Source organism: Dama dama, chromosome 9 (genome assembly GCF_033118175.1).
Source record: "Dama dama isolate Ldn47 chromosome 9, ASM3311817v1, whole genome shotgun sequence".
NCBI classification, from domain to species: Eukaryota; Metazoa; Chordata; class Mammalia; order Artiodactyla; family Cervidae; genus Dama; species Dama dama.
In genome coordinates, this window is record NC_083689.1 from 23,203,552 (window position 1) to 23,341,196 (window position 137,645).

Sequence of the window (137,645 nt, forward strand, 5' to 3'; positions counted from 1 at the left end):
TGTGTCTCCACCTCTCTGTTTCCTCATGGGGATAACAATTCGTACTTCAGAGTTGTTAAAGAACAGGACTTGACATATAGTAAAAGCTGGGGAATGTGAGTGATTATTATTACTCATGATGCAATAAAATTTGTATTTTAAGGCAGGACAAGAAAAAGTAAACAACAATTCTTTGTTTGGACCTCTTCCCTCCCTCTCTCCCTAATCTGTGTAGCACATTAACCAGAGATCCTCAAAGATGGGAAGATAGGAACTCCTGCTCCACAGTAAAGATCTCTTTTCTTTTCTTTTTCTAACATTTTATTTCTTTTTTTCCCCCATTTTTTTTTAAATTGAAAGATAATGCTTTACAATGTTGTGTTAGTTTCTCCTGTACAACGAAGTGAATCAGCCATGCATGCGTGCTCAGTTGTGACCGACTCTGTAACACCCTGGACTGTATCCTGCCAGGCTCCTCCCATCCTGGGATTTCCCAGGCAAGAATGGGTTATCATTTCCTTCTCCATGTTGTGTGTGTGTGTGTGTGTGTGTGTGTTTTCCTTTCTTTTTTCTAATGTTGACAATGTATCTTCTTATAAGAACAGTGTTCTAAAAAAAAAAAAAAAAGAACAGTGTTCTTTCCCAGCTCTGTAGGGGTCATGATGATCTGCTGCTCACTCTGTACTTGCTTACCTGAACTATGTATCCTTAGTGAACTTTATGTAAATAACAGTATGTCATTTTGATGTGTGATCCTTTGTCTCAAGGCGGTCCAGAGGTTAAGAAGCCATGCCTCCACTGTAGAGGGCGTGGGTTCAATCTATGGTCAGGGAATCAGTGACGCAGCAGGCATGCATGCATAAATGAAATATATATGACCATGCCTACTAACAGGCGGAACCATTCTCAGAGCTTTCAGAAAATCTGCTTCCTGTTATAATCTTCAGTTTGGCTCAAAGAAAATTCCGTTCCTCTCTTCTTAACTTGATAGTTAATGTTCCCTGACACTCACTTTGTGTCCAGTCCAAACCTCCTTTTGGAGTCATCTCACCACCCACCCAGGGTCCAGCCATCAAATAGGCATCTCCCAGCCCCTTAGGGGGCTTCCCAAGTGGCACTAGTGGTAAAGAATCTGCCTGCCAATGCAGGAGACTCAAGAGATATGGGTTCAATCCCTGGGTCGCAAATATCCCCTGGAGAAGGAAATGGCAATCCATTCTAATATTCTTGCCTGGAAAATTCAATGGACAGAGGAGCCTGGTGGGTTACAGTCCGTGAGATTCAAAGAGTTAGACGCGACTGAGGACAACACACAGCTGCTTAGACTCCGCAGAGCTCACATGGCCTCAGTTTATTTGCCCATGGCCTTGTCTGCTTTCTCCTTGCCTCTCTTCTGAAACCCAGGGCTGAATCTCCAGCATCTCTCATCTGGATCATTTCCTGGAGATTCAGTCCTCCATATTCACACACACCACTTACATCTCCCACCCTGGCCCCAGAGGAATCTTACTAAAATGCAACTATGACCACCTCCCTCCATTGCTCTAAATCCGTCTATGAATCCCCATTGCCTTTGATAAATTAGCCGCTGTGACCTTATCAACCATTAACAATTTACGGCACCCCTAAATGGCAGGTGGTATAATCAACATTACCAGATAGTTCAGGAGAGGAAGAGTTACACAGTTCTTCAGTGAATTCCCAAAGCTAATCTTTGCTATGTGTATAAAGTCCAGGCAGTCCTAGAACTGTTAAGGAAATTGAATTTGTAATTTTAAAAGTCCCCCAAAAGGGACTAGATATTATCATGGTCCATAAGTTGTTTAGCTACAAGTTCATTTCAGTAGCAGGACCTAACAAATATTTGAGGTCAAAATCTCCTGTGTTTAAAAAACATTTTTTTTACCATGCTAATAAAAATGTTAATTTGTTTGGGAAAAAATAAATGAAAAAAATTAAACTCCCAAAGAAGAAATCTCCAGGCCCAGGTGAAAAATTCTACGAAGGTTCAAATAAGAATTAACACCACTTTTGCCTGGAGAGTCCCAAGGACCTGGCAGCCTGGCAGGCTACAGTCTACAGGGTCGCAAAGAGTCAGACACTGAAACGACTTAGCGTACATGCATGCATTATATAATCTCTTCCAGAAAATTGAAGAAGGAACACTTCCTAATTCATTTTATGAAGCTAGCATCACCCTGATACCAAAACCAGATAAGGAGAGTATAAATAAACAAAACTACAGAACATCCCTTGTGAATCCAGACAAAAAAAATCTTTAAAAAAATATTAATCAATAGAATTCAGCAATATATATAAAAAGAAGTATTCATCATGAGAAAGTGGAGTTTATCCCAGGGATGCAGGGCTATTTCCATATTCCAAATTCAATCAGTGTTTTCCACTGTATTAAAGAGACTGTGGTAGGTGAAACAATGGTTCCCTAAAGATGTCAATGTCCAAATCTCCAAGGCCTAGGAATATTTAGGTTACATGGCAAAGGGGATTTAAGTTTGCAGATGGAATTACAGTTGCTAATCAAATTAAAATAAGGAAACATTAAAATAAAGTAATAATCATTAAAATAAGGAGATGATCCCAGATTATCTACTGAGTCCAATATAATAACAGGCATTCTTAAATGTGAAAGAGAGTCAGGGAAAGGTGACTGTGGGAGAAATTCAGACTGATATAACATGAGGTTTCTACCCACTATTGCTGGCTTTGTAGATGGAGGAAGGAATGGGGAAAGCTAGAAGCTGGAGAAAGCAAGGAAATAGATTCATTCTTTGAGCCTTCAGAAAGGAACACAGCCCTCAGGGACTTCCCTGGTGGTCCAGTGGTTAAGAATCCACCTTGCAATGCAGGGGATGTGGGTTCAATCCCTGGTCAGGGAACTAAGATCCCACATACTGCAAAGCAACTAAGCCTGAGTGCCACAACTAGGGAGTTCATGCACTACACAACACAGCCAAATAAATAAATACTTAAAAGAAAAAAAGAATAAGGAACATAGTCCTGCCAACACCCTGATTTTAGTTTCATGAGAACCACATAGGACTCCTAACCTACAAAGCTGTAAGATAATACATTTGTGTTGCATTAAGTCTCTATATTTATGATAAGTTATTACAGCGACCACAGAATACTAATACACAAGGTAAAGAAGACATGTCCCAAGAATGTATCTATTCATGCAAAAAAAAAAAAAAGCATTTGATAGAATTTAACACCCATTCATAATAAAAACTCTCAGCAGACCAGGAACAGAGGGAAACTACATCAACTTGATGAAGAACATAAACAAAACCTCAGGTAACATTGTACTTCATGGTAAAAGATGTAACACTTTTCCTATTGAGACTGGGAACAAGGAAAGGCCTTCACTCTCATGACTCTGATTCAACAGAGTCCTGAAAGTGCTAGCCTTTACAATAAGACAAGAAAAAGAAATAAAAGGCATATAAATTGAAAATTAACCCTATTTGCAAATGACATGACCTGTGTACAAAATTTCAAGAAATCTCCCAAACATGCCCCTATAACTAAGGACTGAGTTAATTCAGAAAGGTTATAGGATAAGAGATCAACACACAAAAATCAATGGCATGTTTGTATGCTAACAATGAGTATATGAAAAGAATTGAAAATACAATATCACTTATAATGTTTTGAAATAGAAAGAAAAAAAGAAACGTTTAGATGTAAATCTAACCAAACAGATACAGGACTTGGATACTGAAAACTATACAACACTGATGAAAGAAATCAAAGATTTAAATAAATGAAGAGAATCTGAAACTAACATAATATTATGTGGGTTTGATTTATTTATACTTCAGTAGGAAACAAGGGAAGGAGGGAGGAAGGAAGGAAGGGAAAAAGGGAAAGACCATGTCTGTGGGTTGGAAGACTCAACACAGTATGCAAAAGTTATCAAGTTTTGGAACTTCCCTGGCTGTCTAGTAGTTAAGACTACACATTCTAATGCAGAGGGGTGTGGGTTCCATACCTGGTCAGGGACCTAAGATCCCACTTGTGGCACTGCCTAAAATTAAAAAAAAAAAAAAAAGCCTAGTCTCCCCCAACTGATATACAGATTTAGTGCTATTCCTGTCAAAATCTCTGCAAGATTTTTGGATAAATACAAGCCAGATTTCGCTAATGTCCAGGCAGCCTAACAGGCCTCCTGGAAATTGTATCATTTTCTAGTCTCACTCCTTCACAGCTCTGGCGCCAGATTCCTTTCTCTCCCTTCCAGACCTTTGCTTAGGCAAGTGCCCCTGTTGATGCCCCCACACCACACCAACAGCCCCCCGGCAGCTCCCTCCTCTGTTCCCTGACTCCTTGCAGGGACCAGAGAGACCGGGATTTCCCTAGAATCCTTGGACCTGCCCGGCCCAGCCCCCGCCCAGGGCTGGCAGGGGAGGGAGCTCTGGAGCTGACAGAAGAGAGGAAATTCCCCTGGAACCTGTTTCTCAGCTTCCTGGCTCAGCTGGGGCACCCGCTGGAGGGAGAGGCCAGGCCGGGCCAAGGACCCTGGCCCGTCATGGCCTTGGCCCTGAGCCCGCCCCGGGTCCCCAAGCCCAAGAGTGCCCTACCCTCGCACTACTATGAGAGCTTCCTGGAGAAGAAGGGACCCCGAGATCGGGTAAGACGGGCTGGGGAGCTGGCACTGCTGGACGGCCCCTGGGCAGGTGCGGCACCTCTCTGAACCTAGACCTCCCCAGCCTGCTGAGGAGGGTGGGGTGGGTGCTGGTTGGGGCAAGGCATGGACTGGGGGCTGGGAAAGGTTCTGTCTGTCTGTCTGTCTCTCCCTGACTCTGATCTGAGCTCTTTCTCTTTCTGTGTCTCTCCCTGCCTGGCTCTATTGGTCTCTTTCTGAATCTCAGATATAAACAGGATTGGGAACTTCCTCCAGGAAGTAGGGGGGCTGTCTTCTGACACCACTCCCCACCCCCCGCATCCCTCCTCCCCTAGCCCTGAGCTAACTCTGTGAACCTTAGCCACAGGGGTCAAGGTCCGTACAGATTGCAGGTGGGGAGAGTGAGAGGTACTGGGGGCTGTGTCCTACAGGACCAGATGCCAGTCAGGGGCCCAATGAGTGTGTGTGTGTGTATGTGTGTGTGTCCTTCTCAGAATAAAGCTTGACCCCTCCAATCCGCTAAGCCCCACCCTCATCTCCCACTAAGACCCGAACCAAGCACCCTTTTCCCTGCCTTTGCCCTGGAAGTTTCCTCCTTTCCTTCTGCCTTCATGCATTCAAATCCTCCCCATCCTAAAAAGCACTAGAGGCAGGAGATCTCAGGGGTTAAGAAAGAGAGTTTATTTATCTGTGAACACACCTCGAAGCATGTAAGGGATCTTGGTTCCCCAACCAAGGATCAAACCCACACCCCCTGCAGTGGAAGCCAAGAGTCTTACCACTGGACTGCCAGGGAAGTCCTAGGCAGGTACCATAATTATCTGCTATTTTACTGGTGGTGAAACTGAGGCACAAAGAGTTTAAACAGCATTCAGTGGGTGACACATAACTGGTGTATGACAAAGCAGATGAGTTTGTTCCCTTACTGCTTTCTTCCCAGTGCCTGGCACACAGTAGTTCTTCAGGAAATGATAGTTAAATGTATGTGTGTATCTAGGATGTATCTATGGATGGACAGATGGGTGGGTGGACAGACAGGTGCTGCTGCTGCTGCTAAGTCACTTCAGTCGTGTCCAACTCTGTGCGACCCCATAGACGGCAGCCCACCAGGCTCCTCTGTCCCTGGGATTCTCCAGGCAAGAATACTGGAGTGGGTTGCCATTTCCTTCTCCAATTCATGAAAGTGAAAAGTGAAAGCGAAGTCGCTCAGTCGTGTCCGACTTTGCGCGACCCCATGGACTGTAGCCTACCAGGCTTCTCTGTCCATGGGATTTTCCAGGCAAGAGTCCTGGAGTTGGTTGCCATGTCCATCTCCAGGACAGACAGGTGAAAGGATGGATAAACACAAATATACTTGGGAGACACTGCAGGTTTGGTGCCAGATCACCACAATAAAGCAAACATTGCGATAAAGTGAGCCATATGAATTTTTTTTCATTTCCCAGTGCTTTATAAAAGTTATGTTGACACTAGTCTGTACCCTGTTGTATGTAATAGCACTATATCTTTTTAAAAATTAGCTCATAATCATCTGCTTTCTTTTTAATTATTTACTTCTTTACTTTTGGCTGCGCTGGGTCTTTGTCGCCGTTCGAGGGCTCTCTCTAGTTAAAGTCAGGGGAGGCTTCTCTGTAGTTGCAGTGCACGGCCTTCTCATTGTAGTGGCTTCTCTTGTGGCTGAACATGGGCTCTAGGGCTTGTGGAATAGCACTGTATCCTAAAAAGACAATGCACATAACTTAATTTTAAAATAATGCTTTTGGAAAAATGATACCAGTAGACACTTTCTTGACTTAGGATAGCCACAGATCTTTAATTTGTTTAAAAACAAAACCCCACAATATCTGTGAAATGCAATAAAATGAAGCATGCCTGTAGACAGGTGGATGGATGGATGGGTGAGTACATAAGTGGATAAAAGAATGGATGGATGAATGAATCAATAGGTGGCTCGATGGATAGATGATCAGTGTCAATATAAGAGCTATCCTCATTGTGAAAGTTAGTCACTCAGTCATGTCCAACTACTTGCAACCTCATGGACTGTAGCCCACCAGGCTTCTCTGTCCAAATACTACAGTGGGTAGCCATTCCCTTCTCCAGGGGATCTTCCCAACCCAGGGGTCGAGCCCCTGTTGGTCTCCTGCATTGTAGGCAGATTCTTTACCATCTGAGCCACCAGGGAAGACTCATTAATTTACTTCTTCCTTCGGGAAGTCTTCCCTGATTTAGCAATTTGAAGTCCTCTCTCCTCCTCTTGCAATCTCTTGGCCCAGAGTCTGTCTCTACCTGAGGGTGCTAATTTCTCTTCTTCGGAAGATTTTAGTGTCTCTGCTTTCTCTGTGGGCTTCCCTGGTGGCTGCAGGTGATGAAGGAAACCAAGTAAAGATCTGGGAGAAGCATGTTCAGGCAAAGAGCCCAGCAGGTGCAAAGGTCCTGAGGTAGAGAAGGATGGAGGTGCCCAGCTCTGCCGCCTCACCTCCCTCTCTTTCTTCACCTCTGGTTCACAGGATTACAAGAAGTTCTGGGCAGGCCTTCAGGGCCTGACTCTCTATTTCTACAACAACAATCGGGACACTAAGGTAAGGATGGAAATTAAGCCTCAAGAATTGGCCTGCCCTTGATCCCAGGACCTAACAGAGGGTGTGGACAGGATGTCCTAGCTGGAGGGGATGAGACACTCAGACTCTGTCTTCTGTGCTCCCAGCATGTGGAGAAGCTAGATCTAGGAGGCTTTGTGAAGCTCACAGATGAGGCTCCCTGGGGGAACTCCCATGACCCTGGCACCCACTTCTGCTTGGTCCTTCGGAACCAGGAGATCAAGTTCAAGGTAAGTCTCTTAAGGAGGGGCTGGTGGGAGACCATTCCTCCATGTCACACCCACCATTAACACATACCAGCACAGAGTCAATACAGAGTTTATCACTGGGTTGGTATCACTGGGCAAATCATTAACCTCTCTGGGCCTTAGTTTCTACAAATGAAAAATGAGATAATATGTGTAAAGTGCCCAGAACACAATCTGATCCACAAGGACCACAACTGCCATCATTCAATCTTCAGTTAACATCACTGAGCACCTATCGTGTTCCAGACACTCTTCTTAGTCACAGCAGTGACTAACACAATTAAAAATTCCTGTGCTTAGAACACTTTCTAATATCATGTTCAGTCGCTAATTTGTGTCCAACTCTGTGAACCACATGGACTGCAGCACACGAGGCCTCCCTGTCCAGCTCCCAGAGCTTGCTCAAACTCATGTCCATCGAATCAGTGATGCCATCCAACCATCTCATCCTCCGTTGTCCCCTTCTCCTCCTGCCTTCAGTCTTTTCCAGCATCAGGGTCTTTTCCAGTAAGTCAGTTCTTCACATCAGGTGGCCAAAGTTTTGGAGCTTCAGCTTCAGCATCAGCCCTTTCAGTAAACATTCAGGGCTGATTTCCTTTAGGATTGACTAGTTTGATCTCCTTGCAGTCCGAGGGACTTCTCCAGCATCATAATTCAAAAGCATCAATTTTTCGGCTCTCAGCCTTCTTTATGGTCCAACTCTCACATTGGTACATGATTACTGGAAAAATCATAGCTTTGATTATATGGACTATTGTCAGCAAAGTGATGTCTCTGGTTTTAATTATGCTAACATCATACACAAAAATAAACTAAAAATGGATTAAACACTTAAATGTAAGACCATGTACTATAAAATCCTAGAGGAAAACATAGACAGAACACTCTTTGACATAAATTGCAGCAGTATCTTTTTGGATCCAGCTCCTAGAGTAAAGAAAATAAAAACAAAAATAAACAAATGGGACCTAATTAAACTTAAAAGGTTTTGCACAGCAAAAGAAACCAAAAAGACACCTATAGAATGGGAGAAAATATTTGCAAACCATATGACCGACAAAGGATTAATCTCCCAAATACACATACAGTTCAATATCAAAAAAACAATCAACTCAAACAAAAAATGGGATATCTAAATAGACATGTCTCCAAAGACATAAAGATGGCCAAGAGACATGTGAAAAGATGCTCAACATCGCTAACTATTAGAGAAATGCAAATCAAAACCACAATGACACTGGTCAGAATGGCCATCATCAGAAAGTCTACAAATAATAAATGCTAGAGAGAGTATGGAGAAATGGGAACCCTCCTGCCCTGTTTTTGAGAATGTAAATTGATGCAGCCAGTATGGGGAACAGTATGGAGTTTCCTTAAAAAACTAAATATAGAACTACCATATGGTCCTGCAATCCCACTCATGGGCATATATCAGGAGAAAACAATAATTCAAAAAGATACATGTACCCCTACGTTCATGAAGTGAAATGAAGTGAAAGTCACTCAGTCGTGTCTGACTCTTTGTGACCCCATGGACTACACAGTCCATGGAATTCTCTAGGCCAGAATACTGGAGTGGGTAGCCTTTCCCTTCTCCAGGGGATCTTTCCAACCCAGGATCGAACGCAGCATTTACAAGAGCCAAGACACAGAAGCAACCTAAATGTTCTTCAATGGAAGAAATGAAAAAGATGTGGTACATACACACAATGGAATATTACTCAGCCAGTAAAAAGAACAGAATAATGCCATTTGCAGCAACATGGATGGACCTAGAGATTATATACTGAGTGAAGTAAGTCAGAAGGAGAAAGACAAATACCACATGATATTGCTTATCTGTGTAATCTAAGAAAAAAATGATACAAATGAACTTACAAACAAACAGAAATAGTTCCACAGTCATAGACAACAAATTTATGGTTACCAAAGGGGAAAGGAGGGGAGGAATAAATTAGGAGTTTGAGATTAACATATACACATTACTGTATATAATATAGATAAGCAAGAAAGACCTACAGCGAAAACTATATTCAGTATTTTAGAATAATATATAAGGGAAAAGAGTCTCAAAAAGAATCTCATAGGGACTTCCCTGTGGTCCAGTGGTTAAGACTCCACCTTCTAATGCAGGAGGTGCAGGTTCCATCCCTCATTGGGGAAATAAGATCCCATATGCTAGTTGGTAGAGCCAAAAATTTTTTTAAAAGAATCTCATATATAAAATACATATATATATATATATATATATATATCACTTTTCTATATACCTGAAAGTAACACAACATTATAAATCAACTATACTTCAATTAAAAAAAAAAGAAAAGAAATACCTGCCCTTGTAGAGTTTACAGTCTTGAGTCTTGTGGCAGAAGCATACAATAAAAAATTAAAACGTGTAAAATATATGGAGTATTAGATGGTGGCAGATGCTAGGGAAACAAGTGCAAGGGAAAGGGGATGGGGGCTCAGGGCTGCGATGTTAAGAAGTGTGAATAGGTCTTCTTATTGAAGACCTGAAGGAGGTGAGGAAGCCAGCAGCGTAGAGATCTGAGAAACAACTTCAGCAGTAGAAACAGAATGTGCACAGGCCCTGAGGCTGAACTGTGCCTGGAATGTTGGAGGAACAGTGAGAAAGCCCCAGTGGCTGAAGCAGAGTGAGAAAGGAGGAAAGAGGGAGGGAATGAGGGCAGGGAGGGGATGGGGCAGGTTGTGTAAGACCTGTGGGCTACAAGGAGGACCTGGGTTTCTACCTTGAGGAAGGTAGAAATCAAGGGAGGGTTTCACACATAGGAGATGTATGATCTACGTTTTTTTTGAAATGTTGATGTGAACTTCCCTGGTGGTCCAGTGGCTCAGAATCCACCTGCCAACGCAAGCGACTCGGTCCAGGAAGATTCCACCTTCTGTGGAGCAACGGTTATGCGCTACAACTATTGAGCCCAAGTGCCACAACTACTGAAGCCCATTTGCCCTAGAGCCCATGCTCTGCGACAAGAGAAGCCACTGCAATGAGAAGCCTGCAAACTGCAACTAGAGAAAGCCTGCGTGCAGCAATGAAAACCCAGCACAACCAAAATAAATTAATTATATTAAAAATAGTTGATGTAATAACATTAAAGAATAGTACCCCCATATTACTAAGGACGTATATTCATACATCATTCTAAATTAACCTGCTCAACATTTAATTTTCATAACAACCCTCGGAAACAGGGATGCTTATTCCTTACTCCCATTTCACAGATGGATAGACCAAGGCTCTTCAGCCAGGCATACTTTTTCTTTTGCTCCCCAGGTAGAGAGCCTGGAGTCTCGGGAGATGTGGAAAGGCTTCATCCTGACAGTAGTGGAGGTAAGAGTGGTCAACCTCGGCCCTTCCCTCTCTCCTTCCCCACTTGGCCTGCTCATAAATCCTTTTTAAAATTTCCATTCCCCGAACAAACCTCTCAACCTCCTCATTAGTCTCAAACTGGCAGCCTCTGAGCCAGGTGTAAACCATCTGCGTTTTGTTTTGCCAACAAAGTGCTATAAATTTAAAAGTCAGCTGCTGTCGTTTAAAAACCAGGAATGTTAGCAAACAGCCCTGATTTCTATGTTACTCAATTGCTCCCCGTCTGGCCCTACAGGCCATTGAGTTTGAGAGCCTCCATGCTAGCATTTGCTCTGTCCGTCCCCCATCACGGAAGTCCTCTCTAAGCCCTTTCTGCCCCTGAGGTGTCAGGAGGCTCGGGAGCCCCCTCCAGACCTGGGTTCCATTCTGGCTACATCCGCACCTTGGCCTCAGTGTGCCCCCTGTGACACAGTCACAGGCGCCCATTCCCTGATCGCCCCAATCCCGGTTCAGCTCCGCGTCCCATCCAACCTGACGCTGCTGCCAGGACACCTGTACATGATGTCCGAGGCCCTGGCCAAAGAGGAGGCCCGCCGTGCGCTCGAGATGCCGTCGTAAGCACCCGAGGGTCTCCAGGACGGTGGCGGGCTGGGAAACATGGGGCCGCAGAGGGCAGTGAATGGGGTCTCCTGGCGTTGGGTCTTGGGTACACGGTGTATCCGGGCAGGGATGGGGATTGGGTCCCCACAGCTGGGAGCCCGACTGGATGTTTGGGGCAGTTCTAGGTTCCTGACCGCGGGTCTGGGCCTTCAGGGGAGGGTTTAGATGCCGGGGTGGCGGGCCTGGGGCTCTGAGTGTTGGCCTCCGTTCCCGGAGGGCAGGCATGGGCTTCCAGAGGCAGAGTCTGGGTCTGTGGGGGTGAGGTAGGGTCTCCTGGGGGCAGGTGAGCGACAGGCGAGCTTGGCTGGGTGCCCAGGGGCGGGGTTACGTTGGGAGGGCGTGGCTGTGTCTCTGGGGGCGGGGCCTGCTCCAGTGAGTGACGTTGCCCGCCCCAGGTGCTTCCTGAAAGTGAGCCGACTGGAGGCGCAACTGCTCCTGGAGCGCTACCCCGAGTGCGGGAACCTGCTGCTGCGGCCCAGTGGGGACGGCGCGGGCGGCGTGTCGGTCACCACGCTCCAGACGCTCAATGGGTGCGCATGCGCGGCTTCGGGTGGGCGGGGGCGTCGGGTACAGGGGCGTGGTCACGCTGTGGGTGGGGCCTGGGCGGGGCCTCCCAGTGGAATCTATCATGGCTTGGTTCTCCCGGGGGACATTACCAGGAGCAGGGTCTTTCTTGAAGGTGGAGTCCTTTGAGGGCCTAATGCCCCGCTGAGAGCCACGCCAGGACGTGGGGTGGTCAGGGTTAGACCCTTCTTGGGGGCGGGGCCCGGGCCCTTCCTTGTCCTACAGCCAGGTCATGCACTCGCCCCCTACCCTGTCAGGACGCCGGTGGTCAGGCACTACAAGGTGAAGCGCGAGGGCGCCAAGTACGTAATCGACGTGGAGGAGCCGGTGAGCATTGGGCCGGGTCCGGGGAAGGCAACAGCGTCGGCTGCGCCCCTTCCACGCCGGCCCTGATAGCATCTCCTCTCTGACCCCAGTTCTGCTGCACCTCGCTCGAAGCAGTGGTCAACTATTTCGTGTCTCACACCAATAAGGCGCTGGTGCCCTTCCTGCTGGATGAAGACTATGAGAAAGTGATAGGTTGGTAGAACCTCAGGGAACTCGGTTGGGGGGAGGGCTCAGCCCACGCCTCTCCCGCCCCCTCCCCAACCCGGACACCCTTGGGTCAGCCCCCAGCTGCCGTGCCTCCTCCAGGCCGCCCTCTCTGTTCCAGGCTTCGTGGAGGCGGATAAAGAGAATGGCGAGAGTGTGTGGGTGGCGCCCTCGGCCCCCTCCACCCCCGGCCCAGGTGATGCCTCCTCCCCACGGCCGCCGCTGGGGCAGAGTGGGAAAGGATCTAGGACCCTCATGGCTCCACCTGTGCCCAGTCTTGTACCTAGAGCTGCAGGGACCCAGAAAGTACCCAGACCCTGTCCTCTAGGTGCTTCCAGGTTATGTAGGAAATGGACAGGGCTGGGCACACACACTCGCAATCCTGAGAGGTTGAACCTGGGGCTGGAAGGCGAGGGGGTGGGTGAGTACGGGGGTGGGGGTGCAACCTAGAGTTGGGGAGAGGAGGAGGATGGGCAGAGTGGTGGGGGGGAGTCTTCTTGGAAGAGTGGGTGTTTCCTAAATTTCTCAAAGGATTTCATTAGGAAGAGATGGGAAATCAGGCTGGGAGGTGGTCCAGATTATGGAGCAAAAGGAAGAGATTAGAAAAGTGGAAAGAGGTCTGTGGGATGAGCAGTATGATCTTCCCTGGACTGGGCAGATGCTGAGGACCCCACATGCATGACACATACACAAATGTATGTACAATGTACACAAATGTACATACATACACACATGCCACTCATGAACATAAACCTGTGTGTCCACCTGTATAATGAGAAGTTCCTATGTAAACAGTGGCTCCACCCATGCATAAACATGGGTATCATACAGTTCCAGTCCCATGTAGCACACATATATATACTTCAAGTCACAACCACGTGTGTACACACAAAATGCAGACATATCCACTCATGAGCACAGATTCAGACCTTTACAGATACATGTGTGTACACACTAATATAGACAAGTGCTGTAACACATACCTTAGCATCCATGAGGTATCATGCATGCACGAGAGTATAAACCCTTCACTGAGCAGTGCTTAGTACCTCAGCTGTGTTTGACTCTCTGGACTGTAGCCCACCAGGCTCCTCTGTCCATGGGGATTCTCCAGGCAAGAATACTGGAGTGGGTTGTCATGCCTTCTTCCAGGGGATCTTCTCAACTCAGGGATTGATCCCAGGTCTCCCGCATTGCCGGTGGATTCTTTACAGGCTGAGCTATCAGGGAAACCCTTTACTTACATTCAACTTACGAAATTCACCCAGTGTTCATGTATTGCTACCCAGGGACACACATCCACAGACATAAACAGGCCCATGCCCAGACACACATGCATGGAGACACAGGCCTGCATGCAGGTGTGCACACACACATCCCCACCTGTATCTCTGTCCCACCTGGGCCCCAACAGTGACCACAGTTTCCCACCAGGTCCTGCAGCCCCCAAGGGTGGCCCTAAGCAGCTGCCTCCCACATCCATCACGCCTGCGCCCAGTCAGGACAAGCTGCCTCCACTACTGGACCAGGATAACAACTATGTCATCCCCATTGGAGACACTCCAGCTGCCAGCTACGTGAACGAGGATGGTGGGTGGGGGACCGGGGTGGCTAGAGCTGGCCAAGGGTAGCAAGCTGGTGACCGGATGTGACATACTACATCTCTGTCCACACAGTGCCTTCCCCGAGTCGACCAGTTGTTCCAAAGCCCAGGCGGTTGGCCAAGCTACAGGCAAAGCTTCCAAAGCCACCTATTGCGCCCAAGTCAGGTATGGGGTGGGGGTTCCTCCTCCCAGCCCTTCCCCTTTGCACCTGAGGGTGGGCCTCAGCCTTCATCTGTCTGTTCCTGCAGAGCCCAAAGGCCTCAACAGTGGCCCAGCCAGGAAGCTGGCAGCCAGCTCAGCACAGGCTTTCTCGCCCACCACAGGTAAGGGGTCAGTGTAAGAGGGCTTCTCAAGTGGGGGACCCAGGTGGTCACACTCTGGAGCACTCCCATGCTAGGTTTAATGCTCTGCTGGGTCCATCTTGAAGTTCCTCATGGCCACTGAACACACTTTCATCTTATGCTGCAGTGGTCCTGGGTGGACATAAGCAGGGAAAGCCTAGACTGGGGGTCTCGGGTGCCACTGGAGCCTCAGGTCCCCCTGCCCTCATTCTCAGGGCTGGCAGATGTGACAGCAGAACTGGAAGAGAAACTGCAGAGGAGGCGGGCACTGGAGCAGGCAGCCGAGCACGTGGCAGACCAGCGGGTCCGTCTCCAAGCGCCACACACCAGTCAGGCGGATCCCTCCTCCCAGAATTAAAGCTCAAGCGACCTCAGGAGCTGTGTTTGGCTTGGCTTGTGGGGCGGTGCGGGGTCTGTTAGATGACTGCCACAGCTGGTCCCAGTGGTCCTCAGCTCAGCAAAACCTGCCTCCTGACCCTGTAAGAAAAGCTCCCAGCTTTTTTATGGCTGTGCCTCATGGCTTGTGGGGGGCTTCCCTAGTGGCTCGGTGGTAAAGAATACGCCTGCAATGCAGGAGACACAGGTTCAATCCCTGCATCAGGATGATCCCCTGGAGTAGGAAATGGCAACCCACTCCAGTATTCTTGCCTGGGAAATCCCATGGACAGAGGAGCCTGGCGGGCTACAGTCCGTCGGGTCTCAAAGAGTTGGACCTGACTTGGGGACTAAACAACAAGCTTGTGAGATCTTAGTTCCCCGACCAGGGATTGAATCCAGGCCTCTGCAATGAAAGCACAGAGTCCTAACCATCGGACTGCCAGGGAATTCCCAAGAAATTTCCCATTTTCCAGCTGAGAAAACTGAAGTCTGGAGAGGACCGGGCACAGCCAGTGCCACCTAGCCCCAAAAAACCAGCAGCACTACCTGGCCAGTGTTTGACCTTTATTAGGAGGTGAGGTGTGGAGGAGGGCCCGACCCGGGTGCCCACTCTCCATCAGTGACCCCCCATCAGGAGTTAAGGCTCCAAGCAGCAAGTGAGAGGAGGGTGCCCAGCTGAAACAGCCGAGGCCTGAAGGCGGCCCCCGAAATCTGCCCGCTGAGGGGCAGTCCAGGGGCCTAGGTGAGGCTGGTGTTGGAGCTGCTAGTGGCACTGCCCCGCTTCTGCAGGCAACGCACGGAGCTGGGGACCTGCAGGCCGGTCGTCACGTGGAAGCTGCCACACCACACCTGGGGGACAGTCAGGGCAGGGAGAAGGGGACAGGCAGGCTCAGCAGGAAAGCCAACCCTCACGCCACCCCGCTCTTACTTCCCTGGGCCCCTGACGAGGCCTCACCGTGAAAGCCGGGAGCAGTGGCTGTGTGAACTTGGCCTTGAAGGTGTGCAGCAGCTGTTTGGTGCGGCCGTTGTAGAAGGACAGGAGGCCTGGGGTGAGGGCAAGGGCGACGAGGGACCGGTGAGCGGTTTGGGCAGACAGATAAAAGTGGAGAAGGGTGGCCAGAGAGGCCAGTGGGGGCTCGGAGGGGATCACCTTGATGGAAGTCGCAGTGCACACCCAGGCAGTCGGGCACGGGGGCGTCCAGCATCTTGGCCTTGTTGGCATGTTTGGCAGTGAAGCTGACCTGCAGCCAGTTGTTGACGTGCAGGCACCAGGACGCAGCCGTCTTGCCCAGCTGCTCGAAGCGACCCAGGCTACGGTAGGCCACCCCCACGCCAAACGCCTTGCTGTCTGGCTCGTAGCGCACCTCCCAGTAATGTTCCCCGCCGTCAATCAGCGTGTCCCCTGGGGGATGGGGCAGGCAGGGGGACTGGGTAGAATTGGCTCCTGGGTGCCCTTTCAAAACGGGCAGCCAGACCCCAGCTCTTTCCTCCAGACACTGCCCGGTCCCCAGCTATCCCATGCCTCCCTAGATATCTGACTAAGATACTAGATATCTGACTAAGCCCAGATAAGTCTCCAAGCCTCAGCGAGATATCAGTTAATCTATGCCCTCCCAGGATCCTGGATCCAGATTCTTGTGACTTCAGCGATTTTCCCATCCAGCTATTCCTGCGCTGCAGCTTCTCCACCCACTTCTGCCCCACAAGACCATAGCTCAGCTCCTCACTCAGCCCTGGAAACCAGCTACTCTCAGGACTTCCCTGGTGGTCCAGTGGTTAAGACTCCGCTCTCCCAATGCAGGGGCCTGGGTTCCACCCCTGGTCAGGGAACTAGATTCCACATGCTACAACTAAGAGTTTGCATGCCACAACTAAAGATCCTGAGTGCCACAACTGAGACCTGGTGCAGCCAAAAAAAAAAAAAAAAAAACAACCCAGCAACTCCCTAACTTCATCTCCCACCCTCATCGCCTCCCAGGTATTACAGACCACACTGGCTTCTCCATAGATCCCGACCTCTTTCTCAAGGTTTTTTTTTCAGGACAGTGGTGATTTCCAGGAACTCCTGTTCCTCCTCAGATTCCAGCTTCTCCTTCACAGGATCCAATCAGTCCTGTGGTGCCCATATCTCTCACCCTAGTCATTCTCTCCACTTCTCAGACTCAGCTACTCTCTCTGGCTCCTCCACTCACCTTAAGCCACTTCCCCAAGCCCCTGTCTTGCTTCAGCTCCTCCACAAACCTGGCTAGCCACAGGCAACTATTCTTTCCAGCTACTCCCCAGGTCTCAGCTACTCCCTGGGTCTCATCTACTCCACAGACCTCAGGAAATTCCCCCTTAAGCTACTGCCCAGCCCTTCCCAGTCTAGAGCATCCATAAGTTCTGACTTTCCCCCAATGATCCCTCAGCCCCAAATCTTCCCATTCCCCCAAGGTCACAGTAACACATCACTGGTACTGTTCCCACAGAAGTTTTTTTGACACCTGCCTCAGTTTCCCCAGCCAAAGGAATTCCCTCCCACCAACCCCCATCAGGGTCCTGCCCAGACTTCTCTCTACTCCGGTCTTCCCTCCTCCTTACCCAGCACCGTGTAGGACTCAGCTGTGAAGCGATCCCGTCCCCCACGACCCGAAGGCATCCTCTTGGGAGATGGAGTACCTCTGTGGGTGACAGGGAGGGGGAAGTCTCAATTCAGACCTCACCTCTCCCATAGGAGGGCTTCCCTGGTCCACCCCAGTCACCATGAACTTTTCATCTTTCCTGGACTGTGTGTGGTTCTTTTCATACACAGGGTCTCTCATGTTGGAACATACCTGTGCCCTTCCACATCTAGAAAAATCCTATTCGACCATCAAAACCCACTTCAAAGATTCCTCTCCCTTCATTCACTCTTTGGGCTCCCCCCACTCCATGTCCCTCCCTCTACCCCAGCCTTGACCACACTGGACTCTCTATGTCCATGTCCATCTTGATCTCCTCCACCAGAGACTCAGGGAGGGGAGGGGGCAGGCTACCTGGCTGGGGAGTTGACGGGAGACGCCGTCCGCCCCTTGCCATCTTTCTCGCGAGCTTTGATATCCTGCACCTTCCCGCCCATGGCGTCCCACTCCACGGAGAGATCATCCACCCGCAGGTTCTGGTGGGATGTGGACGCATCCAGGCGGAACATGAACGCTGGGGCCAGGCAGACACAGGAGTCACAGAGATGGGAAAACCCAGAGACACAGAGAGAGACAGAGAGACAGACAGTGACCAAGACAGACCATGACAGGGACAGAGAACAGAAAGAAAGGAACAGAGACTAAGACCAAGAGAGAGAAAAAGAGAGAAATGGACAAAGGTTCAGAGATGGAGAGAGATGGAGACAACAGGCAAAAAAGCACCAAGAGATGAGACGGGGAAGGGCGGAGCAGGCAGAACATGTAGCCAGAGGAGTGAAAGCCAAGGGCTAGTTGCTTAAAGGTCTCCCAGGTCTGAAGCCATTTTCAAACCACTGTGCTGCCCCGTGCTTTCACTGGGGATTAATCCCAGAAAAGGGGCTGCGCTATAGCATGACAGAGCTAAGCTAGAGTGCAGAAACGACTTCCTACCCGAACATGCAAAGGTATCATCACTGTGGGGGGCTAAGAAATCTGTCTTCAGTACTGATACCCTATTTCCAATTCTATAGAGCACTTAGCTATTTTTTTTTTTTAAGAGTGAGTTAGAGAAAGAGAGAGAGGGGGAGTGTGTGTGTGTCAAAACCATCCAGGTATGATGCAATCAACTGCAAATGCAAAGAACAATACCAAGTTTATACCAGACACTCAGGCTAAGGAATCTACTATGGATTGAGCACTGAGCTTCCCGGCAACCAGGGCAAAAAGGGCCACAGAACCCTGATTAGAAGATTCTCATTAGACACCAGTCCCTGGAGCCCTGGGAGTGGTTATGGAGTCACAGCGAGGGGAGGTATGGGAGTCAGTCACCTGGTGTCTCCAGGGTCACTGGCTCGGAGAACTCGCCTGAAACTGCCTTATTACAGGCCTTCACACGGAAATTCATGTATTTCATGTCAAACTTGAGACCTGCAAGGCAACAGAGGGGGCTTAACATTGTGTATTCTCTGAGTGATAGATTAGAGGCCCAAGTGTCCTACAGTCATCCCACCACCTCTCCTTCTAAGGAGCATCTTGTAGACCACATGATAACCCTGAGAAATCATCCCTGTCCTCTCTCACCTGTGGGGCTATGGATCACTTAGCTCCCCTGTAATCCACACTGGCCAATCAGGATGTTTTAAGGCTCAGTCACAGCAATTGGTCCAGGGATAGGCACATGACCCAAACTGACCAATCAGAATCTGCCCTGGGACTCTGGCTGATGTTAGAGTGAGCAGGAGTCCCTCTTTCCTCTGAACTAGCCAACTAGGAGGAAGCCACTTCTGGGAAAATTTGCCACCATGTTGGCAACGCTACTTGAGAATGTCTGCTTTCTCAGAGCCAACAAGTGTCTAGAACTGAGCTGAGTGAGCCATATGCTGGAACTCCTGGATCTAGCCATGACCAGTGCCTTAAAGATTTTCCCTAATAGTATCCTTTTAAAAAGTTATTATTAATTTCTTCTAATCTTAAAAAAATGAAAGCAACTATCAAACTGTCTTCCCCCTCATGCAAAACCTCTTTGGAGATATGTCCAGACCTCTCTCAGTGGCTTCATTCTCTCTCCCTCTTCTGGGCTTGTTAGTCCTCATCTAGTAGGTTCCCCTGGCTGACCACTCCTTCCTTCATGGAACATTTTTCCTTGGCAGTCATGGCACTGCCCTCTACTGACTGCCCCCTCTGACTGCTGCCTCTTGGTCTTCTTTGCAGGCTCCTCTGTACTCTCAAATGTTTGGGTGACTCAGTCTAAGACTCTGATCACCCTTTTTGTTTGTTTTTTTAATTTTTTTCTAGTCAATGAAGCAGTGGGAGTGGAGAAGGAACAAAGAAATCTGTAACTGGCTGTGATCAATTAATTGTAAACACCACTGCACTCGGACCAGCCCCTTCACCCTTAAGACACTATCTGCCTACCCACAGAGTACCCTCAGCTCAACCTGTAGCTCAAACCACGTGTCCAGTTGCCCCGGGTGTTCCCTGCAGGATGCCTTCTCTGGGCATTCCAAACAACACTCAGAAATCCATGTTCTGAAACCTCTCATAGGTCCCCTTGCCCTCAGGGTAAGTCCCTATCCCTCTTCTCCCCTTTCCCTACAGATGTTCCCTCTGCAAAGTTAACTAGTTCCAGACACAAAGGCTCAGTGTTCTGTCCTCTGAGCCCTTGATCAGGCTGTTCCTAGGCCTGGAACTCGGTCTCCCCGGCTTCTCTTTTGGGCCTCGGCTTGGCTGTTACTTTCTCCAGGTGCCCACCCAGACTACCTCACCCTTTCTTGAATCCCCTTCTCTGAGTTCTGTAGTTTGCTCAGCAGCGCCACCTACTGCTCCAGCGCTAAGTGTTGCTCCATCGTGTCTGACTCTGACCACATGAGCTGTGTAGCCTGCCAGGCTCCTCTGTCCACGGGGTTTCCCAGGTGAAAATACCGGAGTGGGTTGCTATTTCCTTCTCCAGGGGATCTTCCCGACCCAGGAATCGAACCCAGGTCTCCTGAATTGCAGGCAGATTCTTTACCCTCTGCCAGATTCTTTACCAGGGAAGCTAAGACTACCACCCAGAAGGCTTGGATTCTGAATCATGAACCTATCCAACTTTTCACAGTGGGTGTCTGTTTCCTAGTCTGCAACCTAACAATCATTTTTCCCACACCGAGCAGGGTTCACATAAGGATGAGATGGCCCAAGGAATATAAGTTATAAGAACTTAACCAAAACCCTCCTGTCTTCCAAATAGTCAACAAGATAGTAGGTGGATTGCAAATAACCACATGGGTTATTTACATAGGTGAGTGAATTCATCATCTTCAATATCACAGGTCCTGTGAGGGATTCAACTTCCTGCCCCGAGGAATTCACTCACTATGGATTTGGAAAAGGGCAAAATCCATAGTGAGTGAATTCCTCGGGGCAGGAAGTTTCAGAGGGGTAAAGTAGATGCATCCGGAAGCCTAAGATGGAGAAGCACTACATTTTGATTGTGGTGGTAGTTACACAAATTTACATAGGGGATAAAATTACATACAGGATTACACATGTACATGCAAATCAGTGCTTGCTAAACTGGTAAAACTGATGAAAAGTCAATCAACCCTGCAGACTATACTCACGTCAGCTTCCTGGTTCTGGTATTGAACTCTAGTTATGTAAGCTGCCACTACTGGAGAAAGCCAAATATATATATATATTTGTAAATATATTTTGAAATATATGTACATATATTTCATTTTATATATATATATATATATAATATGTGCTCAGGCTGTCCAACTCTTTGTGACCCCACGGACTGTAGCCTGCCAGGCTCCTCTGTTCATGGGATTTCTCAAGCAAGAATACTGGAGTGGGTTGCCATTTCCTTCTCCAGGTGATCTCTTAAGTCTTCTGCATTGGCAGGTGGATTCTTGACTACTAGCGTCACCTAGGAAGCCCTATGTGTGTGTGTGTGTGTGTGTATGTATGTGTGTCTGTGTGTGTGTATACACAATGAAGTATTATTCAGCCTTAAAAAGAAAGGAAACTAATACCTGTTACAACATGGTGAACCTTGAGGACACGATGCTCAGCGACATAAGCCAGGCACACTGTATGACTCCCTCTATATGAGGTACTTAGAGTAGTAACAGTCCCAGGGACGGGAATTAGAATGGTGGGTGTCAGGGACTGGGGAGAGAGGGATGGAAGTTAGTGTCTAATGGGGACAGGGGAATTTCCTGGTGGTCCAGTGCTTAGGACTCTGTGCTTTCACTGCCAAGGGCAGGGGTTCAATCCCTGGTCAGGGAACTAGGATCCTGCAAGCCATGTGGTAAGGCCAAAATTTAAAAACAAAACAAATGACAATAACAAAAACTAAAGGGGACAGTTTCAGTTTTGCAAGCTGAGAAGTTCTGGGGATGGATGGTGGGGGTGATCATAGCACAACATTATGAATGCACTGAATAGCTAATCTGTACACTTAATGGTGACCGTGGTGGATTTTACCTTATGTGTATTTTGCCACAATAATTAAAAAAAAAAAAAGACCGGGGAAAAATGGGATGTGTTTATTTTTATTTCCATGCAAAGGGTAAGCTGAGAGCTTCTCAGGCCCTCTTCTTGGCTGCTGGCTTTTCTTTCCTGCAATTAGCATGCTTATTATTAAGCTTGTATGCTAATTACAGATAGGGAGCAGGCTGATTATAGCCCAAGAGCCCTGGTGATAGTTATCTTGTCAGGGAGACTCTCCCCACCCTTGAGGGCTTCCCCCTGGCTCAGGATGGTTTCTTAACTCATTAGGGACCCCTGATTTTACCCTCCTCCAGACCCTCCCCTACCAGCTGGATGGATTCCCCCAGTCTTTCTGCTTTCGTGTAAGTGCCAAGGAAATCCTCAGGTCCTGGGAGGATGGTTCCCTGAACACCAGCTCCATGAGAGGAGGGATTCTCAGGCACTTTGTTTACTACTATAAGGACAATGCTTGGTACCCTGCAGGGACTAAGTCAAAATGAATGAATGAATGATGGATCATAGAGATAAGACAGGGATGGAGCACACCCTTTCCAGGTGCTTCACTCAGTTCCCTCATCTGGAAAAAGCTGACAATAACACACTCATTACATGTGGGTAAAATGCTTAGCACATAGTAAGCCCTCAGTACATGGTGCAGGGCTGTCACCAGCATGGTTTTCCTTATTATATCAATTACTCCCCATCAGCCCAGCAGAGCCTTGAGGATGGTCCACGAGCCCCAGGTGGACTCATGGGGAAGGCTGAGCTGCGCTTACCAGTCAGGGTGTATTCCGTTTGCCGGATCCCCTCGATGACCATCCAGGGCTGGTCCTCCTTGAGGCGGGGCGGGCCCTCAAAGTTGGTCCGCCGATATTCCAGCACGAAGTGGTCAATCTTGTTGTCCTCGTCTGGCATGCGCCACACCAAGGTTACACAGTTGTCGGCCACTAGGGACTCGGCCAGGTCGATCACGGGGGCGCTAGGCACTGCCCAGGACAGAGGAGAGAGGGGTGTCAGGGGGCGGGGCGGGGGACGGGGGCAGGGAAGCCTGCAGGGGCGGGCCTGGCTGTAACCCTGCCACACACTAGACCTTCTTGGGGTCTGGGCGTCCTCCGGATACCAGGATTAGGGGCGGGGCTTCTCTGGGTTCTGGAGCCTGGGGGTGGAGCCTCCTCAGGGTTTCACCAAAGGGTGTGGGGCAGAGAAGAGCTTTCTCAGGGTTCAACCAACGAATACTTGGGCTTCCCTGAATCCCACCATTTAGAGTAGTAAGCTTCCAGAATGCTACCAATTGGGGTGTGGCCTCCATGGGACTCCACCCCTAGTGGATGAGGATGCTTTAGGACTCTACCACAGGGTGGGGCTTCCTTGGGCTCCACCCACTGGGGGGTGGGAATCCTCAGGGCTCCAAGTCAGGGCGGGACCTTGAGGTTTCCACAAATGGTTGTCAGCCTTATTCTGATTGTCATGCCTTGTCTGGGGGCCCTCTCCTAGACTTTGGGATTTTTTTTCCCTACGATCCAGTGAGTTCCCCTCTCACCAGGCAGGAACGTGAGTGCCTGCAACATCCTCCGCTCCTGTGCAAAGTCCACCATGAGATGACTCATGTTGTCGCTGACCTTGGCTTTCAGTGACAGCCGGAAGGCGGGGGCCATTGTCACACTGCAGGGAAGGAGGTGGACGCCCGGGCCTAGTCCCCCGAGGTGTGTGTAGGGGGCCCCCCTCCCCCTTGTTGTGGTCCGGTGCCCTGGGCCAAGGGACCCTCACCTGGGTGTTCCCACCTTCACAATGGGGGTGGGGCAATGGGGTGGGAGCCAGGTCCCAGCGTCTTACCCATCTTTGATTTGCTTGGCAGCCTAGAAAGAGGGACAGAACAAAAGCCAAAGAATTGCAATGGCTGAATCAGAAACCCACTACATAGACAAGAAGACTGAGGCCCAGCTGGGTGTCCATGTGTCAAAGTGCCCCAGCACAGGGGCAGAAAACCTTAGCCGGACCCTGATGGGATGGGAGGCAAAGAACAGGCTCCCACCCCTATCCCCACCTCCTGCCTAGTGCCCAGTACACACAGTTGACTGATTCAGCAAATGAAAAGATAGGCTACCCAGTTAAATTTGCATTGCAGATGAACAATAAATAAATATATACTTTTTAGTATAAGGAGGTCCTATCCAATATTTCAGATATACTTACACTAAATATTGGATGTAACATATTACTAAAAAATTAATTCCTTGTTAAATTTGAATTTCAAATACTGAATAAATATTTTAGTGTAAATATGTCCCAGGCGACATTTGGGAAATACTTATACTAAAAACATTTGCATGATATATACTAAAAATTTTATTCATTCTTCTTTTTTTATTGGAGTATAATGTTATGTTATGTTAGATTCTTCTGTACAACAAAGTGAAGCAGCTGTGTGGATACACGCATACATGCTCCCTCTTGGACTCCTCTCCCACCTCCTTCCCACCCCACGCATCTAGGTCATCACAGAGCACCAAGCTGGGCTTCCTGTGAGTTTTAGATCTACCACAAAGAATTCTTATTTTAGCATATGTCCTACCAATGATGTTTAGGATGTACTCAGACTAAATACTGCATGGGCCATAATCAGAGTAAAACATTACTTGTAGTTGATCTGAAATGCAAATGTATCTGGGTGGCCACTCTGGCTCCCGAGGTGCCCACCTGGGGAAAGTCCTTGCTGTCAGTGGCCAGCAGGGTCTGGTTGGCCGTCTCCAGAAGCTCCTCCGAGCTCTCCAAGGCTCGCGTGCAGGCAGCCAGCTGGTTCTGCAGGTGCCATGCCACCAAGAGAAGAGACACCTTACTCCACGGCATCAGACCCTCCCAGGGCTCCTCATCGCCTTGGGGATCCGGGGTACCATGTCTTTCTCCAACTCCAGGTGGGAGATGGAGGCGAGAGGGAGTTTGGGCCTCTCTGCGGGCAGGACATCAGAACCATTTGGGGATCCCTTCCTTAGAAATGGACATGTGGAGGGACTTCCCTGGTGGTACAGTGACTAAGACTCCAAGCTTCCAATGCAGGGGGCCTGGTTCGATCCCTGGTCAGGGACCTAGATTCCACATGCTGTAACTAAAGATTCCACATGCTGCAACAAAGACCCAGCATAACCATATAAATAAAATAAGTGAATATTTTAAAAAAAGCAGCCGACATGCCTAGGTCAAATCTGAGCCTAGTGCTCCACATTCCTTGAGGATGGGTATCCAGGGTGCTAGGAGGTGGCCCAGGAAGTGCTGCTGTTGCCCTGGTGACCCCAGCTTGGAATCTGAGACCCCAGAGGAGCCATAGCAGGTGTTTGGCAAGAAGTGATGCCCTCAGATCTGAGGGACCAGTGGGAAGGGCTGAAAAATTGGAAGTGCGAGATGAAGACAGGTGGGGAGGAACAGCCAGATGTAGAGGTGGGGCTGCAGTAATGGAGGGGAGAAGGGATTAAGAGGGAGAGCAGGTGGGTGGGGGATGGATAGGTCTTGGCCAGGGAGGGGGCTGGGAAGAGCCCAGGGAAAAGAGGAGGTGTGGCTGACACCACTGGACGGTCTGGCTCATGACACCAGGGACACTGGAGGCCCCTCTCGGAGAGGGCAAGAGAGGAGGAGCAGGTTCGGAGGAAGATGTTGAGGCCGGTCGGGCTCTGGGGAGTGTGGAGGGGATGGCGTCTGGAGGGAGTCCGGGAGAACACCCCCCCCCCCCCCCCCCCCCCCGCCCATCACACACACCTGTAGCTCATAGGTGCGGCTGGCGCGGTCCTGCTTTATCTTCATGAGCATGCCCTCCTTCAGCTCCTCCAGGAGGGAGAAGAGGGACTGGAACTCGGCTTCCAGGTCCTCCTGCACCTTGGCCGAGTTTGCCTTGGAGAGACGAGGTGAGGTCAGAGCGGCCAGGACTAGCCAAGCTGCTGCTCAGACAGGCAGCGAGGCCCAGGGTCCCCAAGGGCAGGTTACCTCTATAGCTGCCCTTCCCCCCACCCTGGGGGCAGGGGTGACTTCCTCACCTCCACGTTCAGCAGCATCTGCTTGAGGGAGTAAATGAAACTCTGGATCTCTTCATTTTTCACAGCCAGCGTCGTGATGATCTTCCTCAGAGCCTCCTGCCCCCAGGGAAGCATGCACAAACGAAGTCCCTCAGCCTGGCCAGGGCTCCTTGACTTGAAGCTCCCCCTTTCTGTCCTCCAGGGATCCAGGGAAGGGATGTGGGAGCCACTGTGCCAAAAAGCTTGGGCACCACCCAAGGGCAGGCCCTGGGTGGAGCTCTGGCCCTACAGCCCTCAGGGAGCAGCAGGCATCAGGCACATTGAACCCGCCCATTTCACAGCGGAGGAAACTGAGGCTCTGAGAGAACTTCTCAGGAAGCACAGACCCTGGGCCCCGGCCAGGTCTGCCTGAGTGCAAAGCTTTCAACCAGGTAGCTATATCCTGAGGGGGAGGGGCATGATTGGGGTAAGGAGCTAACTCCGGGAAAGAGACCCCAGAGGAAAAGGATGCCCGCAGAACATGGGTTCATCTGGAAAAGGGGAGACGCTAGGGAATCAGGTAAGTGGAGAAAGGTAAGAAGGTCTGGGGGAGGGGATGCCGGGAGAGGAGGCCGGCGTGGGTGGGTGCTTCTAGGGCCTGCAGCCCTAACCCAGGCCTCCCACGGGTCCTTTTTCTGGGGGCACTGGATTGGTGGAGGTCACCTGTGCTGAGCTGGCGGGGCGCCCTCCGAGGCGGGGCGTGGTCAGGGTCGGGACACCTGGTCCGCAGTCCCGATGGAAGGCGTGGGTGATGGAGTCAAGGCTGGGTCCCTGATACTGGGGGGGCGTGGGGGCCATGAAGGGGATGCGCCTGAACTCAGGCCAAGATGATGTGGGTCGTGGCTAGGGTGGGGGGCTGCGGCGTCCAGAATGGGGGCTAGATCCGGGCGTGGTTGCGGCGAGGGTGGGGCTTGGGCCGCAGAGCAGCTGGGGTCGGGGGAGGCTGGGAGGACGCTGCGGCATCACCTGGTCCCCCTCCTCTCGTCCACCCCCGCTTCGGACCGCGCCCTGCCCCGCCCGGGTCTTACTTTCTGGTCCTCCATGGCTGCAGCCCAGGTCGTCCCGGCCCGGCCCGCGGGCCCCACTCGCTCTTCTAGTCCCCAAGCTGCCTTTGCCGCTGCCGGTAGCCAATGGCCCGCCGAGCCCTCGCCGCCGCCGCCGCCGCCGTGCCCCCAGTCAGCGCTCCATCACTGGCCGCAGCGCGCAGGCGCGTCCCTCGCTGCAAGCTGGGAAATGTAGTCTTTCATGCGCTGGGGTCGCGGAAGGCCGAGACCCTCAGAGCCTGGGTCGTCGCAGGTGATATTGCTAATGATGCCTGAGCTGGAGAGAGCTCAGAACTGGGAGGCAGGATGCCTGGGTTCAACTGCCCTGTGACCTTGAGCCTGTCCCTGGTTCTGTGCCTCAGTCTCCCAACTCTTTCACCCCTGCAACTTCTCAGCCAACACTCAAAATGGAATTTCATCGCCACATTTCCGGCCCGCCATCCTGGCCCGTAGACCTGGCTCCACGACTACTCAAGCCTCGCATTTACTGAAAAGCCAAAGTCTTTTGCCTAAGCAGATGTTCAGCTTCCAATGTTGCCTTTCTCTCCCCACATCACAGCTGAACTCCTAAGCATCCCACAGAGCCCCAGGCTCTCACATCTCCTCCAGAAGCCTCTCTGCCTGCCCAGAAGCCATAGGGCTAGGAGGAGGCTGGTAAGCTCAGTGTATGACGTGTGGCAGAACACCACCACAGGGGCCTGTTTGTGAGTGATGGGAACAGTTCTGCCAAGAACACTGACCTTCTTCTTTCTGGTTGGGAAAAAAAAAAAAAAAGGTCACACTGTGGTTGGGAGTGAGACATTGAGGTCTAGGAGTCTGCCTCCTCCTCCCGGGGTGGGTACAGCTAGCCGAGGGGTAATACTTGCAGGGCTGAGAGAAAGTCTGTAGACTATGAAGCTCCGCCCCCTTTGCAAACTTCTCCCAGCTGTGGGGACAGGTAACCCCCCCCCCCCCCCCCCCGCCACCTGCCATGGGACTCAAAACCATTAGCAGAAATCCATTCCCTTGAACCCCAAAAGAAGACATCTTAGGGGCAAAATAATTGAGGGTGAGACACTGCCCTAGGTCCCCTGCTCAGGTCTGAACCATCTGGTCCCCTCCCTGTTCCTTCTCTCACCTGTCCTACAGTGTGTCCCCAGTCTAGGCATGTTTATGGAGTCTTTTTTTTTTTAAGATTTTTTTTCTTTGATGTGGACAATTTTTAAAGATTTTATTGAATTTGTTAACAATATTGTTTCTGTTTTGGACTTCTCTGGAGGTCCAGTGGTTGAGACTGTGCCTGCCAATGCAAGGGACATGGGTTTGATCCCTGGTCAGGGAAGATTCCACATGCTACAGGGCTACTAAGCCCACGGGCCACAGCTACTGAGCCCACGGGCCACAGCTACTGAGCCATGGGCCACAACTACTGAGCCATGGGCCACAACTACTGAGCCATGGGCCACAGCTACTGAGCCCACAGGCCACAGCTACTGAGCCCACAGGCCACAGCTACTGAGCCCACAGGCCACAGCTACTGAGCCATGGGCCACAGCTACTGAGCCATGGGCCACAACTACTGAGCCATGGGCCACAGCTACTGAGCCCACGGGCCACAGCTACTGAGCCCACGGGCCACAGCTACTGAGCCATGGGCCACAGCTACTGAGCCCACGGGCCACAGCTACTGAGCCATGGGCCACAGCTACTGAGCCACGGGCCACAGCTACTGAGCCCACGAGCCACAGCTACTGAGCCACGGGCCACAGCTACTGAGCCACGGGCCACAGCTACTGAGCCCACGGGCCACAGCTACTGAGCCATGGGCCACAGCTACTGAGCCCACGGGCCACAGCTACTGAGCCACGGGCCACAGCTACTGAGCCACGGGCCACAGCTACTGAGCCCACGGGCCACAGCTACTGAGCCATGGGCCACAGCTACTGAAGCCCGTGCTCCCCAACAGGAGGAGCCCGTATGCAGCAGTGAAGACCCAGGATGACCAAAGATGAATAAACAAACACAATTCTTAAATGTTTATTTTTTAAAAATATTGTTTCTGTTTTATGTTTTGGTTTCTTGGCTTCTAGGTGTGTGGGATCTTAGGTCCCCAACCAGGGGCTGAACCCGCACCCCCTGCATTGGAAGGCCAAGTCTTAACCTCTGGATGGCCAGGGAGGTCCCTCTGTAGTCTTTTAGGAAGATTTTCACTCACTTCATCTCCATCACATACATGTATTGCCTTCCACCTTGAAAAAAAAAAAAAGAGGGAAACTGAGGCACAGGTGACAGGAAGTGGAGCCCCAGCAGTGGTGGCCGCCGGACGTCTGCCGGCTGGCCTGGGTGTCGCTTAGGCCTCTATGGTGGGGGCGGAGTGTCACCTAAGCTTCTGTGGCAGGAAGTCTGTCACACGGGAGGGGAAAGGGGGTGGCAGGGCACCAGCTGGGAGAGAGGGGCCTGGATGGGCCAGGAATGGGGTCCCTGGGCACAATGCTGGTCCTCCTGGTGCAGTTCTGGGGTGAGTATCTGAATCTCCCCACCTTGGCCCCCATCCTGTTGTGACTCGTCACTCCAGCTGCCTGCCCCTCCTGTTCAGAGCCCCCTTGAAACCTTTGTCTCTCCGCTCTGCCAAATACACCCTGTCTCTCTCCCTGATACTCAGAACTTTACAAGGGTTGAACTCTGTGTGTGTTAGTTGCTCAGTAGAGTCCAACTCTTTGCAACCCATAAGCTATAGTAGCCTGCCAGGTTCCTCTGCCCATGGAATTCTCCAGGCAAGAATACTGGAATGGGTTGCCATTTCCTTCTCCAGGGGATCTTCCCTACCCAGGGACTGAACCCAGGTCTCCTGCATTGCAGTCAGATTCTTTGCCATCTGGGCTCCCAGGGAAGTCTACAAGGGTTGAACCGTTCTAGCAAAAATCCACAGGGGGAGCCTTAGGATAAAATGTACACTGGGACCTGCCCATGAGCCTTGTGTGACCTGGCCCTGCTGGCCTCTCTATTCTCTGTGCTCCTCTGCATTCCCTCTCTGTCCCCCATGGCCAGTCTGCTGACTCCTCTTTCTTTCTTCTTTTTTTATCCCAACATATCGAGCTCGATCCTACCTCTGGACCTTTGCACCTTCTGTTCCCTCTGCCTGGAATACTCTTCCCTGCATCTCCTCTCTTTAGGGTCAGCTACAACTCCTCCCCAAATGCCAGGAACTTGACAGCAACTCACCCCTTCTGGGGGGGCATCTGACAGGTACCCCAGACTTCCCATGGCCAAAAGCAAACTCTTTCTTTCCCCTCTAACTGTGCTTCTTCTACTCGGTATCCCCCATCTTTTTTTTTTTTTTTTTTTTGCTTGTGTGGCATGTGAGATTAACTTAGTTCCCCAATCAGGGATCAAACGCACACCCCCTGCAGTGGAAGCTCAAGTCTTAAACACTGGACCTCCAAGGAAAGCCCTCAGCGTCCCCCATCTTGGCCTAAAATCGCCACCATTCACAAAGTCCCTCAGCCTAAGAACCTTGGAAATCTGCCACTATCTCCCCTTTCCCTCCCTCCCAATTCAGTTCTTCTTTTTTTTAATATTTATTTTTAAACTTTTAATTTGTGTTAGAGTATAGCCGATGAACAGTGTTGCGACAGTTTCAGAGGAACAGTGACTAACTCAGGTCTTGTAGTTCTTCTGTGGGCAACTTTCAAAATCTGTTCAGACTCTGACCTCTTCTTTTCCAGGGTCTGGGTCCCATCACCAGTCTCCTGGACCCTGGTTTCTCGGCCATCCTGACCGCACCCCCCCCCCCCCCCCCCCGCCCCGCCAACCTCTGCCCCATGAAGATCACAGTCCGTTCTCACCATGGCAATGACTGTGGTTATTTTTAAAACTTTAACTGGACCACACTTCCTCCCTGCTCCAGTGGTTTCCCATCACGCTTAGATTGAAAAGTACACTGCTCCCCTTTCCCCACCCCCACCCACCTCCCTACCTCCCTCATACCCTACCCACACAGCCCGCAGGTCTCTAAAAGCCATGCCCCGCTGACTTCTCTGATCCCACTTCCTCCCTCTCTCCCCTTCGCATGCTCTGCTCCAACCCTGGGGGCCTCCTCCCTGTTCCTCCAACTCATCAGGCCCGTTCTAGCCTCAGGACCTTTGCATGACCCATTCCTTATGGACGACTGACTACTTTTTTTTTTTTTTTTTGAGATTTATTTTATTTGTTTATGGCTGTGCTGCATCTTCATCGCTACACTCAGACTTTCTTTACTTGTGGCAAGCAGGGGCTACTCTCTAGCTGCGGTGTTCGGTCTTCTCATTGCAGCGGTTTCTCTTGTTGCAGAGCACGGGCTTAGTTGTCCCACAGCATGTGGGATCTTCCCCAACCAGGGATCAAACCCGTGTCTCCTGCATCGGCAGGTGGATTCTTAACTGTACCACCAGGCAAGCCCCCAATGCACCTTTCTATTCACATCCCTGCTCAAATGCCACCTCCTCTGAGAGGCCCTCCCTGATCACCCTCTATAAGTACACCCTCTCATTTCATCCTTATCATCTCTTGCCATTCCCCATGCCTTTCCTCCATTGTGATTCTCATTTCATCACTTCCTGTGTCTCTCCCCCGAGACCGCCGGCTCCACAAGGGGAGGGGCTTCTGTCTGTCTCAGTCACCTGTGTGTCTCTGTCCACAGGGTCCAGATCAGGGTCTGGCGCACTCCAGGCAATCTTTCTGTGGCTGAGAGGCCGACATGTCATAGAGTTCACCTTGAAATCTCACAAGTGCTGAGAGACTTATACCCATTTCACAGATGGGGCCATGGAGATTCAGCAAGAAATGACCTTGCAAAGATCACACAGACAGTGAGCTTTCAGGCTCTCACTGCCTTATTCCTGTGGGCTGGCTAGGGAAGTAAGTCACACACACATACACACTCACACACACACACACTTATGAAGGTCTCACTCACTTCTTCTTTCCCCCAGTCCTGCAAGGAGCCACAGGCCTGACTGTGCAGCAGACACCCAAGTTCTTGCAGGTGAGACAGGACAGCCAGGTGACTTTGACCTGCCAGGTGGTGCGGACCCAGGCCTGGGAGCGGCTCCGTGTCGAGTGGATCAAGGACGTTGACACCTTCTGCCAGACACACATCGTCAAAGGCAGTCTCAGCAAGAATGTCTGTGGGCCTCAGGGATGGCTCTCCTGGCAGCCGCTTGGCAACCTCACCCTGCAGCTGAATCAAGTGAGCTTCAATGACAGTGGACGCTATGTGTGTGGGGCGACCGTGGAGATCCCCGATTGGGAGGAGGCCCAGGGCAACGGGACGCAGCTTCTGGTGGAGACAGGTATGAGAGCATGGGGATGGGGGGCAGGGGTGTAAGCCAGGGAGGACTTGGAACTTCTAGAAATCTTAAACTTCTAGAATCTCAAACTCCTAGCAACTAAATTCTCTAAATCAGATTCCTAGAAACAGTCTGCAGATGCAAGAATTTTGCAGGCCAGACAGTTTCTGTTGTGACGACTCCACTCTGCTGTTATAGTGTGAAAGTCTCCATAGACATGCTTAAGGGAATGGGTGGGCCTGGGTGCCAATAAAATTTTATTTGGGAAAAAAAACCAGAGGGCTGAATTTGACTCACATGCTGTAGTTACTCAGCCCTGCTCCAGTATATCACAATCATTAACACTCTTGAATATAGATAATTCTGGATTCTAATTCAAAACAGTTCTGTAAACTGTGTTATTCAAGTATATCCTCCATACAGAGAAATGCACATGCCGAAAGTGGCCAGCTCATGGATATCTTAGTCTGTTAGATCACTGATAAAACACTACAGACTGGGTGGTTTATAAACCACATATTTATTTCTCAGAATTCTCGAGCTTGGAAACCCAAGATCAAAGTGCCAGCAAGGTCGTGCTCCGGTGAGAGCCTTCTTCCTGGCTCATCACCCGCACCTTCTGGCTGTGTCCTCATGTAGCAAAGGGGGCTGAGGAGCTCTTTAGGGCCCCTTTTATTGAGGGGGGCATTGCCACACTGCATGTGGGATTTTAGTTCAGCAACCAGGGGCTGAACCTGCACCGCCTGCCTTGGAAGGGCAGAGTCTTAACCACTGGACAGACCACCATAAGAGCACTGATCCCATTCATGAAGGCTCTACCCCCTTTACCTAGTTACCCCCCAAAGGCCCTGACCTCTCATTACCATCGTATTAGAGGTTAGGATTCAACATATGAATTTTGGAGGGATGTATACAAATCATAGGCTTTGCTGGTGGCTCAGTGGTAAAGAATCTGCCTGTGATGTGGGAGATCTCTGGCTTGGGGAGATCCCCCTGGAGAAGGAAATGGCAACCCACTCCAGTATTCTTGCCTGGGAAATCCATGGAGAGGGGAGACTGATGGGCTATAGTCCATGGGGTTGCAAAAAAATCAGACATGACTTATTGACTAAACAACACCAACACAAATCATAGCAATGGATTCTCCCAACCTGCGCACACTTGGGTACTCACCACCCTGCTCAGCACACATGCCTCCTTATAAATGCCATCCTCACCTCCCCCCCACTATTCTGACTTATAGCAGCATAAATCTATTTAACTGGCTTCCTATTTTACTTAAATGAAATCATAGAGTGCATTCTGTGTCTGACGTCTTTCACTCAACACTCTGTAAGACTCCTCTGTATTGGTGTGTGGAGCAATGGCTCATCCTTTTCCTTTTCTGTAGAGTGCCCTCCATCACCACTGCTCAGTCCAATTTCCTACTGATGGGTATTTTGGTAACTTCTGGGTTTTGGCTATTATAAATAAGACTGCTATGAACAATCTAGAACTTGTCTTTTTTAAAATACTTTTTTGGCTGCACTGTGGGGCATGCGGGATCTTAGTTCCCTGATCAGGGATCAAACCCACACCTCCTGCATTGGAAACATGGAGTGTTAACCAATGGACCATCAGGGAAGTCCCTAGAACTTGTCTTTTGGTTGACATATGGACACAGTTCTATTGTACCTAAAACAATTCTAGAATCTCAAACCATAACGCAGAATCTTGCAGTTTGAGAATCCTAGGGGAATAAATCCTAAGCTCTGAGAATTACAGCATATGTTATCCATGGGCTCTATCACTCCTAAGGAGGTAAACATTGGTTCTTGGGAGCAAAGAAAATCTTACCCTTTTATGTGTAAAGCAGAGATGTGCAGATAGCCCACAAACAGATTTATAGCATATCTGTGGTATTAACATTTCATGAGGGAACAAATGAAGGTTCTTAAAAAGTCTTCTTAGGGGAGTGATAATGAAAAAAGGTTGAGAAACACTGAAACAAAGGCATGGGAGATTCTAGAATCTTAGAAGTGTAGTGTCTGAAATACTTTAAATAGATAAACTCTTAGCCTTTTGCAATGACAGTATGTAAGAGCAGAAAACTCTAGAATTCCAGGATCTAGAATTGAAAGCCATTGACTGTTGGGACTTCCCTGTGGTGTTCCAGTGGTCAGGACTCCATGCTTCCACTGCAGGGGGCACGGCTTCAATCCCACAGGGCCAAAAATAAAACACACACACAAAACAAACAGACAAATAAGAAAACCATTGACTCTCAAGGCTGGAAGGAACTTTCCAGATCAGCTTAGCCAGCAGCCTCCTTTCACAGAGAATAAAGCTAAGGCCCAGCCAGGGCCAAGACACGTCCAGCCACCCACACAAGCTGGGATGCAGGCAGCTTTCTCCAGAGCCCGATTCACACATTTCCCCAACTCTGCATGACACCCACATAAGGGCCAAATCCTGCATAGTTTGCAAGTTAGCCTGTTGCGGCCTTGCACTCTCCGCTGTTCCTCAGGACCTTGGGCACCTGCCTGGCTCCTATCAGGCAAAATGAAGCACCACCCAGACTCCTAGCTCCGAGAGATGCCTGTTTCCCTCCAGCTGGCAGGATCTGCCCACTGCCTGCCTCCAGGGTGGTGTGTTATGGCCGCCCTGCTGCCCCCCACCCCCCTACCCTCAGCTCTCAGGGACAAGGGGGCCAATTACCAATTAGCAGAGGCGGGCAGCGGAGGCACCAGGCTGAGAGTTGTTGGCAGCTGTGAGGCAGCGAGGGTGGGTCGGCACGGATTCAGCTGTGCACAGCTGGCTTCCCCATGGGAACCCCACCCCCCGACCCTGGGATCACTGCCAGCTTCAGAACCTGCAAGATGAAGGGGCTGGGGACCCTGGGTCTTGTTTTGGTCACAGGAGAAAGCGCCTTGGCTGGGGTTCCTGTCAATTACACAGACCTGAAAGCACATCCCCACTTGGCTATTCACTTCCTCTGTGACCTTATGCTAGTGACTTGACTCTCTTGTGCCTGATTCCTTAGTTATCAAAATTCAGCTAATAGTGCTTTCTCATCAGACTAGGTGAATTTATTTATTTATTTAAAATATGCATTTGTTTTCCTGTGCCAGGTCTTAGTTGCAGCATGCGGAATCCTTGTTTCAGCATGTGAACTCTTAGTTCTGGCATGTGGGGTCTAGTTCCCTGACCGGGGATCAAACCTGGGCCCCCTGCATTCGGAGTTCAGAGTCTTAACCACTGGACCACCAGGGAAGTCCCCAGATTATATGAATTTAAAGTGATTATATCTAAAGAGTTTATTACCAGGTCTGGAATGTATTCACAATAACCCAGCAAGATAGGCATGCTTAGTCTCATTTTTCAGAAGAGGAAAGAGGTTTAGAGCAAATACTTGCCTGAATTCATAGCATGGCAAGTGTAGGAACCCTGAGGTTCCACACGGGGTAGAGAGGCTCTTACCCTAAAGGGGTGCAGGATGCTAAACTCAAAGGTGAGCTCCCCTGATACGCAGGTTTCGTCTCTGCAGATGGCTGGCTACAGGACCAGAGCTTCTCAGGTGAGCTCCGTCTACCTGACCCTCCTTCAGCTCCGCCCCGCCCCTCGACCCCGCCCCCCCGTCAGCCAGCTCATCATCCCCTTTCCCATTCCAGGACTCTACTTCGCGCCGCTGGTGGCAGGGGCGGTGGCCGTGGCCGCTTTCGCTCTGGGCGCCGGGATCTGGGGCTGCCGCCGCTACCGGAAGGGGGATGCAGGTAAGGAACCGCGCAGGTAGCTGAGCAGAGGACCGAAGGTTCAAGAGCACCGCCATCCCCTGGCGATCGCGCCCCCTCGTGGCGAAAGCTGGAACTGCATCTGCTTGACTAGGCGGGAACGCATCCCCTTCTGGTTTTGATACCTCCTGCTTTCGGAAGGAGGGAGGGTGAGGCTTGGGGGCAGAGAAGGGGAATGGATGGGGAAGGCTGGCCCCTACCCCAGGGACATAGACAAAGCCCCCAGAAAGTGGGCTGGAGAGGACCAGGCTCTCTTAAATGATTGTCCCCTCTTGGGGTCATCTCCCACCCCACCCCCCAAGGCAGGCAGTCCACTCTACAGCAACATCCTATACTGGCCCCAGAGAGCCCCAAGGAAGAGTGAGGCATGGCCTGTGGAAAGGAAGGTGCTGGACAGTGAGGATCAGAAGGGCCAAAGCTTCTATTCGATCTCTTTCCCCAGCGCCCCACCCCCAAGTCGCATCTGGCTCCCAAATCTTGCCCCAGCCCCAGACCCATTCACCCCATCTCTGCAGTCAGAATCTCTCCTGGCCCAGGCTCCTCTGGGCAGCCAAGGTCAAGAGGGTTCCTTGAAGTGGGAAGAGAAATTAGAACCCAGGAGAGCCAGAGAAGACCTTCCCCCAGTGACTATATAAAGATGTGACTTATTCCTAGGGGATCAGAGTCCAGCAGTTTATCCTAGAGACCCCATCCTTGTTTTTATGAGGATAGACCTCTCCCTTGTTCCAAGAACATCCAATAAAGGTTCATGAAGAAAGCAAAGCCAGTATCCGTGGCAATTTGGCAGTGCTAGAGATTTGAGCTATTAGGGAGTCATCTGGGGGGCGGGTGCAGTCCTGGAGGACGACTCTGGTGAGGGGGCTTGAAAGCTGTCCCCCTCTCATCCTTGGAGGGTCATGTCCAATTAGCAGAAAAGTGATGTCCCTCACTTCCAAACAGTGCCTGGAGCTGGAAGCACGCCCCCTCTCCAACTGGTGTCTACCCCCTCCCTAGGCAGGATTGGAGTTAGGGGGTGATGGGGGAGATTGGGGCTTCCTGGCATTTGTCAGCCCCCTGGGGTCTCCTGCCCAACTGTCACCTTGAAGTGACACCAGCTGAGCCTGGCTCCCCTCCCCCACGTCTGCTGTTTCCATGGGGACAGATGTCCTTTTCAGCAGCAGCATCAGCCCGTGGCCACCGGCCCAGGATAGGAAGGAGGGGTGGGGTGGGGGCAGGGTTGGCCTTAGAGCCTCGCCCCCTCGGTTTCGCCATCTTTTTAATCAGCCGGCGTCTGCTGTCTCCAGGTTTTATCTGCCTCCATACCGTGCTCTCCCTGCCTGTCAACAGCTCTCTGAATGTTGGTCCCTCCTGTGAGCCATTCAGACTCCAACCCCGGCTCCACCCCAAAAACATGGAGCTGGGGATATGGGTCTCCACGGGTCTGCCTCCCCTCTTCCTTCAGGGGTGGAGCTCCCCCTCCCAGAAAGAACACTTGAAACACACAATAACATTTATTTTCCAGGCCAGAGGAGGGGTTCCAGACACAGTTCTGGGCCCTAGAATCCAGAAGGGGGCCAAAGAGGACCTGGAGGAGCAGAGATCTCTCCATCCAGCCTCCCCCGGGACTGGAAAGACCTCCAGTGTTTGCAGCCAGTGATCTGGGGTCTCACGGCCTGGGGTGCAGGGCTGAGGCTCCAGGTCAGGGAGTCTGTGAGATCAGTGGGTAGAGGAGGGCCAGATGCTCGGCGCCCTGCACGGGCAGCGGGCGGGAGCTGTAGTGGAGCACCAGCTCTGGCACACTGGGGAAAGGGCCGCTGTGCTGACCCAGCACGAACTGGTTCTCTCGGGTGCGCGCGAACTTCAGGTGCAGGAAGCCCTGGCTGCTCCTGGGGACAGGGGTCAGGTCAGAAGCGGTACCCAGCACTTGAGGCCCGCCCACACACTCCAGCCTTAAAGTCACTCCCTGGAGGACCCTAGGAACCCGAGCCAGAAATCCCCAAATATTTCTGGTTAACAGCCACTTGGCATCAAGCTGTTGACTCGTTCCCCACTGTGGGATGCCTTCTGCGCTTGTCCCCTGTGAAGACAGGCTGGAGTTCCTCCCAGTCAGAGGTCCCTCCCCAAGGACATAGAAGGCACTTTCTCGCCAAACCTCCTAACCCCTTGTGCTACCCATCCTGGTTACCCTCAAACAAGGGACCCCCAACCCCCCCCCTTTTTTTTTTGCTTTTGGCTTTTCCATGAGGCTTGCAGGATCTTAGTTCCCTGATTGTACCCTCACCCATGGAGTCCTAACCACTGGACTGCCAGGGAATTCCCTAGGGTCCCTTTCCTTTACACCTCTGGTAGGTGAATGACATAGAACCTGGATATGACTCTATTACCATCATTAGTATGAATTACGTGCTTCCTGTTTCCTGGGCATTCTTCTCAACACTTTTTCACTTTCCCCCCTCTTTTAATCGTAGTATTACAACAAACTGGATGCTATTATTGTCTTTGTTTCACAGATGAGGAAACCGAGGCCCAGAGAGGTTGAATGATTTAGCTGAGGTCACACAGCTAGGAAGTGGGAGAGGCAGGATATAAATCTACTTCCAAACCCTCTTCAATCTTGACCTTTTAGGAATCTCACACTCAGAAACCTGGTAGAATCTTAGGAGCATTTTGTAATCAGAAGCACTTAGAATCTTAGGCAGAGAAGCACGTAGAACCAGGGTATCAAACTCAAATGTCTACAGGGCCACTGAGATTTTGGCCCTGGATTGACACAAATGGATATACTTTTAAACCTGGGAGGAGTCCAGAGGAAACTTGGACACCTAGTTCCTCATCTCACTGAGGTTCTAGATTTACTGTATGGCTTCCTTTCCATTTCCTTGCATACCTCCAGTGACAGAGAGCTCATTCTCAGTCAGAACCATGCTGGTAGCCTCTCTGGAAGCCCCGCCTTCTGACCTAGAAGCTCTGCCCACGGCTCCCATAAGCCCCACCCACTGGCCTGAAAGCTCTGTCCATCCGCCCTGGAAATCCCGCCCATTGGCTCCTGGAGCCACACTCCTCTTCTCCAGCTGAATTCAGTCAAAGGCTTGACAGTCGAAGGCATGCAGTCCTGTGACCCTCTGTCCCTCCGAGGATTGGGGTCTCACCTGAGGGACAGGGAGCAGTCTTGGGGGTTGGTCTCACTGAGTCGCACAAGGTAGCTGCCTTCCTTGCAGAGCGACAGGAGGTTCTCAGCATCTGCCCGGCTCAGCAGGCCGTGGAACCACCTAGGGGGTGGGGACAGATGTCTCCTGAAGGCGATCCCCCTTCCAACGCGTCCTGAGGCTGGATGCAGACACAGCTCATTCAAGGACTTGTGACATCCAGGCAAACAAGGGAGACAAATTCCCTTGGATTTCTCAAGAGGAACTTGGTTTTCAGGCAGACAAGGGTCTCTTTGGAAGGCAGGTAAACCCAGGCCCACCACCCTCCAATTCAACATGTACCCTTGACTTTGATCTTTGCAGCCTCCCTCAGCTGAGTGCCCAGGTGTCCTCAACCCCTCCCTCCAACTTGCATCACTTGCACATCACTTTCATGAGGTTTGCTGCATCCTCTATCTCTTGAGAGTCCCTTGGACAGCAAGGAGATCAAACCAGTCAATGCTAAAGGAAATCAACCCTGGATACTCTTTGGAAGGACGGATGCTGAGCTGAAGTTTCAATACTTTGGCCACCTGATGCAAACAGCTGACTCATTGGAAAAGACCCTGATGCTGGAAAAGACTGAAGGCAGAAGAAGAAGAGGACAGAGGATGAGATGGTTGGATGGCATCACCGATTCAATGGACATGAACTTGGGCAAACTCTGGGAGATGGTGCAGGACAGGGAAGCCTGGAGTGCTGCAGTCCATGGGGTCACAGAGTCAGACACGACTTTGCATCTGAACAACAGCAACGTATCCCCACCTACCTGTACATTCTTTACATAATACTTTTCTTTAACGTGCTCAAACAGAGGGAGCAAAGTGTCAAAGACCAATGAGCACTTAAGAAGTTGTTCGTATTGAAAGAAAATCCCCTGTGCTTGTGTTAATTAGGTAGTCCTGTACCACCCACCTAAGAGGTTTGGGAATGGCTGTGCTAAACACACCCTGGTACTCACAGGGCTGGGCTCTCAGGGCTCAAGGAGTTCTTTGAGGAACATCTAGGCCAGAGAAACACAGAACACCCAGACTTTCACAGCTTGTGAGCATCATTCCAGCCTAAAGTTGAAACTCCTTCAAAATCCTGATCCTCCCACTTTCACCGCAAGATCTCTTGGGGGTGAGAATGATTTTTGTCTCTTCTCTCTCAGGCTTATAAACCCCACGCAAGGAAAGGGAGGAAATCCCTATTCTGTGTGAGGCAGGCACTCTCTTGGAAGTGTTGAGTCCGAGCTTTAGAGAGGTTGAGTGACTTGCCCAAGGTCACAGAGCCAAAAATTACAGAGAAGGGATTTGAACCCAGAATCTGATGCCAGAGGGAGTGGAGACACCTGATTTTGCTTTGCACCGAGCTGGGTGTCTAGCGCATAGCAGACGCTGTCACCCAGTGAAGATTAGTTGAAGAAGTGAATGAGTGAATCCAAGTTCCTCCAGTCCCCCTGGTCCGAGGAATCTGTGACTGGTATGGGGCAGGGAGGGATTCAACCCGGCTCTTCCATCTTCAGCTTCCTCACTTACGGCTGTTTTTCCAGGGGCAGGGCCGGGTCCACGCGCTCTGCAGGCTGGGGGCTTCTGGGCGGGGGTCTCCGGAGCTCCTTGGCTGACCCCGAGGTTCTTTCCCACTCTGGACTGTCAAACTGAACTGAAGGGGAAGGTTTAAAGAGAAAATGGTTAAGTCCCGCCTATCTCAAGAGGGTGGGATAGGAGCAAGCCAATGGGATTTCAGTAGGAAGGCGGTGCCAGCTTAGGGCAACCTATCAGAATCCAGAAGAAGAAGGGTTGGGTTTAAGGTTGGGGATGGATTGGTACATGAGCAACCAATTAGCCTTCAGAAGAAAGGGGTGTGGTCATTCCTGAATCTGGTGGCATGGAAGGTGGCCAGTTCCCTCGATGATAAATCAGAGAGCAGGGGACGTGGCTTGAGGGGCAAGTGGGAAGTTCCGCGAGATTTTGGCCAAGTCATAGAGAATGTAGAATGTTTTCGCTCAGTCGCGTCCGACTCTTTGCGACCCCATGGACTGTAGACCACCAGGCTCCTCTATCCTTGGAATTCTCCAGGCAAGAATACTGGAGTGGGTTGCCATTCCCTTCTCCAGAGGATCTTCCCGACCAGGGGTCAAGCCTGGGTCTCCCGCATTACAGGCAGATTCTTTGCCGTCTAAGCGACCAGGAAAGCCCAGAACTAAATAATCGCCCCCGATTTACAGACTGGTAGACTGAGGCACCAGCTCCAATTTCCCTCACAACTATACACCTTTTTGGGCAGATTTGCCTTCACACAACTCTTCCTGGACCAAGTTATTTTATTTCTTAAAGGTGACCTTGAAAGTGAAAAGTGGAAGTTGCTCAGTCATGTCTGACTCTTTCTGACTCCATGGACTTATACAGTCCGTGGAATTCTCCAGATCAGAATACTGGAGAGGGTAGCCTTTCCCTTCTCCAGGGATCGAACCCAGGTCTCCCACATTGCAGGTGGATTCATTACCAGCTGATCCACAAGGGAAGCCCTAGGTGATCTTATTATTCCTCTTTCTACAGAAGAGGAAACAGGTTCAGAGACTTGTCCAAGCTTACCCAACTCAGGAACTGACTCTAAGAAATGCTACTCTCTTCCCCAAAGCTCCTGTGTAATTGAGTACTTTAGCACTCAGTTTACAAGTGCCTTACTCAATAGGTACAAGATAGAGAACTGAGACTCAGGGAGATAAAGTCATTTGCCCACATAAGAGACACAAACCCAGATCTAGTCCTGACACCAAGCCTATTCCTGCACTGAAGTGACCAGAATGAGTAGATTCCATTGCACTCGAAAAGGGGTTTCAGGGAATTCCCTGGCGGACCAGTGGTTAAGACCACGCTTTCACTACCAAAGGCCTGGGTTCAATCCCTGGTCTGTGAACTAAGATCCTGCAAGCCTTATAGCATAGTCAATAAAATAAGATAAAATAAAAATAAATAGATTAACTAAAGGGGTTTCAGTTTCCAAGGAAGATACAGGTTCTCCTGGAAAGACAAACTTATGACTATCAGTCATTCACACTTTAGTGAGAATTAACAAACTACCAAAGTGACAAGTGATGGAGGTTTACTTTGTTCGTTGAAACAGGGGATATGACCAAAGCAGAAACTAGAGGGACACAGGTCTTCAGAAGTCAGGGTAAGAGAAGCACCTGCAAACGCCTTGGAGATATGGTCTTTCTTCCACTCCCAGGGCTGGTCATACTCGTCTGCTGGCCGCTCATCCTCCTGGGGCAGCCGACTCTGTCGAGGTTTCTGCCCTGAAGGGGGCCCATCTCCCAGTTCTTGGTCCTGCTCCTCATAGGGGGTGTCATACAGCTGCACCCTCCTGCATGGCAGTTCTGGGAGGCCAAGGACACTGGTCAGCTCCCACTCCCACCTGGGAGCCTGTCGCCTTCCCTCCAAGCCCTGCTCACTCACCACTCATGACCCGCTGGGCATCGTAGGGCTCCATGTAGCCATCATCCGGGGGTGGTGGATGGGGCTGGGCATCAAAGGGGTCCGAGTACTCGGTGTCGACTTTCGACTGGACAGAGAAAGGCAACAGAGGGGGTCAAGGACTCAGGGGGACCAAGCCTAGCTCTGGGTACCCATGCTGGGCACAGCATGGGTACAGTACACCTCTTGCCTGCTGTCTCTGACCTATCTGATACACCCTGTCCAAGCAAGTGGGTTTTTTTTCCACCCACAAGTGTTTGCAAGTAGATCATCCCTTGCTCTCTTCCTCTGACCCCTACCTCCCTCCTTCAATCATTTGAATGTTTATCAGGTGCCAGTACTGTTCCAAAAGACTTCAAATATATTAACTGGTAGTACCAACACTCAGTAAGTACTTTATCCCCATTTTACAGATGAGGAAACCAAGGCACATACAGGGCAAGCGACTTGCTCAGGGTCACAAAGCTGCTAAGTCAGAGGCAGGGTTTGAGCCTAGGTTGTCTGCTTCCCCGAGTCCCTGCCTCCTCCTACCTTTCTCTGTGCCATTAACCACTACCAGGCAGGCTCCTCTGCCCATGGGATTTTCCAGGTGAAAATACTGGAGTGGGTTGTCATTTCCTTCTCCAGGGGATCTTCCTGACCCAGGGATGGAACCCGGGTTGCATTGCAATCAGATTCTTTACCATCTGGGCCACCAGGGAAGCCCCACTACCAGACACAGCCTCCCATAATTCCCCCTGAAGTCTTTTCTGTCTCTGCTGATGATGTGTGGTGGACCTTCTGATCATTTAGGAAAAATACTGAAAAAAAAAGTATGGGCATTGGAATCAAGTCTGGTTCAAGTTCTAAACAAGCTAGAGCCATGTGACCTTGGGCCAGCCACTTTTCTTCTGTGAGCCTCAGTTTCCACTTCTGTAAAATGGGCGTGTAACAGAGGAAGGGTGGAGAGCGGTGGTGAGGATGTTGAAGTGCCCCATAGGAAACTGACTCACTCAGGTCTGTTTGAGGAGATCCCTTCAGCTTCTAAGAGGAAGGGAAGCTGGGGGACGGGATCCAGAAGTGGGGACTTAGGAAGCTGGAGGAAAGGGGTACAAAGCCAATGAAGAGGGAGGCGGGCAACAAGCTCTGTGCATTGAAAGGAGACAGACATCAAACTGCCAAGCAGGTGGGGGATTGGGGGAAGTGGGCTGGTGCCCTGGTCTGCCCCTGGGGTAACACCTAAACAAGCTCCCCAAAATCCAGGGTGGGGGTCCCAGCCTGGCCCTCCCCACCCAGTCTCCGGGGCCCACCGAGCTTAGGGGACTTAGCCACGCACCTCTTCCCCGGGGCTTCCCAGCAAGACCTTGGCTCTGGGAATGTCGACTGCCTCCACCTTGATGAGCCGGTGCTTTGGCGAGTCGTACTTAGCGTCTCCAGGGCCCTTGGAGTCCCCGGGCCCCGCGGAGGAATCCGGCTCTAGGCGGCTATCGGCGTCCTCGTAGGGGTCCTCAAAGTCGAGATCCTTCTGCTCGCGGTAGGCCCGCAGGATGTCGCTCTCGGTGTAGTCGGGGGTGGGCGGCTGCGGAGGGGGCCTCCGACCGCCAAAGCTCAGGTAGTCTCGGAGCCACTTGGCCATCTGAGCGCGTGTCACCCCAAACCTGGCCACTGTCACAGGGGGACCCGCATGCCCTCTTCTGGGCCCTCTTCCTCGGCAGGGTCCCCAGGGAGAAGGTAGGAGGGGAAGGAGGAGGAGAAAGATCAGGTGTGCCCTTTGGCTGCGCTCAGAGGAGGGTGAAAAGGGGATAAAAAGGAGAAGGAGACAAGAGGAGGGAGGGGAAAGGAGGAGCAAAATTGCACCTTAGCCCAGCTCTGGAAGGACGGCGTGGAAAGCGGGCGTCGCGCGGGGCCCTGAACGCCGAGCGCGGGGTAGTCCGGCCGGAGCCAGGGGCATCCGCGGAAGCGCGCGGAGTTTCCGCGGGCAGAGCGGTCTTGTGCGCGGCGCGGCCACCCGCCGCCTCCGGGAAGCTCTGGAATCCCCCTCCTGGGAGCCGAGGGCGGGGACAGCGCCGCCAGCGGACGCCCCCAGCCTTGGCTCAGCCCGAACGCCTGGGTTCTCAAGGCAGCGGGCGGGCTCCCCGGGGGAGCGGGCGCCGCGCGCAAAGTTGGGCCGCGGGGACGGTGACCCCGGTGGGGAGCATCCTTTGTTGCGCTCCTCGCCTCTCCGGGGGGAGCCCCAAGCCCGGGGTCCCCGGCCCCGCCGCCTCGATTCGGCCCGAGTCACGGGCACAAAGGGAAATAAAATCTCCTCCAATCCCCCTTCACGCTTTCGGAGAGACTTTCACGGCCGCCGCCGGCGCGCGACCGGGAGGTGGGACTCTGGGGAGGGGGCGCTCGGTCGGGCGGGAGCCCCAGTCCCTACCAGCCCCGGGCCGTGTCCAGGGCAGGGACGTCAAGGCTTCCCCGCCTCCCCCTCCGCGGGTTCCCCCGCCCCCTCCCCTCCCCCTGAACGCCCCTCCGAGGTGACTGAGACCTTCAGCTGTTCTGGGGAGGGAGGAGAGCCGCTGCCCGCGGAGGGAGTTGGGGGATGCGCAGCGGGAGTCGCTGGGGCCAAGGCCGCGGCGGTTGGACAGTGACCCGGAGGACCGAGGCTGGCAGGAGCGAGCGAGGAGCGCGGGAGGCGGGAACCCACAGGCGCTGACCTTGCTCTGCAGAGCAAGAGGTGCTGAGGTGGGGAAGATGAGAGGAAGGCGAGGTGGAAATTGACCAGGAAAGGGGGTGGGCTGGACTTGACGGCGAGAAGGGGTGAAATTGACCAGCAGAGGGGGTGAGAGTGACCGCTATTAAGGGCTGAAATTGAACCAAGGTCTGGCAGCGAAACTGACCAGGAGAATGGGGGTGTGGAAACTGTCCCAGAGGTCATTGGCTAAAATGGATATCGACGCCGCCGCCGGAGGAAGTTGGGGGGGGGGGGGACAGAAGGGAAGGGGTCTGGCTTCCCCTCCCCCAAGAGGGCTTTCCTCTGTCCCCCTCCCCCCAGGGACCCATTGCGGGATGGGGGAAGGGGGTTGGGACAGCTGGCCAGGGGAAGGGAGATGGTATCAGTGCCTGGCGTGTGTCTTCAGCATCTGTCCCTTTGTGGCTTCTGGGGGTGGAGGGAGGGAGGGAGCAGAAATGAGAGGAGGGGGGTCTCGCCTGGTTTGGCTGCCTCTTGGCAGCTGCAGCTGTCTGGGGGAGAGGACACAGGGATTTGGGGGGAGTAAGAGAGCCCAGAGAGCTGCCGACCAGTCCCAAGAGACACACATTTTTTTCTTTCCCCATAGAGGGGCTTATTCAGGGACCCCTAATAGAAGAATAAGAGAGGGGTGGTCAGCAAGGATAGGACCTCAGGCTCCCTTCTCCAAGCCCCTTAGAGTGGGCGGGCTTGGCAGCGAGGAGAAATAGACTGGAGTCAGAGCTAACACTGCTATAGAGCTGCACCCCCTCCCTTCAGAATAGTGGGGCCCCGGCAATGTCTCCTGATTTGAAAAATGGGGCTTCTAATAGGAAACCCTCAGAGAACGGGGAAAGGATTGCCAGGAGGGAATGACTTATTTTTCACCCCCCGTGGGGAAACCAAGGAGGAACAGAGAAGGGAGAGACACCTCACAGCTTAGTTCTGCCCAGGTGCCATGATATGGCCTGGCGCGGAGTGGCATTCAACACCCATCAGGTCTCTTCACAGAGTCAGAGATTCTCCATCTCCCCTGCACTGTTAGCCCCATTTTCCAGATGGGAAAACTGAGGTCCAGAGCCAGCAAGGCAAGGTCCCTCACAGCAGCAGGGGTGTCCGGATGCCCTCCCCTTCCCTTTCCTGCTTCGGCTAAGTCGTTGGACACAAACCTGTTGAATTTGGTCCTCCCCAATCTCCCCAAAGAGCATTCACACACCCCCACCCCACCCCACCCTCAGCGTCAGCGACGAGGCAGCATCCCTGGGGACTGCCAGGGAGCACAGCGGGTAATTGTCCTGTTTTCTGTCAGCCGCAAGGCAATTCCCTGGCTCCAGGATGAGCTGTTGACAGATCTCATCAAATCCGAGTCCTCTCCCTGTCAGATAAATACACGATGTCTAAGGTATAAATATTTGAAAGGGGCCTTCTAATTACAGTGTGTGTCAGGAATAGCAATTAGGGGCCCTGGAGGCAGAATCAAACGGCGTTTGACTTCCCTGTGCTTTTGAGCCGGCTTCTCCTGGGGCTGCCCCAACTCCCACCGCAGGAGCAGGGAGGGGGCTCGGGGAGCGAGAGGCGGTGGATGAAGGGGAGAGCCGGGCTAGGGGTCCCAAAACCCTGTGGTAGTGTGACCTTGAATAGCCGCGTAACCTCTTGGGTTTTTCCTTTTAATTAGGGGAATGGGGAGCAAGGGAGCCAAGCCAGGAGGCGGGCACTGTCTGGACAAAGGCAAGGAGGTGGGTGGTCTGGGGTCCTGGGCTGAGGGAACTTCCCTTCCCCCAGCACTCAGGGTCCCAGAGATGGTTTCTCCAGGTCTCCTCCCAGGTGGCGCTCTGTTTCTGGAATCCCAGCCTATGTGACCTCGTGTTAAGTGACCTGGCTTTGTTTTCCTGTCTGTGAAATGGGACAACAGCCAGCCACTGTTGAGAGCTTACTGCCTTACACTGTTTTGGGTACTTTAAAGATTTTTGAGATATAATTCACATACTCCACAATTTACACACTCAAACTATATTTCCATGGGTGTTTAGTATGTTCACAAGGCTGTGTGACCATCAGTAATTTCAGGATATTTTCCTCACCCCCCAAAGAAATCTCCACCCGAAATTAGCAGTCACTTCCGGTTCTTCCCAGACCCTCCCCCCCAACCCCCAATCCCTGGCAACCATCAGCCAGAAACTCTGTCTCTGGAGTTTGCCTGTTCTGGAAGTTTCATATAAATGGAATCACAGTGTGACCTTTTGTGTCTTGGCTTCTCTCACTGAGCATCACGTTTTCAAAGTTCATCCAAATTATAGCGTGCCCATGTTTCATTTATTTTTATGACCAAATGATATTTCCTTGTATGGCACACAGTAGGTGCTCAATATATGCTTACAGTGGCTGGGACATCAGGAAGAAGCCAGAGGAGGTCCCTGTCTGGGGGTCCCCGTACCTGCAGTGGGGATGGGAGCCAAGGCACTAGGACAGGTAGGGACCAGGTGGGGGTGACCCATGATGGGGCTTGAAATCTCCCGATCTGATGGAGGGGATGTTGCCTCAACTTAGGGGCTCCTAGTCTGATAGGAGAGACGACCTCTGCCCTCAGAATCTCCTGGACACAGCCCTGCCTTTCTTAGCTCACAGTCTGATGGGAGAGATATGGTCCTGCCCTGGGAAGCTCCCAGTCTGATGGAGGAGATGTATGCATGTGTTAATAAGCTTCCAGTCTGAAGGGAGAGGCATGGCTCTGACTTAAGGAGCTTTCAGTCTGATGGAGGAGGCGTGATCCTGCCCTTTGAAGCACCCAGTCTGATGGGGGAAATATGTACTTGCTTTCAAGGGCTCTCAGTCTAATGGAGACATGGCCCTGCAGGGCCCATCTCCAACCTGATGGGGGAGGCACCGAACGGCCCCTAGAAGCTCCCAGTCTATAGGTCCTGGTGATCAAAGGTGTAGCCTCCAGCCTTGCACTTTCAAAGTCAGGTCCTGCCCCTCACCCACTCTGTGAAATGGGGAGCACGTGCCTGAGGGCATCGGCGTGTAGGGAGCTCGAGAAGCAGGAGCAGCCCCTTGTCTGTGGAGCCCAGGCTCAGGCAGGCGGGGGCTCCAGCAGAGCGGGGGCCACCCCCAAACTCCGGTCCCTCTGATGTGCTCCGGCAGCCAGGCAGCCCCCAGGGGAGTTGATGGAGGAGATTCCGGATGAGGCCTGACAGCTTCCAAGGACCAGATGACAGACATGGAGCTCCTGGGAAATGGGACTGTCAGCAGCGAGGGGGGAAGGGCAGGCTCCAGAGACTAAGAAGGGGGAGATGGTCTGGGGGAAGCAGGCTCAAGGCAGGCAGTAGGTGCAGGGTGAGGCCCTGGAAGGTCAGCACACAGGACAGACCCCAATGTGTTGCTATGCAGTCCCTCTGCCCACCCTACCCTGGAAAACCCAGCAAGGCAGTTGGGGGCTGAGAGCCAAACTGTTCCCAGGACATGGGTGGGAGAACAAAGTGTAAAGCCCTGCAGGAAAAATAAGAATGAAAGAAACAATTCCAGCATGGTGGAAAGGGGAGGGTGGCAGAGAGCTGGCAGAAGCATGTGGTTCCCTGGGCCTCAATTTCCTCCTCAGTGAGTGAGGAGATACCCACTCAGGCCATACACATTCAATGAACACCTACAAAATACAAGAAGGGTCTCAGGTGCCAGAGACACACTCGTCAACACACAGACTCTTGCAAAGCCTGAGGGGTCTGCAGGTAGACCCTCGGGTGTTTCGGCCTCAGCCACCATGGGTGGCCCCCATGACCCCAGCCTCCTGGTGGTCGCATCCACCTGTGAGCACCTCCCCTGCAACATGGTGGGGGGCGCTGTGTGGCTGCTTCCAACCAGCAGAACATAGCGATGGTGATGGGCTGTCACTTCTAGGAGACTCTCCTCCTTAGGAGGCCAGCCGTTGGAGAGGTCTATGCAGGCAGGGAACTGAGGGCGGCTTCTGGCTAAGAGTCTGTGAAAAGTGAATTCTGCCAACAACCATATGGGTGAGCTTGGAAGTGGATCCTTCCCCAGTCAGGCCTTCAGATGAAACCCCAGCCCTGGCCAACATCTCAGCTGCATCTGTGACAGACTCAAGCCAAGAATGCAGTGAAACCACCCCAGGTTCCTGTTGTTTAAGCTGCTAAATTTGGGGATCATTTGTTACGCAGCATTAGGTAACCAATACAGGGAGCCATAGGCAGTACACATAACTCCTAAGGTAGCCCCATCAGAACTTTCCTATTCTGCTTTAATTGCATCATATGGTATATGAGAGTACCTATTTTGGCTTTGTAGGTCACAGAATGTCTTAACCACTCACCTCTGCCACAAGGGAGCAAAGGCAGTCATGGGTGACATGCACACAAATAGGTGTGTTGGTGTGCCAATAAAACTTTATTTACAAAGACAGGCCCCGGGCCAGAGTTAGCCTGTGAATTGTAGTTTGGTGACCTGTGTTTTAGGATGAAGTTAGGTTCACACTTAATAATACTAAGTAAATAATAGTAATGGATGGTGCACATACATGGCAAAAACTGCAGTGAATTGAGAGCAATGGGAATTCCAGTAACAGTCTGAAAGAATCAATCAAAATGAGGAATTTCCCTGGTAGTCCAGTGGTTAAGAATCTGCCTTCCAATTTAGGGTATGAGGGTTTGATCCCTGGTTGGGGAGCTAAGATCCCACATGCTGCAGGGCAACTAAGCTTATGTACCACGACTAAGACCTGATGCACCCAAATAAATAAAATAATTTTAAAAAGTGAGCCAGAGAGCTCCCAACCCAATCTTTTCACAGCTACTTAAGCTAGATGACTTATTCATTTTTTTCTATTTTATTTTTAAATTTTGGTCACACTGCGCAGTTTATGGGATCTTAGTTCCCCAACCAGGGATTGAACCCAGGCCCTCAGCAGTGAAAGTACCGAGTGCTAACACTAGACCACTGCAGAAGTCCCCAGATGATTTGTTTTTACCCAGAGCCTCTGAAAGGCCTACATCCCAGGCACTGACAGCAGGATGCTGAGTTGGGGAAAACGGGCAGTGGTGTGCTGGCACGGGCTTCACAACTGGCTCCTGCAGCCTCTGCCGATTTCCATGGTGTAAACACTCCTGAGGTGGCCGACATTAAGCCATAAACATGATGCTGTTGAGTGCAGAACTGGGAACAGAGGTGCATGAGGCACCAGTTCTTACTAGCTGCTAGCGTGGTGGGCCTGCCCCAACCCCACTGTCGGGGCTTGGGAACCAGGCCTCCCTGGCTGTCTTTGCAGCCTCAGAGCCTTGATGTGAAAGCCCGAGCCCCAGTTGGAAGCCCTAGCGGGACCCTGGTTCACCTCTGTGCAATCCCTATGCAGGGAAATCACTGTAGGAAAGCAGATCCCCAGTGTGGGGGTGGGTGGGTTTCACCCCACAAACTCTGACATTGAAAACCACGAAGCCTCTTTATTCAAATGATGAATGAAAGCCTGTATGTATGCGTGTGTGAGAGAGAAGGGCTGATGTCGGTGACCCCAGGAAGGGTGGGAGAGAGGGGATGGAGGTTCATTAGATTGTGAAGGGGCTTCCCAGGTGGCTCTAGCGGTAAAGAAACTGCCTGCAACTCAGGAGGCACAGGAGACTCAGGTTCAATCCCTGGGTTGGGAAGATCCCCTGGAGGAGGGCATGGCAACCCACTCCAGTATTCTTGCCTGGAGAACCCCATGGACAGAGGAGCCTGGTGGGCTACAGTCCATAGTCACAAAGAGTTGGACATGACTGAAGTGACAGAGCACACATTGCTTGCGCAGGCTGCAGAAGTGTCTGGTGGGGGCACAGGACCTTCCACTAGAAAACACTGTAGACAGAGGGGATTACATGAGGTGGAATCCGGCAACCTTGAAAGAACAGGAGGTTTGGAGTCAGGCTCGCTGGTCTCCTGACTTTATCAGCTTTCTACAAATTAGCCCCAAACTGAGCCTATGAAATAATGAGAATTTATTAGCTGGTGGTTTGAGAGTCAGGGGTCCAGGACTGGCTAGGCTGTGTGCCTTTGACATCCCCTCCTCAGACACTGACAAAGAGAAGGCGCCCAGGCCATCAGCAGGTTCTTTCCATTGATTGCAGATGGTTCTGTGGTGGAAAGGGATGGAGCCCAGGCGGAGTGATGGGTGATGGGTGATGGGTGACGGGTGATGGGTGACGGGTGATGGATGATGGGTGGGCCCGCCCGGCCCGCCCCATGCCCAAAGCATGGCTGGCCTCTCAGGGACTGTCACAGAGACAACCTTGAAGCTGCTCCAGGATTTTGCAGTGTGACCTGGGGACCTGAGCTCCAGAGGGCAGGGGGACAGGAAGAAAACTGAGTCCCTCAACTGAAGTCTTCACTTGCCCTGCCGGCCTCGGAGGACATTTGTGCTTGTCCAGTTGTGATGCTGCTTGCTTCCAAAGCCTCTGGCCCGGACCATGGCCGCAGCTGGCTGTGTGACCTTGATCAGGGAAGGGCAGGTGGGCCTCAGTTGCTGCCGCTGCTGTCCTCACTGTCAGAGTACACACCCAGCTGGCTTAGGGAGGACGTGCTGGGGGTCTGGGGCGCTGGGCCAGCTGCCTGTCCATTCTTCATTGCACCTGGGGGAGAGGCAAGAGCTAGCAGTCACCTTGGGACAGTTGCAGGCAGGCCGAGCCTGGGGCAGGCCAGAACAGGACCGGCCATTCCTGCTTGTGTGCAGCCTTTCTGTAAAGTATCTGGCGGACCTATCACAGTTTAAACCCGCATACCCCTTGACCCAGCAGCTCCACTTCTGAAATTGGACCCAGGTGGACACAGGCGCCCTGCTGGGGGTGCAGAAAATAGAAATGCTCCAGGTCCCAAGTGAAGCCGAGTACCATGGTGATAAAGAGGGGTGGACCTTGGTTCCACCACTCACCCTGGCTGTATGGTTCTGGGCAAGTGGCTCCACCTCTCTGGGCCTCTGTCTCCTCATCTGACAAATGGAGAAGTAACTGTTTTGATAAACATGGTCATGCATCTGTAAGGCTTGCTGGGCGCCAGGATCTACTGCAGGTGCCTGACTTGGAGCATCTCAGGGAACTGGCCCCAAACCTTCTGAGGACCCATGAGGCTGATCCTGTTATCACCAGCATCTTCCAGGACAGGAAGCTCAGGCCCAGGGCAGGGGTGAGGGCCCTGGACCCAAGCACACGGAGGCATGGGGGGTCCTGCTCTTTCCACCTCACCCTAATTCTCCTCCTCCCTAGGGCCAGGGAGCCACACACAGCATTGATGACACAAGAGCCAAGATGCGGATGCCCAGGACCCGACCTGGGAAGCGGGGGCCACTGTCCATGTATGGGGTATGGGCAGCCATGAGATCAGACAATTATCCTACAGGCCTCTGAATGGGGTTTTAAAAGCGAACACTTGCTCCTTTTGGGCTTCCCCGGTGCCTCGGTGGTAAAAAATCTGCCTGCCAAGCAGGAGATGTGGGTTCGATACCTGGGTAAGGAAGATCCCCTGGAGAAGGAAATGGCAACCCACTTTAGGATTCTTGCCTCGGAAATCCGTGGACAGAGGAGCCTGCAGGGCTACAGTCCATGGGGTTGTGAAAGACTCAGACACGACTTAGCAACTAAACAACAGCTTGCTCCTCTTAATTAAAACAAAAAAGGAAACTCCAGCCCTTCTTGCCTCAGCCCTAGCTGGGGACACGCCTCACCCCGCGGCCCCTCTCGACAGGGCAGCACCACCTGCTGGCTGCCTGCGGCGCTGCATGCAGCTAAGGCTTGAGCCTACCTGGGAGGGGCGGGGCTCCTCCTCGCTGGATGCTCGTGTCCAGGTCCGTTTTCTTCACAACCAGGCCCGACAGCTGGGGCCTGCTGCCAAGGGTACCCACGCTGCGCTCCCAGCTCTCTGCCTTCCTCTTGGCTCTCGGGCTCTGCTGGGGGTGGGGGACGCGGGATGTGACTGGGTGATTTGTCTCCGATCTGCCCCTCCTCTGGCCTCCCTGCCCTCAGTCCCCAGCTGAGCCAGGATCTTTACCAGCCCCACTCCCCCTGTGGTGCTGACGAGCCCTCTCCCCCCTGCTCTAAACTCCTCTGTGGCTCCCCACTGCCCTGAGCTTGGTACTCAAGGCCTCTGCCCATTTTCTATCCCTTACACCCTACCCTTACACTTCCTAAATCACATACACCGAGGTTGCTCACCTCCACATCTGTACCCACAACGTTCCCTCCACCTGGAATATCCCCTTTGTTTCAAGATCACTTGGTGAACTCCTACTCATCCTGCAGTACCCATCTCAAGTATCTGCAACCCTGAGACGCCTCTCCTCACAGTTCAGGCTCGGGTGAAAGCTGCATGTTTGTGTCCACAGTGCCCTCCACCTCCCCAGCCGCTGTGGGGTCCTGTCTGTTCACTGCGGGGTCTCCAGTAGGAGCTCAGGCTACAGCCATACCACCCTGAACACACCCGACCTCGTCTGCAGTAGGTGCTCAATCAACACGTTTGAGGGAATGAAGGGGGATGCAGGCACCTCCCTGGTGCCTAGTGAGGGGGAGGGAACTAGTTAGGGGGAGGCAGAAGGGGGCTCAGTCCACATCCAGCTCTTCAGTCTTATCAGAAGGGACCCCTTTTATGTTTGATGTTTAAATAGAGGAACTGGAAACCACTAGAAGTAAGAGGCCCTGTTGGGGTTGGGGGTGCAGGGGCAGCATGACGGCAGGGGGCTGCCTGCACAGAGCTCACCATCTGGGAAGGAGAGAGGGTGGACGAGCAAGTAGATGGTCAGGACAACCACCATCATCTTTGTTTTTTTGGCTGTGCAGCATGTGGGATCTAGCTTCCTGACCAGGGGTCGAAAACGTGCCCCCTGCACTGGCAGCATGGAGTCTTAACCACTGGACCTCCAAGGAAGTCCCAGGACGCCATCGTCTTAATCAGTGATGGGAAAGAAAGAAGTCAGGGTGATGGACAGCGTGGGGGTGGGGGGAGGCGACAGCTGCTGTTGATCAGGTGGTCAGGGGAAGAACCTGGTGCTGAAGTCAGACATGGAGAAGTCAGCAAGAGAGAACCTGATGTGGACTGAGCCTGGCCCATCTGAGGGGGCTAGCACAGCTGGGGTGCGGGCAGGGGGAGGAGGAGGACACAGTGGTCACACTGCATTCCCCCTGTGTGGTGACCAGGACAGATGCTGTCCACTGGGATAACAGAGAGACTGGCAGTCCCAGCTGAAGCTTGCTCATCTGGCACCACTGAACTGACTGGTGGAATTAATTTCTGTCTTTCACTTTTTGTCAAACCGCATCATGGGTTCCCATTAAACTAAACCCAGGGGACAGAGGGGTGAAAAGACAGATTCTTCTGTAAAGTTACAGTGAAGTTTGTGTAATGCCTAACAAAACAAGAAAGTCCACTATCAAATTAGCTACAAGCAAGATAACCAGAAAAGACTTAATAGTTATCCAAGACTATAGTAACCTAACTTAACCACTGGGTCATCAGGGGGAGGACTTCCGTGATGGTCCAGGGGTCAAGAATCTGCCTGCAAGTGCAGAGAACACAGATTCGATCCCAGGTCTGGGGATATCCCACATCTCAAGGGATAACTAAGCCTGTGCACCACAACAACTTAGCTCATGCGTCCTAGAGCCTGTGCTCCGAAAGAAGAGAAGCCACAGTAATGAGACGATCTTGTGCTGCAACTAGAGAGTATACCCCACTGGCCACAACGAGACAAAGCCCGCTTGCAGCACTGAAGATCCAGGGTGGCCAAAAATAAATAAATACACAGGAACAACAGCGAAAGACTAGGCGGAGGGAGTTCCCTGGGGGACCAGTGGTTAGGACTTCATGTTTCCACTGCAGGGGGCACAGGTTCGATCCCTGGTGGAGGAACTAAGATCCCACATGTTGTGTAGTGCTGCCAAGATAAAATAATAAAATAGACTTAAAAGACTGGGGGGAAAAATCATACAAGGCCATATTGTTTTGAAAGAACTTTCAATCTCTTATTCCACTTGAAAGATATAAACAAAGAGGAAATTTTAGGTGAATTCTGAGGGTGGATTATGCAAGAAAGACAGAGAGAGAACTCTGATCAGGGGATGCAGCCTCAAAGAAAATATCTTGGTTCTACATCAAAAGGTTGACAAGTCAGAGTGCATGACCCCCAAACCCATCCTCTTCAGAATTCTCGGCTTGAACATGGCTGCCCCTGTGAACGACTACATTTCCCAGACCCTCTGAATCAGGATGTGGGCAGGTGGTTCAGTTCCGACCAATGGGGTGTAAGCAAAAGGATCTGCTCAACCAAAGGTATTGTTACCCTCAATGTCCTCCCCTGTCCCCAGCCCCTCCCACTGGCCAGCGTGAGCTGCCCTGCATTGAGGGCATCATCCTGGGGGTGGCAGGACAATGAGAAGGAGGATGCCTCGGACACCAGGGTCCACCTTCCCTGTTCAGCACGGCCATGTACGACTGTTATTTGAGAGAAAAGTACTTCTATGCAGTTGAGACTGCTGTTACTTTGGGTCCTGTCCAGTGGCTGGACTGGTATTTAAAACACACTGGGAACTTGTTTTGAGTTATAATAAAGTTTCTGGGTTCTCTGCATTATTTACCATTTCCCATTTTAAGCCCCTCCTTCGATTAACCAGAGTGGCCTCAATCACCTAGGATAAGACAGCTGTGGTGAAAAATGCTAGACAACCCCCTACCCCCCACCCCCACAACCCTCTTTTTCCCTTCTTTCTGCTAATAAAAGCACGGGCAGCTCCCAGCCTCCTTTGCAGTTCAAGGCGGCCACGTGACTATGTCCGGCCACTGGGACTCCAGGTTCCAGGGGAGTGGGTGTGGGTGGCATCTGAACCTGGGCCTCCAGGCACTGGCGGGTGCTCCTCCTCACCCCCTCCGCCTTCCCGCAGCCGGAACCCCAGGGTGCCCTGAGCCAGCTGTGACCACCGAGCTGGTAGCCATGCTCCAGGACAGGGCAGAACTAGGAGGAGCGAGGAGCCTGGGTCCCTGAAGTGACTGCATGGAACAGGGCTGCCCGGGAGTCCAGCCCAGGACTGTTAAGTGCCTGAGAAATCAACATTTGCCTGACGTCTCTAAATCCAGTGAGTCTCCTTGTTTCTGCAGCTAGAGAAGGGGTGGAAAACTATAGTCCTGGATTTGCAGGGCAGGAATAGAGTCACAGACATGGAGGACGGACTTGTGGACACAAGTAGGGCAAAGGAGAGAGTAGGTCGGGTTGGGAGAGAGGCACTGACGTATATACACTACCATGTGTAAAATGGATAGCTAATGGGAAGCTGCTATATAACACAGGGAGCTCATCTTGGTGCTGTGTGATGACCTAGAGGGGTGGGATGGGAGTGAGGGGTTACATGTATACATATAGCTGATTTACACTGTTGGGCAGCAGAAGTTAACACAACACTGTAAAGTAATTATACTCCAATAAAAAAACAATAGGAAAAAAAAAAAAAAACAATACAGTCCCAGAGGGCTGCAACCTATCTTTGTAAATAAAGTTTTACTGGCACATGGCCGTGCCTACTTATTCATATACGACCCACGGCTGTTTAGTGCTACAACAGTGGAGCTGAGCACTATGACCTGGACTGTCTGTGGCCTTTCAAGACAAAGTTAAGCCAAGCCCTGGCTTACCCTGTCCCTGCTTCACTTGAGAGCACACGGGAATGGGGTGGCCCCACTCACCTCGTCCAGGATGGCGGTGGGGTTGGGCCGGAGGGCTGGCGGGGGCTGGGTGGGGGTGGTGTCCTCCTCTGAGTCAGAGTCTTCAAGGAGTCTTCTTTTCCTTGATTCCTCCACTAGCGCCCTGCAGGAAGGAACGTGGAACACGCTTTTTCAGGGGAACAGTGGCCAGGATGCTCCCCCCGCGCCACAATGAGGCACCTGGCTTTCCTTTCCTAGCCTCACTGAGTCAGGGATGGGGGTGCACAGATATTAAAAAAAGAAAAAAAAAAGTTCTTTGCCCACTGAATCCAGTGGGGTGGTTAAGCACTTGGGGCTGGAACCAGCCTGTCTCCATTTGACCCCAGCTGGGGGACTTCCGTCCGGGCTGTGTGTACGGCCCCTCACATCTCAGTTCCCTTGGCCACCGTAATGGTGGGTCCAAACTCAAACTCAGAACAATGCCCATATCCAAAACAGGCTCAGTGAATGCAGACTCCTCTCACTGCTAATCCCGGTCTCACTGACCTGCCAACCCAACAGTACTGGCTGTCCACCTACTATGTGCCCAACCCCCTTCCAGGCCCTGCATGCAGAAGCCTGTTCACATTTTAGGTGAGGAAGGACAGAAGACATATCAGGAAAAGGCTGAATCAGCAAGAAGGTTCCAGAAAGTGGGAGGTGCCCTGCAGAAGCATGGACACAGCAGGCCTGAGGCCGAAGCCTCGGAAAGGCTGGCTTGCGAGACCAGCCCTCGGGGACAACTGGACCTGGACTCTCGGGCTCCCGCTACCCTCACTGATGGGAGCCTCCCTGCCCCAACACTATTTGGGCAAACAAGAGGTGCACTCTCCTCCTGGAGTCTGGGGGCTTGGCCAAGCTGGGCAAGTGCCTGCGTGACTGGCCCCCAGTAAGAACCCCAAGCTAGATCTCATGAGCCTCCCCAGGGACCACACCTCACTCACGCCATCACGTCTCATTTCCGGGGGGAATTAAGTCCATATCATGAGAGGCAGAAGACTCTGAAATTTTGTGCCCAATCCCCCAACCCTGACCCATGCCTTTTCCTGCTGTTGATTTTGCCCTATAACTTTTCATTCTAATTAACCACTGAACCTGGGGGTGGTCCTGAGGACCCTGACACAGATGCCACAAGAGAGAAAAATGAGATGGGGAGTGGGATGTGGGGAAGGCCTCCCCGAGATGGGAGCCATGCAAAGATCGGGAAGGGGGATTCCACGCAGAGGGAAGGGCACCCCCGGCCCCCTCTGGCCCCATTGTCCCACTCACGCCGTCTCCCGCTCATCCTCCTCCTGCTCCTGCCTCTGCCGCTCCTCCTCTGACAGGCGGTGCTGCCGCAGCATGGCCTCAAAGTCCACGTGGGCCTGCCGCTGGTTCAGGTCTTTGAGTTCTTGCAGGTTCTCCAGGACCTCCATCTCCAGCTTGGAGTCCTTAGTTCTGTTTTCTAGCACCTGGTGGGGACCGGGGCACAGACGTGGAGCTGAGAGCACTGCGACTCAACCTCCTCCTCCACCCCGCGTGGCCTGCCTGACCTTAGGGCGTCACCATGGGCAAGGGAAGGACCCCCAACCCCGGGGCCTGGATCCACAGCGCCTGGTCCCTTGGCTGCACCCACTTCATGGCTCAGAACACTGAGGCTTGGGGAAGGGGAAGAGATCGCCCGAGACCACGTGGCTAGTCCGTACTGGAGCCAGGTGGCCAGTCCGTACTGGAGCCAGGTGGCCTGGACTTCCAGCCTGGCTCCGTCACTAAGTAAAAATAATATAAGTTAAAAAAAAAAAAATGACTCCCTCCGTCTAGGACTCTAGACCCAGGTTAAGGGACTCAGGTGATAGGTCAGGCCCGTTGTGGGCAATCCCCCTTTCATTAGGTCATCTGGGCCATAGTTTAATCTTAACTTGATCATGGGAGCAAGATCCTTGTATACACAGTCCTGAGACTATGCAGCATGTGTGACTAGGAGGTGGGGGTCTTGGGGACATCTTAGAATTCTACTGACCACTCTCTCCACCCCAACACCCTGCCTGGAGGGTTCAGCAGGAAGGGGAATCGACTCCAGCAGCACCCACACACAGGCACACACACACACACACTCACTCACACACACACTCACACACACGCGCACGCGCACGGGTGGTGCCTGACTGACCTTCATGGGGTTGTTCAGCTCCTCGTCCTCCCGCTCCTTCTGCACCCTCTTCTCCTCCTCCTCCAGGAGCTTCTCGGCCTGGAAGTTCCTCGTGGCTCCATGCTCCATGGTGTAGTCTGTGTTTTCAGGGTCTGTCTGGGAGGGAGGACAGGCATACGTCAGCTCCTATGTCTCTGAGCATTAAAAGCTTCTGCTGAACAGTGGCTAGCAGCCTGCAACACCTTCTTTCCCTGTTTCGTGACTATTAACACTGATTCTTTTTCCTGTCTTATTGCTTTGGTGAGTACAGTTCTTTCTTTCCAGCGCTCCTGTCTCCTGTCACAGAATCACTGAACTCCCTAGCATGGATTTTCAGATCCTTCTCCACCTGCCCACTGTCCCTATGCTGACCTTCACCCTCCACATGTTTGCAAATAAGTTTCTGGGTCTCTGCACAAATCTTTTTTTTTTTTTTTTAATGTTTTGACCACACAGCATCATATGCAAGATCTTTGTTCCCTGACCAAGCAATGAACCCATGCTCTCTGTGCAGTGGGAAGTGCAGATTCTTAACCACTGACCCACCAGGGAAGTCCCTGCACAAATCCTTTCTGTATGTGTGTGTGCACACATGTGCACTTGACCTTCCTTTGATTATAAATTACACATCAACTATGTATAAAGCTTGGCCCTATTTGTATTTATAAAATAGAAAAGCAATATATAACACCGTATCCTGGATGAGACTCTGGAACAGAAAGGTGACATTAGTGGAAAAACTGAAATCCGTGTCATGTCTGGAATGTTGTTAAAAGTAACAATGTAACAATCCAGTGTTGGCTTCTTATTGTGGCAGATACAATGTGGAAATGGAAAAGGTTAACAGGAGGGGAAGATGGTGAGGGGCAGATGGGAACTCTCTGCTATCTTTGCAACTTCTCTATAAATCTGAAACTACTCCAAAATAAGATGTTTACTTTTTAAAAGAAAGAGCAAGGAGGAGAGTGACCCTTGTGTGCACCTGTATCCAGAGCACTATTTTTGAAAACCATACAGGAAACTGTTACAAGTGTTTCTATGCCTGGTGACTGGCTAGGCAAAGAAGAGTAGTACACCAATTTTCCAGTGTTTATCTTACAGTACTGCTGGAGTTCTGTTTTCACCACATGCTCACAGACACGCAAACATACATATGTAATCCTAGTTATTTCATCAGCTGAAATTCTTCAATAGAAAAGCCAATTTATAACATTCTGCCACAGCTTTTCTAAACTTTAAAAAATTAATATGTATTCATTAATATTTAAATATATACATACTTCACAATGTAGGTTAAAAAAAAAATATTTTTCTGGAGACAACCTATTAGCTAATGAGCAGACAAACAAAATGTGATCCAGCGACACAGTGGAATATGACTCAGCTTTAAAAAGGAGAGAGGCACTGATACTTGCGACAATATTCCTGAGCTTTGAAAACCTGATGGTTCAGTGAGAGAAGTCAGACACAAAGGGCCACACAGCGTGTGATTCCTTGATAGGAAATGTCCAGAGAGACAAACCAGAGACACAGAGTGTACTTGTGATTGCCAGGAGCTGGGGGAGGGGATGGAGGTTAATTTGGGGGTGATGAGAATATTCTGGAATTAGAGAATGCAATTTAGCACATTAGGAATATACTAAAAACCACTGAATTATACACTTTAAAACAATGATTGTGTGACATATATAAGCCATATCTCATAAAACTGTGTTTAAAAAGTAAATAATTAAAATATAATTTATAATGTACTTTTTGCTTATTTTAATAAAATCTAATGTTTTAAGAAAAAAGTCTTTGGCAAAAAATACTCAGACAGCACAGAAGTACGAGGAGAGAAAACTAAGTTTTCTTCATCTCTTTCCCAAATTCTTTTTTTTAACCCTTTAGTTGTAGCATGCAAACTCTTAGTTGCGGCATATGGGATCTAGTTCCCTCACCAGGGATGAAATCCAGGCCCCCTGCATTAGAAGTTTGGAGTTTTAGCCACTGGACCACCAGGCAAGTCCCTCAAGTTCTTTTTTTTTTCTCTCAAGTTCTTAATACCACCCTTAGGATGACAACGAAAGTAAAAATATGACTGCTATTAGCCAAGAAAAATTCCAACTTACAGTAGCCTGTCCATCAAACCTCGTTACTATATATCTAGGTTGCTTCTTGGTTTTCTGCCTTTATAAATAACACTCCTGTGAACTTCTCCTTGAACTTCTGCTGTTTCCTGGGGAGAAGGTGAAATGGGATTTCCCTGGGGGACAGGAGTGGTGACCCCCCAAGTGGAGGAGGGACCAGCTTACCTTGAAGGTGATCTCTGCCAGGCAGCGTGTGCACTTGATGTAGAAGCGAAAGATGGGCAGGCCCAGGTAGGACTCGTTCTGCACGGTCTCTTTGCGAGCATTGAACTTCTTGCCCTTATAGATGTATTCTCCACATGTCTTACATCTGTGGGGAGGAACAGGGACTCAAGTCACCTCGGTACCCTGGTTCTTGCTGGTGGGACCTTTGAGCATTCTGGCAGATAACCACTTGCATACCTCCAGGGACGGGGAGCTCCCTCCCAACCAGGAAGGCTGTCCCACTGTGAGTAAGGATTCCCCTTAGCTGGCATATTCTTCTCACTAGTATCTGCCTGTCTCCTTGGAAAGTACCCAGATGACCAAAGCTAGGTGAGACTTGCCTGTTGCCCACTCCCAGAAGCCAACCTGGTGTTCACGGGGCATCCTGACCTCCGGAGGGAGGATTCCACTTGGGGAGATGCCACATGAAGCAAGGCAGAGCTCTGGCACTCTGCCCTCCCTCAGCCCCTCCTGCTCAGCCCCTGTGCTCCCCAGACCCAGTGTGCCGGCCACCTGGCTGTTCCTACAAACACCCCAGCTCGGTCCCACCTGTGGGCCTTCACCATTGCAATTCCCATAGCCCGTGACGTCCTCCAACCCTTAGATTCTAGTTCCACTGGTATTTCTTCTGATATTTCCCTAATCACCCAGCAAAGCCCCCTGCCCCCTTCCCCATCACCATCCAGTCACTCTCTTGTGACAATCTGTGTGTCCCACAAATGCTTTTCATAAATATGAAAGAGCCTTGTTTATTATCTCTACTCCTCACCAGACTGGGACTCTGTGGGGTCAAGTCTTGATCCCCGCAGTGTTCCTGGCACTCAACAGTACCCAATAAATGACTGCTGAATAAAAACAAATGCATGAAGGAGAAAGAGAAGACAAGCAGATTGGTAATATGTAAACACGTGCTGAACTTCACTAACAAAGGTGGCTTTGGTTACCACTTCATTTCAGATGTGCAAAGATGTGAAAAACTGTGGGGCTGGGAATTGGTGAGATGTGGTCATTACAAGACGGTACAAAGGACGAGGTGTGGGGACTAGTGGCAGGGGAGGGAAGCATAGATGGGGTTGGGTGGGGGATCAGAAGGGGTGTTCTGAGGGGATGAAATTTAAGCCAAGCCTTGGAGGGTGAAAAAGAGCCGACCATGTGAGAGCAGAGGGGAGTGTATGCCAAGCAGAGGGAACAGCCTGTGCAAAGGTCCTGGGGCAGGAACAGACAGGGCTGCTGGAGAAAGTGAATGTGTGCACAGGACTCCATCTCACACTCATGCTTCTACTACCAAAGACTGAGCTCTCAGGCACCGGGTGGGAGCTCTGAGCAGTTGGGGAGATTGATCCTCAACGGCAAGAAAGACAGGTCACCCGCCTACTGGGCTCATATCTGAGCCAGGACTGGTGACCTGGTCTGAGCTCTGGGGACAGGCTGCTCCCTGTGGATGCCAGGCATGGGGTCTGTCCACCATGACGAGTGCAGGGGCCCTGAGGGGTCACTCACCTCATGTTGAAGGGAGCCATCAGCCGCACGACATACTGACGATCTTTGGGCAGCTTGAGCTTGGGAATCTTCGATGGGTCAAAGTCAGGGGGGTAGTATTTCTGTGGGGAGGAACGTAGTGTCAGGGAAGCTGCTTCCAGGTGCAAGGGAGGCCAGAGGCAGAGGGAAGGGGTTCTCAGGAGCTGTGCCTGGGTCCCTAATACCACCCCCAGGTTCAGTGAGTTGATGAGAGAACTCCTAGGAGGCTCACACACTTGTACTCATGGCTACTATTCATCAACAGCAAAAGGACACACAGGAAAACCAGCAAAGGCAAAAAGGTGCATGAGGCAGGGCCCAGGGAGACCAGGTACAAGCTTCCAGGGTTTTCTCCTGATGGAGTCAATTCCCCCAGTGATAAACTGTGACAACACATGTGAAATGTCTCCCTGGGGAACTCAGGGGGCCACAGCACCCAGGGTTTTCACTAGCGGCTGGTCATACAGGCACATCTGCCCAGTGCATACAATGATTCCAGACTCCAGGAGAGGAGCATATGCTCAGCACAAATCACACTGTTTATACAAACAGTTTAAGCACAGGGAGCCATTCTTTTCAGTGAACGGTGAGAACCATCCTGAAATTCAAGTTCCCAGATGCCAGTCCAAGTCCAGCATGGCAAGCTGGCCTTTCGATCTAAGGCAAGCAGCCTCAGGCCAGCAGTATTAACTCTTTCTGCATGGGAGTCTGAGATGGGAGATGTGAGGAAGGAGAGTTTGGATTATGGAAAAAAGAACTACATATGATAATGCGAAAATAAAGCACTTTGAGTTCTGAACACTTCCTATGTGCCAGGTACTACATTGTTATTGTTGTTTAGTCGCTCAGTCTTATCTGATTCTTTGTGACCCCATGGACCATAGCCCAACAGGTTACTCTGTCCATAGGATTTCCCAGGCAAGAATACTGGAGTGGGTTGCCATTTCCTTCTCCAGGGGATCTTCCCCACTCAGGGATTGAATCTGTCATCTCCTGCACTGCAGGGGAATTCTTTACTGCTGAGCGAGCAGGGGAGGCCCAGGTACTACACAGAGAGTTTGATGTCCCCTGACTCATGGAATTTTTGCAGAGACTCTATTAAATAGAGAAAGGTGTGTCCATTTCACAGTGGAGGAAGCTGAGTTCCAGGGATTTCAGCTACTCAGGATCACACAGGGTGAAGAGCAGAGCCAGGATTCAGAACCAGGGACATGACTCAGGAAACTGTGGTATAGTGATTAGGAGCATGAGTTGCAGAGCTGGGGGATGGAGTGTCTTGAGTCTGACCACTATACTCTCTGGCTATCACATAACCTCTCTGGGTCTCAGTTTCCTCATCTAAAGGTGGGATAACCTGTCCACCTGAGAAGATCTGATGAATAAGACACTTCAAGCAGTGCCTGGAACAGAATTATCTACCAGTAAGTTATGGAAACAACTGGGCTCTCAGCTGGATCCTCAGGATGGAAGGACCTTCCTGGACTCGAAGTCCAACACATTGCACTGGGGCTGGCTGGGGCTGGAGTCCAAATACAGGTGTTTAAAACATTGGAGCACTGAGTCACAGTAAGGGGCATCAACCTGACCTCGAAAACCTGGGCTCCAAGCCATCAGTCTGGAGGTCTGTTCTCTACTTCGTCCTGACATTCTGGGCTTACACACTCCCAGGCTGGGGAGCTCAACCCCCTTGCCGGGAGCACAGAGGGGAGCACAGACCTTCCTGGAGGGTGGGGAACAGGGACTCTAAATTTCAGAGGGCTCTTCTCCAGAAGCTGAACCCTGCCTTTCCGAAACCAACTCCATACCCCAAGACTCCCAGTCTTCCCCAACAGGACTGGGAGAAGTTGATGCAACTGGAAGGATCCCCTTGCAGCAGAGCAAGAGTCAGCAAAGCCTAATCCCTCCAAGGAACACACTGGGCTAGAACCCCAAGCGGGGCGGGATTTAACAGAGCCACGCCTCCTGAAGACAAGGGTGTAAGCGCGAAGAACACGGTCCTAAGGAACCTCCGCCCCCAAGAGACTTATAGGATAATCCCTTTAAAAATCCAATCAGAAGTGATTGGATAAATAGCCTAAGCTCCGCCCACACAGGTGATTGGGTACACTCCAGTCTCTAGGCTTCGCGAAGGCCCACCCCCCCACTGAAAGTGATTGGGAGGAGTCTAGAGAGCCCCGCCCAACGGAAGGCCGTTGGGGAAGAAGACAAAGGTTCTAATAGGAGGGTATACATAGCCCACCTCGACCCGAGCTTCGAGACGTCTCGCCCCAGGTCGAAAACCCTAGTCGCCCAACACTTACGTTTAAAACTTTTCGCTCCGACATCTTCGCCTCCTACTCTTTTCACGAGCACAAGAGTACTGACTACACTTGGTGTTTGTCCAACTTCCCCGTCTCTCTTTTGTATTTCCGCTTCCGTCACCTCCTTCAGCCGCTATTATTGGCTGCAGCGTACATGCCTTGCCTTTTTCATTGGTTCTGATCCCCGCCTGTCAGCATTCGGTCCATCGGTCTTCCCTCCCCAGTGGCAACCTCATCAATGTGCCACAAGGGTTCCGGCGTCGTTCTGGATTTGAAGTTCTGAGGAGAAACTTTGCCCCCTAGAGGTCGTCAGGGGACGTGGCTGCTGGTAGCGACATTCCCTATAGTTCTTTTATTCAACAAATAAAGAATTCTGCGTTGAGCGCTTACCCTGTAGACACTACACGTCGTTCCTGTGTCCCTAGCGCTCAGCTGGGGACTGGGACAGTTCTCACGGGCTACACAGGCCCCACCCCAAGTTTATCTTGAGTCACCGGCAGAGACTCAAAGACCAGGCTTCAAATCTACCTCCCGCTACATGCACTGGCTCCCAGATGTCCCCTCCATGGTTTGCCTCTGCCTTGTCCTTCTAAAGAGGACGTTCCTCCTCGTACTTCCTCCTTTCCTTTTACAAATGTTTGTTCTGTGTCAAAGATGTACTCAGTCTTTGGGGCACACCGGAGAACAAGATTTCTGCCCTCATGGAGATCACTGTCTGGTGGGACTGACTGGCAATAAACACACAAAAAACCCATTCAGGTCCTGGTCAGTGATCCAAAGACAATAAAACAGGATGACACATGGAAAGTGATGAGAAGGGGCTGCTTGCGATGTACGAGTGTCCTATAACTGCTGTAACAAAGTACCACAGGCTCAATTTTTAAAATTAGTTTTTGTTTGTGCTGGGTCTTCATAGCTGTGTTGGCTTTCTCTAGCTGTGGTGCCACGGCTTCTCACTGCGATGGCTTCCCTTGTTGCGGAGCATGGGCTCTAGGGTCCATGGGCTTAAGCAGCTGTGGCACTCAGGCTCTAGAGCACAGGCTCAGTAGTTGTGCTCGGGTTTAGTTGCCCTGCAGCATGTGGGATCTTCCAAGACCAGGGTGTCAAAACTGTGTCCCCTGTATCGGCAGGCGATTTCTAGCCACTTTACCACCAGGGAAGTCCTTAAGCTCATTACTTTAAAAACATTTATTAGAGTTTTGGAGATGAGAAGTCAAATGGGAATGGGTGGCAAGGCTGGTTTCTTCTGCAGGCTCCAGAAGAGAATCCATTTCCTTGTCTTTTCCAGCTTCCAGATGCTGCCAGAGTTCAATGGCTGGTGGTCTTACATCACTCTCATCTCTGCCACCATTGTCACATCACCTTCTCTGTCTCCCTCTGACCTTCCTGCTTCCCATCAATAAGGACACTTGTGATTATCTTGTGGCCACCTGGATAATCCAGTATAACTCTACTTCATTTTCATTAACTCAATGAATGTTAATCAAACGTTCAGTTCAGTTCAGTCGCTCAGTCGTGTCCGACTCTTTGCGACCCCATGAATCACAGCACGCTAGGCCTCCCTGTCCATCACCAACTCCTGGAGTTACTCAAACTCACGTCCATTGAGTCAGTGATGCCATCCAGCCATCTCATCCTCTGTCGTCCCCTTCTTCTCCTGCCCTCAATCTTTCCCAGAATCAAGGTCTTTTCAAATGAGTCAGTTCTTCGCATCAGGTGGCCAAAGTATTGGAGTTTCAGCTTCAGCATCAGTCCTTCCAATGAACACCCAGGACTGAACTCCTTTAGGATGGACTGGTTGGATCTCCTTTAAGTCCAAGGGACTCTCAAGAGTCTTCTCCAACACCACAGTTCAAAAGTATCAATTCTTCGGCGCTCAGCTTTTTTCACAGTCCAACTCTCACATCCATACATGACCACTGGAAAAACCATAGCCTTGACTAGACGGACCTTTGTTGGCAAAGTAATGTCTCTGCTTTTTAATATGCTATCTAGGTTGGTCATAACTTTCCTTCCAAGGAGTAAGCGTCTTTTAATTTCATGGCTACAATCACCATATGCAGTGATCTTGGAGCCCAAAAAACTAAAGTCTGACACTGTTTACACTGTTTCCCCATCTATTTCCCATGAAGTGATGGGACCAGATGCCATGATCTTAGTTTTCTGAATGTTGAGCTTTAAGCCAGCTTTTTCACTCTCCTCTTTCACTTTCATCAAGAGGCTTTCTAGTTCCTCTTCACTTTCTGCCATAAAGGTGGTGTCAACTGCATATCTGAGGATTCTCAATTCTGTTAAATTAATCACAGCTGCAAAGCCCTTTTTGCCATGTAAGGTACCATATTCAAAAGTTCTGGGAGTAAGGACATGGATATCTTTGGGGGAGGGGTCTTTGGTCTTTGCCATAGCTGAGGTGGTCAGGGAAGGCTTCTTGTAGGAGGTGACCTTTGAATTAAGAGCCTTGAGTGAAATGTACAGAGAAGTTCCTGGGCTGAGAAAAATCCATCAGAGCCTGGCTGTGTTGCCCCCTCCTCAGATAAATCATCCCAGATAAACTTATGTCCCCCTCCAGTAGGGCTCACATCTGGGTAGCTTTTTAAAAAAATTTATTTATTTGGCTGCATCAGGTCTTAATTGTGGCATGAGGGATATTTGCTGCCTCATATGGGATCTTTCCTTGTGGTGCAGGAATTCTCTAATTGTGGTGCATGGGCTCAGTAGTTGCAGCACTTGGGTTTAGTTTCTCTGAGGCATGTGGGATCTTAGTTCTCCCACCAGGGATGGAACCCATGTCCCCGCTGCATTGCAAGGCAGATTCTTAACCACTGGACCACCAGGGAAGTCTCTCTGGGCAGTTTTTGAGTAACTGTGTGAAGGAAACTGCTGAACTGAACAGATCCCATCATTCCATCCCAGGCAGAACCCAGATCACCCCTACCCTGCCTCCCCCAGCCCCGTTTCTTCCTCTGGTCCAGCCCTGATCCCACGTGTGGGAGTGGGGACTCAATGTGTGTCCGTGTCCTGATCTGTTTCTCCTCCTTGGGGCTCATGTGGATCTGTTGAAGGAAGGAAGAGTCCCAATTCTAGTGACACTGATCTGTTCTAATCAAATAACTGAAAAATCTCATATTCATAGTTCTCAAAGCATTGCACTGTGTCAAAGGACGGAGGGAACACATTCCCATTTCACAGATTGAGAAACTGAGACTCAGACAGGCAAAGTCACTTGTCCAGGATTGTCCAGCAACTCGACAATGGTGAACCCAGGCCGGATAGGTCCCATCCACCCTTAGGTGGATGTTAAGGGCATGGCCCCTCTTCAGGGGTGCGTGGAGCCCCTGCTACTTGCCCAGGGTCATGGAGGCAGCAGCAGGGAGACTCCAGGCACTCCATTCCCCGTAGTCGGTGAGGTCCTGAGCAGCCACCTGGATGCAGTACTTGGCTTGAGGCCTCACAGCCTTGAGGGTGAAGGATGTGGCTTCAATTGGCCCCACCTGAGAGCAGAAGCAAGGCTGGGTCAGTGGGAACGAGGATACTCTGTGATCAAGCCTTCTGTCCCCCTGCTCAGGCTGTTGCTCTGGCACTCAGGCACCAATGTCCATTCTAAACAGCATGCCCTCTGCGGCCCCCTCCACGCCTGTGGCCACCTTCAACATCTTGCTGAGCAGGGAAAGACTACCCCTCCAGGGTCAGGCAGTTCTTGGTCAACCAGGAGCATGCCTTTCATATACAAACCAACCCACCCTGAGTCCACACTCCCACCAATCCCTTTGTCCATCATTCATTCCTGTTCACAGCTGAGTGATGTTCCCATGAGTGGACGGACCACACATTGTGGATCCATCATCTGTTGAGGGCCCTGACATGGTCTCCACCTTTTGGCCATTGTAAGTAATGCTGCTGTGAACATTCATGTACAAGTATTTGTTCAAGATCCTGTTTTTTATTTTTTCAGGTGGATGCTCAGGAGTGGAACTGCTGGGCTGCCTTCTTAAAGAAATATTTATTTATTTTGGCTGTGCTGGATCTTAGTTAGAGCATGCAAACTCTTAATTGCGGCATGTGGGATCTAGTTCCCTGACCAGGGATTGAACCCTGGGCCCCCTGCATTGGGTGCTCAGAGTCTTAGCGATCAAGTCTTAGCAACTGGATCACCAGGGAAGTCCCTGGGCTGCCTTTATGTCACACATCAGGACCCTAAGCTGTGACCCAGACCCCAGTGCACATTTACACATGCTCTTCCCTCTATCCAGGAACCACACCCTTGTCCTCACCTGACGAAAGCGGGCAGCCCCGTGACGCTTGTAGCGGATCCGGTACTTGAGGGAGAAGATCTCCGGGAAGGGCCAAGTCCGGGGGGGCTCCCATTGCACCCACAGCTGCTGCCCAGGGAGGGGGCTCAGGCGCACGCCTTCCGGAGGGTCCGGTTTGACTGATGGACAAGCAGGAGGCAGGGTCAGCAGAGAAGACATTCATTCATTCATTCAATCAAACAATAAATATTATTGAGTGTATGGCGATGTTCTGGATGTTGGGACACAGTAGCCCTGTCCTCTTGGAGCCCAGTCCCTTCAGGCAGAAGACAACAGACAAGAGGCAAATCTGAAGGTCATTAAGAGGAAGGAAGAAAGTTCAGGAGTGCAGGGAGGGGAGTCGGTTGCAATATTCTTTGAGACATGATTTACACACCAGAGAACTCCCTCTTTTAAAGTGTATAGTTGTGGTTTTCGTATATTCAGAGTGTTGTGTAACCATCACCACTGTTTAACCCAGAACATTTCATCACCCCCCAAAGAAACTCTGACCATATTAGTAGTCACCCTCCATACCTCACTCCCTAGACCCTGACAACCAGAAACCCACTCTCTGTGTCTGAGGATCTGCCTGTTTTGGACGTTTCCCATCAGTGGAATCACACCCTGTGTGTCCTGCAGTGTCTGCTTCTCTCACTGAGCATCATGTTCTCAGGGTCCGTCCACATGGTAGTGAGTGTCTGGGCTTCTCTGCTTTTTATGGCTGAATAATATTCCAGGGTGTGGATGGACACATTTTGAGAATCCATTCATCAGTTAATGAGCATTTGTGTTGCTTCTGCTTTATGGATAATGCTGCTCTGAACATTCATGTACAAGTCTTTGTGCTTTCATATCTTTTAGATATATACCTAGGACTGGAATTTCTGGATTACTCGATAATTTATGTTTAACTCTTTGAGGGTCTGCCAGACTGTTTTCTAGCAACCACTAACAATGTGTGATGGTTTGCAATTTAAAAAAATGCTCAGGGGAGGATTCACTGAGGAGATGACATCTGAATTGAGACCTATAGGAGGTGAGGGAGTAAAGGCAGATCTAGGGAGGAAGAGCCATCTAGGCAGAGGGCACAGCATGTGCAAGAGCCCTGGGGCAGGACTGTGCCTGACATGCTGGAGGAACGGTGAGGAGGCCCATGTGGCTGGAGCAGAGTGAGCAAAGGGGAGAGAAGGAGGAGGAAAGGACGGGGAGGGTATGGGGAAGGTCATGCAGGGCATTGTGGGCCATGAGAAGGACTTGGGCTTTCACCTGCAGGGAGGTGGGAGCCCTGGAGGGCTGTGAGCAGTGCAATGACGGGACCAGACTGGAGTGCTCACAGGTGCTCTCTCATGGCTGCTTCAGGAAGGACAGATGGATATGAGGGCAGGAGTGAGGGAAGGACCGAGATTGGCTGTGCTGGTCCAGGTGGGCGATGATGAAGGCTGGACCAACTAGGGGCTCCAGAGAGGGAGAGGTGGGCTGATTCTTGGTCAACTGTGAAAGTGGATCCCACAGAATCCATACAGATAGACAGGATCTCATCCTGACAGGTGGGAGGTGAGCCTGTTTTGGGGGAGGAGTAGGAGGAAGGTGGGGGGCCCTCTACACTCCCACCTCGACCCCTACTCACTGATGTGCTCTGGGACAAAGGGCAAGAAGCTGCTGCTGACACCAGCGGGTTGGACAGCGGTGATGTTGAGCACATAGGGCACCATGGAGAACATCTGGACATCGGGGATGATACAGCTGGTGGCTTCTGGTGTCGGCTGGAGGCAGGGCCAGCTTTCCCCATGGGCTGCCACGCCGAGCCTGAACACGGAAGGAGTGCTGTGAGGATCCTAGCACTTCATGCTGGCCCACCTGTGCCCTGACCCCATGTGAGCACAGCAGGTGAGGAGTCCTGGTCTTGGCTGTGTGATCCTAGGGGTCCCTCAACCCAACATCACAGAACTTGGGTGACCCAGGGTTGGAGGGAACATCCCACTAGGAGGTGCTAGGGTCTGGGCTGTAAAGCTTTCGTCAACATTCCAGCCTTAGAATGCCAACATTCCCAGGTCTGTGATTCACAGATTCTGGACTCTGAAATAATGATTCCAACTCTCTTGAATTCTGGCACCCTTAGATTTCAGACTCTAGAGACTGGAGTTTAACACCACTCACAGAACCTTCCACTGCATCCAAAACGTTCTGCTTCTGCAGTGTGGATGTGACTGAAGTGCAGCCAGTGCAACTGAGTGGGACTTTTATCTAATCTACGTGTTTCCCTGGTGGCTCAAATGATAAAGAATCTGCCTACTATGCAGGAGACCTAGGTTCTATTGCTGAGTAGGGAATACCTCCTGAAGAAGGAAATTACAACCCACTCCAGTATTCTTGCCTGGGAAATGCCATGGATAGAGGAGCTTGGCAGGCTGCAGTTCCTGGGTTCACAAAGAGTTGGCTGCAACTGAGTGACTAACACTTTCTGCTTTCTTTCTAATCTACATGAAGTTTCTAGTTATCAGAAAGCTTGAGAAAGTTTCTCAGAACAACTCAGGTGTATGAATCTACTTTCCCAAACACAAATGTTATGAAATCTAATTAGAGATCAATATTTTCCAGAGAACATTTAGCATCTGAATTGAAATGTGATATATACATAAAGCATCAATGGAATTTCCATGACTTAGTATAACAGGACTGAATGTACAATATCTCATTAATTTTTAAAGTTTTGATGACATGTTGAAATAATGCTTTGGGTAATCCTATTCATGATAATAAATCAATTTCTAGTATAAATTTCTAGTATAAATGGAGAAGGAAATGGCAACCCACTCCATTATTCTTGGCTGGAAAATCCCATGGACACAGGAGCCTGGCAGGCTACAGTCCATGGGGTTGCAAAAAGTCACGTATGACTGAGCAACTGAACGTGCATGTTAGTATAAATTTAAATATATGAAATCTATATAAGCATGTTAAAGTACATTACATTCAATCATATTAGATGGTACATATTTGGAGTATTTGAATATTATTTAAATAAAATATTAAAACCAGTATCACCATTTTTTTTTATTTTTCAAATGGGGCTTCTAGGAAATTTTACCCTCCACACATGGCTGACAATATGTATTTTAGGGAGTGTATTTCTAAGGGTTGGTGCTGCTCTGGAATTTTGAGTGTTTCAGGTTCTCCCTAAGTGTTCAGCTACCCTGATCCCAGGGGGTCAGCCCAGTTTTAGTCCCCATGAAGCCCTCCAAGCTCTCTGACCTGTACGTGGCAATGAACGATGTGGGCCTGGTGGAATTCGGAGGAGTGGGCGGCAGGGTCCAGGAGCAGTCTATGGCAACCGGGTACCTGGAGGCCTGGCACCACACCCTGGGCTGGGAGGAAGCTACTGGGTAGCCTGGAGAGAGAGAGAGAGAGAGAGAGAGAGAGTGTGTGAGCTTCTCATTCACTGGAACTGTCAAAGCCTTACTGTGGCTCACCAGCCCCTACCTTGCTGCCAGACAGTGCTGGGCACACAGCAGGCACCTAATAAAGGTTTGTAGAATGAATGAGTACATGAATGAAAGGCATTCACATCATCTCCCACCCCTTGATACAACCTGCCATGGCAGGAACTATTACTATTAGCCCATTTTCCAGATGGGAAAACTGAGGTTGAAGGAGACACAGAGGGGACTTGGGGGTGGCAGGGACTTCTGGAGAGAGATGCTTTACTAAACCCCCTCTTTGTGATAGTTTTGTTTTGAATCACATGAAGTGAATGAATACAACTAAAATGTCTCTCTCCGCCAGTCTCCCTCCTTCCAGGCTGTGGCTGCCGCTTCCTGGTCCCCTTGGGGTAGGACTTGCCTCTTTGTGCCTCAGTTTCCCCCATCCATGCAATGGGATGGTAACCCTCTCCCACCAGTGGGCATACAGAAGGCGTGTGGGCTCCCACCCCACCCAGAAGATTCCACGGCATACCAATCCAGTCCTCAGACAGTGTCCCTCTGCCAGGACTCCCTCCAACCCCCAGGGTCCACACATACCTTCTCTCTCGCGACAGAGTGAGCAGCCCACCCAGAGGCTGACGGCAAAGACCAGGACGAGTCTCAGGGCCATGGCTCTGGCGGGCTCTGCTCTCAGGAGCTGGGGCCAGGAGCACCCTCAGGGAGGCAGGGGACTCCGGTCCCACCCAGGGGAAAGCCCAGCCCCCTTTGGAGGCCCCCTACTTCCCCTTCCCTGTCTGACTCACCGCCCAGTTCCTGGGGCCCTGGAGGAGGAGCCCCCAGTCCCTTCACCGGCCACCACCAGTTTCGGGTGCGGAAGGCCCCAAAGGTGGGGGCAGAGAGAGGAGGCCACAAAAGGGAGAAGTAGTGACCCCGTGGCCTTTCCCAGCAGAGCCTTCCTTCCGGCTTCAGCGAGGAGGGGGAGCCCCCCAGGGAGGGCGGTGATGACAGGGAGACAACAGAGAGGCAGGATGGGGGGGGCACTGAGCAAGACAGACGGACAGACCCGGGCGATGCTGGATCACTCATCTACCACCGAGATGGGGACCCCTCCCCACGCCAGCTGCACCCCACGCTCCAGGCCACAGAGAGGCAGACACCCAGGTTTTTGGCGGACATCCCCCACTGAGGACATTCGCCGAGGACCTGGGATGCCCAGGGATAGGCAAAATGACTGCTGGATGCTGTGGAACCCCAGGGGACAGGCTGGACACAGGGCCACCTCCCTGCTTGAGCTGGAAAGAGCCAAGAACCCCCAGGGGATTTCAAAAAGTTAGCCCAGGAGCAGGGAGGTGGGGGTGGGACCCTCTGGGGACCCTCCCACCAGGAATGGGTTTCATATGAGAACAGTGAAGTAAGATGTACGACCTCGGAGCCTGTCTTCACTTAACATTTGGATATTTTGTTCACCGTGAACTTTGGGGCACCCATTCTGACTTTCCATAATACTGCAGTAACTAGGGGACTTCCCTGGTGGTCCAGTGGCTAGGGTTCCGAGCGTCCAGTGCCGGAACTGCAGCTACTTGTCAGGGCACAATGTCCACCTTGGGGGCTGAGTCCTGCCTCACTCTCCGCACCCTAATCCCTAATCCCTGCTCTGGGCCACCCCGTCCCCTCCTTGCAGTGGGGCCCAGCAATCAGGCCACACGACATTTTCATCTTCTGCTCTGCTCCGTGAGCTTTTATTCCTGGGGTAGTGTTTGGGACCAGATGTTGGGGAGAGGACTCAGATTCCCCGGTGGCAGGAGCCGGGGTCTAGGGCCGGGGTCTAGACTGCCCAGTGCACGCAGGGACCAGTGGGGCCGGTGGAGGCAGTGAGGACAGTGGGGAAGGGGCCCAGGCTAGTCTCCAAGCGCGGAAGGTCAGTGCATGAGTCCCCAAGCCCCCGTGAGAGGCCTAGGGGGGCAGAGGGCAGTCCTCTGCTCTCAGCGGCCCTGGGCCTGGAGCCTCTGCATCTGCAGAATCTGACTCAGAATTCGCTGCACGTCTTCATCCATCTGACCCTGAGGAGGGGGGAGGGTGGGAGCGGAGGGAGCCTGGGCATTCTCTCCCCTTCCCCACCCAGTTTCTTCATCCCCCTCCCCCCCCCCCCTGCCCGTTGATCCTCTTCCCTCCACCAGCCTCCCATTGTACAGATAGGGAAACTGAGGCCCAGAGAGCAGCAGTGGTGCCCCCAAAACCAGCGAGGCTCACCTGAATGGCGTAGAGGAGGTGGCTCCTGTACAAGGCTACCACTGCACTGTGGTCCCTGGCAGCCTCCTGCGGGTGCAGGGGAGGGGCGCTCAGAAATGCAGGACCCCCTCCAAGCTATGCCAGAAAGCCCCCTTTGCACCCTGGGCCCGTCTTGATGGCATACAACAGCATGGCAGTGCTACTTGCTAAAATACTGAGCTACTTTCCTCCATGTGCACTGCCTGCCTGCCCGTCACCCTCCAGGGACCTTGTGCCCAATGGGCAGGCGAGGCTCACCTCTAGCTGCTCCCGCAGAGCCTTCACCTGGCCACGGAGGGCTTCCACCTCCAAGGAGTCTGGGGCCCCCAGCTGGTCCTTCAGCGCCTCCTTAAGACTGAAGACCTCCTTGGAGAGCTCCGTGATCTGGGGTGAGGATGGGAGAGTCAGCCGGCACCTGAGCCCAGGGTGGGGACCTGGGGACCTCTCCCGGGCAGCAGGAAGAGCCTCGGACTTGGCAGAAATCACCCTGCAGGCTAAGTCCAGCCCATTAGCTAAGAATGGTTTCTACATGTTAAATCATCAGAAGGTGGTCTAGGGGCTAAGAATCTGTGCTCCCAGTGCAGGGAGCCGGGGTTCCATCCCTGGTTGGGGAACTAGATCTGACATGCTGCGACATGCCGCAACCGAAGCTGCACGCTGCTTAGCTGGACGCTGCAAGATCCATGATCCTTGGTGACACAACTAAGCCCAGGCACAGCCAAATAAATAAACGTGCTCAGTCACTCAGTCATGTCCAACTCTTTGTGACCCCATGGACTGTAGCCTAACAGGCTCCTCTGTCCATGGAATTCTCCAGGCAAGAAAACTGGAGTGGGTTGCCATTACCTCCTCCAGATGATCTTCCTGACCCAGGGATTGAGACCGGGTCTCCTGCATTGTAGGCAGATTCTTTACTGTCTGAGCTACCAGGGAAGCCCAATAAATATTAAAAAAAAAAAAAAATCATCAAGGCAGGGGTAGGAAGTCAAAAGAATATTTTCTGACACATGAAAATTACACCAAATTCACAACTCCATGGTCATATGTAAATTTTTATTTATATGTGGCCACGCCCATTCACTGTCAAGTCCATGGCCCCTCTTCAGTGGCAGAGCTGACTACTGTGGCTAGGCAGGGCCAAAATCAGTGACCATCATGCCCTCTGCAGAAAAAGTGCACAGATCTTGGGAGTCTCCAGAAGGTGAAAGTGGAGACAGACAGAACAAGGGAGACAAAAGCTTCTGTCTTGGTGGGGCTGGGTTACTTGGGCCAGGGTTTGGGTCTTTCTCTCCCCTTGCCTAGTGGGAGATCTTGGGAATGTGACCTAACCACTCGAAATCTCGGTTTCCTCATTTGTAAGGTAAGGAGAACCATCGTTCTCACCTTTGTAGGTTGCTGCGACTCTGAACAGAGATTAATTTTAAGCTGGGCCAGCAAACAGCAGACACTCAATGTGTGCTGGGCTTTGTTGTTATTTCCGTGGATCAGAGGTTCTCAGTCGGGGTGATCCTATCTCCAGTGGATGCCAGGCAATATCTGGAGGCATCTGTTTGTCAGGACTGGGGGATCTCCTTGTATCAAGTGGGCAGGGACCAGGGATGCTGCTCCACACCCTATAATACCCAGAATGGTCCCCCATAGAGAATGACCTAGCCCCTGGGACTTCCTTGGTGGTCCAGCAGATAAGTCTCTGAGCTCCCAATGCTGGGGGCCTGGGTTCGATCCCAGGTCAGGGAATTAGATCCCACATTCTGCAACTAAATCCCACATGCAGCAATGAAAATTGAAGATCTTGTATGCAGCAACTAAGGCCTGGTGCAGTCAAGTAAATTTTTAAAAAGAAGAATGGCCTATCCCCAAATGTCACTAGTGCTGAGAGGGAAGGACCCTGCTATAAATAAACCATAATCCTTATCACAACTTTATCTTCAGTTTACAGAGGTAGAAACTGGGGCTCAGAGAGGTCAAGTGACTTGCCCAGGGACACAGCTGATTGTGGCCAGGTGGCTCTGCATGCAAAAGCACCTGGGACTCTCGTCCACTGTCTCGAGATGTGCAGTTTGACTCTGAGCCACTCAGTTCACCTCTGGGAGCCTGTTTGCTCATCTGGAAAACTGGATGATTTCCCAAGACCCATTCAGCGGGGACATTCTTAGATTCCTTCCAACATCTGTCAAGTGGGGGACCTTCCGGCAGAGCACAAGGAAAGGGAACCCACCTTCTTGTCCTTCTCCTTGGCCCTCTCCAGGGCCTCCAGGGCATGGCTCTGGGCCTGGCGTGCCCGCTCGGCCTCAGTTCGTAGCCCCCGCAGCTGCTGCTCAGCCGTGGCCAGCTGGGCTTCCGCCGCATGTCGCTCACTCTTCATGAACAGCGCCTCCCGCTGCACCTGCAGCCCAAGCCCACATGTGACCGTGAGGACATTTGGACCCCAAAGAAGCCTGGACCTACCTTCCAAAATGATCCTACCCTTCCATTGCAATCTTGGGACATTCAAGGCCATTTGATGTCAAGGAGTTTGGTTCAGGGGTCCTGGATTCCTGTAGGCACTAGAAACATTCTGACTCTGCCGAGCTGTGGGTCCTTAGACAAGTGACATGAGCTCTCCATGCCTCAATCTGCTCATGTATAAAAGGAGGATAATAAAAACCCCTATGTCACAGGGTGGTTGTGAGGATAAAATGAGCAAATACATGGAAGACACTTAGAACAGTGGTTGGTACACAGTAAGTGTTTGAATTTGTGATGTTGTTGTTACTGTTATTATTAAAACCATATAATGAATGTTACTGTTACTATTTTTATTACATCATAACTAACATTCTGTTCTCTGCCAGTGGGAAAGTGTGAAAGTGTGTAGATTTCTTACAAAAATGAAGGAAAAACAGAAGAATCTGGATGAAAAGTCAACAAATGTCCAAAAATTGTGACTGCATTTTTTTACAAAAATATCAAGGTTGGAACAGTGTTAGATTTGCAAAAATTGAGCCTGGGTGGATCACTGGCCTTTATAGACATAAAGCTCCAGGGAAAATGGGTAATAATTAGATGCTTCACTTAGTACAGACTGGCTACACATTAACAATTAAAAAACAAAACAGAAAAACTAAGTTCAAGTCAATTTATCCCCAAAATAAGTACTCATGAGAGAAGGTAAAATTTGGAAAATAAGTATGAAGATGGGCATACTTAAAGTTGGATCGTGAATTCTAAGAAATAGATCAAACTTTACTGGTTTAAAACAGCATGTTCTTGGAAATTCCCTGGCAGTCCAGTGGTTAGGACTCTGTGCTTCCAAAGCAGAAAGCCTGGGTTTGATCCTTCATTGGGGAACTAAGATTCCTGCAAGTGGCACAGCCAAAAAAAAAAAGAAAACTAAAAGAGTATATTATTGGAAAAAATAATCCTGGTTGCAATTATTAATCACTTGTACCATCACTGTCCTAAGTATTTTACAGAAATTAAACCATTTAATTTCATGTGAGGACTAAGAATTATTATTAGCCCCATTTCACAGATGAGTAAGCAGACATATGGAGAGAAAAATGCCTCCCTGATGACGATTAATAATTGTGGCTTTTTATTCCCGCATTTGTTTAAAAGAATTGCTATTTTTTTTTAAATTTGGTTTGCGTGTGTGTGTGTGTGTGTGTGTGTGTGTGTGTGTGTGTGTTTAAGGAAAGAGATGGAGTCAAAAGATACACCTTCAGGGCCCAAAAGATAGTCCCTTAGTTTGAAAGAAAATCAGCATAAAAATCTACTGGGTTCAAAATAATTGGATCAAAACTCCTTACACAAAACATCCTCCTATTTTGGGGCTGAAGCATCAAAAATGATCATAAGATAAAATGAAAATCTCAAAAACAGCTGGCTGGGGAAAAAAAAACAAAAAACAGGGTCAGTTTGACCAACAGAGAAAATGAATATAAGAAAAAATATCAGAATAAAAAGCCCAATTCACTGCTTACCAAAAGATGGGTGAATATTAATTCCTACCTCACACCACACCCACAGTTAGAAACATAGCATCAGTGTGATTGGGAAATTAAAATAAAAAGATGCTGGAAGAAAGCACATAAGAACATCTTCACTGGGACGTCCACCGCAGTCCAGTGGTTTAAGAGTCCAACCTTCCACTGCAGGGGGCCTGGGTTCAATCCCTGGCCAGAGAACCAAGATCCCACATGCCCCAGGGTGCAGAAAAACAAACAAATAAAAACCAAAACAAACAAAATGAAACTTCACCATAAACAACAAGGTCCTATCCTATAGCACAGGGAACTATATTCGATAGCCTGTGAGAAACCATAAAAGAAAAGAAAATGAAAAAGAATATACACATGAACAACTAACTGAGTCACTTTGCTGAACAGCAGAAATTAACACAACATTGTAAATCAACTATACTTCAAAAGATGAATTTTTAAAAATATCTTCCCGATTTTGGGATATGCAGAGGTTTAACAGATCTCAAAACCTGCTAACCATTAGGAAAAAAATGGGGAGTCAAAATAGACAAAACGTTTTAAAACAGAAAACACCAGTTGAAACAGTGAGGTCGTCAGAATGGCTGCAGGGTTAAAGGTCCACCAGCATGGTCAAGTTTCTGCTGGACTGAAGCCAGTGGGGTGGAAACCTCGCCTGGCTGTGGGATCCAAACAGACCACCAAGCAGCTGCCCAGTGGGCCCAGTGGAGATTCCCCCACACTCACCTGGAAGACTTCGGCTGTGGTCTTCTCGTGGCGTCGCCCCAGCTCCTCCAGCTGCCCTTGCAACCGGGCCACGTCGGCCTGCAGGGCGCCCACGATGCGCTCGTGCTCCAGGCGGGCCATGCTGCCCGCCCGCTCGCGCTCCAGCTCTGCGCGCAGCCGGGCGGCCTCCTTGCCCGTGGCCACCACCTCCTGCTCCAGGCAGGCGGCCCGGCCCCGCAGCTCCAGAGCCTCTTCCTGCAGCCGGTGGTGCTCGGAGGCCGGCACGGCCGACTGGCGGAGCGCCTCGGAGGCCTCCCGCAGCTCTGCCAGGCCCTGCCGGGCCTCCTCACAGGCCACGGACAGCTCCGCGGCCCGGGCCTCGGCCGCATCCCGCGCCTGGCCCAGCTCGGCGGCCGTGGCCCGCTGCTGCTCCCCGGTGGCCGTGGCCACGACCAGCTGCTCCCGCAGCGCCTCCAGCTCCCGGCTCAGCTCTAGCCGCGCCTCCTCCCGTCGGGCCAGCTCTGCCCGCAGGCCCCGGGCCTCCTCCTCGGCCAGCAGCCGGCCGGCCCGGGCCTCGTCCAGCAGGACCGAGGCTGCCTCTAACTCCCGGAGACGGCAGTCCCGGTCCCGGAGGTCCTCGCGGGCCTGTTCCAGGGCAGCCCGCAGCTGGCCTGTGTCCCCATCTCTGACCCCGCTAGCCCGGCCGCCCTCAGCCTCCCGCACCCGCTCCCGCAGCCGGCCCGCCTCGGCCTCCGCGGCCTCGCACTTGCCGTGGGCCGCCTCCAGCTCGGCGGCCGCCTCCCGCTCCCGCTGCCTGAGCGCCTCCTCCAAGCTGCGGATCCTGGTCTCTAGCTCGGTCTGCAGCTTTTCTGAGGCCTCTGCAGCACCCGGGTGCAGGATGGGGCCTGTGAGGACCCTCGGGGTCATGACCTCCTCTCCCATGGCCTCTGTGCCTGTGAGCTCTTCCACTGCACCTACTCCAGTGGGCTTCATTTCTGTTTTCATACTGGTGGTCTCTGCTCCTATGGCCTTTGGTTCTGGGTTTCCTCCTCCTTCTGGAGTTTTCATTTCTGTAACCTCAGCTCCTGTGGCCTTTGTTTCCAAGGGCTGGGCCCCCACACCCTCTGTTTCCGTGGTCTCCGTGTCCGTGGCCTCGGCCATCGTGGACACGACTTCCAAGCTCTGTGACAGGGCTTCCATGGTTTCTACTCCTGCAGCCTCCTCGTCCGTGGTCTCGACTCCATTCACTCTGGTTTCCGGAGCTGCAGTGCCGTTAAGCGCTATTTCCACCGGCCCATTTCTGGAGGTCTTGGTTCCCAGACCTTTGCCCTCCCTAGAGGCTGCCTCCTCTTCTGCAAGGGCCTCCCGAGCTTTCTGCTGCTCCAGCGCCTGCAGGGCTTTGGCATGCTGCCTGCGGAGCTGGTCAAACTCAGCCTGGAGAGCATTGTAGAGCTCCAGAGGAATGACCTCGGCCAGACCATCTGCCTCCATCTCGTCCTTCTCAAAGTGCTCCAGGATCTGGTGGGGACAGGGGAACCGAGCAAGAGTGGAAGTGGCCGTGATGGGCGTGAGGGGGGCACAGGGCAGCCACGCCACTTTCCCTCTCCACAGACCTAGCCACGTGCCCACCCAAACCCCCGGGAAACAGACCCTTGGGTCCTCAGACTTGCTCCCACCCCTCCCTCCTGGAAACCTTCTCCATCAGCTCTGGTTTCCCCACCTGGACTTTCTCCATCAGCTCCTGGTTCTGTCTGGTGAGCATGGCCACCTGCTCCTGCAGCGAAGCCAAGAGCTCCTGGGCCGACGGGCTTAGCTGCTTGGAGAGCAGCACCTCAGCCCCTGGCAGGGGACACAGACTCAGGCCCCAGAGTTCCAGCCACAAGGAATGGGATTTGGGGGTCTGGAGCTGTGGGTAAGGGCCCTCGGGGCAGGCACACTTCCAGGAATGGAATAAACTGTGAATGTCGGCTAGGCTCCCTCCCAAATTCAACTCTCTCCATGCCTGTGGGTTAAAGCTGTGACTCCTGGGGCCCCAGACATGGTCAGGGGTGGGGGGGGCAGGGGGAAGGCAGGTGCGGTCTCACCTGGGAATTCGGGTAGCTCACCCTCCTCATCCTGCAGGGTGGCCACATCATAGCTGGTGTTCTCCCGCTCATTCTGTCGGGGCGGGGGGGGAACCAGGGTTCGGCTCGAGGTCCTGCCCTCCCTCCAGCCCCCATGTCTCCCTCGTGTGTGTGATCATAACCCCAATAGCGAAGGTTGTATATGCTGTCTGGTATGTGGGACCAAGGGAGGGATGGCTGTGCGTCCTTGAAATGGTGTGTCTAGGATTCTGTGTGGGGCCCCATATACCTGCCTGGGTGCGAGTCGCTGCAACAGTGGCTCTGGGTTTGTAGGTCTGCAGCGAGCATGTATGTGCACACGTGTGTGCCCCTGCGGGGCGTGCACAGTGGCCCCGGCCTCTCCTGTGTGAGCGCCTGTGAGTGTGTGTGATTTTGCACTTGTAGTCTGTGGTGTGTGACTGTTTTGTGTTTGTGTATGTGTGTGTATGATTGTGTACCTGTATCTGTTTTCTTTATTTATTTTGAGAGATATTTGTGTGAATACATGAATTTGTGAATGTGTTGCCTAGGTACGTGATTGAATGAGAAATATCTGTTGTGTGTGAGATGACATATCCACAGATGTGTTTGTTATGTGTTTGTCTGTTGCATGTGTAAGACCACATATACATAAATGTTGTTGTCTATCTCTGCATGTACATGAGTATGGGTGATTGCAGGTTTCCAAAAGTGTTCATTATGTGTGCGTGTGTTTGTTATCTATATGTGATTATGTTTGTATGTTTGTCTGTTCTGTGTTTGCATGTGTGTGAGACTATCTGTATTAGTGTGGTTATCGGGCAGCTGCAGCAGAAGAAATACCCCACCCCCTGGCGGCCCCACCCCTAAAAGCCCCACTCCTGCCTTGTTCCCCACTGGGCCCACCTCCAGAAGGGAGAGCCTACTCTGCAAACTCTCCACCTCTCGGCCCAGGCTCTCCTTCTCCTCCTGCTTCTCGGCCAGAAGCTGCTGTAGCTCTTGGACCTGCAGGGAGGGAGTGGGGGGTCTCAGTGGGCCTCCAGGAGAAAACACCAGACAGCTGGGGGTCCACTTCCTCCCACCTTCCACCCTACCTGTCTCTCCAGGCTGTGGAGGGAACTGGCCTCTGCCTCTGGCAGCTGACAGAAGAAGTGGGGACTGGGCTTAGATCTGGGCTGGGGGGCCTCCCCGGCCCACCTCCTGCTCAACGACCCTCCATCCCCACCACACATGTTCTCTTGCCTATTTTGTGCCAGATCCCCTTTGGAGCCACTAATTCATTCATTCATGCATGCATTCATTTATTATCATTATTTCTGGTTGTGTAGTGTGGCATTTGGGATCTTAGTTCCCCAACCAGGGATCAAATCCATGCTCCCTGCAGTGGAAGCACAGAGCCTTAACCACTGGACCACCAGGGAACTTCTGTCTTATTCATTTATTGATTCACTCACTCACTCAGATATTCATTCATCCAATAAATACTTATTAGGCAGTTACGGTAAGTGAGGCACCATCAACCAAGCCTGCCCTTGTGGGTTCACAGGCAAATGAGTGAATATGAATAAAATATATAGTATACCTAATAGCAGTAAGTGCTTTGAATAAAAACAAAGGGGACTGAAAAGTGAATGGGGATGTTACAATTTTAAATAAGTTGGGTAGGGGAGGTGTGTTTGAGCAAAGACCTGTAGGAGGGGCAAGAAGGAGTCATAGGGACAGCTGGGAGAAGGTGTTCCCAGCAGAGGGCACAGTCTGTGCAAAGGCCCTGGGGCAGGACCAGGCTTGGTATGTTGGAGGGAGAGCCAGGAGGCCTGTGTGGCTGGAGCAGAGTGAGCGGGTGGGGAGAAAGGGAGGAGGGGGAAGGCAGGGAGGGGAGTATCCCCCTAGAATGGCACCCACCCCAGGCTTAGCCCCAGGCCCATGTCTCTGCTACCCCCCACCTCCTGCTTTCTTCGTTCCTGGTGCTGCTCTAGGCCCCGGATCTTCTGTAGCAGACGGCCCCTCTCCTGTCGCAGCCGCACGATCTCCTCGTAGGCATCTTGGTCATCCTGTGCCCCCCACCCCACCACCTTTACATGAGGCCCAAGGACTGTGTCCTCCCATACCTGAGCCAGAACTTTCTCCCCGTGCTACCTAGAGGCAACCCCCCCAACTCTTCCCCAAGGCCAGGGCATCTCTCACCGGCATTGGGATATTGGTGGGGGGTTGAGGTGCCTTCCGCTTCTTGGGGGCCCCTTGCTTGTCATGGCTGGACACAGAATTCTGGGGGTAGGGGTAGATGGGGGATGTGGGCGACATGCCAGCCTCCCACCCAGATAAACCAACACAGCCAGCCCACTGTCTGTCACCAGCCCCAACTCTGCCCTCACTTCCTGGGTGATCTTGAGTGAATCTCTGCCTCTCTCTGGCCCTCACTTATCCCAGCATAAAAAGGAATAAAACCACATCCCCTGAGAGTTCCAGATCTTATGCTTTACCCTCTGTCCCTTTCTGCACCCTGGTACTTTCCCCAGCTAGACCCTACTGTTTACAATCCTTTCCCTGTGGAGCTGACAAGCTGTAGGATTGAGACGAAGAGGCCAGACTTGCCTCCTTCCCTGACCACACCAGCCCTTATCAGTCTCGTTCCCTCTGCCATCCCACCCCAGCCCCGTGATTTGGTCCCAGGCCCCCAGTGTTCTCAGCGTCCTGGTGGTTATGCTATGGACGCCGCTGCCAAGTACCCTAAAGGTGTGTGCTAAGTCTCTTCAGTCGAGTACGATTCTTTGCAACCCTACGGACAGCAACCTGCCAGGCTCCTCTGTCCCTGGGATTTCTCCAGGCAAGAGTACTGGCGTGGGTTGCCATGGCGTCCTCCAGAGGAATCTTCCCAACCCAGGGATCAAACCCACTTCTCTTACATCTCCTGCATTGGCAGGCAGGTTCTTTAACACTAGTGCCACCTGGAAAGTCCACCCTAAAGGTAGCACTCTTCCAAACAGGTCCTTCGAGGTATTAACCCCAAGTCAAGGGTCCATCTCTTCCTTTTCTTCTCAGGGAGCTTGGGTCAAGGGGAAAGGTAGTGTGTGCATGGGGGTGCAGGGGTGGCGGTGGGGACTCACTCACTGCTTAGGGATCCATACCTGAGATGATGCCTCGCCTGAATCATCCTCTGCGAGAGCAGGGGAGAGAGGGAAGCAGGATCAGGCACTGTGTTAGGGATTCCCTTCCTAGCCCTAGGAAGGGCATTTGTTAGCCCAGGGAACTTGAGGGATCTCCCAATCCCCCCCAGAATCGGGACTTTTAAGGTAGGAACTAACCATTTTGACAGAATGCTCATAGGAGGGGCCTTGCAACTCTCAAAAAGAGAGAACAGTAGCGTCTCCAGAATGGGGTGACTGGGAGGGCCAATTCTTAGGGAAGGCAAAGATCCAAGAATAAGATGCCCCAGAAACACAGAGTTGACCCCTAGACTACTCTAAAAGCTCTGGGGCTCCTTGAAACTACCCCGAGCAGTGTGAGGCAAGCAACAAAACCTCTTATAATATGAACAGGGATACCTTGAAACTATCCACAGGAGGAAGGGAGAGAAAGGGGTGGCAAGAAACTACCTAGTGGACGGAAGAGGGTGCTTGAAATTGTTAAGAGGTGGGGTTTGCATACCGCTGGGTGGTGAGGGGCGCTGGGCTGCCTCCTGGAGGAGGTGCAGGATGAGCTTGTCCCCTGCCAGGGTGCCGTAGTGAGCAGCATTCTGGCCCAGCGCATCTGTGATGCCCGGCTGGGCGCCGCCCTGCAGCAGCACCTCCACTGTTTCGGGGCTGGCTCCCTCACAGGCCAGCATCAGGGCCGTCCTACCAGAAGAGGAGGCTGCTGAGGGGCGAGGATATTTTCAAACCTCCACACCCTCCTCAACAACCAGGCTAGGTTGAGAGAGGAAGACACACTAGATCTCACACCCAGAGAGGTTAAGAGACTTGCCCAAGGTCACACAGCACACAGTGAACTGGCTGGGAGGGGAGAGGCTCACCTGCCCTGAAGGTCCTGGTCATTTGCAGCAGCCCCCTGCTGCAGGAGGAGGCGGCACAGATCTGTGTGACACATCTGAGCTGCAATGATGAGGGGTGTTGTACCCAGCTGAGGGGGGCGGTGGGGAGAGGATGAGACAAGGACAAGATATGAGAGACTGACTCTGGGAGGTTGGGAAGCCTGTGATGGGCCCCCTAAGTTCACTCCAAATCTTCACACTTTTCAAAGGGTGCCTGGGATACCTCAAATGCACTGTCTTTCCTCAAAGACTCCAGTACTTTGGCCACCTGATGCAAAGAGCCGATTCATTGGAAAACACCCTGATGCTGGGAAAGATTGAGGGCAGGAGGAATAGGGGGCGGCAGGGGATGAGATGGTTGGATGGCATCACCCACTTAATGAACATGAGTTTGAGCAAGCTCCAGGACATAGTGAAGGACAGGGAAGCCTGGTGGGCTGCAGTCCATGGGGTCGCAAAAAGTCAGACATGACTGAGCAACTGAATAACAATAACAAAAGATTTCAGGGACTCACCCGATCTCGGGGATTCAGATGGGCCTTGAAGGAGCAGAGTATTTCTGAGCAGGAGATGCAGCCGCCAGCAGCTGGAAAAAGAGAGAAGGGAAGGGTAGGTAGGTAGGGCGGGGCTTTGATATTTTCTGGGGGCCTTCTGCTTGAGGGTGATTCTTTTTTTTTTTTTTTTTTTTGCTGTGCTGGGTCTTCATTGCTGAGCACAGGCAGCAGCTGTGGTGCATGGACTTAGTTGCCACTCGGCATGTGGAATCTTTCTGGACCAGGGATTGAACCTGTGTCCCCTGCATTGGGAGGGAGATTCTTAACCACTGGACCCCCAGGTAAGTCCCTGGGTGTCATTTTTATCCTTTATTTCATGAGAAACTCTAACCTCCCCTAGAAGACCAGTAGCAAAGATATGACTTAAATTTTACAGATGAGAAAACTGAGCCCCACAGGTCCATGGTCACTCAGGGGGTTAGAAACAGCCAGAATGAGGACCCGGGTCTTCTAACTCCCAATCCAAAGCTCTTCCCTCATCTTTCCACTGTGGGTCTCTCTTCCATGTGTGCATGCTCAGCTGCTTTAGTATCCGACTCTTTGCAACCTTATGGACTGTAGCCCACCAGACTCCTCTGTCCATGGGGTTCTCCAGGCAAGAATACTGGAGTGGGTTGCCATGCCCTCCTTCAGGGGATCTTCCTGACCCAGGGACTGAGCCTGTGCCTTTTATGTCTCCTGCAGTGCAGGTGGATTTTTTACCGCTGAGCCACCAGGAAAGCCTGTGGCTCCTTCTTAGGGTGGAATTTTTCACTGATTTTCAAGTATTTATCCCTTTTTTGTTCAACCAGCATTAACTGTGTACTGACTATATACCAAACCTTCATACAAAGAGTGTTAGTGGTTTTTTTTTTTTTTTGGCCACTTCACGTGGCATATGGGACCTTAATCCCCTGAACAGGGATCGAACTCACATCCCCTGAAGTGGAAGCTTGGAACCCTAACCACTGGACTGCCAGGGAATTCCCCAAAGAGTGTTAATGTTTACTAGAGAGATCAGACCTCTGCTGAGGTTCAGCAGGCTTATTGGGGTTTGATCTGAGTTCTGAGTTTTGATGGTGAAAGGGGTAAGGTAGAGGTCACTGCATGGACATGGACCCTGAGGCAGGGAGGAGCTTGGGAGGATTTGGTTGACAAAGAAGCAGGACAGGGTGTGCATGCCCAGAGCCTCAGAGAGGGAAGAGAAGGCTTTATGCAAGGAAGTGCTGCTGGAAATCATCAAACTTTTGGACTTTCGGGGTGGTTCAGTGGTTAAAACCCCGTGCTTGCAGGGTGGTTCAGTGGTTAAAACCCCGTGCTTGCACTGCAGGGGGCCCAAGTTCGATTCCTGGTCAGGGAACTAAGCTCCCACATGCCTCATCATGGCCATAAAGGTAAGATAAGAAAAAAAAAAAAGCTACAAAAAATAAGTAAACTCTATGTTATTATCTGCTGTGTGCCCAAGGGCCTATGGGGTTTTGTTTGCTGCTGTAATTTCATTGTTTAGAACAAAGCCTGGCACACAGCAGACACTTGACAAATATTTATTGAATGAAAAAAACCAAGAAGCTTCCATAAAGTGAGCAAAGGCTTTGCTACCACCAGGTGGCAGCGTACTTTAACTGCAGGGAATGTTTCAACTAAATAAAACTCCAAAGCAAATGTATTTCATGTTTTCACCTGAGAGTTATCAAGTGAAAGACATTCCCAAATATCATGGGCCTGGTGTATAGACACTGGGCTGGGCTCTGGCTCAAGGGGTTTGGGTATCTTCCCCTCTCTTGGAAAAGTTTGGATTTGATGATTATGAAGGCTGCCAAGACCTTCGGCCTTCCTGAGGTTCCCTAGGAGTTCCTTGAAGCAATAACCCTCCGATCATCCTCACCCAGGCCTGGCGTACAGTAGGCTGTGCTTTGGGGTCAGGCAGCCTGGATCCTCCCCACTTCCTTGTTTACAGGACTCAATTCCCTTGTCTGTCCAATGGTGCTCCACTGGCTAAGAATTTGCCTTCCAATGCAAGGGACTTGGGTTCGATCCCTGGTCGGGGAACTAAGACCCTACCTGCTGCGGAGCAACGAAGGCTGAGTACTGCAACTACTGAACCTGTGAGCCACCACTAGAGAAGCCTGTGCACAACAAAGAATGATGCAATGAAGACACACTACAGCCAAAAAAAGAAAGAAAGAAATGATAATGCAGAGCAAGGGGCTCTGTGAGGAAGGAGGTGGAGTATGTCCCAGGCACGTCACCAGAACCCCAGGTAGAATAATCCCCAAGCTCAGCCTCTGGGGGCCATGGTGGCCAGGGGAGGCTAGGCTGTACCCACCTGCATGATGCAGGGCAGTCCACCCACTGCTGTCCACTGTATCCACCGCGCAGGATGCCTGGGGGGAGGGATGGGTCATTGGAGGTGGAGCCATCCTTGTTTGTTGCCTAATTTCTCTAGGAACTGCCCTTCCTTGGGCTCTGCTGTATCTCAGGCTCCTTGGCCCTTCCCCACTCCCACCCACCCACCTGCTCTGTGGAACCCACTCCTCATGGGCCCCCATCTTGACTCCTTTGAAAGTTGGTGAGAAGGAGGGATTAGCTGGGAGCCCAGGGGTGGCTGGGGGTCTGGGGTGTAGGTGGGAGCCCTGAAAGTGGCTATGGCTAAGACAGCATCCAGAGTTTAGGGAGAAGGCGGGGCTCAGGCGACATCCGATATTCAGAGTATTTCTTGGATGTGGGACATAGCTGGACACTCGGAGAGTCTCATTGTCCAGGGAGTAGCTAGGACTCAGGAGTAAAAGGGGCCAAGGAATACCTAGGATTTGGGGTGTATCTGGGGCTTCCATGAATTCCTGGAACTCATCAGGAGTAGTCAGGGCAGGGGAGTATCAGGGGGTTGGGAAGTGTTGGAGACAGGAAAGGAAATGACCTGCAGTAGTTGCTTCAAGCACTGTGGGTGCCCGTACTTAGCAGCCAGGTGGAGGGCGTTGTAACCTAAAAGGGAAAATGAATATTCTAGAATGTACTAGAGCTTCAGATACTCAGGGAGCTTCTGCTGCCCCCCAAACCTGTGTCAATAATTGTCATGACTCTGTCTAGCTAATCCTCAAACCCAGGTATTCTCAAAACCCTGCTACTCCCAGGGGCAGAGACTCTCCAAGCCCCAGCTGGTCTGCGTCTCAGACAGTCTCATCCTAGCTACACTCCACATCTTTCCATTCCTCAAGCACTACTGTCCTCAGCTTCTCTGCATGTCCTCAGCTGCTCCCTCTGTTCCCAGCTGCTCCCCAGGTCCCCAGCTACTTCCCAATATCCCCACCTACTCCTCGGGTCTCCAGCTGCTCCCCAGGTCCCCAGCTACTCCCCAATATCCCCACCTAGTCCTCGGGTCTCCAGCTGCTCCCCAGGTCCCCAGCTACTCCCCAATATCCCCACCTAGTCCTCGGGTCTCCAGCTGCTCCCCAGGTCCCCAGCTACTCCCCAATATCCCCACCTACTCCTCGGGTCTCCAGCTGCTCCGCAGCTACTTTATGTGCTGTGCTTACTTGCTCAGTCGGGTCCAACTCTTTTCAACCCCAGGGACTGTAGCCTGCCAGGCTCCTCTGCCCATGGGGATTCTCCAAGCAAGAATACTGGAATGGGTTGCCATGCCCTCCTCCAGGAGATCTTCCCAACCCAGGGATCAAACCTAGGTCTCCCACATTGCAGGCAGGTTATTCACCGTCTGAGCCACCAGGGAAGCCCAAGAATACTGGATTGGGTAGCCTATCCCTTCTCCAGGGGATCTTCCCAACCCAGGAATTGAACTGGGTCTTCTGCATTGCAGGTGGATTCATTACCAGCTGAGCTACCAGGGAAGCCCTAGCTATTCTATAAGCTCAACTGTATCAAAGTGCTAGCTATGCCCCTATCTTTGATACTCTGTAAATCCCCAAATTCTGGCTCCTATGCCTGGCTATGCCTCATGCCTCATTACTCCCTGAGCTCCTGCTACCTCTAAACCCCAGCTACTCCATGAACCTCAAATACTCCCCCCAAAAAACTACACTAGTTATTCTCACGCCCTCAGATGCTCCTCAAGCTCCGACACTCTTCTGTTTCTACTGCTTCCTCTGACTCAACCACTACCTGAGTCCCAGCTCCCCGATCCACAAGTTGACTCAGTCTGTCTACTGCCAACCACAGTCTCCATCCTTGGGTACCACAGCCTGACATGCTTCTGTCCCCAGGGGCACAGAAGGGAACCCCCCCTTTTCAGCAGGACACTGAGGCCATGAAGCAGGGTGTGACTGGGCCCTCAGGCTGGGCACCTGGTCAGAGTTCCTCCTCCCTCCCCCAGGGCCAGAGGGTAGTACCTGCCCCGTCCGTGCTCATGGCGTTGGCGCCGTGTGCCAGCATCACCTCAAGACAGCTGGCTGCACCCCTCATGGCTGCCAAGTGGAATCTGGAGGCCAGAGGTCAGGGGTCAACTGCAGGGTGGCCACCCCTCAGCCCTCACACCCCCAGAACATGGACACTCACGCGGACTTGCCCTCGGGGTCCAGCTTGGTGGGCACGAGCCCCTTGCGGGTGATGAGGGAGGCCACCCGCGTGGGATCATTGTTCTCCACCGCCTGCAGCAGCCGCTCGTCACTTTTGCCCCAGTCCTGGCTCTGCGGGGCACACCCAGAGGAACGTGGGACTGGTGGCCACTGTCCCTCCCCGCTCCCCCGGCAGGGGCTCTGGGCTCTCGCCGCCGGTCCTGGGCACTTGCCTGGCGCCTGCCTCTGGCTGCTGCCGGCTTCGGGATGGGGCAGGGGCCGCAGGGCGGGCAGGAGCCGAGGTCAGTGGGGCTGAGCCGCAGCTGCCGGGGGAAGTGGTCCTGGGTGGGGGCCTGAGACAGCATAACTCCAGCCTGGGTCCTCAGCACCTGCCCCCTCAGCTGTCCTCCACCACTGCCAGCAACCATACCATCAAACCATCCCCAGCTCAGCTCCCAGCATCTTTCCAAGAAGCTGTCCCCCAAACCTAGGTTTCCAGCCATCTCTTAGTGAAACCCGCCTTTCTAATATCACCTCACCATGTCTTCCTGAACTGCCCTCCAAAGTCTTCCCAAAGGAACCACTAAAGGTCCCTTAAATGTCCCTCACACTGTCCTCTGCCAGCTACCCTTCTTCTGCCCCTGAGACGCCAAGATTGTCCTGCAAATGTCCTAAATGCTTCTCTAAATATCTTCCCCAAATTCATCCCTCCAATGACCCTGTCAAATGTCCCCAAAATGTCCTCCCCCCAAAATCTTTCAGACGTTCTCCAAAATTGTTCTCCAAATGTCAATATCTTTCCCCCTCAAAAAGGTCAAAGTATCACTCAAATTGTCCCCCTAGATGATCCCATCCAAAACTGTCCGCCTAACTGCCCTCTAAATTCCTCTAAGTGTCCCCATCTGTCCTCAAAATCGTCTCCCCATATGTGCCATCCATCCTCCCATCTCTGTTTCCCCTCCTTCCTCTGTCCTCCCAGCTTCGCCCTCTCGGGTCCGGTCTGCGGGTGGAGGGTCTAGGCTCTGAGCGGTCAGGGGGCGGGGCGGGGCGGGGCGGGGCGGGGAGGGGAGGAAGGGCCCGCGCCAGCCCCCTCCCGCGCCCCCTCCCCCGGCCCTACCGCGAAGGAGGCGGCGGCGCACAGACACAGCTGCTTCATGGCGTCCAGGGCGCCGGGCGGCCGGGCGGCCGGGCTCCGGGAGGTGACCCGGTCGGAGGGGCCAGAGGGGCCGGAGGTAGGGGCCCGCGAAGCCGGAGCTCGGCCGCCCGGCCCGCGCGGTCCAGCCAAACCAGACGCTGCCCCTCCCCCGCGCCCCGCCTGCCGCCCCCCTCCCGGCCCCTCCCCTACGGTTGGGGGGGGAGCGCCAGGGAGTGGGGATGGGCTCTGGGGGAGGGGCACCGCCGAGGCCAGACCTGAACTTCTCGCCACCAGGAGGCCGAGGCAAAGGGGGCCAGGCTCCCAGCATCTCCAGGGACCCGACTGCATCCGTGTCCGCCTCCTTTGAGCTGGCCGGGGAATGGGGGATGCGGGGGTCTCAGGTGACTCTCGGCCTGGTCCCATTGCTGCTGGGCCATCCGGACTCTCACTCATTCACTCACTCACTCACTCATTCATTCATCCGCCAGTGGGGCTGTTCTGCAGTCTTGACAAACCTGAATTTGAATCCAGGACACCACCTCCCCCCGCAGCGACACCCTCCACACACTCGCATTTACCACCTACAAGATGGGCCAAGATACTTACCTGCTTTGGACTTCACTTTCCTCATCCAGGAAATGGGTTTCCTTTTAAACAGTACCTACTGCCGAGGGTTACTGGGAGGACTAAATAAGATGCTATATATCAGAGGTCCCCAGCCCCCCAGCCATGGACCAGTATCCGTTGGTGGCCTGTTAGGAACCAGGCCGCATAGCAGGAGGTGAGCGGTGGGCAAACAAGAGAAGCTTCATTGATGTTTACTGCCTGAACCCCGCCTCTTGTCAGATCTGCAGGGGCATCAGATTCTGCGGAACTTGAACCCTAACCCTAAAAGTTAAGGCAGAATATCCTGAGATTGCCACAAAATAGAAATAAACTGCAAAATAAATGTAATGCACTTAAATCATCCTGAAACTATCCCCACCCCCACACCCCGGGCTCATGGAAATATTGTCTTCCCCAGGACTGGCTTCTGGTGCCAAAAAGGTTGGGGACCGCTGCAACACTGGCACCAAGCAAGTGTGCTACAAACAGAGATTGATTCATCACAGAGAGATGCAGTTGGACTGTCTGCATATCTAATCCTGCATCCTGGGACTCAGGACATAGTAGGTGCTCAGTTAAACCACTGAAAGACAGCGAGGACACCAGCTTTAGCTCTAACTCCAAGGAAATGGGAGGGTCTGTGTTCCCCTCATTCTGTTCTCAGATTGAGAGCCCCTTGAGAGCAGAGTCCCATTGAGGCCTCCCTGGCAAAGGGCCTTGGATCCCAGGGTGGGGTGAGGCAGTTGGTGGATGTTTGTACAGTGAAGGCATGACTCATAGGCCAATTGCATTCATTCCGTCCACACGTCCTGGAGGGTGCCTGGCACAACCCTGCATGTTGGGACTCAGTGGTGGCAAAGACAGTTGTCCTTGTTGTCACTGAGGTCCCTGGGGAGACAGACACACCCACGGATTTATGAACCAAAGTCATCAGGGCTGTTAAAGGGGAAGCTCAGGTGAGCTGGAAGCTCAGAGAGGACTCTTGAAACTATCTTGGAAGTCAGGGAAATCCTTCAAGAGAGGACATCTGAGTTGAAACTTGAAGAATGGACAGCACTGGGGAGCAGCAGGAACAAGATCATGTTAAGGAGAAATCATGAAATAAATTGTGCTCCTGGACCAGTGTGGTAACTCTGCCCTAGTCCAGGACCTGGGGCGTTGGTCGGGGGCATACTGAAGGGCAGGGCAGAGGGGAAGAGATGTTGTATAAGAGCTGGAGTTAGGGGGAAACAAGGCGTGTGGGATGTCAGGAGAGCCACAACAGTTCCAAAAGGCAGGACAGTCCACTGTGTTGTGAATGAAAATTTGAGAAAGGGCCAGGAGAAGGTGGGAGGTTGGGATTACAGGGGAGAGAAGGGATGTGCAGAGAGACAAGCTCTCAGGAGCCCGAATTTTTAACCTTAATTTTTATTTTTGACTGCACCACGAGGCATGTGGGTTCTTAGTTCCTCCACCAGGGATCAAACCTATGCACTCTGCCTTGGGAGTGTGGAGTCTTAACCTCTGGGCCACCAGGGAAGTCCCAGAAACCCAAACTTAAGAGCAATAGCTGCTGACAGACATTGGGGCTTTGTACACAGCTGGGCCATTGTGTACCTGCTGTGTGACCTGAGACTAGCCACTCTCCCTCTCTGGGCCTCAATTCTTCCACTGTTAAATGGAATAGATAATGGAATGGATAGCATAAAGCTGGGTTCCTCCACCTGGAGGCAATGCTCACATTTGGGGTCTGGTCATTCCCTGGGGTGGGGCCATCCTGGACTCTGTGAGGCTGTTGAACAGCATCCTTGGTCCAGGAGCAGCCCCCCTCCCCACTGCCCACTGTGTGACAACCATGTCAGAGGCATCACCCAGTGTCCCTGGGGGCAGGATCACTGCTGTTGTCTGTGATTATTCTCAGACATCTTTGGGCAGGTGGAGGGAGAGGTGGGGACAGGTAAATGGAGAGTTTGCTGATAAGCAGTTGAGGAGTTGGAGGGAAGGTGTTGAGGCCTCCTCTCTCCTCTTACACTTGGGTAGGGGGGTGACTCTTAGGCTCGTCCAGAGAGGAGACTGAAATGGATCTCCCAGCTCAGGCCTCGGATTTCCAACTGCCCTTGGTCTGTCCTTCTGGATGCCAGACCCGATCAGAAGCCCCTCCCCTGCAGTGTGCCAAGGGTACCACCATCCCACCTGACTCCTCTCTCTCACCCCACACCCAACCCAGCAGCCAAACTGCATCCAAGGACCCCTTCTCACACACAGTCAGTCCCATCACAGCTCCACCGTGGGGTCGCCTCCACCCGGGCCTCCCTGCTTCTATTCCCCTCCCTGGCCCACCAGCTGCCTGAACCTACATCAGAGCATCTCTCTCTCCTGCACATAAGCCTCCAGCGACCGCACTTGGCATCAGACGCTAACTGCTCACAGAGCCCAGGCGGTTCCATGGCAAGGGGTCCACCCACTGAGGTCTCCCACCCTACCCCACTCCCACCTGGTTTTGTCCAGGCCAAGAGCTGAGAACGGGTTTTACACTTATAAGTGGTTAGGGGGGAAAAATCAAAAGAAGAGTTATTATATTTTGCAACACATGAAAATTATATGAGGGGACTTCCTGGCAGTCCAGTGGTTAAGACTCTGTGCTCCCAATGCAGGAGGTGCAGGTTTGATCCCTGGTCAGGGAACTAAGATCCCACAAGCCTCAAGGTATGGCCGCCCCCCCCCCACCCCCCAAATTATATGAAAATCACATTTCAGAGTCCATAGAACAAGTTTGGATGGCAAGGAGAACAAACAAGTCAATCCTAAAGGAAAGCAACCCTGAATATTCATTGGAACGAGTGATGCTGAAGCTGGAGCTCCAATACCCTGGCCACCTGATGCAAAGATCTGACTCATTGGAAAAGCCCCTGATGCTGGGAAATACTGAAGGCAGAAGAAGGGGATGGCAGAGGATGAGATGGTTGGGTGGCATCACTGACTCAATGGACATAAGTTTGAGCACACTCTGGGAGATAGTGAAGGACAGGGAAGCCTGGCATGCTGCAGTCCATGGGGTCGGACACCACTGAGCGACTGAACAACATTGGGATGAAGCTATGCTCATTAATTTTCAAACAGCCTCTGGGAATTCCCTGATTGCCCAATGGTTAGGACTCCCAAGTTATCCCATAGACAGAGGAGTCTAGTAGGCTACAGTTCATGGACTTGCAAAGCATCAGACATGACCGAAGTGACTGAGCATGCACGCGCTGGGAACGAAGATTCCACAAGCTGCAAGGTGTGGCCGAAAAAGAAATTTACCGTCCGGTCTTTTACATGAAAAATGTGCCCACTTTTGCTCTTATCACTCCTCCTCCTCAACTCTCTGAGTTCTTCCCCCAACCTGTCCCCTGGTCCATGGATTCCTGCTGCAGTGGCCTCCTTTCCAGTCCTCAGACAGCTCTGCCCACCTCCGGGCTTTTGCCCTTCCTGTGTCCTCCACCCGGGATGCCCTCTCTCCTCCACCGCCTACAAGGCTGATCCCTTCACTGTCTTTTGCACTGGAAGACACCTCTTCAGACAGCCTTTCTCTGGTCACCCCCTTGTCACTCTGATCCCCTCAGTGGGGGCCAATTTTCCTTTATGGTTTTTATTATCACCTGATGTCATCCCATGTACCTTTCTGAAAATATCACTTCCTCTTGATCTCTCCACAGAATGTCATCTCTGCACAGGCAGGAATTTTTGTGTCCCTTAGTCACTGCCGCATCTCCCCAGCAGGTCCCAGGTACAGATTTAGGAGTGACCGGTACAAAGTGAAAACGCAGGGCCCCTAGCTGAAAAGTGACTAAGAATGTCAAGACAGGCAGAAATGAAACCAAACACCATGGGGCTCTTCTGAGTGGGAGCATCTGTGAAACCAGCCTTGGTCTCCAGCCTGCAGTAGGTATACATTAAATGTTTGTTGAATGAGTTAAATAGTGACTTGGATTTAAAATAAGGTCATATATCTAGTAAATAGATATTTACTAGTAAATAGATGTACATTTATTCATTTCAAGAGTATTTTTCAGGACTTCCCTGGTGGTCTGGTAGTTAAGACTTTGCCTTCCAATGCAGGGGACACAGGTTCTATCCCTGGTCAGGGAGCTAAGACCCCACCTGCTTCGTAGCCAAGAAATCAACACAAAAGCAGTATTTGTAACAAATTCAATAAAAAATCAAACAAACAAACAGAGTATTTTGCAGGGCATTCTAATAATAAACTACAAACTACAAAATTCAGTCAATTTTCTAGTGCCTTTTTTTGATCCAATATCAAAAGACTAATTTGTTCACATTGAAAAAAAAAAAAAAAAGAAATAGAGACTCTGGGTAAAGTGAGGGACACACAGCGTTTCCAAAAAGTATTGAGGCACTGGGAGTCTATGAATCTTCTAAAAAAATTTTTTTAACAGATCCACAAGCTTCTTTCTTGTGGAATTTTTCTAAAACCTGAAATAAGGGCAAGAGATCAGAGGGAATCCAAAAAACGAGGCTCCTAGTTCCAGTTAACTCCTATCTTACAGATGGAAATACTGAGGCCTGGAGAGGACTCAGAGCAAGCAGGGCCGCTCTGCCAGGGGGCCTGGCAGAGCAGGCTGGATCCTGAAAGCAGTGGAACCAGGGAAGGTCTGGAGCCCAGGTGTGGCGGCTGGGCTGTGTGCTGAGAAAGGGAAACAGAATGTCCGGAGAGATGGAGGCGGAGGGAGGCAGGAAGAGGACCACTGCCGTCAGGGGTGTTTGCTTTCTTTCCTGGGGCAGCTGAACAAAAGCTGAACCTGACTCCTGCTGCCAGCCGAGAAACTGGAACCCCTGGGGTGGGGCAGGAGCGGGGGCGTGCTGCGGGGGCATGGAAGGATGGAGGCCCAGCTTCTCCTCTGCTTCCTGCTCCAGGCCTCGCACCTGCCGCTCCTGCCCCAGCCTTTGGTGTCTCTGCTCGCTGCACCCCCCCACAGCCAACCCCAGAGACCCTCACACCCAGGTGGAGCTTTTAACACCCCTCTGCCCCCGCCCCTGCCTTCTGACTCTGTGCTAGGCACCTATCAAAAAACACAGTCACGTCCCAAATTAGGTGCATTTTTTCTTTTTCTTTTCTTTTTTTTTTTTTTTTTGCAGCCCAAACTTTTTGAAGAATTTTATTTCAACAGAACTCTGCTTCTGAAATTAACAATGCTATGGCTACAGGCCCTCTGGTGTTATCTCTGTTATGGCTGAGAAGACCCATGTGATTGATACCTGGATTCCTGGTTTCTCTGAATAGAAATTGTAGATAAAAAATTTGAGATGCTCTTCCTGATTAAAAGCATTCTCTCAATTTACAGCAAAATTAAAAACCAATGATATGGTTTGGTCTAACACTGACTTCAAGTTCTCAGGAATTCTTAGAGGTAAATGTGAACACTAACTAGGAACTGATTCCAAATGGAATGAAAATTGTAGGATCACTCTGCAATAAATGAAGCTGAAAAGAAAGTGAAAGTGTTAGTCACTCAGTCACTTCCAATTCTTTGTGACCCCATGGATTGTAGCCTGCCAGGCTCCTCTGTCCATGGAGTTCTGCCAGGTAAGAATACTGGAGTGGGTTGCCATTTCCTTCTCCAGGGGATCTTCCCAACCCAGGAATTGAACCTGGGTCTCCCCCATTGCAGGCAGATTCTTTATCACCTGAGCTACCAGGGAAGCCCCAAATGAAGCTGACCCCATGCCAGATTTTGTAGGGATTAACAAGCCATTTATTCCTCGCTCTGTCTCTTTCTCTCTTTCTCCCACCCCGATCCCTCTCTCTCTCCTCAATCAGTTCACCTTCCTCACAGTCAAGGCCCTATCCTGTTCCTAGTAACACAGCCCAGGGAGAAGGTGGACCTCTCATTTACTAGCTGTGTGACCTTGGGCAAGTTCCTTAACCTCTCTGGGCATCCTTTACTCATTTAAATAGTGAAGATAATAAAAGCTGTCATCCTACACGATTGTTAGGAGGATTAAATAGGCTGACATCTGCAAAGCACCTGGAAAGTTCGTTATAGTGTTTGAAAATAAAAACAAAAATAGGATGAAATAAAAATAAATTCAATAACATAAATTTAAATTTTAAATTAAATAAATAAAATGAAAGAATGTTAAAATTGATAAATAATAAAAATACATTTAAGAATTGGTTGGAAAAAAAAAAAAAAAGAATTGGTTGGGAGGGCAGAATTCCCTGCTCTGAGTTTCCTCCACAGCAGGTACAGGTGCTGTCCCTGGCCAGGGAACTGAGATCCTGCAAGTTTCGAAGCACGGCCCAAGTAAATGAATGAATGAATGAATAAAACCAGGCTTTTTCCTCTGCCCCATTTTTTAATGTCACTTTGCCGACAAAGGTCCATATAGTCAAAGCTATGGCTTTTCCAGTAGTCATGAACAGATGTGAGTGTTGGACCATAAAGAAGACTGTGCGCTGAATTGATGGTTTTGAAATGGGGTGCTGGAGAAGACTCTTGAGAGTCCCTGGACAGCAAGATTGAACCCGTCAATCCTAAAGGAAATCAACCCTGAATATTCACTGAAAGGACTGATGCTGAAGTTGAAGCTCCAGTACTTTGGCCACCTGATGTGAAGAGCTGACTCACTGGAAAAGACCCTGATGCTGGGAAAGGCTGAGGGCAGGAGAAGGGGACGACAGAGGATGAGATGGTTGGATGACATCATTGATTCAATGGACAAGAGTTTGAGCAAACTCTGGGAGAAAGTGAAGGATAGGGAGGCCTGGCATGCTGCAGTCCATGGGGTTGCAAAGAGTCAGACACAACTGAGCGACTGAACAACAACTGGCATGTTCCTCTGCTTGGTTTTCGACATTCTCTGCTCCAGCCAAAAGAACTTCTTCATCATCCCATAATGCCTCTGTATCAAACAGGCTCAGCCCAGCCTCCAAACCTTTGCCCATACTGGTCCGTATCCTCATATCCATATCCATACATATCCATATACATATCCCTCCCTTCCCCCTCGCCCACTATGTGTCTTCACTTGTCTGAATCTTCCATCTTTCGAGGCTCTGCTCCAGCACTACCTCCTCCAGGCAGCCTCCCAGATTGTCTGGGGCCACACCTGGCAGATGGGGAGGCCCCGTCACGGTAGAAAGACTAAGGGCTCTGAAGTCAGACACGTGTGGGCTTGAATCTCCCTGTTGCCGCTTTGCTCTGTGACAAGAAAGCCAAGTTAACCTCTCTGGAACTGTTTCTTTGTGCTGTAATTGCAGAGTTTAGCCTGACAGAGGGCAGCCACAAAGACCAGTGCTCAGGAAGTCTGGCTGCCTGACTGTGTGTGAATTCTCACTCAGCTTCTGTCACTCTGCCCTGGACTGCCCTCCACCCAGGCAGGGACTAGGGAGAGAAGGGTTAGGAGGGAGTAGGGATGACTGAGGAAGTTCATAGTCCATGGTAGAGCTGCAAGGGATGCCAACTGGATCCTGCCTCAGGGCCTTTGCACCAGCTGTTCCCTCTGCCTGCAATGCAAGTCCTTCAAATACACACACAATTTCCTCCTCCCTTCCCCTCTGATCTTTGCTCTTGTATTAGCTTCTTGGTGGGGCCTTTCCTGACAACCTGCTTCATTTTTAAAATATTTATTTATTATTATTATTTTATTATTTATTTATTCTGGCAATTTATTTATTATTATTATTTTTCTTTGGCTGTGCTGGGTCTTAGCTGTGGGACTCAGGATCCTAGATCTTCATTGCGGCATGCAAACTCTTAGCTGCAGCATGCTGGATCTAGTTTCCTGACCAGGAGTCGAACCCAGGCCCCCTGCACTGGGAGCGTGGAGTCTTAGCTGCTCGACCACCAGGGAAGTTTCCTGACAATCTGCTTTAAATCTGCAACCATCTCCACTCTCCTGGATGCTTCAAATTCCCTTTCTTTACTTTCTTTGTCTGCCTGGTACAAAGCATGCCTTTTCACTTATTTATCTTGTTTACTAACAGCATCCATCACCCACACGCGGCTGTCAGCTCCACGAGGGCAGGGCTTTCTCTTTGCCCTGTTTACTGCTGTCGTTTTTATGTCTAGAGCAGCACTGGATACAAGTATTTGCTGAATACTCAACAGCAAGAAATCAGGATCCCCGAGAAAGTGAGACCCCAGAAAAGCCAATGGTCACTGTAGCTGGGAGTAGAGATCTTCCCGAAGAAATGTTCTTGGAGCCAAATTGTGAAGGGTGGGGAGGATTTGATGGGGAGCAGTACAGGGAAAGGCCAGATGGAGGGAACAGCCTGGGCAAAGGGATGATGGCTGGAAAGCTTGAGCAGGAGACAGTGTGGAGATGAGGGCAGCAGGGGGCAGTAGAGAGGAACGGGAGAGGTGGCCAGAGGATAAGATGGTAAACTTGAACCTGTGGCTGGTAGGAAACCAGGGAGGGGCTTGGTCATAAGGAAGTTGCCAAAAGGATGTGATGAGCGACACAGGGCAATGGTGCAAAGGCCCAGTGGATCTTCAGGCAGGTCCTGGGGGACAGGAGTCTGAAGTTGAGAGACAGCGGGCATCTCAGTGGCCTCAGACTCACCTCTGTCTTCTTAAATCGTGCCCGGAGGGTCTTCATAGCTAGCGTCTGGTGTTTCTCCTCTCCCCAAGCCTCCTGAGAAAAGCCAGGAGGTGAGGGACGTCAGTTCTGGGGGCAAGTGGGGCATCTGTCTCCCACTCCTCAAAAGTACCACTTCCTCCTCCCCAGGCCATCCCAGCCCTTACAGCAGGTCACAGACCTATCCCATCTTCTAACTGCTGTGTATCCTTCATCGGGTCACTTCCCTTCTCTGAGTTTCACATCCCTCTTCCTTAAAATGCAGGAGATAATTCCCTCTGCTTTCCCATGATGTCTCGAACATAGAGCCTGGCAAACAGTAGGTGCTCAGTAAATTCATCCCACCAGTTTCCCCTGTTGCCCAAGTAGATACAAGCTTTTTCTGGCCTTCAAGCTTTTATCTGTGCAGTTATGTCTGCCTTGTCCCCACCCCTCCTCTGGTGAACTCCCATTCATCTTTCCCAGCCTAGTTCCAAAATCCCGTGGTGTTCTGATCAGCTTTGTCTCTTACTAATGGGCAGAACTCTAACTCCCAAATTGGGTCCCCTCAGCTCTTCTTCTGCTCCATCCTTGGCTCCAGAGGCTAGAAGTGTCTGGACTGGTTCTGTTTTCCTGAAAACTTAGTGCGTCCTCAGGGGCCAGGCACAGAGTTGAGGCCCCTTAGTACAGAGCATGTTCTTTGGGAAGTCAGAGAGAACATCCTTGAGACTAAACTCTTTACACCAGCCTGGCTCCTGCGTGAATAAGAGCACAGAGGCGAGTCATCCAAGGTGGGCGGAGGTCTAGAGTGATTGATGGCTCCATGCATGTGTGTGCACAGCTCCACACAGGGTATGTCTGTGCACACGTGTCTGTCCAGCTTAGCCTGTTCTGTGTTTTGTGCACCTGCAGGTACAGAGGTCAGGCAGCGATCTCAAGGGGGTGTTCTGCTGGGTGTCTGGCTAGGAATTCCTTACTGTGTCAGAGTGGGATTGCTCTAAAGGTGTATCCTTCACCTGTCCTTTCACCTGCCCACCTGCCCATGAATTCTCCAAACCTTCCTTCCACCCATTCACTCACCTATGCACTCATCCTCCCACCAAGCATTTCTACATCCACCTACTGTCCACCACCCGATCAACTCATGTTCTCATGGTTCTCTGTGCACCCTTCAACCGTGCTTTATCCACCACCCACTCATCATCCACCTGCCTACCCACCCACCTACCTACTCACCTATCCATCCATCCACCCACCATTCACTGATCCATCCACCCATCCATCCACTCACTCATTCATTCGTCTATGCAACCACTCACTGGCCACCACCCATCCACTCATCCACCCAACTCATCTTTTCATGGTTCTTCACCCTTCAACCATCCTCCGTCCACCATCCACCCACCTGCCTATCCACTCACTCACTTACCTATCCATCCATCTACCATTGACCCACGCACCCACCCAACATCCACCCACCCAACATCCACCCATCTACTTGTTCATCCACCCACCATCCAATCACCCATGCATTCATCCATCCAACCACACACTGGCCACCACCCATCTACCCAACTCATCTTTTTATGGTTCTCCATGCACCCTTCAACCATGCATCATCCACCACATGCCCACCATCCAGCTGCCTATCCACCCACCCAACCACTCATCCAGCCATCTATCCACCTCAACTATCCACCCATCCAGCCAGCCAACACCCACCTACCATCTACCCACCCATCCATCCACCCTCCCATCCATCTACTGCCCATCTATTCATTCACCCCTTCAATTTACCCCATTCATCAATGTACGCATTCACCCACCACCATTTTCCTTTACTCTTGTCTAACAGACTCAATCACACCTACAGCAGGGTGTAATTGACACCCAGGAGAGGAGTCCACAGGTTGTCTGGGCAGGAGGGAATCTCCCGGCTTGGGGGAGGGGAAAGTACCCTCATCTAGGGAGCTGCTTCCTGGAAGAGGTGATGATATATCCACAGGGCCTGCTGGCAGGGCAGGACATTGAGCTGCAGCAGCAGGAAGAGAGGGTACGAATCCTAGACAAAGAAGTAAGAGGTGCACGCATGAAGCAGCGCGCGCGCGCGCGTGTGTGTGTGTGTGTGTGTGTGTGAGATGGTGCCTCAGCATGACTGGGACACACGCTGGCCTTTCCTTTCTCCCACCTGCCAGGGCTTGGGGGGCAAGGAGCCTGAGGCCCTCAGGGGAGCCTCCATCCTGGGCCTCCCTCACCTCCTTCCCTCCTACCTCCTGCAGTTCCAGTGCCGCCAGCACTAGGCCACCGTGTCCACTGCCGGCTCTGGTTACCTGCTCCCAGCCGAGCCACCAGCTCGCACCCGCAGCTCCCAGCACTCAGCCCTGACACCTGATCAGCTCTGAGCAGGCAGCTGCCCCAGGGGGCCTGAGGATGAGCAGAGGGAGGAGACAGGGTGGCAGCCAGCTGTCTGTTGGCCAAGGAGCTCTGGCGGGAAGACAGGGAGGTTCTTCCCTAACATCACTGGACTGATTTCAGTTTCTGGAATGAGCCACCTTCTTTCTCTCCTCTCAGCCTTTGTACTTGCGGTTCCTATACCAAGAGCCTTCTTTCTGTACCTCCTGTCACCTCCAACTGGCTGATTTTCACTGGTACTCACTGTTCAGATCATTGCCGTAACACCCCTTCTCCAGGAAGCCTTCCTGGTTGCCCCCAGGCTGGGTCAGGCGCCTCCTCTGAGCTCCTTCATTGCCCAGGGCCCTCATTACATGCCAGTCACACTAAGTCACCATTGCCCCGTCACAGGGGGCTGCCTGTGGTCTCCAGCGTCTCGCCAGCACACAGTAGGTGCTCAATACATTTCCTGAATGAGTCCTCAAGCCTCCACTCCAAGGACATAAGCAGTTTCTCCAGCCTCTTGGTGCGGTCAGGACTTGTCTTGCTGATTATCACACACCTGGATAACGTTCAGGTAACTTAGAACGGCGTCCGTGAGTCTCCCTAGTGAGGATCCAAATTGCCTCCTGACCCCAGCACACATGCACAGGAACCCTGAATTTGTATATTTATAAACTTCTTAAATATGCAGGGGGAAGAACCTTGGATTGGAAGCAAGTGTTTGGGTTTCCTCTCTCAGGCTCCGTCCTGGGACTGGGGGACGCGGGGAGGGAAGTGGGTGTCAGTTTACTCGTTTTCAAAAAGGGGAAAGAGGGAACCGATCGCTTGCACCCTTCATTTTACAGGTGACTGGAGAACTCTCACGTGGGCAGTCCCCTAGTATCCAGCCCGGGTCACTGAACAACCCTTTCCCGGGCCCCCACCCCACATGATCAGCGCATAAGAACCCGGCGGGCCATTGCCAGCAGTTAATATGGCGACTGCGGCGACAGTACATGGCGCATGCGCCTTGCAAGGAGGGGCCAGGTAGGAAAGATGAGAATACGGCTCCTCCTTCTTCCTCGTCCCACCCTATTTCCGGCGGAAGCGGCCGCAACAAGGGAAACTTTATTGTTCCCGTTGGTGCAGTGAGGATGTCGGTGAATTACGCGGCGGGGCTTTCGCCGTATGCGGACAAGGGCAAGTGCGGTCTCCCGGAGGTGAGCGCGGCTGGGGGTGCCGACGGCCGCTGTCAAGGCCGTGGGCTGGGCGGGACCGGCTGGCAGTGGGGCATTGTGGGAATATCAGGAGACACTGAGGCTAGACAATGGGAGGGACTTCCCAGTGAGGAGGGGGCGGGAAGTGACGACCCAGTGCGCCTGGGGATGCGACCACGCCCAGCTCCGGGTCGATCCGGCTGGGGACGGAGGATAGGACCCACTTCGAGAAGTCCTGAAGTTCTGATGGGGGAAACAAGGGATGTAGTTCCAGGAGGAAGGCTCCGGGGCAAAGGGCAATAAACAACCTTGGAGGGCAGATTTGGCCAGAGAGGTTTCCAAAACTGGGGCAGGATGGGCCTCAAGTGCCAAGTTGAGGAGGTGACACTATCCTGAGGCTGATGAGGATTTTGAGGCTGATGAGGAACCTGGAGTATGGAAATCAGACCCCTCCAGCCTCGCTGAGAGAAGTCCCTGCCATGCACTGAGATCTTGGCGAGATCCCTTCTTTCTGGGTCTCTTTCCCTGCTGTAAACTGGAGAGAAGCTTGCCGCCTCCCACAAAATTTGGTCCGTTCCTTCTTAGTCAGGCATTCACGAGTTCTCACATGGTGTGAAGCCCCACTTTTCTCTCCTGCCAGTTTTTTCGCTTTATCCCACAAACATTTATTAAGCACCTACGGTGCACCGACGTCGTTCACCCCGGGACCACGAACCAGACAGGCGAAGCCCCTTCGTTCCAGCTGGGAGACAGATGAGCAGCAAATAAATGCAAGGAGTCAGATAGTGGTCAGCGCTAGGCAGAAAGGCAAAGCAGATGATGAGAGCTGGGGGCTGCATTGAAAACTAGATGGCTGGTAATAGCCATCACTAAGATAACTCAGCGGTATGAAATACATTTAATGTTATGCAGCCATCACCACCATCCATTTACAAAACTGTCTCCTCTTCCCAAACTAAAACTCTGTCCCCATTTAACAGTGACTCTCCATCCCCTCTCCCAGCCCCGGGCCCCACCGTATACTTTCTCTATGTATCTGACTCCTCATGGGACCTCACATAAGTGAAATTATACAGTATTTGTGTTTTTGTGTCTGTCTGATTTCACTGAGCATGATGTCCTCAGGTTTCATCTGTATTGTATAATGTGTCCAAATTTTCTTCCTTTTAAAGGCTGAATAATGTTCCATTGTATATGTTGTTGCTCTTCAGTCACTCAATCGTGTCCAACTCTCTGCGACCCCGCGGACTGCAGCATGCCAACCTTCCCTGTCCTTCACTGTCTCTTGGAGTTTGCTCAAACTCATGGCCATTGAGTTAGTGATGCCATCCAACCATCTCGTCCACTGTCATCCCCTTCTCCTGCCTTCAGTCTTTCCCAGCATCAGGGTCTTTTCTAATGAGTTGGCTCTTCTCATCAGGTGGCCAAAGTATTGGAGCTTCAGCTTCAGTATCAGTCCTTCCAATGAATGTTAAGGGTTGATTTCCTTTAGGATTGACTGGTTTGATTGTACGAGTAGACCGCATTTGTTAGTATCCATTCATCTGTTAATTGACACTGGGGTTGCTCCCATATTTAGCTACTGTGAATAATGCTACTGTGAACATGAGTGTGCAAATGAGACAGCTTTTGAGCCAAGATGGAGAGGAAGTGCAAGGGGAGTCATGTGGGTGTCTGGGCAGAGGACATTCCAGGTGGAGGGCTTTGCCTCTGCAAAGCCCTGAGGCTGAACTGTGCCTGGCGTGTTGGAGGAACATCAAGGAGACCTGTGTGAAGTGAGCGAGGGAGAGAGAGGGAGGAGAGGAGAGCAGGGATGGGGCAGGTCCTGCAGGGCCTTGTGGGCCTTGGTGGGGACTTGGGTTTTTCCACTGAGAGAGGTGGGAGCCCTGGAGGGCTGTGGGCAGAGAAAGGACGTGATAACAAGCTGCCTTTTCCCACCCATTCCCCTCCTCCTGGGCAAGGCAGTCTGTGGCTTGTGGCCTTGCCCGCTGTGGGATATGTTTCAACTCCTGAAACCATGCAAGTAGGACTTGAACCCACGGTTCAGTTGAGATCACACCCTTGTCTTAGGACTTAATGAAGCTCAGTTTCTTTATGTCTCACTGCAGAAAGAATTCAGTGAGAGACAGAGATATGTGCGTGCATGCATGTTAAGTTGCTTCAGTTGTTTCTGACTCTTTGTGACCCTGTGGGCCATAGCCCGCCAGGCTCCTCTGACGATGGGATTCTCCAGGCAAGAATACTAGAGTGGGTTGCCATTTTCTTCTTCAGGGGATCTTCCCAACCCAGGGATTGAACCTGTGTCTCTTAGGTCTCTTGCATTGGCAGATGGGTTCTTTACCACTAACGTCTGGGAAGCCCCAAAGTGATAGGTAAGAGATGGATAGGTAAGAAGTGGGTTTATTTAGAGAGAAACACTTTCCACAGACAGAACGCAGTCTGTCTCAAAAGGTGAGAACAGTCTTGGGAGAAACACTACACAGAAAGGGTGTGGGCCATCTCAGCAGGTGAGAGGTTCTGAAATATGGTGTGGTTAGTTTTTTGGAGCTGGATAATTTCATAGGCTAGTGAATGGGAGGATTATTCCAATTATTTCGGGGAAGGGGTGGGGATTTCCAGGAATTGGGCCACCACCCACGTTTTAGCCTTCTGAACTGTCATGGCACCGAGGGTGTGTCATTTATCATATGCTGGTGTATTACAATGAGTGTATAATGAGGCTCAAGGTCTACTGGAAGGCTTATCTTCCGCCATCTTGGACCTAGTTGGTTCTAATCAGTTTTTGTCACATTTTTGTTGATCTCGAGTGGCCTGGGCCTAAAACTACTTGAAGCAGGGCTTGGGTTCCCAGCCAGAGATTGAGGCTGGGCCAAGGTGGTGAAAACACCACGTCCTAACCACTAGACTGGTGGTCAGTGACAAGGTCCCTGACCCTTCAGCTTTGCAGAAAAGAGTTTCCACAAAGACAGAAAGTAGTGAAGCAAGTAGAGTATTTATTAGGAGGAAAAAGAGTACAATACATATGAATAGACACACAGGCAGACTCAAGGAGAGTCCCTGAGTTGTGCTTTTGTGGTGGTTTAAGTCACTTTTATGAGGCATTTTTTCTGGATTTCCTTTGGCCAATCATTTTGATTTGCCTGGTTCAGAGTCCATATTTGGTATATCTCAGGGTCCTCCCATGAGTGCACATGCATCTTTTAGCCGAGATGGATTCTACTCTGAAGGCCCATGGGTAGATTATCCTTTGGCATCATTCACCTTTGACCTCCAAGGAGCCTGTCTGCCCACGTGTGATCAGCGAGATCTCCTGGCTTCAAGAATGAGAAATATGTGATCTGGGCAGGGCCCAGTGCCCTACCTTAATTGTCTTGCTATTCTCACCTCAGAGTTTCTTTGGAGCACTGGGAATGAGTCTCCAATTGGTTAACCATTAAGGTAGGGGGGGGAGCATGTACCTCCTGCCTCACTGTGGCTCTGTCATTCTTGTAGGAAATGGCAACCCGCTCCAGTATTCTTGCCTGGAGAATCCCCATGGACAGAGGAGCCTGGCAGGCTGCAGTCCATGGGGTCGCACAGAGTCAAACATGACTAAAGAGACTTAGCACCTGCCCCACTCCCTTCTGTTTCACTCCCTGCTGCTCTCCCTCACCCAACAGGTCTTCGACCCCCCCGAGGAGTTGGAGAAGAAGGTGTGGGAGCTGGCACAGCTCATCTGGCAGTCCTCCAACGTGGTGTTCCACACAGGCGCCGGCATCAGCACTGCCTCAGGCATCCCCGACTTCAGGTCGGCAGGCAGGGTGGGATGTTGAGGCAGGGCCTTCCAGGCTGCAACAGCCTTCCCTGTGAGCTCACCAGATGAACAGGCATCAAAGCCCATCTGCTGCCCTCCCTCCCACTGAGTTTAGGGTGACCCGTCAGTCCCCTAGGGTGTTGGGGATGTGTAAGACCCTTCCTTCTAAGCAGATCCCTTTATATCACACCCAACATTGCCTTCCATTGGTCAGAACTTGGTCATGTGACTGTGCCTAGCTGCAAGTGGTGCTGGGAAACATAAATCTTTTGTCTAAGCCCACTGTGCATGGCTAAATATTGGGTTCTATTATTACCATAGAAACCATCCAGACCTCAGTTTCCTCACCTGCAAGTGAGGGTGTGAGACCAGATAATGTCTAACTTCCCTCTACTTCAGGCAGCCTATGTTAGACAAGAGTCTCGTTGCTGAAAAGCAGGGGCCTCAAATTTGTGGCCTCCAAGTGGCCCCTGTAGGTGTGAAGTTTGCAACCCCACCCAGATAGGCAGGCCTATTGCACTTGTATTTTCTTTCTGAGGCCTCTCAGGCCCCCAGCAGACTCTCACAGCAGAAGAGCAGATTCCTTGTCTGGAGGAGTGTTAGGGAATTCTAAGGTGTGAATCTCATCCCCCTTCCATAACCTGCCATAGCTCCCCATTGCCACACTTCAGAGTTCCAAGCACTTCGGGCTGGAAATCAAAGCCCTTCCCCACCTAGCCTTGGTTCAGCTCTCCAACCTCAGCACCTGCAGCCCCCAGACTGTCTGAATAGCGCTGCCCTTTCCTCTCTGTTCAGAGACAGCTCTGCCTCCTCCAGGAAGCCTTCCTAGAGTCCCACAAAGAGCCCTTACCACTTCCACTGGGCCAGCCCAGCCCTGGGTTGCTCCCTCTGGCCTGGCCCCTCAGAGGACCAGAGGGTCTGTGTCCACCTGTGTCTCTTCCCCACAAGATGGAGAACTCCCTGAGTGCAGAGCCTGGGTGCACTCGGGCACCAGCATCCCCCAGTGCAGGGCCATGGACTCCCTGAGGGCAGGGTCTGGGTGCACTTGGGCCCCAGAATCCCCCAGGGCAGGGCCATGCCAAGTGCAGCAGCAGTAAGTGCTGGGTGAGTTAAATAATTAATTTCTGCTTTTATGTACCACATTCTCCCTCTTTCCTACCTCACCTCCTTTGTCTGTATCAATCTCTCTCTGACTTTTTCTCTGCCTGTTTCTCTCTTTTTCTGTCCTCTCCTTGGTCTCTAAACTCTGTCTCTTCCACCTGCCGCCGCAGGGGCCCCCATGGCGTCTGGACGATGGAGGAGCGGGGCCTGGCCCCCAAGTTTGACACCACCTTCGAGAATGCCCAGCCCACAAAGACCCACATGGCGCTGGTGCAGCTGGAGCGCGTGGGCCTCCTGCGCTTCCTGGTCAGCCAGAACGTGGACGGACTGCACGTGCGCTCCGGCTTCCCCAGGTGCCCCCAGTGTCCAGCTCCCGGCCCTGCCTTGAGCAGGCCACCCCTCTCCCTGAGCCTCAGTTTCCCTATCTAGAAAATGGACGTTGATGGCAGCCCCTCTCTCTCCAGGCCCCTGGGGCAGTTCAGCGAGGCAGCCAGGGAGGGTGGGCGCTCAGCTGTCAGCTCTCAGTCGCACCGGGAGAGCTGGGCGGGATCCCCTCTTCCCGCTCCTGGGAGGATTCCAGCCCTGAGCCCTCTGGATCTTGGCTGGCTGGGGATCTGGGGATCCTGCTCCTCCACTGAGCCTCTTCCTTCTCCCCCCACAGAGACAAGCTGGCAGAGCTCCACGGAAACATGTTTGTAGAAGAATGTGTCAAGTGTAAGACGTGAGTGCCACTGTGGGAGAGGGCGGGACACAAGGCATGGATGACCCAGGTCGGGCTCCCCAAAAGGTCCTGGTGAGCTAAGCCTGCTGCTTCCAGAGTCAGGGGTGTGACCCTCCCAAGGTGGGATCTGGGAGTGTAGCTTCCTCCTGGGAGGTGTGTTCATTTCCTGCAGCTGCCGAAACAACCACAAACCTGAGTAACTTAAAAACAACAGAAATTCATAATCTTATGGGTCTGGAAGCTACAAGTCCAACATCAAGGTGTTGGCAGGACCATACTCCCTCCACAGAGTCTTAACCACTCACCTACCAGGGAAGTCCCCAGGCCAGCTTTTTCATGGAAGGCCCCCTCTGCTTCCCCACCCCACCCCCTGCTGGGTTTGCCAGCTGTCACCTCATGTTTAGATTCTGGTCTTATGCTCCCGCACTTTCCTGGGAAAACAGCTGTGTGCAAAAAGCATGAGCTGCCCAGATGGGCTGCAGGGTGGGTGCCTGGGAACCGGCGGTGAGCCGACCCTTTCCTCCTTGACACAGGCAGTATGTCCGGGACACCGTGGTGGGCAGCATGGGCCTGAAACCCACGGGCCGGCTCTGCACCATGGCCAAGTCCAGGGGGCTTCGGGCCTGCAGGTGAGTGACCCCTCCCCATGCCCTGGACCCCAGGGGAGGTCGCCAGTCTCCTGCTGACTCCCCTGACCTCCCTACAGGGGGGAGCTGAGAGACACCATCCTGGATTGGGAGGATTCCCTGCCTGACCGGGACCTCACCCTGGCCGACGAGGCCAGCAGGTCTGACCCCAGTGGGTCCCGGGTGGGGAGGGTGGGGAAGGGGCAGAAACAGCCAGCTCTACTCCCGAGGGACCTCAGGAAAGGATTCCAGAGAGGAGTGATCAGCACCCTGTCTGGGCCTCGCTTCGCCCGTAATAGCTCTTGTACTGAGCCCTCACATACCATCCTTACCACACCCCAGGGTGGGTGCTGCTCAGGCCCATTTCACAGAGGAGGAAACTGAGGCTGGAACAACTGGACTCCTCCATCCAGGCTGCCCCGCCCAGAAGTGACTGAGCCAGGATCTGAACCCAGGAGTCCAAGTATATGGTGCTCCCCACCAGCAGCTCCACTTCTGCTGACGGGGTTGGGGGTGGCCCAGCAGAAGGGAAGCGTCAGAGGCAGGCCATGGCTGGGCCCCCAGCAGAGGTGGGTGCTGTGTGAGCAGGTCTCCCAGGATTGGCCCCATTGTGTTGGCAGAGCAGTGAAGCCATGATGTTTGAGCAAGGGTCGGGGAGTGTGTGTGCTGGCCACCACATGCCCCGGCCTTGTGGGGCAGGAGGAGGGCTGCAGAGACCCTTGCCAAGGGGCTTAGACTAATCCCACCTCCTGGCCCCAGGAATGCAGACCTGTCCATCACACTGGGCACCTCCCTGCAAATCCGGCCCAGCGGGAACCTTCCCCTCGCCACCAAGCGCCGTGGAGGTCTCCTGGTCATTGTCAACCTTCAGCCCACCAAGCATGTACGTGTGGGAGCCTACCCCTGATATCACCCCTGGACCCCCCTCAAGCCTTCTCCCTCCACCTGACTGGTCCCCACCTCCACAGGACCGCCACGCAGACCTGCGAATCCACGGTTATGTTGATGAGGTCATGACGCGGCTCATGAAACACCTGGGCCTGGAGATCCCGGCCTGGAACGGCCCCCACGTGGTGGAGAGGGCACTGCCACCCCTGCCACGCCCACCCGCCCCCAAGCTGGAACCTAAGGAGGAGGGCTCCACCCAGCTCGACAGCCCAGTGCCCGCCAGCCCCAAGCAGGAGCCCACAGCTGAGCCCTGCGCCCAGCACAATGGTTCCGGACCAACCAACCCCAAAAGGGAGTGGCCGGACAGCCCTGCCCCTCGCAGGCCTCCCAAAAGAGTGAAAACCGAGGTGGTTCCCAGCTGACCAGGGGCCTCGGGGAGGACGGGGTTTTTTTTATAGAAACCATGGGTTCTTTTTCTTTTTTCTTACTGGTCTCACTTTGTTACTCATTTCTGTCCTTTGGAGGAGACCTCAGGGTGCTGAGAGCTGAGCTCCAGGCCGGGGGGCAGACTTGCCATCCACTGGACCTCCCTTTAACTTGGGGCCTATGGAGGGGGCTTGGCAAGGAGCATCCCTGCCCCGGATCCTGAACTTGGAGCTGACAACCCTGCACCTGCTCCACCCCCAGTCTCTAGCCCTTGACTCAGGGTGTTCTTGGAAGGTGTGACCAGGCCCTCTCTGATTTCCAGCCTAAACAGGAATCAAGCCTGTCTGCCTCCTGGACCCTCACATTCTCCAGTCCCTGCTTATCCCCACACAGCCTTCACAGCCCCTCTAGGAGGGAGGGGACACACAGCCACCATTTAGGAGCCAAACTTCATGGCAGGACAGACAACAGAGGCTCACACTGCCTTTGTGGCTGGAGGGAGACAAGTGGGTCCACCTGACTTCCTCCAGGCTTCCAGAAAAGCCTTCAATGCAATAAAAGCAGAATTTCTTGCATCTTGAATCTGTGTTTACCATCTACAACCTTGCCCAGGGTCCAATACCTGGGGGTAGGACTGTGTGGTGTCTGCGGCCCCTGGTATGTGGGTGCGCTGGGACATTCATGCAGTCCAGGCCTGGCAGTGAAGGAAGTCCTTACCAGCTGTTGACATTCCTTGAGTCCTCCATTTGTAAATATTATTTCTGTGATTCTTTAATACGTGCCCTCTGCTACTAGGCTGTGAGCCCCTCGAGGAGAGAGGCCGCATCTTCTAATCACGATTGCAAACCCCCACCCGACCCCACATCCCCGCACCTGCGCAAAGCGGGCAGGGATCCGGTTGTGACTCTTTAAAGGAAGAACGTGGGTGCAGCTGGGGTCCCTGCTCCCCAGCTGTGACCTTGGGCGAGTCCCTTCATTCCCGACGCTTCAGTCTCCTCATCCATAAGACGAGCCAGGTGGGCAGCCTAGCCCCCTAGGAAAGCAGCTGCCCCAGGCCTTCCCTTGAAGGGTCTGGGACGGGGCGGGGAGGGGCCAGAGTCGTCAGAACCTCGCGCTCCTGGCGCGCCCTGCCTTCCACCAGCCGCCGCTCTCCAAGGTCCTGAAGGCAACCCTGGCGCCTCTCGTCGCCGCTCCAGCCTTGGGGTCCAGGGACTCCTCCACGTCACTCCTCTATCTTTGGCTGGCCCAGTCCTTCCTTCTGTGGGTTGGGGAGCCCCAGACTCAAAATAGCCGCCATCCCACTCCACCTCCACGCCAGCCGTGTTCTGCCAAGATACTTTATTAAGGATCATGGCAGTCTAAAAAAAGGAAAAGGAAAGGGTCGTGGCAGCGCCCAAGTTTAGGGCTCATCCCGTGCTCTGGGGCCAGGGTCCCTGCAGACTTGGCTGCTTTCTCCTCCGTGTGTGCGAGGGGGCAGGGAGGAGTCCCCAGGGTCGGGGTAGGGGGGTAGTTATTGAGGCCTGGTGTATATCGATCTGTCTAGGTCAGGGGTCAGTCTGTGGGTGTCCCTGTTTCCTTCCGCACCTGGGTCTGCATCTAGATTTCTCAGGCTTTGTGGCCTTATGGTCTGTGCCTGAGAATCAGTTTCGGTGTGTACCTGGGTCCCTGGGTCTGTAGCTGTGTATCTGTGCATCTCCATCCTGATACCTTCTCCAGGGTCTCTCTCTCACCTCGGATCCCCATGCCTGTCCCTGTCCACTACAGCACCTATTGAAGCACCCCTGAGTAGAGGGGCCGGGGTGGAGAGGGGGGCAGGGACCCATGGTGCTCACAGCTCCCCCCCTGATGCCTCCAGCCCCACGCGGCCCGGGCTGACTGCTGGCTCAGGCGGGGCACAGTCCAGCAGGGTGGCCCGGTCCAGTTCCTTCACGGAGTTGCCCTGGACCAGAGTTGAGTTGTCCAGATCCTCTGTCGAGTTGTCCAGAGCACGTGTGTCCCGGGATTCCCATTCCCCAGGAGGGCTGCCTGGAGACCTTTCCTGAAGTGCGCCAGTGCTGGGCCCGGGTCCGGGGGCCTCGGAGCCTGGTGCAGCGTCGGGAGCCACTCGGGATGCTGCGTCGTTGTGTAGAGTCCTGGAGAAAACTGAGCACGGGGTGGGGGAGGGCCATGAGGGATGGCCTGAGGGCCAGTTCCCTTCTTTCCTTAACCCCCAGCCTCAGGGAGCACTTGCAAGGGGGCCCCTTCCCCTCCCCCAGTGGGGACTGGGGAGCCAAGGGGAATGTGCCCCAGAGGGGTTTTGAAGGAAGAGCAAACCCAGGTCCACATACCTCGCACAGGTGCGAAGTCTCCGGGGCTCTCGGCTCGGTTGGAGGCGAAAGGGCTGATGGAGGGAAGGACGATGAGGGCGAAGGAGAAGAGCAGGACCTGGTGGAGATGTGGGTGGGGTCACCCCATCCCTCCCCAACCCCTGAGCTTAAGCAGGAAAACAGAGGCCCAGAAGACTAGATAGTGCTTGACCCGGCACTCAGGGCTCTGCTCCTATTCATGCTCCCCCACAGGCCCCTCTGCCAAGGTTGAGGACACCCCCCCACTCAGAGCTGGGTCAGGACTCACTGCTATGCAGGTGCCCGTCTGTGCCGATTTGCTGGTGGACTGGACCACAATGGCCTGGAGTTTCTTCAGCTGTTCCAAGAGAGACCTTAGTGGAAATGGGAAGCCTTGGCTGAGCCCTGCATGGCCTTGACCTGGCTCCCTGTCCATTTCTGGGATCTCCCAGCCTGGCTGAGGTCTGAGTCTTATCCACCCCTCAAGGCCCTACTGCTATTAAAAGTCCCAGAAGCTCCCTCAAAAAATCTCCATTGAATATCACACCCACTTTTCTGACACCCAGCCTCCTCCATCCAGGTTGCAATCATCACTCACCTGGACACCAGCCCCTACCTCTGGTCCCCTCAAGCCTCTCATGCCCCCTCTAGGGTTCATGCTCCACACTTTTCAAATGTGATTCAACTCCCAGCCCTCCAGGTTCCCACCTCCCTTGGGGTAAAAGCCTGAGTCCTCACTGCTGCCCACAAGGCCCTGCATGACCTGCCTCGTCCCCTCCCTCTCTCTTCTCCCCCGACAACTCTGCCCCTCACTTACACTGCTCCAGCCACACAGACCCCTTATTGTTCCTCCTACACACAAGTATTCCTGCCCTAGGGCCTTTGCACTGGCTGTGCCCTCTGTACCAAGGACACTGTTCCTCCCCACAGGTCTTTTTGTAACTGCTTCTTTCTTATCTATTGGATCTCATCTCAAATGTCACCTTATTGACCTCCCTGCCTAAAATAGCCCCCTTCACTCTCTAGCCCCTTCCCCCCAGTTTATTTTTCTTCCTAGTGGCTATCGCTGTTTGAATGATCTTTTACACTGTTTTATTTGTCTTAAGTATGCTTCTCACTAAAGTATGAGTCTTTTAAGTGGAGGGACTGTATCTGTTTTGCTCACTATTGAGGTATCAGTACCCAGAACTACTCCTGGCACTGAATAGATGCTGATAAAAACTGACTTAGTACATGTACCCCATAGATGGAATGACCTGCAGTTCTCCAGCACACCATACTTCTAGCCTTTGGCCATTCATATGCCATTTCTTCCACTAGCAGCACCTTCCCTCTACTGAACTCTTATACATCATTTTAGGGCCCAAGTCTAAATCCCCTCTTCTATGCAGCCTGCCCCCTCTCTGGGTAGAATCCTCACCTGCTGCTCTGCCCTGCCATCACACAGTCTGTCCCCCCTTGTCCATCTATCCTGCAAGAGACTCCAGGGTCAGCTTCCCCCTGTCCTCAGTCCTGATCACACCAAAACTCACAGGTTCTGCTTTTCGAGATGCAAGACCTTCCTCTGAAGCTCTTGATTCTGGGCGGTACAGGCTGACATCCTGCAAATGCAACATCACAGTGACATTCAGAATATGCCTGTCACCCCTACAGATCCCGTGAGCTGCAACTGCTGAAGCCTGAGAACCTAGGGCCCAAGCTCTGCCACAAGAGAAGCCACCTCAGGAGTTCCCTAGTGGTCCAGTGGCTAGGACTTCACACACTCCCAATGCAAGGGGCCCTAGTTTGATCCCTGGTCGAGGAACTGGATCCCATATGCTGCAACTATGAACTCACACAGCCAAATAAATATTTTTAAAAAGAAGAAGAAAGAAAAGCCACTGCAATGAGAAGCCCACACATCACAACTAGAGAGTAGCCCCTGCTTCCTGCAACTAGATAAAGACCACGAACAGCAGGGAAGACTCAGCACAGCCAACATAAATAAATAAATTTATTTAAAAAAAAAACATTCAAATCGTGGCATGAGGATATGTTAGTATCCAAGGAAGAGAATAAATTCCCCCACTAAAAGGCCCTCCTAAATAACTCATGGGATAAAGAAGAATCCGCAGTGTAAAGTAGGGAAGACCTAGGAAGCAAGTAATGACAACATACAAATCAAGATGTGTGAGATGCAGCTAAAGAAGTGCTGAGAGGAAAATGGAAAACCTTATTACAGTTTAAGCAGCTAAACATGTGCTGTGTGTGCTGTGCTTAGTTGTGTGTGCTCAGTCCTGTCCGACTCTTTGCAACCCCACGGACTGTAGCCCGCCAGGCTCCTCTGTCCATGCGGATGCTCCAGGTAAGAATAGTGGAGTGGGTTGCCATGCCCTCCTCCAGGAGATCTTCCCCACCCAGGGATCAAACCAGGTCTCCTGCATTGCAGGCAGATTCTTTATAGTCTGAGCCACCGGGGAAGCCTACAGCTGAACATACATGTTTAAAAATCAGCAAAAGAACAACAGAATAAACTCACTAAAAAAAAAAAAATGAAATACAAAATAAAGCTAAGAGCAGAAATAAAGGAACTAGTACACAAAAACACAATTGAGTGGGAGGAAAAGTCAGAAATTCATTCTTTGAAAACAATAACTAAAACAGACAAAGTTCTGGCAAGATTGCTCAAGATGAAAAACAAGGGAAGGTACAAATACACAACATGAGTTATTACAAAGGTCCCAACTATAAGTCATTCAAAGCTTAAAAAAATAATGGGAGAGAACTATGAACTATCTTATGTCAATAAATTTGAAATGGACAACTTTCCAGAAGGATGACACATCCCAAAATTGACTACGGAAGAAATAGAAAATGCAGATAGGCCTGTAACATTTACTAAAATCACTTTTGGTTTAAAAAGTGAGTGAACTAAGTTTTTATGTTTCCTACCCTGATGCTGGGAAAGATGGAGGGAAGGAGGAGAAGCGGATGACAGAGGATGAGATGGTTGGATGGCATCACTGACTAAATGGACATGAGTTTGAGCAAGCTCCAGGAGGAGGTAAAGGACAGGGAAACCTGGCATGCTACAGACCATGGGGTTACAAACAGTCAGACATGACTGAGTGACTGAACAACAACACATTAAAGAATAACGAGGACCCTGTCAGCATCCTGCATGAGTTTAGAGAGGTAATTGGACGGGATTAGAGTGCACAGACATTAGAAGAAATTGAGACAGTGACAGACTTTATTTTCTGGGGCTCCAAAATCACTGCAGATGGTGACTGCAGCCATGAAATTAAAAGACGCTTACTCCTTGGAAGAAAAGTTATGACCAACCTAGAAAGCATATTAAAAAGCAGAGAAATTATTTAGCCAACAAAGGCTCCGTCTAGTCTAAGCTACAGTTTTTCCAGTAGTCATGTATGGATGTGAGAGTTGGATTATAAAGAAAGCTGAGTGCCAAAGAATTGATGCTTTTGAACTGTGGTGTTGGAGAAGACTCTTGAGAGTCCCCTGGACTGCAAGGAGATCAAACCGATCAATCTTAAAGGAAATCAGTCCTGAAGATTCATTGGAAAGATGATCCTGAAGCTGAAACTCCAATACTTTGGCCACCTGATGTGAAGAACTGACTCATTGGAAAAGACCCTGATGCTGGGAAAGATCGAAGGCGGGAGGAGAAGGGGACAACAGAGGATGAGATGGTTGGATGGCATCACCGACTCAATGGACATGAGTTTGAGTAAGCTCTGGGAGTTGGTGATGGACAGGAAAGTCTGGCTTGCTGCAGTCCTTGGGGTCACAAAGAGTTGGACACAACTGAGCAACTGAACTGAACTGAGAGTGCACAGTTCTTAAGTTGAGGAAGTTCCTCCTTCCTTCCACTCCCTGGAAGGAAGCCATGACAGCTCTGAGGACCAGGAAGGCTCAGACAAGGGAAGTAAATGCCCCACCTACAGGCAAAGAGCCAGGACATAACCTCCTTTCTTGGCATAACATCATCTAGGGCAGCGGTCCCCAACCTTTTTGGCACCTGGGACCAGTTTCAAGGAAGACAATTCTTCCATGAATCCGGGGTGTGGAGGGGATAGTCTTAGGATGATTCAAGCACATTACATTTAGTTTTCACTTTATTTCTATTTTCTGGAAATCTCAGGATATTCCGCCTTGACTTTAGGGTTAGGGTCTGTGCTTCCAGGAGAATCTAGTGCCACTGCTGATCTGACAGGAGGTGGGGCTAAGGCGGTAATATAAGGTGGGGAGCGACTGTAAACACCATTGCTCGCTTGCCTGCTGCTCACCTCCTGCTGTGCGGCCTGGTTCCTGACAGGCCATGGATTGGTACCAGTCCATGGCCCAGGAATTGGGGACCCCTGTTCTAGGGGTTTAAGGGGCCTCAAAATTGAGCCCTATACCACCTCTAGGCATTTTTCTATCCTTGCAACTCACATACAAAATGGTCGCTCCCATGGGGCACAGTGGTAAAGAATCCACCTGCCAACGCAGGAGACTCAGAAGACATGGGTTTGATCCCTGGGTTGGGAAGATCCCCTGGAGAAGGAAATGGCTACCCAGTCCAGTATTCTTGCCTGGAGAATTGCATGGACAGAGGAGCTTGGCAGGTTGCACGTCATGCAGAGTCAAACACGCGCGCGTGCGCGCACACACACACGTGCACACACGCACGCGCACACACGCGCACACGCACACACACGCGCGCACATGCACACACACGCACGCGCGCGCACACGCACATGCACACATGCACACACACGCGTGCACACACACGCAGACTGTGACCTTTACTCTACCGCATGCCTCTCTCAGGCCTCAGTCCCCACCCCCACCCCCTCGAGTGTGGGGTCCTGGGTCCCCAGCCTTACCGAGTCTCCAGGCCATCAATGTATTCCTTCTTCTTTTTCCGGCTTTCTTGAGCTGACTGTTTGTTTCGGATTTTCCGGCGGATCTTTTTCAGCACTCGCTCCTCGTACTGCAGAGTGACATGGGGAGGAGACTGAGTCAGTCTGAAGGGTCCACTCTCTGGTCCAGACCCCACAATTTCACCCCCAGTATCCTCCCAAGGGAGCCAGACTCAGGGACTTGAGGGCAGACCACTCATGGCTTGAAGGCCAGATTTTTTGTCCTCAAATTTCTGCAGTCTCTAGTGGTGGTGGGGGCGGGGGTTGGGGAATGGGGATAGTCCTGGTTTCCTGATCTTCCCTGCTCCCAATCCCAGTTCCATTATTAACAACTAGATTTTGTGCACTGGTGCAATCGCGCCACCGTCTGGCCATGTGTGGGATTGGTGCCTTTTCCCAAGGCAGTTATCACTAAGAGAAGTCTTCAAATTGGGAAAGGCAAACTCAGGTATTGATGCTGAGTGAACACGCTGAGTGGAGGTGGCAGCCAGCTAGAAAGCCCCCAGTGTGTTGGCTTTGAGGATGAATTTTCTGGCTCTGGTGACAGACATCCTAACATTCTAGTTGTGTGTGCTGTGCTTAGGCACTCAGTGGTGTCCGACTCTTTGCGACCCCACTGACTGTAACCTGCCAGATTCCTCCGTCCATGGGAATTCTCCAGGCAAGAATACTGGAGTGGGTTGCCATGCCCTCCTGCAGGGGATCTTCCCAACACAGGGATCGAACCTAGGTCTCCAGCACTGCAGGCGGATTCTTTATCGTCTGAGCCACCAGTTAGGGAGAGCTAAAGGTGAGACTCAGGCTTCCCAGATGGTGCAGAAGTAAAGAATCCACCTGCCAATGCAGGAAATGCAAGAGACATGAGTTCGACCCCTGGGTCGGGAAGATCCCCTGGAGTATGGAGTGGCAACCCACTCCAATGTTCTTGCCTGAAGAGTGAATGCCATGGACAAAGGAACCTGGTGGGCTACCATCCATAGGGTTGCAAAGAGTTGGACACGACTGAGCGCGTGTGCACACACACACACATGCACACAAAGGTGAGACTCATGGGCATGTTGCTGCAGGAAATGGGGTGAGGCCCAGGGCCAGGGGTCCCACTGACTCACCTTGGTAAGGGGCAGCTGAGTGGGCAGAGTGATGCCTTCTTTGGCCAGTAGCTTCTTCTCATCCTCCGTCAGCACCAGCTCCTGGCAGTGCCCAGTCCCAGGTTGCAACAGGTGGGGGGCTGCCAGCTGATGTTGCTGCTGTGGGGAAACCAGGAGAACTGCTTTGGGGGCAGAGACAGTGACTGCCTCTGGGAAATAAAAGGCATCAAGAAACAATTGATCCAGTTGCTATAGGGTCCACGCCGGCACTAGGGCTCCAAAGAACCAGCCCACAGCCCTCTGACACAGCCATTCCATTTCCAGGAATTCATCTCACAGATACAAGTGTGGTTTTTTTGTTTGTTTGTTTCACAAATAGTCATTTGACAGTTATGTGTTTAGCACCTACTACAGGCCACACACTGCTCTGGGCTCTGAACACTCCTTGCAGCTCTTGTCTGCAACAGCAAATGGAAAATCCAACATACAGGGTGTAGGATAAGTGAGCCTTCGGGAAAAGAGAGTGAGAGGTGGTTCTCCCCGTGTACCTGTTTGTACCTTTGGAACTTGGACTGTGTGCATGCATTTGACTATTCAAAAAAATTTCAAACTAAATTTAAATCATGAAATAGAAACACTGAAAATGAAAGAACTGTGTCATCAGACAGCCAAGTCCTAGGGATGTCACACCATGGCTCAGGAGTAAAGGTAGAGATTGGGGCAGTCTGCTATCTATCAGATCAAACTCCAATCCCTGGAATTCCAGGCCATTGATCAGTCCAACCATTTTCTCTTCAGGGCTCAAGCCTCAGTGTGTTCATCTGCAATGTGGGAATAAGGCCTCCCACTTCCAAAAGTTGTTCACACACAGAAAAATGATATTAAACTTGTTATTTTTACAAAATCCAGTTAGCATTTCCAAAGCAGTCATTTGTCTTTCCTATCCTTCAAGATCTGCTGAAGTTCTGTCTCCTCCAGGAAGCTTTCCTGGGCCTGCAATGCCCCTCTAGCCTCTCTCCCTTATGGATACACTTCCCTAAGCAGTCATTGTCCCCTCTTGACCATGAGGTCCCCATAGACTGGGCACACAGCTGACGCTAACCGCAGGTCTCTCAAGTCTAGAGGGGTGTTCTGGTCTTTTTTAGAGGTTGTCAGGACAACTTTAGGCATCAGGAGTTCAAATCCTGACTTGGCCACTTGCTTGTTGTGTGACTTTGGGTCTGTGGCTTAGCCTCTCTGGGGACTGGTTTTCTCATCTGTGAAAGGGAGCAGGGCACTAATTGGGTTCTCAGGCCTGGTTTGCCCATAGCGGAAGCTCCAGGCAAGATAAGACAGCCCAAGGTAAGCATACAATGGGCACAATAGACCCAATAGGTCAGCTCAGGAATTGAGCCTGCAGCAGCTGTGTGATTTAAGGCAAATTACTAAACCTCTCTGTGCCCATTTCCTCACATGTGAAATTAAGATAATAGCCTCAATTTTCAGGGTTGCTTTGAATTAAAAGACCTGGAACCAATACCAACCCCTGTCTGTGACTGTCTTCCAGTTTTCAAAATGGGTGTATTGGGGCCCCATGAGCCCCAGTGCCCCTCCCAGTTCTGATGCTCCAGGGGGCAGGTGGGGGCTGCTCACCAGGTCCCCGCTGCTGCTGGAGAGGAGGAGGTCCTTGACCGTGAGGTTGTAGCATGAGGGTGAGTCAGCCAGGTCAGTCTGCTCCTCGGCATAGACGCCTGGGCTCCACATTTCTAACAGGGCACATGGGGATGGAGACAGGGGTGGGGGTCAGGCAGGGGGCCTCGAGCTCCCAGGTCCTACCTGCCTCCTCCAGCAAAGCCCCCAGCATCGACCCTAATGTGCTAGGCATTTGTTCCTTGGCTTGGGACCCCAAGACCAGGTGCCTCAATCTCCCCTCTGCCATAAGACGGGGACCCCAGTTCATCAGGACGTTGTTAGGGACCCATGGCCAGCCCAAGAAGGAGTGGCTGTTATCACTCAGGATTAGGGGCTGAATCTGCAGCAGGCTGGGCCTTATCTCCTCCTGGGGGCAGGGACCAGTTCTGATTCACCCGAAGTTCCCTCCCACCAGCTACCTGGCACCCCATAGGTGAGCTGCTCTGGAGAGCACAGTCTTCCGAGTCAGATGGCCCTTGCTTCTAATCCCAACTGGGTGGAGCCGTGTGACCTTGGGTAAGGGAGTAAACCTCTCTGAGCCTCAGTTTCTCAAGTTTCCAATGGGACTAATAAACACTCCCACCCCATCGCGGGGCTCAAAAGACAAAGGATGCCCTCTTGGTGGAATCTTCTGCATCAGGCCTTTCCCCAGGTCCAGGGGAGCACCCCAAGGCCTGGGATCCCATGATCTCACACACTTTCATTGAGTCTCCTATGAACCAGACATGGAAGGTATAAAAACTGAGGTTGCCAGGGCAATGCTTGAGGCAGATTGCATCCCAGCTCTGTGGCTCTGACTCATCTCTTAACCAACCAGAAAAATGGGTCCATGACAGCACCCCAGTACCCATCTCAAAGGGTGGATTTGTGCGTTCAGTGCCCGGAACAAGGCGAGGGTAGTTGGCTGACACAGGACTCACCCAGGTCTATAGCGACAGAAGTCTCAAGCCTTTGGGCCGCTGGCCCGAGGTGCCTCGCAGGGCAGGTGGGGCCAGGATGGTAAGAGGGGCAGGGCCCCTCACCAGACTCCACACTATGGCAGCCGGCAGGCGCGGCAGGCACCTCACCGCGTGGAGGCGTGTCCTGGGGGTCAGAGGGCAGATCTTCTGAGATGCCACTGTCACTGGCCGCGGGGGACCAGGTTGGGGAATCTGAATCTCCAGAACCCAGGATGGAGTTGAGGAAGTCATCAGAGTCTGTGCCTGGCAGGACCTGTTGGGACAGAGAGCACCGGTGGGAATTAGGAGGTCTATGCTTTGCTTCGCGTTGCTGTGTGTCTCTGGGCAAGCCGCTGACCCTCTCTGGGCCTCACGCATCCTTTCTGTAGTAAGGGAAGAGCTAATGTTCCTTGCCCACTGGCGTTGCTGGAGCCCGAACACAATCGTGTAGCTTGGGAACAACAACAAACTGTGTCGAGCGAGGAACAAGCCCCAAGTTTAAGTCTGGAGCCAACTTCAAATTGCTGTGTGACCCAGGACAAGTTACCACCCCTCTCTGGGCCTTGCTTTCCACACCTTTAAGAAGGAGGCGATGTCATCTGGCCCTTAGGGTCACTGAGAGGTCTTATACAACAATGTGCTTTGCTAAAATCACACTTGTGCATGGTAAAGGCACAAAGCTGAGTGGAGTCCTGGCTCTGACCTGGTGGTGGTGGGGGGGGATGACGAATTGGGTTATCACCTGGTCCTCCCCACGGCCCCAGTCTTCTCCCAGCTCTACGTGTCTCAGAACGCCATCCTGCCGGTCAAACAGTAGATCCAGGAGCTCCAGGCTGTCGATAGGGCCCATGGGACTGGTGGAGGAAGCCATCTGGGGCAAGGAGGGGACACCTGTGAGGGTCATGCAGCCCCTCTCCTGCCCACCGCCCATCTGTCACCACCCGAGGTACCTTCCCCTCTGCTTCAATCCCTGCTGCAGCCCCCAGGTCGGCCTGCCCCTCTTGCCTGCTGAGTCTCAATCTCCAAATCTCTGTTGTGGGGACAACCCAGAAACTCCCTGGGCCTAGCAGCCAATTTCTTTAAAAAGCTCTAGATAGCTGCTCCCGTGGGGATAGTCAGCGGATGACGCTCGCCCCCTCTTGCATTCCCATCCTGTCCGAATCCCCCCTCACACCCTTTTCTGGAAGGCAGGGAGGCCCAGAATAAAGTCCAGCAGCAGCCCGGAATAGAGGCACAATCTTAGTCATTGTATTCTCCCTCTGGGTCTCAGTCTTCCCATCTGTACAATGGGGTGTGAGGTGCCTGCCAATTCTGGGAGTCTGGGGAGAGTTCCTGGCATAAATCGTCCCTCCCCTGGGGACCCCTGCAGGTCTCACCTTTCCGATGGCTAAATCCCCATCCATGAGCCCCGCTAGCTCCTTCTCCAGACCTCCTGCGTCCGCCTCGAGCCGGAGGCTCAGCCCGCCATCAGGTCTCCCGGGCTCAGCTGCGTCTTCTCTGTGGTTGTCACCACTCCCCAAAAGATGCTGAAATAGTCCCCGGGCGCTCCCAGCCCACCCCAAGGTGCTGACTGGGCAACAGGCAAGACGGACAGAGTTAAGGGCCAATGACAGCGGGGCAGGCTAGGGGGCGGGGCGGGAAGACCGTTATCTCTCGTGTTTTGTGCTTTTCCAGTCAATGGGCAAAGGCCAAAGTCTGGGGTGCTGCGACTCCAGCATGACTTTTCCCCTACTTTCGGGGACTGTTTCTTTTCCTAGTCCCCGGATGTCGGCTCCAAGAAAGCCCAGGGCCCTTAGCCGGGTCCCGTCCACTCCCAGAACAAAACAGAACCTAAAAGACTAGCCCAAACCCTTGGGGGCGCCCTTCCTTCAGCCAGGAGTTCCCTTCCTTCATCAGAGCTGGCAACCCTCAAAGCCCCCTTCCCCCAGGCAAGGTCTCTCCGGCCAAACCAGAGCAATCAATTCCTTCTAGAACCTTCTGCGGCTGCTGCTAAGTCGCTTCAGTCGTGTCTGACAGCGTTCACTTATTCTCAATAGATATTTATTGCAAGCCAAACTGATTCCTGCTTCAGGGCCTTTGGACTTGGCTGTTCGATCTGCCTGGAAGGCGTATCTGCTCAACCCAGCTGTCTCACTGTGTTCACACATTCCTGAATGTTTGCTATTTGTGGAACCCAGCCCAGACAACGGAGAAGCCCCCTGCCACACACACAACCAGAGAGGAGCTCCCCACCCCTTACCTCTTGATCACATCACTGTTTTCAAGGAACTCACTATTGGAAATTTTCTTGTTTACTCACCTATATTCTTCTCTCATTGCTCCCCTGCCCTTTCATGTGAGCACCATCAGGGAGAGAATAGAGGCTCTTTTGCTCTCAGCTGGGTCCCTAGTGTCTTAAAGATGCCCAGCACACAGGAGGCACTCCATCAACTCTTACTCATCTGGCAACTCCTAAGGCAGTGGACAAGCTAGATCATAAAAGCACAAACACAGCAATAGCCAACAAATGGGTGGATGCTACCAAGAAGCTAGATGTAATCGTGTACACAGCAACACAGGGCTGGCAAAGACTTTATTTTTATTTTTTTAATGCTTTTAAAAAAAATTAGTGTGCTTTCTTTGAACTGCATGCCATGAATTTTTTTGGGGGGGGGAGGGGGCGCATTTCATGTGGGATCTTATTCCCTGACCCGGGATCGAACTTGGATCCCCCGCATTGGAAGAAGGATTCTTAACCACTGGACCACCAGGAAAGTTCCAGGATTCTTTCAGAAGGTGACATTTAAGTACGGTCCTAAATGATGAGCAAGAGCCCAGCCACTGGAAGATCTAGTGAAAGCCTGTTTCAGGTCAAGGAACAGCTCATGCAAAGGTCCTGGGGCAGGACTGTACCTGGTGTGTTGGAGGAACAGCAAGGAGGCCCATGTGTCTGGAGAACAGTGAGCGAAGGGTGAGAGGAAGGAAAGGAGGACATGGAGGGAACAGGGCAGGTCATGCAGAGTCTTGTGGGCTGTGGCAACAAGTTTAAGTTAGTCGCATCTTTTTGTGATCCTGTGGACTTTAGCTCACCAGGCTTTTCTATCCATGGGATTCCCCAGGCAAGAATACTGGAGTGGGTTGCTATTCCCGTCTCCAGGGGATCTTCCCAACCCAGGGATCGAACTTGGGTCTCCCGCATTGCAGGCAGATTCTTTACCATCTAAGCCACCAGGGAAACCTATTGGTTTATACTAAATACAGTGGAAGCTCTTGGGAGCTTAGTGAATGGATGACAAACCTTCTGTATGTTGGCCAAAATGCTAGGTGCTAGGTTTACACAGTAACTCAAACACTCTCCTTGCTCTCAAGAAATACACATCCTGGTGTATGTTTCTCCATGGACCAGCCATTATTTATTCAGGCAACAAAAATTTCAGACCTACTATGTGCAGTGCCAGAGTGTTGCTCTTATCTCACAATAACACATGTGGTTGTCACAACTGCGGGTGCTCCTGGAGTGAGTGGGGGCTAGGGATACTGCTCCACACCTCACAGTGCCTGGGACAGCCCCCCACAGGGAATGCCTGACCTTGATGTTAGCAGTGCCCGGCAGGAGGACCCTTGCGTTACCATGACTGCCTCCCCCCACCCACACACACCGGATACTGGTAACATTAGCTCACTCTTGGCCTCCGCATTTTTCATTTCCTTTTTCACTACTCTGGGTTGGATTTTTAAGGGGATTGTTTGGTTTGGTTTGGCTTAGTGTTCCCAGTCGTAATATTTATTCAGCCTTGGCTTGTGAAGGCACCTTTCCAGAGCTGTCTTGGCAGGTGTAGAAAGTAGGTGAAAGTTGACTTCTGGACTTGTCTCTGCCTCCCCCTCACTCCCATTTACGACTCTCAGGAGCCCCTGTACCCTTGACATAGAACTCGTCCTCATCTTCTTATCCAAATCTGTCTGAATAAATGATCTGGCATTACTCACTTAACACCTACATGGATATTTAGACCCCACAGTCTTCCCTGCAGGATATTTGTTACTTTTTTGTAATTTTATTTTAATTCATTCATATGTTAATTTATATCTTCTTGGTCATGCCACATGGCATGTGAGATCTTAGTTCCCCAACCAAGGATTGAACTCATGCCCCTTGCATTGGAAGTGCAAAGTCTTTTTAACCACCAAACCACCAGGGATGTCCCCTTCTATAATTTTATAGTCATGGGCTTTAGAAGGCTTTCATATACCCTAGTGAAAAGGGCTTCCAGGTGGCACAGTGATAAATAATCTGCGTGCAATGCAGGAAGTGCAAAAGACATAGGTTCGATCCCCAAGTCCAGAAAAATCGCCTGGAATAGGAAATGGCAGTGCACTACAATATTCTTGCCTGGAAAGTTCCATGGACAGAGAAACCAGATGGGTTAGAGTCCGTGGGACCACGAAAAGTTGGACAGGACTGAGCACAATGAAGAGATATCTGAAAAGATAAGATGAGGATAAGTACTTGAGGGACAAGAGGACTTTTTGATGCCCTTGACATCATGATCTAATTTGCCGGACACAAACGCATGCTTCAGAGCAATGCAAAGTTGGAATCTAAGGTAAAATTCCCGCAATAGATTCCACCAATGAGTTGAAGTATAAAACACAACACAAGACACGAGAGGATGCTGTGGTCAAACAAGATTGAGGGACACTGTGTTAATAAACAGCTTTGTGGAACTTGTCAGAGCCTTTACAATACTCTGTAACACTCTCAGAAGGTATGAATTTGTAGCATTTCTCAAACATCATTGTTAGGTGTGAGCTTTGCTTCTAATTGTTACTTGATTTATACGGAACCATTTCTGACACATGAAAACATTTAAAGATACCCACTAGCCTGACTAGGTGCTTCCCTGGTGGCTCAGATGGTAAAGTGTCTGCCCGCAATGCGGGAGACCTGGGGTTTGATCCCTGGGTCGGGAAGATCCCCTGGAGAAGGAAATGGCAACCCACTCCAGTACTCTTGCCTGGAAAATCCCATGGACGGAGGAGGATGTAGGCTACAGTCCATGGGGTTGCAAAGAGTCAGACACAACTGAGCAACTTCACTAGACTAGCCTGACTACAATAAAAAAAAGACAACATCAGATGTTGGTGGAAAATATGGAGCAATCAGAACTCTCACCCGTTGTTGGTGGGAATCAAAATGGTCCAACCACCTGGGGAAACTTTGGAAACTTGGGCAATCTCTTACAGTTAAAAATGCATTTACCATATGACTTAGCAATTGTATTCCTGGGTATCTACCTAAGAGAAATGTAAATATATGTTCACAGAAAGATTTGTACATGAATGTTCATAGCAATCTTATTCATAATTGTGCTGAAGAGTAAACAACTCAAGTATCCAATAATAGGGGAGTAGATAAATAAACTGGTATATCCATACAACACAATGATACTCATCAATAAAAAAGAATAAATTACTATTAATTATACATTCAACAACACATATGAATTTCAAATGCATAGTGATAAAAGAAGCCAGATGCAAAAGCATATATACTATAAGATTCCATTTAAATGATAACCAGAGAAGAGGCAAAAGTAATTCTTGGTGGGAATTCCTGGGCAGTCCAGCAGTTAGACGCTGCATTACCAATGCAGGGGGAAAATGTTCAGTCCCTGGTCAGGGAGCTAAGATCCCACATGACGTGTGACTTGACCAAAAAAAAAAGTAATTCTTGGTGATAGAAAGTGGTTTAGTTCAGTTCAGTCTCTCAGTTGTGTCTGACTCTCTGCGACCCCATGAACTGCAGCATGCCGGGCCTCCCTGTCCATGACCAACTCTCAGAGTCCACCCAAACCCATGTGCATTGAGTCGGTGATGCCATCCAACCACCTCATCCTCTGTTGTCCCTTTCTCCTCCTGCCCTCAATCTTTCCCAGCATCAGGGTCTTTTCAAATTAGCCAGCTCTCCGCATCAGGTGACCAAAGTATTGGAGTTTCAGCTTCAACAACAGTCCTTCCAATGAACACCCAGGACTAATCTCCTTTAGGATGGACTGGTTGGATCTCCTTGCAGTCCAAGCGACTCTCAAGAGTCTTCTCCAACACCACAGTTCAAAAGCATCAATTCTTCAGCGCTTAACTTTCTTTATAGTCCAACTCTTACATCCATACATGACTATTGGAAAAACCATAGCTTTTGACTAGACGGACCTTTGTTGACAAAGTAATGTCTCTGCTTTTTAATATGCTGTCTAGGTTGGTCATAACTTTGTTTCCAGGGAGCAAGCGTCTTTTAATCTCATGGCTGCAGTCACCATCTGCAGTGATTTTGGAGCCCTCAAAAATAGTCAGCCACTGTTTCTACTGTTTCTCCATCTATTTGCCATGAAGTGATGGGACTGGATGCCATGATTTTAGTTTTCTGAATGTTGAGCTTTAAGTCAACTTTTTCACTCTCCTCTTTCACTTTCATCACTTTCATCTTTAGTTCTTCTTCACTTTCTGCCATAAGGGTGGTGTCATCTGCATATCTGAGGTTATTGATATTTCTCCCAGCAATCTTGATTCCAGTTTGTGCTTCTTCCAGCCCAGCGTTTCTCATGATGTACTCTGCATATAAGCTAAATAAGCAATGTGACAATATACAGCCTTGATGTACTCCTTTTCCTATTTGGAACCAGTCTGCTGTTCCATGTCCAGTTCTAACTGTTGCTTCCTGACCTGCATACAGGTTTCTCAAGAGGCAGGTCAGATGGTCTGGTATTCCATCTCTTTCAGAATTTTCCACAGTTTATTGTGATCCACACAGTCAAAGGCTTTGGCATAGTCAATAATGCAGAAATAGGTGTTTTTCTGGAACTCTCTTGCTTTTTCGATGATCCAGCAGATGTTGGCAATTTGATCTCTGGTTCTTCTGCCTTTTCTAAAACCAGCTTAAAGAAAGTGGTTACCTGGAGTAGAATGGGGAATTGAGTAGACACAGGCATGAAGAAACTTTCTAGGGTGGAGAAAATATTCCATAACTTATTTTTAGTGCTGGTTACCTGACTGTCCAGAATTGTCAGAACTCATCAAATTGAACACACCTAAGATCTATGCATCATTATTATAAATTAATTCTACCTCAATAAAAAGCATACTAAATATATAATGAACAATCACATACATACTACATTTATACATACATTTACACATGTAAAACATTAGAAACAACTGAAATATTCATCCATAGGTAATTGATTAATAGAGTCTGATACATTAACACACTGGAATATTACATAGCTGTGAAAATGAATGAGGATTATCTTTATGTACTGGTATGGTACAATATTGAAAACATATGGTTATTTATAGTTGAGAAATCAATGTTTCTCAATATTTTTTTTATTCTGGTCCCTCACAAGGAGCATTTGAAGACATTTTCTTAACTGATCCACTGTGAAATTGTATATCCACAAGTATACTGTATATACGCTTGTGTACCATATGTTTATCTGGGTGAAAAAAAAAATCTTACTCTTTTAATGTATAAAACACAGATATAGAAGCTCTTCTTTAACGTATAAAACACAGATTCTTGGGTGTTCCATCAATTAAAACATATGGAGAGACTTCCCTGCTGGTCCAGTGGCTAAGACTTCACCTTCCAACACAGAGGGTGAGAGTTCCATCTCTGATCAGGGAACTAGATCCCACATGCCACAGCTGAGAGTTTGCATGCTGCAACTAAGACCTGGCACGGCCAAATAAATGAAAGAAAGAATACATAAAGATTTTAAAAAAGCAACATGGGTTTGTTTGTGCTGTGTGCTCAGTAGTGTCTGACTCTGTGACCCCATGGACTGTGTAGTCCACCAGATTCCTCTGTCCGTGAGATTCTCCAGGCAAGAATACTGGAGTGGGTTGCCATTTCCTCCTCCAGGGGATCTTCCTGACCCAGGAATTGAACCTGCGTCTCCTGTATTGGCCAGCAGATTCTTTACTGCTGAGCCACCTGGGAAACCCTCAAAAAAAAAAAAAAGAGGAATGCTCAGAAGAGACCCCACACACAGTTAGGTCTCCAACTCTGCCCATTTTTAGTGTTGTTGCTATTATTACTACTATATGCATCTGTGAGAAACACGCCAGGCTCCAGTCCCAAGGCACTCCACAGGCAGACACCCGCCTGTTACTTTCCGACTGCTTCAGCCCTTTGGCCTCACAAGTCTGGTCATGACGACAGTCCCCGTTCTGCACAGGACAGAGGCGCTAATAAGGGGTTATGACTCACTGTGACCACTCCATGAGTCAGCGGCTCTGAGACAACGCCCAGGTCCCCCACTCCAGATGGGGACTTGCCTCTTGTCACCATGTCACCTCCCCAGTCCTTGGATTATTTGCCAGAAAGTCCTCTCTACACTTCCCTTTAGATCAGTTTTGGGGGGACAGGTAAGGGGGTCCAAGATCATCAGCCCTTCTCCTTCCTCTTTCTCTTCCTTCTTCTCTGGGACCCTCCCTCGGGGTACAGCCAGGCCAGGCAGTGAGTAAAACCCTTGTGACCTGGGTGTGGCAGGGGCTGGGGGCCCGGGGACTCTGATCAGCCTCTTGGGCAATGCCAGCTGATTAGCACCTAATTCTCTCGGCTGCCTAGTCCAGGGGGCTACCAGCTCTGGAGGGGGAGGGGTGAAGACAGGATGTTTGAACCAGGGCCTCCCAGTGCCACCAGGAAGGAGACTTTTTCAGGGAGTAGGGGTGAGGCTCCCTACATTCAGGCATTCATTCATTCATTTAAAAATTTTTTTTTATTATTTATTTATTTGGCTATATGAGGTCTTTTTATTTTTTATTTATTTATTTTTTTTGGTGAGGTCTTTTTAAAAAGTTTATCTATTTATTTTTGGCTGTACTGAGTCTTCATTGCTGTGCCCAGGCTTTCTCTAGTTGCACCTCACTGCAATGAGGGCTACTCTTTGTTGCTTTGAGCAGGCTGCTCATTGCAGTGGCTTCTCTTGTTGTGGAGCACGGGATCTAGGCACTCGGGCTCAGTAGTTGTGGCTCACAGGCTTAGTTGCTTCACTGCATGTGGGATCATCCTGGATCAGGGGTTGAACCTGTAACTCCTGCATTGCAAGGCAGATTCTTAACCACTGGACCATCAGGGAAGCCCTGTGTGAGGTCTTAGTTGCGGAACACAGGATCTTTAGTTGTGGACCTGGGATCTAGTTCCCTGACAAGGAATAGAACCCGGGCCCCTTGCATTGGGAGCTTGGAGTCTTAGCCACTGGACAACCAGGGAAGTCCTCATTCATTCATTCTTGTGACCACTACTTCTTGAGTGCCTGCTGTGTGTCAGGCCTTGGGGACCCAGCAGAGAACATGAACTGTTATTTCCCACACCCCACCCACGTGGGGCTGATGTTCCTAGCTGGGGAAGACAGATACTAAATAAAATCAGTTGTGCATAAGCAAGTAAATAAATACATTGAAGAGAAACACAAAATTGTAAAGCAATTATACTTGAATTTAAAAATTAAAAAATAAGCAAATTGAAGAGACCAGATACAGAGGAATAAAGCAAGAAAGAGACACTGCGAGCATGTGGAGGGGGAGGCAAGTTGTAATTTTATATTAGGTGGTCAGGGAGGGGGCCTCACCACAAAGACCCTGAGGAAAGGGTGGTGCCTTGTTCCAGGGTGAGAAGTCCAATGATCAGTCCTGTGATGGTTCTGCAAGGTTCTGCAAGTTTCTGCGTGGGGCCGGGTAGGCTGTGTTTGTGGACAGGGCTGGGAGGTCCCTTGGGTCAGGGGTCCTGTTCTCCAGGCTTGGTGCCTGGGTTTAGGCCTTAGCCAATCATAGGAAGGGGGTCCTCCAGCTTCCCGAGACCAGGTGGTCTTTGGGGCAGTGTTCCCTGAGGGTCCTGAGTCTGGATCAGCAAACAGGGTCAGTCCTTCACCCATCTCGAGATCCACACCCCTCGGGCCAGTCCCCACCCCCGCCCCCTTCAGGTCTCACCACCATCTCATCTCATCTCCGTGATTGTTTTATGGCTAGTGGGTCCAAGGGTCACAGCTGACCCTCTCACCAGGAAAAGGAGGCCTCCCTTGGCTGCGGATGTGGTCAGCTCAGCTTCCTTCCCCTTGTGGGGGAGGAGACCAGGCGTCAGTCTCCTCTGGCTCAGCCCCGAGGGATTCTGGGAGGGTGCTTTAGGGTTGGGGAGGAAGAGGCATGTGGGGGCGTCTAGATCCTTAATTGGTCCAGGCCGTCCATCCCTCGCCTTCTGAATTTGTTTGCTGTAGCTGCCAAACAAAGTCCCAAGGCCTGGGAGGCTGGAGCAACAGAAATATCTTTTCTTCCAGTCCCAGAGGCTAGAAGTCCAAGACCAAGGTGTCTGCAAGGCTGGTTCCTTTTTTTTTCAATTGACTTTTCTCACCTCATGGGCTTCCCAGGTGGCACATAAGAGACTCGAGTTCAATCCTTGAGTTGGGAAGATCCCTTGGAGGAGGAAATGGCAACCCACTACAGTATTCTTACGTGGAGAATCTCATGGAGAGAGGAGCCTGGTGGGCTACAGTCCATGGGGTCATAAAGAGTCAGACATCACTCAAACACCCCAGTTGTTTTAAGGTTTATTTTATGTATTCTTATTCTTTTAGGTCATGCCAGCTGGCATGAGGCAGGATCTTAGTTCCCCAACCAGGGATCGAACCCGTGCCCCTTGCAGCAGAAGAAAGGAGTCCTAACCGCTGGGACACTGGGAATGTTGGAGGGCTGGTTTCTTCCAAGGCCTCTCTCATGGCCTTTTAGATGCTGGCTTCTCCCTTTGTCTCTGTGTCCATGTGTCCCCCATGTACAAGGACCCCAGTCTTATGGATTAGAGCCCACCCTAGTGACATCATTTTACTTTGATCACCTCTGTGAATCCACCCATCTCCAAATACAGTCACATTCTGAAGTCCTGGGGGTGAGGACTCCAATATATGAATTTCGGGCTGGGAATACAATTCAGCCCCTAACACTCCTCCAAGCTGTGATGAAATCCAAGCCTGGTGGTCATCTCTTCTAAGAAGCTGCCTTGATTACCCCTGCCAAAGCCACCTTCCACCCCAGTCATATCCAGTATAACACCTTTAATGGGACAGAATTCTCTTTATCTATCTATGTTGTCTGTTTACACCAGGGAGTAAAGACCTGTGTATTTTGATCACTGAGCATGTGTGCTCAATCACTTCCATTGTGTCCGAATCTCTGTGACCCTATGGACCAAAGCCCACCAGGCTCCTCTGTCTATGAGATTCTCCAGGCAAGAATACTGGAGTGGGTTGCCATGCCCTCCTCCAGTGGATCTCCCCGACCCAAGGATCGAACCAGTAACTCTTGTGTCGCCTGCATTGCAGGCAGATTCTTTACCATTAAGTCACCTGGGAAGCCCCACCAATATACCCCCAGCCTCCGAAACAGTCCCCTTCACACCAATGAAGTGGCTCCAAACACACTTGTGGAGTGAACTCCATGACAGCGTGCTCCACGGATCTCAGGACAAAGGTACCTGCTCAAGGCCAAGTTGGGGCATCTGCCTCATCTGTGATCAGTTCATAACTTTCCCATTTTGTGCACAGTGGCTTTCTGGACCAAGAGTTCGAAGTTGGTCCCCAGCTCAGCAAACGACTTGGCTGTGACATCTCAAGTCACTTCACCCCTCCAGGACTCTGCTTCTCCATCTGCAGAATGTGAGGATTGATCTAAAGGTTATATAAAATTAAGCCCCTGCCAGATTAAACATCAGGGTTAATGTTTAATCTCAGGGGAAAGCTGACCAGGAGTGAAGTTTAATACGAGTTATGGGCCACGCACGTTGTGTATATACTTATGGGAGAAACCCACGAGGTAGGGGACAATCCCGTCCATGCATGAGTGAGGTTGGTCATGCTGAGAAAGGGTGAAGGAAGCACTGCACCCTGATCCTTCTCAATGGGAGCGTGGTTAACCCCCAAATTTCCTTCTTGCTCAGGCAGAACACCATAGAACTCTCAGATCACCAGTAGCATCTCCAGGTTAGAATGTTCTTAAAAGATCATTGACAGGTCTTCCCTGGTGGCTCAGTGGTAAAGGATCTGCCTGCCAATGCAGGAGACGTGCATTTGATCCCTGATCCAGGAAGATTCTGTATGCCTCGGAGCAACTAAGTCCGAGAACTGCCAACTGCTGAGCCTGTGTTTTAGAGCCTGTGCTCCTCAATAAGAGAAGCCACCACAAGAAGTCCAAGCACCACAACGAGAGAGTAGCCCCCACTCACTGCAAATAGAGAAAGCCCACGTGTAGCAATGAAGGCCCAGGGCAGCCAAAGTTAAGTACATAAAAATTAAAAACAATAAAAGATCATCGACAACCCTCCACAGAATTTAGTAACATTTATTTTTGGAAACTTTTTTTTTTACAATTACCTTCTAATTGGGGCATCTGATACTGGTCTAATTTACCATCATGTTACTAAGTGTCTTTATTTTTTTTTTAAGTTTTTAAAAATTAAAAAAAAATTTGTTTATCATTTATTTTTGGCTGCCCTGGGTCCTCGTTGCTCCGTGTGGGCCTTCTCTAGTTGTGAAGCAAAGGGTTCTCCTTGCAGTGGTGCCTCTTGTTCCAGAGCACGCACTTCAGAGCGCGGGCTCAGTAGCTGTGGCACATGGGCTTTGTTGCCCTGCAGCATGTGGACTCTTCCCGGACCAGGGACTGAACCCATGTCCCTTGCATTAGCAGGTGGATTCTTAACCACTGGACCACTAGGAAGACCTACGTGTTTTTCTAAAATAAATTATTGAAGAAAAAAAGCCAAGTACATAATAATGCTGAAGGTTGTACTAAACTTTCCTTTTTTTTTTTTTTTTAGGTCAGTCTTTATTTTTTAAGTTTTTTTTTATGTGAAGCATTTTTGAAGTCTTTATTGCATTTGTTACAATATTGCTTCTGTTTTATGTTTTGATATTTTGGCCTCTAGGCATGTGGGATCTTTTAGTTCCCCAACAAGGGATTAAACCCAAATCCCCTGTACTGTAAGTTGAAATCTTAACCACTGGATCATCAGAGAAGTCCCAATGAATATATCTTGAAAGGAAATATAACACTGGGGTAATTTTTTTTTATAAGTATCAGGTGCCTACAACAGATGCAAAGGAAAGTAAACAGTGTTATTAAATTCTAGGCAACTGCTTTTGCCTGTGGAAGGTTCTGGATTAGGTGACTGTTAAAGAAGTCAGCAAATAGGTGTTCATGACTCAGCAGCACACAATTTGAGTGCTTCTTGGTAGAATCGGTTTAAAAGAGGACTGAAAAGGAAGTCATTTCTTACCTTTCATTAGGTTTATTTTGTACATGCAGTTTGCATCCAAACATGCATGGAGAACCCCAGTGGGGTTTCAAAAACAAACAACAAATATGCATGGAGAACTCTGTGCATGGAATTCTCTCAAACCACTCCCCCCCCCCCCCCCCCCCCCGCCAACACACACAGACTTCCCTTCTCCAAGAAAAACAATGCCATTCCTTCTAGACCCAGCTCCAGGGTCTAAGCACCCAGTCTCATCAAAACCACAGCTAAAATTTATTGGTCACTCATCTTGCCAGGGACTTTGTGAAGTACACAAATGAACTTGATCTTCCAAAAACCCCAAACGAGCGAGGGGCTTTGTTACATCCATTTTGCTGATGAATAAACTGAGGCTCGAGGAAGGATACTATTACCCAAGGTTGTGCAGCTTGTAAGCAGTAATGCTGAAATCCGAGGCAGTGATGCTAAGTTGGAGCTGCCCCCAGGGTGAGCCAGGACTGACACAGGTGGCATTGCTTGTGGTGGTATCAGGCAGGATGCTGGCTTCTTTGTCATGTCTTTCGGCACAGAGGGGATGTCAAGGCTACCCCTCTCCGGATTCAGTTCCAGCCCCTCCTCTTGCAAGCTGTGTGACCTTGGGCAAGTCACTTGGCTTCTCTGTGCCACTACTTCCCCCTCTCTAAATAGTAAAGATCTAGTGAGTTCTCACAT

General features: G+C 51.4%; 9 protein-coding genes and 1 non-coding gene across 13 annotated transcripts; 3 read left to right on the forward strand and 7 right to left on the reverse strand.

The window, feature by feature from the left end:
- The first annotated feature begins 4,407 nt into the window (after positions 1–4,407).
- Positions 4,408–14,897, forward strand: STAP2 (signal transducing adaptor family member 2). Its single transcript, XM_061149294.1, has 13 exons — positions 4,408–4,630; positions 7,135–7,206; positions 7,332–7,454; positions 10,771–10,827; positions 11,320–11,420; positions 11,862–11,996; positions 12,288–12,357; positions 12,447–12,549; positions 12,683–12,757; positions 13,996–14,151; positions 14,238–14,330; positions 14,414–14,488; positions 14,722–14,897. Exons 1-13 carry the CDS (start codon positions 4,529–4,531, stop codon positions 14,862–14,864), a joined length of 1,305 nt encoding a protein of 434 aa, XP_061005277.1. The 5' UTR covers positions 4,408–4,528; the 3' UTR covers positions 14,865–14,897.
- A 550-nt stretch (positions 14,898–15,447) lies between these two features.
- On the reverse strand, positions 15,448–35,185 carry FSD1 (fibronectin type III and SPRY domain containing 1). The gene is made up of 15 exons (XM_061149296.1): positions 35,089–35,185; positions 27,071–27,268; positions 26,706–26,819; positions 26,025–26,120; positions 25,750–25,881; positions 24,700–24,801; positions 23,836–23,858; positions 23,543–23,664; positions 22,779–22,988; positions 18,853–18,951; positions 17,899–18,058; positions 17,465–17,544; positions 16,035–16,286; positions 15,840–15,928; positions 15,448–15,733 (listed from the first exon to the last, which is right to left on the reverse strand). The coding sequence occupies exons 2-15, from the start codon at positions 27,083–27,085 to the stop codon at positions 15,623–15,625; spliced, it is 1,605 nt and encodes a 534-aa protein (XP_061005279.1). The 5' UTR covers positions 27,086–27,268; positions 35,089–35,185; the 3' UTR covers positions 15,448–15,622.
- TMIGD2 (transmembrane and immunoglobulin domain containing 2) lies at positions 29,525–36,163 on the forward strand. The gene is made up of 4 exons (XM_061152169.1): positions 29,525–29,582; positions 32,035–32,394; positions 35,918–35,947; positions 36,042–36,163. Exons 1-4 carry the CDS (start codon positions 29,537–29,539, stop codon positions 36,161–36,163), a joined length of 558 nt encoding a protein of 185 aa, XP_061008152.1. The 5' UTR covers positions 29,525–29,536.
- On the reverse strand, positions 35,571–35,643 carry TRNAR-CCG (transfer RNA arginine (anticodon CCG)). Its single transcript has one exon. It is a non-coding gene; the product is annotated as a tRNA-Arg (tRNA).
- A 1,620-nt stretch (positions 36,164–37,783) lies between the features above and the next one.
- SHD (Src homology 2 domain containing transforming protein D) lies at positions 37,784–44,398 on the reverse strand. The gene is made up of 6 exons (XM_061149297.1): positions 44,099–44,398; positions 42,766–42,871; positions 42,498–42,686; positions 40,846–40,969; positions 39,290–39,409; positions 37,784–38,026 (listed from the first exon to the last, which is right to left on the reverse strand). The coding sequence occupies exons 1-6, from the start codon at positions 44,396–44,398 to the stop codon at positions 37,840–37,842; spliced, it is 1,026 nt and encodes a 341-aa protein (XP_061005280.1). The 3' UTR covers positions 37,784–37,839.
- Positions 44,399–51,430: 7,032 nt separating this feature from the next.
- YJU2 (YJU2 splicing factor homolog) lies at positions 51,431–65,624 on the reverse strand. Of its 2 annotated transcripts, none has more exons than XM_061150660.1 (8): positions 65,482–65,624; positions 63,164–63,264; positions 61,625–61,769; positions 59,313–59,447; positions 58,433–58,614; positions 57,167–57,287; positions 53,243–53,384; positions 51,431–52,077 (listed from the first exon to the last, which is right to left on the reverse strand). In XM_061150660.1, the coding sequence occupies exons 1-8, from the start codon at positions 65,503–65,505 to the stop codon at positions 51,965–51,967; spliced, it is 963 nt and encodes a 320-aa protein (XP_061006643.1). In that variant the 5' UTR covers positions 65,506–65,624; the 3' UTR covers positions 51,431–51,964. The 2 variants fall into 2 exon arrangements, with proteins under 2 accessions (XP_061006643.1, XP_061006642.1); XM_061150659.1 differs by having other exon boundaries at positions 53,243–53,387.
- Positions 65,625–68,607: 2,983 nt separating this feature from the next.
- Positions 68,608–73,973, reverse strand: EBI3 (Epstein-Barr virus induced 3). The gene is made up of 5 exons (XM_061150661.1): positions 73,793–73,973; positions 73,026–73,161; positions 71,401–71,579; positions 69,753–69,910; positions 68,608–68,972 (listed from the first exon to the last, which is right to left on the reverse strand). Exons 1-5 carry the CDS (start codon positions 73,863–73,865, stop codon positions 68,820–68,822), a joined length of 699 nt encoding a protein of 232 aa, XP_061006644.1. The 5' UTR covers positions 73,866–73,973; the 3' UTR covers positions 68,608–68,819.
- Positions 73,974–74,920: 947 nt separating this feature from the next.
- On the reverse strand, positions 74,921–92,456 carry ANKRD24 (ankyrin repeat domain 24). Its single transcript, XM_061149298.1, has 20 exons — positions 92,418–92,456; positions 91,302–91,432; positions 91,136–91,224; positions 89,710–89,774; positions 89,119–89,176; positions 86,775–86,845; positions 86,242–86,348; positions 85,878–86,065; positions 85,358–85,386; positions 84,417–84,497; positions 84,176–84,283; positions 83,327–83,371; positions 83,139–83,237; positions 82,236–82,308; positions 81,872–81,990; positions 80,173–81,669; positions 77,682–77,849; positions 75,722–75,847; positions 75,446–75,511; positions 74,921–75,255 (listed from the first exon to the last, which is right to left on the reverse strand). Exons 1-20 carry the CDS (start codon positions 92,454–92,456, stop codon positions 75,178–75,180), a joined length of 3,237 nt encoding a protein of 1,078 aa, XP_061005281.1. The 3' UTR covers positions 74,921–75,177.
- A 12,606-nt stretch (positions 92,457–105,062) lies between these two features.
- On the forward strand, positions 105,063–113,309 carry SIRT6 (sirtuin 6). The gene is made up of 8 exons (XM_061150666.1): positions 105,063–105,175; positions 108,832–108,959; positions 110,237–110,419; positions 110,728–110,787; positions 111,321–111,416; positions 111,494–111,574; positions 112,173–112,296; positions 112,382–113,309. The coding sequence occupies exons 1-8, from the start codon at positions 105,110–105,112 to the stop codon at positions 112,721–112,723; spliced, it is 1,080 nt and encodes a 359-aa protein (XP_061006649.1). The 5' UTR covers positions 105,063–105,109; the 3' UTR covers positions 112,724–113,309.
- A 171-nt stretch (positions 113,310–113,480) lies between these two features.
- On the reverse strand, positions 113,481–125,190 carry CREB3L3 (cAMP responsive element binding protein 3 like 3). 3 transcript variants are annotated; one of them, XM_061150664.1, is made up of 10 exons: positions 125,032–125,190; positions 124,398–124,526; positions 123,638–123,929; positions 122,679–122,791; positions 121,068–121,202; positions 119,923–120,029; positions 116,584–116,652; positions 115,341–115,425; positions 115,055–115,151; positions 113,481–114,869 (listed from the first exon to the last, which is right to left on the reverse strand). In XM_061150664.1, the coding sequence occupies exons 1-10, from the start codon at positions 125,056–125,058 to the stop codon at positions 114,556–114,558; spliced, it is 1,368 nt and encodes a 455-aa protein (XP_061006647.1). In that variant the 5' UTR covers positions 125,059–125,190; the 3' UTR covers positions 113,481–114,555. The 3 variants fall into 3 exon arrangements, with proteins under 3 accessions (XP_061006647.1, XP_061006648.1, XP_061006645.1); XM_061150665.1 differs by having other exon boundaries at positions 115,055–115,107; positions 121,068–121,205; XM_061150662.1 differs by having other exon boundaries at positions 121,068–121,205.
- Between the last annotated feature and the right edge of the window lie 12,455 nt (positions 125,191–137,645).

Excerpts from the sequence above, each read along its gene's own strand:
- STAP2 (XM_061149294.1), top strand. The coding sequence starts at position 4,529 with ATGGCCTTGGCCCTGAGCCCGCCCCGGGTCCCCAAGCCCAAGAGTGCC. Across the intron at positions 12,550-12,682 it reads AGACTATGAGAAAGTGATAG|GCTTCGTGGAGGCGGATAAA; the intron begins GTTGGTAGAACC and ends TCTCTGTTCCAG. Across the intron at positions 12,758-13,995 it reads CCCCTCCACCCCCGGCCCAG|GTCCTGCAGCCCCCAAGGGT; the intron begins GTGATGCCTCCT and ends GTTTCCCACCAG.
- FSD1 (XM_061149296.1), bottom strand. Across the intron at positions 23,665-23,835 it reads GCCAAGCAAATCAAAGATGG|TGTGACAATGGCCCCCGCCT; the intron begins GTAAGACGCTGG and ends CCTTCCCTGCAG. Across the intron at positions 15,929-16,034 it reads GCACTGCGACTTCCATCAAG|GCCTCCTGTCCTTCTACAAC; the intron begins GTGATCCCCTCC and ends CCCTCACCCCAG.
- TMIGD2 (XM_061152169.1), top strand. The coding sequence starts at position 29,537 with ATGGGGTCCCTGGGCACAATGCTGGTCCTCCTGGTGCAGTTCTGGG. Across the intron at positions 32,395-35,917 it reads GCAGCTTCTGGTGGAGACAG|ATGGCTGGCTACAGGACCAG; the intron begins GTATGAGAGCAT and ends TCGTCTCTGCAG. Across the intron at positions 35,948-36,041 it reads ACAGGACCAGAGCTTCTCAG|GACTCTACTTCGCGCCGCTG; the intron begins GTGAGCTCCGTC and ends TTCCCATTCCAG.
- SHD (XM_061149297.1), bottom strand. The coding sequence starts at position 44,398 with ATGGCCAAGTGGCTCCGAGACTACCTGAGCTTTGGCGGTCGGAGGCCC. Across the intron at positions 42,872-44,098 it reads TGGGAAGCCCCGGGGAAGAG|TCGAAAGTCGACACCGAGTA; the intron begins GTGCGTGGCTAA and ends TTCTCTGTCCAG. Across the intron at positions 38,027-39,289 it reads GACTGCTCCCTGTCCCTCAG|GAGCAGCCAGGGCTTCCTGC; the intron begins GTGAGACCCCAA and ends CCCTGTCCCCAG.
- YJU2 (XM_061150659.1), bottom strand. The coding sequence starts at position 65,505 with ATGTCGGAGCGAAAAGTTTTAAAC. Across the intron at positions 59,448-61,624 it reads TGGCAGAGATCACCTTCAAG|ACAGACCCTGAAAACACAGA; the intron begins GTAAGCTGGTCC and ends CCTCCCTCCCAG. Across the intron at positions 53,388-57,166 it reads CCACCGCCATCCTGGACGAG|CAGAGCCCGAGAGCCAAGAG; the intron begins GTGAGTGGGGCC and ends CCCCACCCCCAG.
- EBI3 (XM_061150661.1), bottom strand. The coding sequence starts at position 73,865 with ATGGCCCTGAGACTCGTCCTGGTCTTTGCCGTCAGCCTCTGGGTGGGC. Across the intron at positions 73,162-73,792 it reads ACTCTGTCGCGAGAGAGAAG|GCTACCCAGTAGCTTCCTCC; the intron begins GTATGTGTGGAC and ends CTCTCTCTCCAG. Across the intron at positions 71,580-73,025 it reads TCGTTCATTGCCACGTACAG|GCTCGGCGTGGCAGCCCATG; the intron begins GTCAGAGAGCTT and ends TTCCGTGTTCAG.
- ANKRD24 (XM_061149298.1), bottom strand. The coding sequence starts at position 92,456 with ATGAAGCAGCTGTGTCTGTGCGCCGCCGCCTCCTTCGCG. Across the intron at positions 86,066-86,241 it reads GACCAGGACCTTCAGGGCAG|GACGGCCCTGATGCTGGCCT; the intron begins GTGAGCCTCTCC and ends CTCTTCTGGTAG. Across the intron at positions 85,387-85,877 it reads GCGCCCCTCACCACCCAGCG|AGGATGATTCAGGCGAGGCA; the intron begins GTATGCAAACCC and ends CTGCTCTCGCAG.
- SIRT6 (XM_061150666.1), top strand. The coding sequence starts at position 105,110 with ATGTCGGTGAATTACGCGGCGGGGCTTTCGCCGTATGCGGACAAGGGC. Across the intron at positions 111,417-111,493 it reads AGGGGGCTTCGGGCCTGCAG|GGGGGAGCTGAGAGACACCA; the intron begins GTGAGTGACCCC and ends ACCTCCCTACAG. Across the intron at positions 112,297-112,381 it reads ACCTTCAGCCCACCAAGCAT|GACCGCCACGCAGACCTGCG; the intron begins GTACGTGTGGGA and ends CCACCTCCACAG.
- CREB3L3 (XM_061150662.1), bottom strand. The coding sequence starts at position 125,058 with ATGGATGGGGATTTAGCCATCGGAAAG. Across the intron at positions 124,527-125,031 it reads GGGATTTAGCCATCGGAAAG|ATGGCTTCCTCCACCAGTCC; the intron begins GTGAGACCTGCA and ends TCCTTGCCCCAG. Across the intron at positions 116,653-119,922 it reads ATTGATGGCCTGGAGACTCG|GATGTCAGCCTGTACCGCCC; the intron begins GTAAGGCTGGGG and ends TTGCATTTGCAG.